A 144179-nucleotide genomic window follows, 5' to 3' on the forward strand; every position below is an offset into this window, starting at 1 on the left:
AATACGAATTTACATTATAAGGTTAAGGTTTTGATAGAATAGTATGCATGTTTAATCTCTCTCTCAACAACCGATTGATTGCGTTACGCGTCGGGAATTAACCATAGGTGCCGTTATCAAAGTGAAACAACGTAATCGTGATGGTATCATGTTAACGCTGTGTTGAAATTCCAAAATCCCGAGATTGAGTTTTCATATTATCCAAAAATTAAAGTTAGCTAGAAAATAAAATTGATTAAAGCAGAAGGTTTGTGTGTGATTCTTCCTGAAATTCTGCGTAATATTGTTCTGCGTATGAGATCTGAATCCTGGGGACCTATCATAAGCACACTATCACCACACATAATCCATAACACACATAATTCATCATGTTCAATCCAGAGTAATCGTATCCTTATCGATAATACGGAATTAAATAGCAGAGTCGAATCGACTCTCTCTCTCATTCGTGCTCACAACACCTACAGAACTGCATACGATCAATTGCGTTGTTCCAATTAATAACCAAACCACGTCACCGAGGCTCGACCACATAATCCATAACGACCTGCATTATCATAACCACGCCCACTCGCATAAATTAATACGATTATATCTCGAATCAGCATAATTTATGCGCATAATTACACTGATTAACGTAATTTCGGATAAATTATGCAAATCACAAATTTCATTTAATTTTCATTATTTTCATCAATTTTCATAACACCTATATATACAACAAACACATTTATTATATTTATTATTTTATTGTGTTTATTATTATTTTATTATTATTATCTTATAATGCGTTGTTTGTATTGGGGAACACATCATTATTATATAATGCGATGGATGTGTTGGGGAACACATAATTACTTAATATTTACAGTGAGGGAAAAAAGCATTTGATCCCCTGCTGATTTTGTACGTTTGCCCACTGACAAAGAAATGATCAGTCTATAATTTTAATGGTAGGTTTATTTGAACAGTGAGAGACAACTACAAGAAACGTCTCACCTCTGTGATTGCCAACAAGGGTTTTTCCACCAAGTACTAAGTCATGTTTTGCAGAGGGGTCAAATACTTATTTCCCTCATTAAAATGCAAATCAATTTATAACATTTTTGACATGCGTTTTTCTGGATTTTGTTGTTGTTATTCTGTCTCTCACTATTCAAATAAACCTACCATTAAAATTATAGACTGATCATTTCTTTGTCAGTGGGCAAACGTACAAAATCAGCAGAGGATCAAATACTTTTTTCCCTCACTGTATATATATAAATTTCACAGGCGCAGCAGGTGCCAAGCGCCTCACCTGGGAAACCACTTTGCGTGCTCATGCCAAGCGCTGTCTCCCAGCGCCCACTCTTGTAGACGACCGTCGCAGCTGAAGCACCTCACAAGATCTCCGTGACCTACTCAAAATAGAAACACATTACAGGGACCTCTCCCCTACTTATCGACACTGTCGACTTTTCAGAGATAAACAAACCCATCCAGTTGCCCGTTCGGACCAAGAGTTGTAAGTTCAACCGCCTCACAATAGATGGAGGTGGTGGCATCAACATCTGCAGAACGTGAAGAACCAGCGTCATCTACATCTACAGAACGTGAAGAACCAGTTGCATCTACATCTACAGAATACAAAAAACCAGTGGCATCTACATCTACAGAACGTGAAGAACCAGCGTCATCTACATCTACAGAATGTGAAAACCCAGTGGCATCTACATCTACAGAACGTGAAGAAGCAGCGTCATCTACATCTACAGAACGTGACGAACCAGTGGCATCTACATCTACAGAACGTGAAGAACCAGTGGCATCTACATCTACAGAACGTGAAGAACTAGTGGCATCTACATCTACAGAATACGAAAAACCAGTGGCATCTACATCTACAGAACGTGAAGAACCAGCGTCATCTATATGTACAGAACGTGAACAACCAGTGACATCTACATCTACAGAACGTGAAGAACCAGCGTCATCTACATCTACAGAACGTGAAGAACCAGTGGCATCTACATCTACAGAACGTGAAGAACCAGCGTCATCTACATCTACAGAACGCGAAGAACCAGTGGCATCTACATCTACAGAACGTGAAGAACCAGCGTCATCTACATCTACAGAACGCGAAGAACCAGTGGCATCTACATCTACAGAACGTGAAGAACCAGTGGCATCTACATCTACAGAACATGAAGAACCAGTGGCATCTACATCTACAGAACGTGAAGAACCAGTGGCTTCTACATCTACAGAACGTGAAGAACCAGTGGCATCTACATCTACAGAACGTGAAGAACCAGCGTCATCTACATCTGCAGGAGATTATACAACTTGTAAAGGCATTCCCCGTGTTTCGTGTACACACTCTACAACACGTTTGGAACCGACAGGACTTCGCACTCCTATCGTGTTTTTGTAAACTGTTCGTTGCCGTGATGTTCTTACCCCCTGTGCCCCGACTGGACATCATGCGAAAAAGATCTTCACAGCTCAATGGATTCCTCCAGTATAGATAAATATTCTGATTCTGACCTCCCTCAGGTGTTTGACCAAAACTATTAACCAACATTGAAACTGTTTTATGATACCAGGTGTTAGGACCATTGAGTTGCTATTCAGCTCTTTTTCAGAGGCGACCACCTGGCTATCACAAACGATAGCTCAACGAAGTGGCTTATCGCGTGAGAATTTAAACGCAGCCAAATACTCTAAACGCGTGTTTCTAAATGTGTAAGCACAAAACCGGAGGACCGGTAGAAAAAATCCACGCGACCACGGGGAGGGAGGCACGAAAATTCCAAATACACACCAGGCGTCAGGATGGAACCCACCACCTCCTGCCTTCCAGGCGAGGTAGCCAACATCTCCGAGCCACTGTGGCGCTTGCCCCCAAAGAGCCGCCCCTCCCCCCACAAAACGGGGACGACTACAGCGCCGGAGAAGGCCTCCACCCACTTCTACGCAGCAGCAGCAGCAGCACAAACTGTACCGGAATAGTAGAAGCCTGCGTAGGCCAGCTCATGCGGGGACACATTGGCTTTGTACGGCCAGCTCGCGAAAGATCTGATTCGCGCCCCGAACGAACGCATCTCTGGACACAGAGCGGAGTCAGCGCCATCCTGAGTGGCCGGCGGCAACGGGGCCTGCGGGGAAAAGGCGCCACCCAGGGACAAACGCAACGACGACAACGGTGACGACGATGACGACTACGACGGCAGCGTCGACGGTGACGACGGTGACGCAGTGAGCTCATCGAATTGTCCCCGCCCTTTGGAACGGCTCCCCAGGAAGCCGTGAGGGCATTAGAATCGTTTTTATTAAACGACATCTTCGAAACAAAACCTTTTTAGACTGGCCTAAAAAGGTTAAGTCATTTACATGACTTAATACGATTACATCTCCATAACTAGCACAACTTATGCGCATAATTACATCAATTAACGTTATTTCAGATAATTACGCATTTTTCCAAATTTAATTTCATTTTGATTATTTTTATTAAAATTTTCAAGACCCGGCATATACAAAAGGTGGAGGAATTTATAGAGAAGATAATATCACAGTAGAATCTAGATTTGAATTACAGTACACTCTGGATGATCCGCGCGCGGTTTGTTCGATTGTATGAACCGCACACCTGAGATTTTGATGGAGATTAAGAACTCGTGGATATTCCCCTGAAGTCCAAATAATCTAAAAACAGTTTATACAACATTGGCAATTCTTGCAAAAATTTTATTACAAGTCACGCGGCGCTTAAACCGAACGAATACGTTGCCCCGGTTAATCCGAAATCCACGTGATCGCCTCTACGGCACGGCAGCTGCAACGTCTTTACAACAGTGGGTAGAGTTTAATTGATTTTGTTGCCGTGGCTCTGCTGTCAAATGAGCGAGCCGACTCTTCAGCGCAGGGAGCGTGAAAGTCTCATCACTGAACATGGTTACAGGCACAAAGCATTGAAGGATTGAGACTCATCTACAAGGGCGCAGCGGTATCCCGACCCTGACACCTGCTTCTGCCTATTTGGAGTTTCCGTGTTTCTCTCTCTCTCTCTGTTCCCCCATGGTCGCGTGGATTTTTACCCGGGACCTCCGGTTTCTCCCCTCCGCATTTAGAATACAGGCCACGTGCGAGGGTATTCGGCAAATATAAATGTCCACGCGACGATGCTGAGCCCGCTTTGTTGAGCAACGTCGCTGCTTTGCGTGACGGAGAGGGTCGGCATCTGAGACAAATAGCTACGTCATTGCAGCGCTGAGTAGGGCCCTCGCCAGGTCAAGAATAACTGTGTCAGCACAGGGTGCTTAAAAAGAAATGTTCACACTTATTTTTGGACTATCGTTTTTTAATCTAACACGAATCTGACCGCGAATGCGCGTCAATAGATTCAACGAGTCAAGCGCCTCCGCTCGTTCGCCATCGTTGTCTAAACACGCCTAGAATCATCTCCAATCGGTACCCAGAGCCCGAAGGCACATCTCTTCGTGCCAATCGTTGCAAATTCTCAGCGGCACCCCGCACTAGTTTTAGGAAGGACCCGGCCTTGCCCCCCCAAAACGAGCATCAGGACGTCACCAGCGCCGTCGCTGGCGTCACCCACCGCGCGAGCGCAGGCGGGGAAGTGCCTGGCGTGCTCCCGAGCGGGGTCGTCCCCCTCCTCCCAGTGATGCATCGTCCCGCCGCAGCGGAAGCAGGCCACCAGGTCGCTGAAGCCCATGCGGTAGAGTCCGGCCCGCGCCAAGTCCGCGGGCCGCACGGGGGACGACCGGGACCACCCCTCGGAGAAGGACAGCAGCCTGGCCGATTCGCTCTGCATCTTCGAGGCCGACGGTCGCGGGATCCGGTCGAAGCGGGGCGTCGGGGGGGCGGAGCGTCTCGCCGCCGCCGACGCCGCTCTGCGGGAGGCCCGAGTGTCTACGACGTGCGGCATCGACCCGGCGGGAAAAATACGGGGGGATTTGGGGTGAAAAGAATGCTTTTGCGAGGGACGAGTCCGCCCGGGGGTCTCTTGTTAAAGATCGCTCGAGAAATGTCGGGGCCTTCTCCTTTCAAGGCGTCGAAGAGATCCCGGGGCTCGTAGCTCGTGACTCGACGGGTAGTTTAAAAACCGGCGATGGGAAATGGCACGACCCCTGTTGTCACCTTCGACGGCTCCTGAATGCGGGAACAAAAAAATGTTGGGGCGGCAAGCGTCATTAAAAACGGACATCTTTTAGTGACTTGAAATGTTTGGTTTAAACAATTCATCCATAACAGAGGCTTTTTGGGGGTTAGATCGCGTACATATATTAATCTTCTTTGGTTCTTTCGGTAAAGTCACGTAGAATGAGAATAAAATAAGAAAATAACACAAAAAAATTCTCACGACGTTTCGGCCACAACGCAAGCGGCCGTCTTCAGGTGAAAGGTACAGACCTGTCGGGATGACAGAGCTTCAATGAACAATGTTAAGATTCGTAGCGACTTTTAAGCTGGTTGGGAGAAGTGACGCACCTTGACAAAGGGGTTTACATATCAAATAGCTGAGGGACTAGCTTTGTGACTGGTCACAGAAATGGCTATGTTGTCAAGGTGCCTCACTTCTCCCAACCAGCTTAAAAGTCGCTACGAATCTTAACATCGTTCACTGAAGCTCTGTCGTCTCGACAGGTCTGTTCCTTTCACGTGAAGATGGGCGCTTGCGTTGTGGCCGAAACGTCGCGAGAATTTTATTGTGTTATTTTATTATTTTATTCTCATTCTACGTGACTTTACCGAAAGAACCAAAGAAGATGAATCCTTGCAGTCACGAAAGCTTTAAATCAAAATATATAAATGTTAAACCCGCCACCACCCGACACGGCCAACTGGTAAGGGTTGTCACGTAAACAGAACAACCTCTATTATGGATGATATTGGTCGCCAAAGCCTACGTGTTAAAAATTAAACAGTTCAGTCTGTCACTTCTGACAAACGTCTGCACTGCAATAAAAGGGGGCACACACAGTCTGGATGGTCCTGTACCAAACGGAATTTCGAGGGTTATCTGGTGTGAGAAAAACCAACACTACCCATAGACTCAGCACTGCGCCATAGACTCAACACTACCCATAGACTCAACACTACACCATAGACTCAGCACTGCACCATAGACTCAACACTACCCATAGACTCAGCACTGCACCATAGACTCAACACTGCCCATAGACTCAACACTGTACCATAGACTCAACACTGCACCATAGACTCAACACTACCCATAGACTCAGCACTGCACCATAGACTCAAGACTACCCATAGACTCATCACCGCATCATAGACTCAACACTGCATCATAGACTCAACACTGCACCATATACTCAACACTGCACCATAGACTCAACACTACCCATAGACTCAACACTGCACCATAGACTCAACACTGCACCATAGACTCAACACTACCCATAGACTCATCACCGCATCATAGACTCAACACTGCATCATAGACTCAACACTGCACCATATACTCAACACTGCACCATAGACTCAACACTACACCATCGACTCAACACTGCCCATAGACTCAACACTGTACCATAGACTCAACACTGCACCATAGACTCAACACTACCCATAGACTCAGCACTGCACCATAGACTCAACACTACCCATAGACTCATCACCGCATCATAGACTCAACACTGCATCATAGACTCAACACTGCACCATATACTCAACACTGCACCATAGACTCAACACTACACCATCGACTCAACACTGCCCATAGACTCAACACTGCACCATAGACTCAACACTGCACCATAGACTCAACACTGCACCATAGACTCAGCACTGCACCATAGACTCAACACTGCACCATAGACTCAACACTACACTATAGACTCAACACTGCACCATAGACTCAACACTGCACCATAGACTCAACACTACACCATAGACTCAACACTGCACCATAGACTCAGCACTGCACCATAGACTCAACACTGCACCATAGACTCAACACTGCCCATAGACTCAACACTACACCATAGACTCAACGCTGCCCATAGACTCAACACTGCACCATAGACTCAACACTGCACCATAGACTCAACACTGCACCATAGACTCAACACTACACCATAGACTCAAGACTACCCATAGACTCATCACCGCATCATAGACTCAACACTGCATCATAGACTCAACACTGCACCATATACTCAACACTGCACCATAGACTCAACACTGCCCATAGACTCAACACTGCACCATAGACTCAACACTGCACCATAGACTCAGCACTGCACCATAGACTCAACACTGCACCATAGACTCAGCACTGCACCATAGACTCAACACTGCACCATAGACTCAACACTACCCATAGACTCAGCACTGCACCATAGACTCAACACTACCCATAGACTCATCACCGCATCATAGACTCAACACTGCATCATAGACTCAACACTGCACCATATACTCAACACTGCACCATAGACTCAACACTACACCATCGACTCAACACTGCCCATAGACTCAACACTGCACCATAGACTCAACACTGCACCATAGACTCAACACTGCACCATAGACTCAGCACTGCACCATAGACTCAACACTGCACCATAGACTCAACACTACACTATAGACTCAACACTGCACCATAGACTCAACACTGCACCATAGACTCAACACTACACCATAGACTCAACACTGCACCATAGACTCAGCACTGCACCATAGACTCAACACTGCACCATAGACTCAACACTGCCCATAGACTCAACACTACACCATAGACTCAACGCTGCCCATAGACTCAACACTGCACCATAGACTCAACACTGCACCATAGACTCAACACTGCACCATAGACTCAACACTACACCATAGACTCAAGACTACCCATAGACTCATCACCGCATCATAGACTCAACACTGCATCATAGACTCAACACTGCACCATATACTCAACACTGCACCATAGACTCAACACTGCCCATAGACTCAACACTGCACCATAGACTCAACACTGCACCATAGACTCAGCACTGCACCATAGACTCAACACTGCACCATAGACTCAGCACTGCACCATAGACTCAACACTGCACCATAGACTCAACACTACCCATAGACTCAGCACTGCACCATAGACTCAACACTACCCATAGACTCATCACCGCATCATAGACTCAACACTGCATCATAGACTCAACACTGCACCATATACTCAACACTGCACCATAGACTCAACACTACACCATCGACTCAACACTGCCCATAGACTCAACACTGCACCATAGACTCAACACTGCACCATAGACTCAACACTGCACCATAGACTCAGCACTGCACCATAGACTCAACACTGCACCATAGACTCAACACTACACTATAGACTCAACACTGCACCATAGACTCAACACTGCACCATAGACTCAACACTATACCATAGACTCAACACTGCACCATAGACTCAGCACTGCACCATAGACTCAACACTGCACCATAGACTCAACACTGCCCATAGACTCAACACTACACCATAGACTCAACGCTGCCCATAGACTCAACACTGCACCATAGACTCAACACTGCACCATAGACTCAACACTGCACCATAGACTCAACACTACACCATAGACTCAACACTGCACCATAGACTCAACACTGCACCATAGACTCAACACTGCACCATAGACTCAACACTGCACCATAGACTCAACACTGCACCATAGACTCAACACTGCACCATAGACTCAACACTGCACCATAGACTCAACACTGCACCATAGACTCAACACTACAACATAGACTCAACACTGCACCATAGACTCAACACTGCACCATAGACTCAACACTGCACCATAGACTCAACACTATACCATAGACTCAACACTACACCATAGACTCAACACTGCACCATAGACTCAACACTACACCATAGACTCAACACTCCACCATAGACTCAACACTGCACCATAGACTCAACACTGCACCATAGACTCAACACTACACCATAGACTCAACACTGCACCATAGACTCAACACTGCACCATAGACTCAACACTACACCATAGACTCAACACTGCACCATAGACTCAACACTGCACCATAGACTCAACTGCACCATAGACTCAACACTACACCATAGACTCAACACTACACGATAGATTTCGATTTAAAGCTGTCGTGACTGCAGGGATTAATCTTCTTGGTTCTTTAGGTAAAGTCACGTCGGTTCTTAACTAATTGTATTTTTACGGTGACCTCAGACCGCAGCTCTTTCGCTGGCACCGCCTCTTAACACCTCTCACAGCACGGTTAACGTTGTGGTTTGTAACGTGGAGTATAACAGCGCCTCGTGGCTGTTTCTCTCCCCCCCTCCTCCGTCCCGAGGAGCGTGGATGGACTCGTCCGTGTGAACGGGGCCCGTCGCTGTCCGTGGTGCTGGAGGTGAGGGGAAGGATCCCACACACTCTGTGGTTCTATTCGGTAAAGTCACCACGTAGGTTAATTAAAATATAAAATAACAAAAAATCACGACGTTTCGGCCACAGCACAAGCGGCCTTCATCAGGTGAAGGGACCGTGCCGTCATGATGAAGGCCGCTTGCGTTGTGGCCGAAACGTTGTGAGATTTTTGTTATTTTATTTTTGTTACCTACGTGACTTTACCGAATAGAACCAAAGAGCATGGATCCTTGCAGTCATGAAAGATTCAAATCTAGTATAAGAATCCACCCATTGTTTCGCCATATGGCATTGTGATATATAACGACTTATTGTTGGTGGCTCAGCTGGTTGGAGAGTATATAGAGTTTATTGATAACATTGAGGTATAGTAATAGGTTTTACCCTTTTAACTGGCACAAAAACTGACACCTTTATTCAAGGCATCATATTCTTAGTTTTTTCGGCAATACCGAAAAAACTAAGAATATGAATTACTGCAGTCACGAAAGCTTTAAATCAAAATTCAAGGCATCATGTTTGTAATAACCACAACACATGATGCCTTGAATAAAGGTGTCAGTTTTTGTGCCAGTTAAAAGAGTACAACCTATTACTATATCTTGTTACTGGTAAAGGAGGTCTCATAAAACATTGAGGTAGTTTATATTTTAGTTTTTTATTGGTTTACTATATGGCATTCATTATATAGCGTAGTGTATACCCAGTTGCTCTGTGTTAATAGCTCAGCTTAAAGAAGAATATACTGAGTACATTTATTATATTGATGTAATTTATACTTTGTTTTTTTTTCACATCGATTTACTGCACGATAGATGGGTTAGTTGCAGCCCCCTTTAGCGTCCACAGACTCAACAACAGCTGCACCTGCAAATCGTCTGCAAATCACGGAGTGGACGGTAGAGGGCATTCTTTACCTCAGGCTTTCTCTCAAAAGTCGCGACCTCACACTCCTAGCGGGTCCTCGTCGTCGTCCTCCTCCTCGTCGTTAATTGAGCAACAAAAATAAATTTGCAGGCGTCTGCACCCCCCTCACGGATTAAAAAATATGGCGGTGGGTGACGGGGAGGAGCCAAAACAAATTGGCGGGAAAACAAAAAAACTTCGCGTCACGTGGGAAGGGAGACGCCAAATCCGATTGGCTCCGAGGCAGAAGCGACTTTGAGGCAAAAAAAATTTACATTACGAAATTACAAAACTCAACATCGACAATAAAACTCACGTTGGCATTCGCGCCGGTGTAAATAAATGTAAAAAATAAAAGTTGCATTGTTGACGTACCATATTCAAATGAAATGTTTTTGACTCGAACGCGATTCCGTTGTTTCGATTCATCCTCGTCCTGAATCGTGTCGAGCTATGATGACTAAACGCGATTCGTGGTCCGCGTTTGCTGAGCCAATAGGAGCGCAACGCTGCTGAAGACAGCGTCCAATAGGAGAAGGCGATGGTGGGAGGTGGCCGGGTGCCGCTGGGACCAATCAGTGAGCAGGACGTTCAATGTTTCCCGCTTTTTCCGGGTTTTTTTTAAATCACAAAACAATATTTATACCCCGGGGTAAAAGTTATCGAGAGCATTGTTTTAATAAGTGTGTAGTCGGAAAAGTTTGCACGTAAATTATATTTAAACAGAGGAGCAGTAACAATAATATAACTACACCAATATTATCCCAATGGTAATCGATTCCATCAGCTATAATCACTACCACCATCTCGATTCCCGCTTTATCCCCCACTCCATTGAAAATCGATTCCACGAGCTCCATTCACCAACGATCGATTCCCATGTTACTAACAACGGGAATGGACTCCATCTAAAACGTCGGGAGCCGCAACGGGAATCGACTCCATCTGAACGTCGGAAGCCGCAACGGGAATCGACTCCATCTGAACGTCGGAAGCCGCAACGGGAATCGACTCCATGTTATTTTTTAACAATGTCTAAGAGTATTCTTAGTTTTTTCGGTAAAGTCACGTTGAAGAGAAACAACAAAATAATAAATATATATAAAACAATAAAAAATTCTCACGACGTTTCGACCATAACTCAAACGGTCATCTTCAGGTGTGTTGGTTCGCATACATTTATTTTTAAACGGCGCATTTATTTATTTATAAAAACGTTAGCGTCACGCGCAGCGATTTGGCAGTTTACCCAGGACTAGTCCATCTATATTCTGAAAAGAGGAGGGGGGAGACGAAATTTTTTATAATGTATGCTGTCTGAAAGCCACTGTAAGCGTGAACAATCAATTAAGAACTGAAATGGTTTATCAAATCTTTCCAATGATTGCTAAGATAGAATCCATCTTCTCGGTTGAAATTGTCTCTGTGCTTGTATATGTGGATAGCCTCATGAACGAATCTCTCATGGAAGCCAGATGGCTTACAAAGAACCTCTGTCTTGCAAAAGTCAATGGCATGTGAGCCTACTGAATTAGAACAATGATCTGCTACGGCCGAGGTGTTAGTCCTACCGTGTTTAAGGTCTGCTTTGTGTTCACGAATGCGGTCCGAGACATGGCGTTTGGTTTCTCCAATGTAACTGCTACCACAGAGGCAACTTAGTTTGTAGACACCAGGGTATTGTATGTCCGGAATCACATCTTTTACAGACGGAACCAGATCACGGATTTTATGTAATGTGTTGAAACGGACCTGGATCTTGTGTTTATTCAAGATTTTGGAGATTTTTTTTGTGATCCCAGCAATGTAGGGTAAAGTGATGGTTTTGAAAGGCTCCTCAAGAGGGTTCTTCTTCATGGTTTGAGTGATAGCTTTGCGGATTGTATAGTCGGAGTAACCATTAGCCCTAAGAGCTTGGTGTACGTGCTTGAGTTCACTACTTATGTGTTCCTGGTCGGATATGCATTGGGCTCTATGATACAGAGTCTTGATGAGAGAATTCTTCTGTGATGGATGGTGGTGGGAATCCGGTTTCAGATAAGCATCCGTATGGGTAGCTTTCCTGTAGACAGAGTGGCTCATTGAACCATCAGGTCTCTTTTTAATTAGGACATCCAGAAAAGGTATCTTGCCATCTATTTCGACTTCCATGGTAAATCTGATGGCTGGGTGTATGGAATTGATGTGGTCGAAGAATTCGTCTAGAGCAGGCCGGCCATGTGGCCAGATGACAAAAGTGTCATCCACGTTCCTCTTCCATAAGTTTGGGCGCAGAGTGGCAGTCTGGATGGCGTCAGTCTCAAATTTCTCCATGAAAATGTTAGCTATAACTGGAGAAAGGGGGGAGCCCATTGGGGTGCCCTCAGTTTGTTTGTAGAAAGTTCCATTCCAAGTGAAGTATGTATTGGTTAAACAGTGTCTCACCAGGGGGGGTACCTCAGTGTTTAGTCCTTGATGAACCAAGTCTTCAATGATTGCAATGGTGTCAGGTACAGGAACCTTGGTGAATAAGGAAACTACATCAAAACTGACAAGCAGGTCGTCTGGGGACAGGGAAATACCCTTGATTGTCGATACCAGGTGAGTAGAATTTTGTACCGCAGAGGTGGTCTTTCCAGTGAAAGGACGCAGGATTTCAGACAAAAAACGAGCTAGTTTGTAGGTGGGGGAGCTGATAGTAGAGACTATGGGACGAAGAGGTGTATCTACTTTATGTATTTTTGGTAAGCCGTATAATCTTGGTGGCCTGGCAGCAGAAGGTTTCAACGAAAACTTATAATTTCTGATTCAACCACATTAATTGATCAATCTAAACAGTTTTCGTTGAAACCTTCTGCTGCCAGGCCACAAAGATTATACGGCTTACCAAAAATACATAAAGTAGATACACCTCTTCGTCCCATAGTCTCTACTATCAGCTCCCCCACCTACAAACTAGCTCGTTTTTTGTCTGAAATCCTGCGTCCTTTCACTGGAAAGACCACCTCTGCGGTACAAAATTCTACTCACCTGGTATCGACAATCAACGGTATTTCCCTGTCCCCAGACGACCTTCTTGTCAGTTTTGATGTAGTTTCCTTATTCACCAAGGTTCCTGTACCTGACACAATTGCAATCATTGAAGACTTGGTTCATCAAGGACTAAACACTGAGGTACCCCCCCTGGTGAGACACTGTTTAACCAATACATACTTCACTTGGAATGGAACTTTCTACAAACAAACTGAGGGCACCCCAATGGGCTCCCCCCTTTCTCCAGTTATAGCTAACATTTTCATGGAGAAATTTGAGACTGACGCCATCCAGACTGCCACTCTGCGCCCAACCTTATGGAAGAGGTACGTGGATGACACTTTTGTCATCTGGCCACATGGCCGGCCTGCTCTAGACGAATTCTTCGACCACATCAATTCCATACACCCAGCCATCAGATTTACCATGGAAGTTGAAATAGATGGCAAGATACCTTTTTTGGATGTCCTAATTAAAAAGAGACCTGATGGTTCAATGAGCCACTCTGTCTACAGGAAAGCTACCCATACGGATGCTTATCTGAAACCGGATTCCCACCACCATCCATCACAGAAGAATTCTCTCATCAAGACTCTGTATCATAGAGCCCAATGCATATCCGACCAGGAACACATAAGCAGTGAACTCAAGCACGTACACCAAGCTCTTAGGGCTAATGGTTACTCCGACTATACAATCCGCAAAGCTATCACTCAAACCATGAAGAAGAACCCTCTTGAGGAGCCTTTCAAAACCATCACTTTACCCTACATTGCTGGGATCACAAAAAAGATCTCCAAAATCTTGAATAAACACAAGATCCAGGTCCGTTTCAACACATTACATAAAATCCGTGATCTGGTTCTGTCTGTAAAAGATGTGATTCCGGACATACAATACCCTGGTGTCTACAAACTAAGTTGCCTCTGTGGTAGTAGTTACATTGGAGAAACCAAACGCCATGTCTCGGACCGCATTCGTGAACACAAAGCAGACCTTAAACACGGTAGGACCAACACCTCGGCCGTAGCAGATCATTGTTCTAATTCAGTAGGCTCACATGCCATTGACTTTTGCAAGACAGAGGTTCTTTGTAAGCCATCTGGCTTCCATGAGAGATTCGTTCATGAGGCTATCCACATATACAAGCACAGAGACAATTTCAACCGAGAAGATGGATTCTATCTTAGCAATCATTGGAAAGATTTGATAAACCATTTCAGTTCTTAATTGATTGTTCACGCTTACAGTGGCTTTCAGACAGCATACATTATAAAAAAATTCGTCTCCCCCCTCCTCTTTTCAGAATATAGATGGACTAGTCCTGGGTAAACTGCCAAATCGCTGCGCGTGGCGCTAATGTTTTTTTATAAATAAATAAATGCGCCGTTTAAAAATAAATGTATGCGAACCAACACACCTGAAGACGACCGTTTGAGTTATGGTCGAAACGTCGTGAGAATTTTTATTGTTTTATATATATTTTATTATTTTGTTGTTTATCTTCAATGTGACTTTACCGAAAAAACTAAGAATATGAAATGTCTAAGAGTGTTATTCTATTACAACATTGCTGTTTTTTTCTTCATAACCACAATCATATAAACAGAAATCTATGCATTGTTACATGAAGACAAGTCCACATATTGTGGCCAAGGTTTAGAAAATTGTTATTTTTATTTACATAGCACAGCAATTATTATTTTTGTTTAAATATTTTTAATGGCAATATATTGGAGGGGCATTTTGAGCAATATTTTTTTGGGGGAAATCTTTTTTTATTCTTCTACAAGCCGCCACAACATGTACACTTAGCCAGCTCTTACAATGAACAATACTTCAATGGTACGCGTTGAAACTTAAGCCTAATGTGATTCTCCCCTCTGAGAAACACTTTCAAGGTCCCTCTTGTCATTTCAATATATCGTTGATACAGAATAAACTCCGCCCATCTCATTCCACCAATGGATGAAGGCTTCCCCAACTCCATGGCGGTAATGGGGAGGAGGGGGAGGTTGTTTGACCATACTTCACCACTGCGGGTCATGTACAAAGCTTCATTTCAGCCAGATCTGTCCCCAAGTCGGCTGGGCACGCCGCATCCGCCACTCTTGTCACCCACAGCTGTGACCACGAGCCACGAGCCTACTCCAGTCCACCAGAGACATGGAGAATATTCTTCAGCGTGATGCTCTTTGGTCCTTTCAGGTTAAAGTCATCACGTGGTAGGTACAAAATAAAATAAATCACGACGTTTCGGGCGCAACACAAGCTAAATTTTGATTTAAAGCTTTCGTGACTGCAGTAATTTATATTCAATATATAAAAGATATAAAACGTGAGAATTTGTATTGTTTTATATATATTTTATTATTTTATTGTTTCCCTTCAACGTGACTTTACCGAAAGAGCTAAGAATATAAGGGACAAGTCCTTAGTAACAACTCCTTACGAACAACTCCCTACTTACTAACAACTCCCTACTAACAACTCCTTACGTACTAACAACTCCCTACTAACAACTCCCTACTAACAACTCCTTACTTACTAACTCTTATCATTTTTCATTGCTGAAGGGGTTGCCCCTCCTACCTGAAAATCCTGGCTCCACCTCTGAGTGTGTGACAGGGTCAAGTTTGTATTTGCAGTAAAGTCTAACTCTATTGAGCACGGAGGTTATATAAAAACAGTAGTTTATTTTTGTTTTCCTCTGCTACTCTTTCTAAGAATGTAGTCGGGAAGTTATCACAGCACATGTGCAGCTGAAGTCGGAACTGTTCATCCCAGCATTCAAGGACATCTGTGCCTGGCTTCACACCTCTAAGTTGCGACTGAACATTAATTTATGCATTTCTGCATAACACAAATAGTATTATTTTCAACACCCTTTGCTATGTCACCTGAATTTAGCTTTCATAAATATTCATTTTGAAGCCAGACAGCCGAAATTGTGTGCTCGGAGTTTTGGGTTAACGTTCATTTTGAAGATACGAGCACTTCCAGGCACGTTTATGACATTTGCCCTCATTGTGTGCCATAACAGCTCGTGTGATGAATTTGGGACACTTTTTCACTATAACATGAATATATGAATAAGTATAGACGTGTTAGTCACGTGTGACTGTATATATGCATTCCTCTGTGCATCGATACTGACGTGTAGATGGTGTGGATATTCTTTTTTTCTCTCTGCAGCTGTCGCTTCCTCTGCAGAATTTGTCTGATGGAGCAAAGGCACTTGGTGCAGCTCGGTGCAAAAAGGCATCAATGCGACCGGTGTCCATACAGCACGGATCGTACTGAACATTTGACATTGCACCAGAAAACTCACACAGGGGAGAAACTGTTGTATATATAGGTGTTATGAAAATTGATGAAAATAATAAAAAATTAATGAAATTTGAAATTTGCATAATTTATCCGAAATTATGTTCATCAGTGTAATTATGTGCATAAATTATGCTGATTCGAGATATAATCGTATTAATTTATGCGAGTGGGCGTGGTCATGATAATGCAGGTCGTTATGGATTATAAGGTCGAGCCTCGGTGACGAGGATTGTGTTATGAATTGGAATAACGCAATTAATCGTATGCAGTGATGCAGGCGTTGTGAGCGTGAATGAGAGAGAGTCGATTCGACTCTGCTCTTTAATTCCGTATTATCGATAAGGATACGATTACTCTCGATTGAACATTATGAATTATGTGTGTTATGGATTATGTGTGGTGATAGTGTGCTTATGATAGGTCCCCAGGATTCAGATCTCATACGCAGAACAATATTATGCAGAATTTCAGGAAGAATCACACACAAACCTTCTGCTTTGATCAATTTTATTTTCTAGCTAACTTAAATTTTTGGATAATATGAAAACTCAATCTCTAGATGTTGGAATTTCAACACAGCGTTAACATGATACCATCACGATTGCGTTGTTTCACCTCGATAGCGGCACCTGTGGTTAATTCCCGATGCGTAACGCAATCGATCGGTTGTTGAGAGAGAGATTAAAAACAAGCGAACTATTCTATCAAAACCTTAACCTTATAATATGCAAACTCGTATTCTTGAATGATTACACAACACGGCACTCGGTCTTTGATTCGTATCCAATCCTTAACACATTCTGATATGCGAAATTATTATGCTTGAAATCGTCAGCACAGTACCACGGCGATGTTCGTTCATTGATTCATCAACGATTATGCAATTAAAGCGTTCGACTGAAATAATTCTGATTGCCTTATCAACACCACTTGATGGCCGCAATGCTTCGTTACTTGAATTGTCACACAACACAGCATTCGGTCATTGATCATGCGCGGCCCTTAATGCAATTATTGTCACGTTAACAATAGGATGACTGATTATTATGCAACGCTACTCGTTGAAAGGGTACTCCAACCAGTATTATTCTTGGAGGCACAAATATGCGTTTGAATTCGTTATTTCATTCGTGGATACCAGCAAGATTATGTAGAAAGAAAAATATTAACGAACGACTCAAGTATTTCTAATAGACTTTTCAACGCGACTCAATGGGTGGCGATGTTTCCTTTTGAGATCCTTATCTCGGGCCAATCTTTTAATTAATTGTGGCCAGACCCTTGACAGGGAACCGGTTGAACACGCTCTTCACCCCCGCGAGCGGCGCTCCGTGGTGAGGTGCCAATAATGAATCCTTGTTAATGGGTCAGTTGGTAATTTATGCGGTTAGAAGTACAGCCCCGGCACAATATTACAGAGGAAAATTATGAACACTCTTAAAAACGATGGATTATTCACTCGGTCGTTGCGATGTTTCCACAATCACGGATGGTTCAATGGCTTGAGGTTTTAGGCTTTGTTAATGACCCGTGTGTGTGTTGAATGGTATGAGTGGTGAAAGAGTAGGCCAATGTTCGGAATCGATTCTTTGCGTCAAGCAGACGTCTGGTTTGTCGTGTAGTGGGGGGCAGTGTATCATACGTATCAGTTGATTCTTCTTTCAGTAGTTGGTTCGGACTCGACGGACGTTGGTGAACGAGTAGATACGTTGTTGTAGCTGCGATGACCGTCTGGTAGATGGCGTTAGAAGCACGCCCGCAGCGGCGCGGTTGTACGCGGACGGTATGTAATGCGCGCAGGGCGTCTGCGAGCAGCTGGCACGCTGGTGCTCCGTCGTTGGTGGTTGTAGATTGCAGGCTCACGATTCGCTCGTGGTGGCGCTGGCCGCTAACAGCGGCAGCGGGTCGCCAATCGGCGACACTCGCCAATTCGGCGAGTTGTAGAGGCGTCTCTGGCGTCGGTGATGGCTGGTCTTCTGCTGAGATGAGTTGAGCGGGTCTTCTGCTGAGATGAGTTGAGATGAGTCTTCTTCTGTTGAGCTGAGTTGAGATGAGTCTTCTTCTGTTGAGCTGGCCTCGAGGGCTGATGAGCTGATTTCAATGCTGAAACGGCTCCTTTTTATGCCAAAAATCTCTCTCCTTCTCGGCTCCTCCTCACGAGGCGGAGCTATCTCTGATCTGATCGTATGTCGGTGGGGGGGGGTTCGTGTGTCGGTGGTGGGGGGGGGTTCGTATGTCATTGTGTATGTTTGTGTGTGTGTCATTTATGACACGGTTCTGTTGGGGTCTTTCCTGAAGCCATAAACATCAAGACAACAGACACCTCGATTCATCTTGGAGGCGTCTGGTTGTCTACTCCATCCATCCAAAGAGAGGGGCGGGTTCCCCCCCCTTTTTCGTACACGTTTTCGACGCACAAAGAAATGGTTAAGATTTTTTTATGTTTAACATTTCACATCACAGTTGGTATCTTATCATACACAGTTATGATCCTGCTTGTGATTCATAGTATTTGATTTATTTCCAAGTGAAGATGCTCTTCCGAGGCTATGCATTTTATCACGTGCTGCAGAGAAAGACAAAGGTGGCCGGGATCTTCCCATCTCTCTATACTTTGCAAATATCATTTCGACTCCACATTCTACCAGCCTAATCCACCCCGTTACCTTGGCTCTTACTTAGTTTATTAATTTTCGTCACTTTGTGTGTTTATAAATGTGTGAGTTTATTTAACTTAAAGCTCGCTCGCTCTTTTGCTGCCCGTGTGCAGGGTGGGGTGGGGCCACTACTAAGTCCCGTGTGTGGCAGATGGTTCCTGCGATAACGATCTGTTTGCCCTGGCGTGAAATTCCTCTCTCGCGCTCTTCGGGAGAGACAAAGGTGGTCGGGAGCACCTATCTCTTTATACTTTCGACTTATATTTCTCAAATACCATTTGGTCCCATGTTCGCCACGACTCGTGTTTGTAACTACGTCCTCCCGACACCTCTCGGTTTTACCAAGGTTCGAATTATTATGATGGAATTATTAAAAAGAAAAATAATTATCATCCTGAGTTTAAGAGGTCCGTTTCTTGATTGTTGGAATCCATGTCTCTTGGTTCTGTAAGGTTCTATAATGGAATGTCGTGTAAGGTGAACAAGTTATTATTAATGTTATATTGCAATTTCTTTAAAACTTTGTTTGCCTGGTTGCCGTGTGTGGGGTGGGGTGTGTCTCCTCATCAAACCCGGCTGGCTTTTCCAGATGGCATCTTGTGATAAGGTGTGATTCCTGCTTCTCCGCGTTGCGAGAGACAGAGGTGGTCGGGGTTGCTTGGGATATTGTTTAAACTCTTTTGTAAGTTTGCCCGTTCGCCTCATTCCTTCTCGATAACCTTTGATGTGACTCGGTATTCCTGCTCCAAGCTTTGGTTTAACAGTAAAGGTATTAAAGGTGAAAATCATTTGATAGCGAATTAATCATTGGATAATAATTCACTGATGTGTCTGGTGGCCTGTTCTTAATTGGAGTGAGCGTTAGGACTGCTAATTTTATCTTATTCTTGTTGTTGCCTTTTAATTTTTTTGTTGTTTTACTGGCAAATAAGGATAAAAAATGTATACGATTTACCCTGTTGGCGTCTCCGTGTCTAGTCTCTTGGTGTTCTGACCTCGGAGGGACCTTTCCTAAGGGGCCCATCAAACTCTTGAGAGTTTTATTATTTCTTTATATATATGGCCTGTTTATGACCGACATCTGGTTTTTCGTGTTTCTGGCTTACGGTTTTATTCATTATAAAAAAAATATTGTTTGTCACGAAAGAAAGGAAAAATAAATCTATGTGTATGCATCCGTAAATATTCTTATGGATATTGTGGAAAAAGGGGCCGTATACAACAGTGTACACACACACAGTACACACATTGTACACACACAGTGTACATACACAGTGTATACACAGTGTACACAAACAGTACACACACAGTGTACACACAGTGTACATACAGTATATACACACAGTGTACACACAGAGTACACACACAGTGTATATATACACACACACAGTGTACACACACACAGTGACACAGCGACACACAGTGACACACAGTGTATACACAGTGTACACACACACTGTACACACACAGTGTACACACACACAGTGTACACGCACACAGTGTATACACAGTGTATGTCCACACAGTGTATATACATACACACAGTGTACACACAGAGTGTACACACAATAATGTCCACGTTGTTGTTGCTGAGCTCACACACCCAAGGGAGAGAGCAATGGAAAATGAATCTAAATCAACTTAAACTCCAACTCTGTGAGGTCACCACTCTGCATTACCTCATCGGCGTGAAACGCCATGGTGAGGTGTACCTCGCTAGTGACGTCATGTCACCAAGGTATTCAGCCCTCCCCCGTCCACCGCGCTCTTGAGCGTGACGTCACCTCCGCTTGGGTCACTGCCGATATCGTTCCAGTGGCAATCCTTATATGGGCACAGCTACGCCCAGTGACTGGTGGCTCATTAACATAATGTATCCTTAAGCCGTCGCGAGTTTGTTGCGACGGGTCAGCGCCCACGCCCCCATCCCTCGACATATGGTCCGGCTTCATTAGCATAATTTATTCATATTCTTAGCTCTTTCGGTAAAGTCACGTTGAAGGGAAACAATAAAATAATAATATATATAAAACAATAAAAATTTGCACGACGTTTCGACCATAACACAAACGGTCGTCATCAGGTGTGTCGGTTTGCAATAATTTATTTATTTTTAAACGATGTATTTATTTTTAAACAGTGTAAAAAAAAGTCAGCACACGCGCAGCGATTTGGCAGTTTATTTAGAAGGACAAGTCCATCTCTGTTCTGAAAAGAAGAGGGGGGAGACGAAAAATTAATGTATGCTGTCTGAAAGCCACTGTAAGCATGAACAATCAATTAAGACCTGAAATGGTTAATCAAATCTTTCCAATGATTGCTAAGCTGGAATCCATCTTCTCGGTTGAAATTGTCTCTATGCTTGTATATGTGGATAGCCTCATGAACGAATCTCTCATGGTAGCCAGATGGCTTACAAAGAACCTCTGTCTTGGAAAAGTCAATGTCATGTGAGCCTACTGAATTATAACAGTGATCTGCTGTTCACGAATGCGGTCCGAGACATGGCGTTTGGTTTCTCCAATGTAACTACTACCACAGAGGCAACTTAGTTTGTAGACACCAGGGTACTGTATGTCCGGAATCACATCTTTTACAGACGGAACCAGATCACGGATTTTATGTAATGTGTTGAAACGGACCTGGATCTTGTGTTTATTCAAGATTTTGGAGATCTTTTTTGTGATCCCCGCAATGTAGGGTAAAGTGATGGTTTTGAACGGCTCCTCAAGAGGGTCCTTCTTCATTGTTTGAGTGATAGCTTTGCGGATTGTATAGTCGGAGTAACCATTAGCCCTAAGAGCTTGGTGTACGTGCTTGAGTTCACTGCCTATGTGTTCCTGGTCGGATATGCATTGGGCTCTATGATACAGAGTCTTGATGAGAGAATTCTTCTGTGATGGATGGTGGTGGGAATCCGGTTTCAGATAAGCATCCGTATGGGTAGCTTTCCTGTAGACAGAGTGGCTCATTGAACCATCAGGTCTCTTTTTAATTAGGACATCCAAAAAAGGTAGCTTGCCATCTTTTTCGACTTCCATGGTAAATCTGATGGCTGGGTGTATGGAATTGATGTGGTCGAAGAATTGGTCTAGAGCAGGCCGGCCATGTGGCCAGATGACAAAAGTGTCATCCACGTACCTCTTCCAAAGACGCTATACGGAGAGACGCGCAAACTCCAAATATACAGCAGGCGACAGTGTCGGGATCGAACCCACTACTTCCTGTATACCAGGTGAGGTAGTTAACATCTCACCACGGAGAGAGACACGCAAACTCCAGTTAGCCTCGGCTATGTTCGTTGATCCTCAATTAATTACTTGGTGGAGTGAGGAAGCATTCATGCCAAGCAGATGAAGGTGGCCGGGCGTGATTCTAGACACGCCACCGCCTGTTTACCCAGTGACAGTGTACAGTTTGTGTTTGCAGCAACGTCTATTAACTCTGTTGAATACGGAGGTTATAGCGTAACAATAGTTTACTTTTGTTTTCCTCTGGTACTCTTTATAAGAATGGAAACAGGAAGTTAACACAGCACACACATGCAGCTGAAGTCGGAACTGCTCACTCCAGCATTTAAGGACATCTGAGCCTGGATTCACACCTCTAAGTTGCGATTGAACATTCATTTATGAATTTCTGCCTAACACAAATAGTATTGTTTTCAACACCCTTTGCTATGTCAGCTGAATTTAGCTCTCATAAATATTCCTTTTGTAGCCAGACAGCCGATATTGTGTGCTCAGAGTTTTGGGTGAACATTCATTTTGAAGATACGAGGGCTTCCAGGCATGTTTATAACCATTTTCTCTCTCATTGTGTGCCATAACAGCCCTGTGATGAATTTTGGAAACTTTTTACTACATCATGAATATATGAATATAGACGTGTAAGTCACATGTGACTATATATGCATTCCTCTGTGCCTCGATACTGTCGTGTAGATGGTGTGGATATTTTTTTCTGTCTGCAGCTGACGCTTCCTCTGACGCTTCCTCCGCAGAATTGTTCTGATGGAGCAAATGCAGTCAGCGCAGCTCGGTAGGACAAGGCTCCAATGCGACCGGTGTGCATACAGCACGGATCGTACTGGAGATTTGACACGGCACCAGAGGACTCACACAGGAGAGAAACCCTTCAAGTGCAGTGTGTGTGGGAAGGCGTTTTCACGGTCATCTGTTCTTAAAGAACACCAGATAACACACATGGGAGAGAAACCCTTCAAGTGCACTGTGTGTGGGAAGGCATTTTCACTGTCATCTGTTCTTAAAAAAACACCAGAGAATACACAGGAGAGAAACCCTTCAGGTGCATTTTGTGCGGGATGATGTTTTCACAGTCACCACATCTTAAAGTACACCAGAGAACACACACAGGAGAGAAACCCTTCAAGTGCAGTGTGTGTGGGAAGGCGTTTGCACATTCATCTCCTCTTGTAACACACCAGAGAACACACACAGGAGAGAAATCCTTGAGGTACACTCTGTGTGGGATGATGTTTGCACAGTCATCACATCTTAAAGTACACCAGAGAACACACACGGGAGAGAAACCCTTCAGGTGCACTCTGCAGGAAGGCGTTTGCACATTCATAAAATCTTCAAGTACACCAGAGAACACGGAAGCATCAGAAGATCTGCAAGGAGTGGAGTCTGAAATCAGCTTGTGAAAGTCAAAGTGCCACTATAAGCCCATCCCTCATGAAACACGAACCGGAAGAAAATCCCAGCTTGGACACTTTTCAAGATATCAAGGTGAAATATGAAGAGGTGATGGTGAAGAGGGAAGAAGTGATGGTGAAGAAGGAAGAAGTGATGGTGAATAGCGAAGAAGTGTAGGTGAAATGTGAAGATGAAGATTCAACTCCAAAATCGGACCTTCATATTGATGGAGGCAACGTCAAGCAGGGGGTGAATTCTGACTGAGGCAGAGCGAGGCAACTCCCAGCAGTTTGTGGAAGTGTGGGTGGAGTTACTCCTAGACAATACAACGTCAAGTGGAGACCCGGTAGATGTGTAAGCCAGAGACGATGTCGCTACAATAGATGCACCTTTGTCACAGGCCTTTAATGACAAGAATTTGAAGTTGAACACTCAATTCCTACCATCAACCTGCAGAGTAAGAGTGGCCAGTCTTTGTGGACCTGTGGGTTGGGTCAATATCTCACCAGGAGCGAGAGCCAATAAGCTCCCAAGCATTCACGATGTTCTCATGATAATTGCTTTTACGCTTTGCTCGCTTAATCGCCTCGGCAACTCGGAGTTTTGTATCTCGTCTGAGATGCTCGAAGAGCATCCCCAAGTAGCAGCTGCCCCTGTGTGGCACAAGGTGGTGGCCCTGCACCGGCCTGCATGTGGGCAAGAGCCTGTCAGTAGGGGGCGATGATTGATGCGTCATCTCGGTTGTGTAGTTTGTCGGCAATCTTGATTCGAAGCTTTTGTGACTGGAGGAATCCACACTCTAGTTATTTCGGTAAAGTCATCACGTGGGTAGAAACATAACAGACCACGGCGTTTAGATCACAACACAAGCAGTCGTCATCAGGTGGGACAACCACAGCAAGAAGAAGACGCTGAAGTAGGCGCCTACTTCAGCAGTTTTGTCTTCTTGCTGCTGTGGTTGTCCCACCTGATGACGATTGCTTGTGTTGCGATCTAAACTCCGTGATCTATTATTTGTAGCTAATGTTTAGAATTTGCTACATTTTGACCCAGACGCCAGCATGCAATGGCCTACTCGTTTTGAATGACACTGCAATAGTACGGTGTACATACACTGTTAAGCAGGCGGTGCGTATTTTTAAAATAACTTCTTGTTAATACGATGTAACCTGATGCAGTCAATTTTGCTGCAGTAATTCAATGTTAATATGCCCGTCAATGATTTAGAATGAATACTTGTCTGACTGCGCGTACATGTAACATTTTGTCTGAGGGTCACATTGAATAAGTGATATTAGGACAAAGTGTGTGTGTGTGTTTGGAAGTAACCTGTACAGAGAACTCAGGTGAGACCCGTTGTTCTTGTGATACAGGTCAAAGGGTACTTTTGTGTTTCACGAAGCGTCTGCCTCTGGAGCAACTCATTGTCTTTGAAATAGGGAGCACGCTCGGATCATTCAGCAGTTACAAGGCATACCACTTGAAAGTTACACGTATAGGAGCAGGTACATTCTCTACAACACGAACTGTAGTTTTGTCTTACGTGTTGACGTAGATTTTGTCTAACTGGGACTAGAAATGGTCCTTGCTGATTGACGTCTGGATGTTCGTACCTATCGGTTGAAGCAAACCCCACTGCTGTTGTTGAGACACTGTGCACCAATAAGGGTCCAACACATTGACGGCCTTCAGGCCAGGAAAGTCACAACATTTGCACACGAAGGACGCATTCACGCAAGTACCCCATGCTCCGTTTTGAAGTTTTAAAATTAAACATCTTTGAATTGTGTTGTGTTTTGAATTAGATGATTGTATTTCTTCATTAAAAGCTTGTATCAATTTACATCTGGAAGACTTCATTGAAAAGGACATTTCATGTGAATTTTCTCTCGTCATTAAGTAGATGGCCTTGCCGGGGGTTTGGTTCAATGCGGACACAAACAGTGTACACACACAGAGTATACACATACAGTGTACACACACACAGTATACACAGTGTGTACACACACACAGTGTACACACAGTATACACAGTGTACACACACAGTGTACGCAGTGTACACACAGTGTACACACACAGTGTACACACACACTGTACACACAGTGTACATACAGTATATACACAGTGTACACACAGGGTACACTGTATATACACAAAGTGTACACAGGGTACACACACAGTGTATATATACACACAGTGTACACACACACAGTTACACACACAGTGACACAGCGACACACAGCGACACACAGTGTATACACAGTGTACACGCACAGTGTATACACACAGTGTACACACACACAGTGTACACACACAGTGTACACACACACACAGTGTATACACAATAATGTCCACGTTGTTGCTGAGCTCACACACCCAAGGGAGGGAGCAATGAAAAATGAATCTAAATCAACTCCAACTCTGTGACGTCACCACTCTGCATTACTTCATCGGCGTGAAACGCCAGGGGGAGGTGTACCTCGCTAGTGACGTTATGTCACCAAGGTATTCACCCCGACTCCCGTCCACCGCGCTCTTGAGCGTGACGTCACCTCCGCTTGGGTCACTTCCGATATCGTTCCAGTGGCAATCCTTATTTGGGCAAAGCTACGCCCAGTGACTGGCGGCTCATTAACATAATGTGTCCGTTAAAGCTGTCGCGAGTTTATTGCGACGGGTTCAGCGCCCACGCCCCCATCCCTCGACATATGGGCCGGCCTCATTAACATAATTTAATCAGTCACACAGCCGCTCGTGGGAGGGAAGTGACGTCATACTACTTCCTGCTGTCGCGAGGCAACAGGAAGCTGCCGTGTGCGCGCTTGCACTGAAATCCGAGGTGAGAAATTCTCATCGTTGTGGTGGTGATGGTCGTCGTTGTGGTGGTGGTGGTTGTTGTTGTTGTTGTTTACCAAGGTAGAGCCTCGTTCTCTCTCTCGTAGGGATGTCAGTTGAGTAGCAGCGAGCATGGGAATCGATGTCCAGGTTGGAACTTTACAACGCGGGGCCTAGCCACGCGGGGCCTTGCCTCCTGCCCTCGCCTGATTGCGTTCACTTTAATTATCTCGCTTAAGTTTAATTTGTCTTCACCCGGCTCGCCACTTTGTAACTTTGTTTTATTGTAAATATTCACGCAGTTTTTATTTTCTTTTGTTAGCAGGCCAAGCCCGCTTGAGCTGCTATACCGCTCTTGTTATCAGAAGCGACCTGCCCACAACAACACAAGGTGAGGCTTTCTCAACGTGTGTGAATGTTTTGACTTAAAACTTTGGTGACTGCAGGAATTAATATTCTTGGTTCTTTCGGTAAAGTCACGTAGATAGAAAATAAAATGAAAATAACAGATTATAAATTTAATGAAAAATAAAATTAGAAAATAAAGCAATAAACCCACGACGTTTCGATCGCAACACAAGTGGTCTTTATCTTATTCAATTTAATCTGTTATTTTTATTTTCTATCTACGTGACTTTACTGAAAGAACCAACAATACGTGCGTCAATATCTATCGGTCAAAGACGCTAAGCGCGTGCCGCTGTTGACTCTGAATGTGTGGAGGGGAACACCTTCACCACGGGGAGAGAGAGAGACAGAGACACGGATAGCCTCGGCTATGTTGATTGATCCTCGATTCATTACTTGGTGGAGTGAGGAAGAATTAATGCTGAGCAGATGAAGGTGGCCAGGCATGGTGCTGGTCACACCACCACCTGTTTACTCATGGCAGTGTGTGACAGTGTCAAGTTTGTGTTTGTAGTATAGTCTATTAACTCTATTGCACACGGAGGTTATATCAAAACAATAGTTTATTTTTGTTTTCCCCTGGAACTCTTTATACGAATGGAAACAGGAAGTTAACACAGCACACACATGCAGCTGAAGTCGGAACTGTTCATCCCCAGCATTCAAGGACATCTGAGCCTGGATTCACACCTCTAAGTTGCGATTGAACGTTAATTTCTGCATAACACAAATAGTATTGTTTTCAACACCCTTTGCTATGTCAGCTGAATTTAGCTTTCATAAATATTCCTTTTGTAGTCAGACAGCCAAAATTGTGTGCTTAGAGTTTTTGGTTAACATTCATCTTGAAGATATGAAGGCTTCCAGGCATATTAATGACATTTTCCCTCTCATTGTGTGCCATAACAGCCCGTGGAGAGAAACCCTTCAGGTGCACTCTGTGCGGGAAGGCGTTTGCACGTTCATCAAATCTGATGAATTTGGGAAACTTTTTCACTACATCATAAATATATTAATAAGTATAGACGTGTAAGTCACATGTGCATTCCTCTGTACCTGACGTGTAGATGGTGTGGATATTATTTTTTTCTGTCTGCAGCTGACGCTTCCTCTGCAGAATTGTTCTGATGGAGCAAAGGCAGTCAGCACACCTCGGTACGACAAGTCAACAATGTGACCAGCGTGCATACAGCACGGACCGGACTGGAAATCTGACACGGCCCCAGAGAAGTCACACAGGAGAGAAACCCTTCAAATGTACTGTGTGTAACAAGGCATTTGCATGGACATCCGTTTTTCAGAACCATCAGAGAACACACACGGGAGAGAAACCCTTCAGGTGCACGATGTGCGGGATGGCGTTTACACAGTCATATAATCTTGTAATACACCAGAGAACACACAAGGGAGAGAAACCCTTCAAGTGCAGTGTTTGTGGGAAGACATTTTCAGGTTCATTTGTTCTTAAAACACACCAGAGAACACACACGGGAGAGAAACCCTTCAAGTGCACTGTGTGTGGGAAGGCGTTTGCACAGTCATCTGCTCTTAAAACACACCAGAGAACACACACGGGAGAGAAACCCTTCAAGTGCAGTGTTTGTGGGAAGACATTTTCAGGTTCATTTGCTCTTAAAACACACCAGAGAACACACACGGGAGAGAAACCCTTCAAGTGCAGTGTTTGTGGGATGGCATTTTCATGGTCATCTGCTCTTAAAAAACACCAGAGAACACACACGGGAGAGAAACCCTTCAGGTGCACTGTGTGCGGGATCGCGTTTGCACAGTTACCACATCTTCAAGTACACCAGAGAACACACACGGGAGAGAAACCCTTCAAGTGCAGTGTGTGCATGAAGGCATTTGCACAGTCATCTGCTCTTGTAACACACCAGAGAACACACACGGGAGAGAAACCCTTCAGGTGCACGATGTGCAGGATGGCATTTGCACAGTCATATAATCTCGTAACACACCAGAGAACACACACGGGAGAGAAACCCTTCAAGTGCAGTGTTTGTGGGAAGGCATTTTCACGGTCATCTGCTCTTAAAAAACACCAGAGAACACACACGGGAGAGAAACCTTTCAGGTGCACTCTGTGCGGGAAGGCGTTTGCACATTCATCAAATCTTCAAGTACACCAGAGAACACACACGGGAGCGAAACCCTTCAAGTGTACTCTGTGCGGGAAGCCGTTTGCAGATTCATCAAATCTTCAAGTACACCAGAGAACACACGCGGGAGAGAAACCCTTCAGATGCACTCTGTGCAGGAAGGCGTTTGCACAGAAACTACATCTTCAAGTACACCAGAAAACACAAAAGCATCAGAAGATCCACAAGGAGTGGAGTCTGAAATCAGCTTGTGAAAGTCAAAGTGCCGCAATGAGCCCATCCCTCATGAAACAAGAACCGGACGAAAATCCCAGCTTGGGCACTTTTAAAGGTATCAAGGTGAAATATGAAGAGGTGATGGTGAAATGTGAAGAAGTGATGGTGAAGAGTGAAGAAGTGAAGGTAAAATGTGAAGATGAAGATTCAACTCCAAAATGGGACCTTCACATCGTGAAGCAGGAGGAGAATTCTGACTGTGAGGCAGAGTGAGGCAACTCTCAGCAGTTTGTGGAAGTGGAGGTGTGGGTGGACTTGCTCCTAGACAATACAAAGTCAAGTGGAGACCCGGTAGATGTGTAAGCCAAAGACGATGTCGCTACAATAGATGCACCTTTGTCACAGGCCTTTAATGACTAGAATGTGAAGTTGAACACTCAATTCCTAGGTTCAACCTGCAGAGTAAGAGCGAGCGGCCAGTCTTTGTGGACCTGTGGGTTGGGGAGATCTCTGACCAGGAGCGAGAGCCAAGAAGCCTCCTAGCATCCACTATGTTATCATAATTGCATTTACTCGGTGCTTGTTTAATCGCCTCGGCAACTCGGAGTTTTGTATCTTGTCTGAAACACTCGAAGAGCATCCCCAAGTAGCAGCTGCCCCTGTGTGGCACAGGGTGGTGGCCCTGCACCGGCCTGCATTTATTTTGTTTTCCGCCTGAGGATGACCGCTTGTGTTACGATCGAAACGTCGTGATATATTATTATTTTTTCTACCTACGTGACTTTACTGAAAGAATCAAAGAGTATGTGAACAAGAGGCTGTCAGTAGGGGGCGATGATTGATGTTTCATCTCAGTTGTGTAATTTGTCGCTAATGTTTAGAATTCGCCAGCATGCAATGGCCTACTCGTTTTGAATGACACAATAGTATGTTTTACATCCACTGTTAAGCAGACGGTGCATATTTTTTAAAATAGCTTTTTAATCAGATGTTATCTGATGCAGTAGATTTCACTGCAGTAATTAAATATTGTTAAAATTCCTGTCAATAATTTAGAATGAACATCTTCTTTGGTTCTTTCGGTAAAGTCACCACGTAGAATGAGAATAAAATAATAAAATAATAAAATAAAATAACAATCAAATTCTCACGACGTTTCGGCCACAACACAAGTGGCCTTCAGGTGAAAGGAACAAACCTGTCGGGACGACAGAGCTTCAATGAACGTTGTTAAGATTCGTAGCGTATTTTAAGCTGGTTTAGAGAAGTGAGGCACCTTGACAAAGGGGTTTACATATAAAACAGGAGAATTTAGCATTGAAATAGCTGAGTGATTAGCTTGTGACTGGTCATAGAAATAGACTGGTCATATAAATTGCTTTATTGTGTTGTTTTATTAATTTATTAATTTATTCTCATTCTACGTGACTTAAGATGAATCCTTGCAGTCACGGAAGCTTTAAATCGAAATTTAGAATGAACACTTGTCTGATTTTGTGTGTACATGCATCACTTTATTTTTTATAAGGGTCAAACATTGAATAAGTGATGTTAGGACAAAGTGTGTGTGTGTTTTGGAAGTAACCTGTACAGAGAACTCAGGTGAGACCCGTTGTTCTTGTGATACAGGTCAAAGGGTATTTTTGTGTTTCAGGAAGCATCTGGAGCAACTCATTGTCTTTGACATAGGAAGCACACTCGGATCATTCATCAGTTACAAGACATACCACCTTAAAGTTACACGTAGAGGAAATACATTCTCTACAACACGAATTATAATTTTGTCTTACGTGTTGACGTAGATTTTGTCGAACTCAGACTAGAAATGCTCCTTGCTGATTAACGTCTGGATGTTCACAACCATGGCTTCAAGCAAGCCCCACTGCTGTTGAGACATTGTCCACCAAAACCGGTCCACAGTTGGCTTGCACTGAAGCAATGCAGTAATTATGGACTCGCACGAAGGCCGCGGGATTTATATGTCGAGTTAAACATTCCTTTGTTTCGTGGAGAGACCGATTAAATTAAAGACGTCTTGTCTGCTGATCTTGTTCATATCTGTGTACATCGATATCCCACATTGCTTGCACGTACACACCACACGCAATTAAATCAATAAGAATAAGAATGACTTCCGGGCATTGCGAAGATCGAGGAATCTCTTTCAATGGAGCGAGTTCAGTGTGTTCGATTCAACATCTCTCTGTCCCTGTCCGTCTGTGTCATCTGTTTGCCTCTGTGTTTCTCTCTGCCTGTGTCTCTCTGTCGTCTCTGTGTTCCTCTTGTCTGTGTCTGTCCGCCTGTCTTGTCTGTGCCTCTCTAGCAGCGTCTATCCAACCGTATTCAACGACTGTCAGTAGCAACACGCGCCCGGTCAACTTCCACGGCCCGCGACTCAAACTTGTTTATCTGTAACTTTCGCACCATACCTAGCCAACCGTGATAATCTATGGGTCTCTGTGTGAGTCTGTGAGTCTCTGTGTGAGTCTGTGTGTGTGTGTCTGTGTGAGTCTCTGTATGTGTATCTGTGTGAGTCTCTGTGTGTGTATCTGTGTGTGTGTATCTGTGTGAGTCTCTGTGTATCTGTGTGAGTCTGTGTGTATCTGTGTGAATCTCTGTGTGTGTATCTGTGTGTGTATCTGTGTGAGTCTGTGTGTGTATCTGTGTGAATCTCTGTGTGTATCTGTGTGTGTATCTGTGTGAGTCTCTGTGTGTGTGTATCTGTGTGTGTGTATCTGTGTGAGTCTCTGTGTGTGTATCTGTGTGTGTATCTGTGTGAGTCTCTGTGTGTGTATCTGTATGAGTCTCTGTGTGTGTATCTGTGTGAGTCTCTGTGTGTGTATCTGGAACTTATTTCGCACCGTACATAACCGAACCTGCCCAGGAGGAGCGGCTGGTATCATAAGTCGCTTGCCTTATTGCCTCAGCAACTCGGTGTTTCGTATCGAACCTCATCTCAAACAATGGAAGGGCGCCCCCTAGTGGCAGCTGCCCCTGTGTGGCACAAGGTGGCCCTACACCTCCCCCTGGCGTTAAACGCCAGGGGGAGGTGTACCTCGGTAGTGACGTCATGTCACAAAGGTATTCACCCCTCCCCCGTCCACCGCGCTCTTGAGCGTGACGTCACCTCCGCTTGTGTCACTGCCGATATCGTTACAGTGGCAATCCTTGATTTAAAGCTTTCGTGACCGCAGTAATTCATATTCTTAGTTTTTTCGGTAAAGTCACGTTGAAGGGAAACAACAAAATAATAAAATATATAAAACAATAAAAAATTCTCACGACGTTTCGACCATAACTCAAACGGTCGTCTTCAGGTGTGTTGGTTTGCATAAATTTATTTTTAAACGGCGCATTTATTTATTTAAAAAAAAACGTTAGCGCCACGCGCAGCGATTTGGCAGTTTATTTAGGACTAGTCCATCTATATTCTGAAAAGAGGAGGGGGGAGACGAAATTTTATAATGTATGCTGTCTGAAAGCCACTGTAAACGTGAACAATCAATTAAGACCTGAAATGGTTTATCAAATCTTTCCAATGATTGCTCAGATAGAATCCATCTTCTCGGTTGAAATTGTCTCTGTGCTTGTATATGTGGATAGCCTCAAGAACAAATCTCTCATGGAAGCCAGATGGCTTACAAAGAACCTCTGTCTTGGAAAAGTCAATGGCATGTGAGCCTACTGAATTAGAACAATGATCTGCCACGGCCGAGGTGTTGGTCCTACCGTGTTTAAGGTCTGCTTTGTGTTCACGAATGCGATCCGAGACATGGCGTTTGGTTTCTCCAATGTAACTACTACCACAGAGGCAACTTCGTTTGTAGACACCAGGGTATTGTATGTCCGGAATCACATCTTTTACAGATGGAACCAGATCACGGATTTTATGTAATGTGTTGAAACGGACCTGGATCTTGTGTTTATTCAAGATTTTGGAGATCTTTTTTGTGATCCCCGCAATGTAGGGTAAAGTGATGGTTTTGAAAGGCTCCTCAAGAGGGTTCTTCTTTATGGTTTGAGTGATAGCTTTGCGGATTGTATAGTCGGAGTAACCATTAGCCCTAAGAGCTTGGTGTACGTGCTTGAGTTCACTGCTTATGTGTTCCTGGTCGGATATGCATTGGGCTCTATGATACAGAGTCTTGATGAGAGAATTCTTCTGTGATGGATGGTGGTGGGAATCCGGTTTCAGATAAGCATCCGTATGGGTAGCTTTCCTGTAGACAGAGTGGCTCATTGAACCATCAGGTCTCTTTTTAATTAGGACATCCAAAAAAGGTATCTTGCCATCTATTTCGACTTCCATGGTAAATCTGATGGCTGGGTGTATGGAATTGATGTGGTCGAAGAATTGGTCTAGAGCAGGCCGGCCATGTGGCCAGATGACAAAAGTGTCATCCACGTACCTCTTCCATAAGGTTGGGCGCAGAGTGGCAGTCTGGATGGCGTCAGTCTCAAATTTCTCCATGAAAATGTTAGCTATAACTGGAGAAAGGGGGGAGCCCATTGGGGTGCCCTCAGTTTGTTTGTAGAAAGTTCCATTCCAAGTGAAGTATGTATTGGTTAAACAGTGTCTCACCAGGGGGGGTACCTCAGTGTTTAGTCCTTGATGAACCAAGTCTTCAATGATTGCAATGGTGTCAGGTACAGGAACCTTGGTGAATAAGGAAACTACATCGAAACTGACAAGCAGGTCGTCTGGGGACAGGGAAATACCCTTGATTGTCGATACCAGGTGAGTAGAATTTTTGTACCGCAGAGGTGGTCTTTCCAGTGAAAGGACGCAGGATTTCAGACAAAAAACGAGCTAGTTTGTAGGTGGGGGAGCCGATAGTAGAGACTATGGGACGAAGGGGTGTATCTACTTTATGTATTTTTGGTAAGCCGTATAATCGTGGTGGCCTGGCAGCAGAAGGTTTCAACGAAAACTGTTTACATTGATCAATTAATGCGGTTGAATCAGAAATTATTTTGTTGGTTTGTGTGACGAGGCTGTTGGTGGGATCTCTTTTTATTTTTGTATAACTACCATCGTCGAGTAATTATTTAATTTTGTTGTTGTATTCTATTTTATCCATGATGACAGTAGCATTGCCTTTGTCAGCTGAGAGGACTACAATATCATTCCTCTTTTTTAATTTATATAATTCAAAACGCTCATATTTGCTGAGGTTGCTAGCTGGCATCTTAGCGTTTTTGAGGGTTGCAGCGATTTCAGATCTTGCTACGTCTGCAGCGATGTGACCCAGGCCCCTGAGAGCAACGTCTACTTGGGCAATTATATCATTAACTGGTATGTGTTTAGGTGTGACTGCAAAGTTTAGACCTTTAGCTAAAACGGATTTCAGACCATCGGAAATAGAACTGTTACTGCGATTAATTACGACTTTATTAACGTCTAACTTTTTGGTGTGTGGGTCCGGTCTTTTGTTGAAGAGGAGGTTAAATTTGGAAATCAGGTTTTCCTTACATTTGGTCGACATAGTAGCAGCTGAAGAGGCAGTCATATTGTCTACATGTTCCCAATCCGATGTGGACATTGTTGCCGTCAATGATAAGTGTGATTTGTAGAGTGACTTGTCTAACTGATCTAGTTCGGTGCGTTTAAGTCTGATTTTTTCTGAGATAAGAGCTAAGCTAGTTTTGAAAAGAATTCGTTTCGCATTAGAAGAAGTTACAGCAGCAGAGGTCAGTGTAAATGCGATTGGTATTACCCCAGAGTCGCAGCATCTCTTCAGGAAGGTGAGAGACTCGATCAGCTGAGCTTTCTTATCCCGGAGTTTGTTGAAGGATCTTAAAGTTATGTGAAAACCCTCCCCGTAGAGGCGATTAAATTTTGATTTAAAGCTTTCGTGACTGCAGTAATTCATATTCTTAGTTTTTTCGGTAAAGTCACGTTGAAGGGAAACAATAAAATAATAAAATATATATAAAACAATAAAAAATTCTCACGACGTTTCGACCATAACTCAAACGGTCGTCTTCAGGTGTGTTGGTTTGCATACATTTATTTTTAAATGGCACATTTATTTATCTAAAAAAAAAACGTTAGCGCCACGCGCAGCTATTTGGCAATTTATTTAGGACTAGTCCATCTATATTCTGAAAAGAGGAGGCGGGAGACGAAATTTTATAATGTATGCTGTCTGAAAGCCACTGTAAGCGTGAACAATCAATTAAGACCTGAAATGGTTTATCAAATCTTTCCAATGATTGCTCAGATGGAATCCATCTTCTCGGTTGAAATTGTCTCTGTGCTTGTATATGTGGATAGCCTCATGAACAAATCTCTCATGGAAGCCAGATGGCTTACAAAGAACCTCTGTCTTGGAAAAGTCAATGGCATGTGAGCCTACTGAATTAGAACAATGATCTGCCACGGCCGAGGTGTTGGTCCTACCGTGTTTAAGGTCTGCTTTGTGTTCACGAATGCGGTCCGAGACATGGCGTTTGGTTTCTCCAATGTAACTACTACCACAGAGGCAACTTAGTTTGTAGACACCAGGGTATTGTATGTCCGGAATCACATCTTTTACAGATGGAACCAGATCACGGATTTTATGTAATGTGTTGAAACGGACCTGGATCTTGTGTTTATTTAAGATTTTGGAGATCTTTTTTGTGATCCCCGCAATGTAGGGTAAAATGATGGTTTTGAAAGGCTCCTCAAGAGGGTTCTTCTTCATGGTTTGAGTAATAGCTTTGCGGATTGTATAGTCGGAGTAACCATTAGCCCTAAGAGCTTGGTGTACGTGCTTGAGTTTCCATGAGAGATTTGTTCATGAGGCTATCCACATATACAAGCACAGAGACAATTTCAACTGAGAAGATGGATTCTATCTGAGCAATCATTGGAAAGATTTGATAAACCATTTCAGGTCTTAATTGATTGTTCACGCTTACAGTGGCTTTCAGACAGCATACATTATAAAATTTCGTCTCCCCCCTCCTCTTTTCAGAATATAGATGGACTAGTCCTAAATAAATTGCCAAATCGCTGCGCGTGGCGCTAACGTTTTTTTTTAAATAAATAAATGCGCCGTTTAAAAAATAAATTTATGCAAACCAACACACCTGAAGATGACCGTTTGAGTTATGGTCGAAACGTCGTGAGAATTTTTTATTGTTTTATATATATTATTATTTTGTTGTTTCCCTTCAACGTGACTTTACCGAAAAAACTAAGGATATAGTGGCAATCCTTATTTGGGCAAAGCTACGCCCAGTGACTGGTGGCTCATTAACATAATGTGTCCGTTAAAGCCGTCGCGAGTTTATTGCGATGGGTTCAGCGCCCACGCCCCCATCCCTCGACATATAGGCCGGCCTCATTAACATAATTTATTCAGTTAAAGAGTCGCTCGTGGGAGGGAAGTGACGTCATACTACTTCCTGCTGTTGCGAGGCAACAGGAAGCTGCCGTGTGCACGCTTGCACTGAAATCCGAGGTGGTGGTGGTTGTTGTTGTTTACCAAAGTAGAGCCTCGCTCTCTCGTAGGGATGTCAGTTGAGTAGCAGCGAGCATGGGAATCGATGTCCAGGTTGGAACTTTACAACGCGGGGCCTAGCCACGTGGGGCCTTGCCTCCTGCCCTCGCCTGATTGTGTTCACTTTAATTATCTCGCTTAAGTTTAATTTGTCTTCACCCGGCTCGCCACTTTGTAACTTTGTTTTATTGTCAATATTCACGCAGTTTTTATTTTCTTTTGTTAGCAGGCCAAGCCCGCTTGAGCTGCTATACCGCTCTTGTTATCAGAAGCGACCTGCCCACAACAACACAAGGTGAGGCTTTCTCAACGTGTGTGAATGTTTTGACTTAAAACTTTGGTGACTGCAGGAATTAATATTCTTGGTTCTTTCGGTAAAGTCACGTAGATAAAAAATAAAATAACAATAACATAATAAACACAAAAAATATTAAATAAAGCAAAAAAACCCGCGTTTTGATTGCAACACAAGTGGTCTTTATTTAATGTAATTGTATTATCTGTTATTGTTATTTTCTATCTACGTAACTTTACTGAAAGAAACAAGAATACGTGTGTCAATGTCTATCGGTCAAATCGCTAAACGGAGTGACGCAAACTCCAAATATACAGCAGGCGTCAGGGTCGGGATCGAACCCACGACTTCCTGTACACCAGGTGAGGTAGTTAACATCTCACCACGGAGAGAGACACGCAAACTCCAGTTAGCCTCGGCTATGTTCGTTGATCCTCAATTACTTGGTGGAGTGATGAAGCATTCATGCCATGCAGATGAAGGTGGCCAGGCGTGATTCTAGACACGCCACTGCCTGTTTACCCATTGACAGTGTACAGTTTGTGTTTGCATTAACGTCTATTAACTCTGTTGAACACGGAGGTTATAGCGTAACAATAGTTTATTTTTGTTTTTCTCTGGAACTCTTTATAAGAATGGAAACAGGAAGTTAACACAGCACACACATTCAGCTGAAGTCGGAACTGTTCATCCCAGCATTCAAGGACATCTGAGCCTAGATTCACACCTCTAAGTTGTGATTGAACATTAATTTATGAATTTCTGCATAACACAAATAGTATTGTTTTCAACACCCTTTGCTATGTCAGCTGAATTTAGCTCTCATAAATATTCCTTTTGTAGCTAGACAGCCGAAATTGTGTGCTTAGAGTTTTGGGTGAACATTAATTTTGAAGATACGAGGGCTTCCAGGCATGTTTATGACCATTTGCCCTCTCATTGTGTGCCATAACAGCCCTGTGATGAATTTGGGAAACGTTTTTACTACATCATGAATATATGAATATAGACATGTAAGTCACATGTGACTATATATGCATTCCTCTGTGCATCGATACTGACGTGTAGATGGTGTGGATATTATTTTTATCTGTCTGCAGCTGACGCTTCCTCTGACGCTTCCTCCGCAGAATTGGTCTGATGGAGCAAATGCACTCAGCGCAGCTCGGTACTACAAAGCAACAATGCGACCGGTGTGCATACACCACGGATCGTACTGGAGATTTGACATGGCACGAGAGAACTCACACAGGAGAGAAACCCTTCAAGTGCAGTGTGTGTGGGAAGGCGTTTGCACGTTCATTTACTCTTGTAGAACACCAGAGAACACACACGGGAGATAAACCCTTCAAGTGCAGTGTGTGTGGGAAGGCGTTTGCACATTCATCTACTCTTCTAGCACACCAGAGAACACACATAGGAGAGAAACCCTTCAAGTGCAGTGTGTGTGGGGAGGCATTTTCACAGTCCCCACATCTTCAAGTACACCAGAGAACACACACAGGAGAGAAACCCTTTAAGTGCACTGTGTCTGTGAAGGCATTTGCATGGCCATCAGTTCTTCAGACCCTCCAGAGAACTCACACAGGAGAGAAACCCTTCAAGTGCACTGTGTGTGGGAAGGCATTTGCACGTTCATCTGCTCTTGTAACACACCAGAGAACATACACGGGAGTGAAACCCTTCAGGTGCACGATGTGTGCGAAGGCGTTTGCACATTCATCAAATCTGCAAAGACACCAGAGAACACACACGGGAGAGAAACCCTTCAAGTGCACTGTGTGTGGGAAGGCATTTTCACAGTCAGCTGTTCTTAAAAAAAACACCAGAGAACACACACAGGAGAGAAACCCTTCAAGTGCACTGTGTGTGGGAAGGCATTTGCACAGTCATCTGTTCTTAAAAAACACCAGAGAACACACAGGAGAGAGAAACCCTTCAAGTGCACTCTGTGCGGGAAGGCGTTTTCACAGTCACCACATCTTAAAGTACACCAGAGAACACACACGGGAGAGAAACCCTTCAAGTGCAGTGTGTGTGGGAAGGCGTTTGCAAAGTCATCTCCTCTTGTAACACACCAGAGAATACACACAGGAGAGAAACCCTTCAGGTGCACTCTGCAGGAAGGCGTTTGCACATTCATAAAATCTTCAAGTACACCAGAGAACACAGAAGCATCAGAAGATCTGCAAGGAGTGGAGTCTGAAATCAGCTTGTGAAAGTCAAAGTGCCACAATAAGCCCATCCCTCATGAAACACGAACCGGAAGAAAATCCCAGCTTGGACACTTTTAAAGGTATCAAGGTGAAATATGAAGAGGTGATGGTGAAATATGAAGAGGTGATGGTGAAGAGGGAAGAGGTGATGGTGAAATGTGAAGATGAAGATTCAACTCCAAAATCGGACCTTCACATTGATGGAGGCAACGTAAAGCAGGAGGAGAATTCTGACTGAGGCAGAGCGAGGCAACTCCCAGCAATTCATGGAAGTGGAGGTGTGGGTGGACTTGCTCCTAGACAATACAAAGTCAAATGGAGAACCGATATATGTGTAAGCTTGAGACGGTCGCTACAATAGATGCACCTTTGTCACAGGCCTTTAATGAAAAGAATGTGAAGTTGAACACTCAATTCCTAGGTTCAACCTGCAGAGTAAGAGCGAGCGGCCAGTCTTTGTGGACCCGTGGATTTGGGAGATCTCTGACCAGGAATGAGAGCCAAGAAGCCCCCAAGCATTCACTATGTTATAATAATTACATTTACTCGGTGCTTGCTTAATCGCCTCGGCAACTCGGACTTTTGTATCTCGTCTGAAACACTCGAAGAGCATCCCCAAGTAGCAGCTGCCCCTGTGTGGCACAGGGTGGTGGTCCTGCACCGGCCTGCATTTTTTTTCTGCCTGAGGACGACCGCTTGTGTTACGATTGAAACGTCGTGATCTATTATTATTTGTTCTACCTACGTGACTTTACTGAAAGAACCAAAGAGTATGTGAACAAGAGGCTGTCAGTAGGGGGCGATGATTGATATTTCTTCTCAGTTTGGTAATTTGTCGCTAATGTTTAGAATTCGCCAGCATGCAATGGCCGACTCGTTTTGAATGACACAATAGTATGTTTACATCCACTGTTAAGCAGACGGTGCATATTTTTAAAATAGCTTCTTGTTAATACGGCGTAACCTGATGCAGGATATTTCACTGCAGTAATTCAATTTTGTTAATATGCCTGTAAATAATTAAGAATGAATACTTGTCTGATTGTGCGTGTACATGTAACATTTTGTCTATGAGGGTCAAACATTGATTAAGTGTTCAAATCTAGATTGATTAAGTGATGTTAGGACAAAGTGTGTGTGTGTTTGGAAGTAACCTGTACAGAGAACTCGGGTGAGACCCGTTGTTCTTGTGATGCAGGTCAAAGGGTACTTTTGTGTTTCATGAAGCATCTGCCTCTGCAGCAACTCATCGTCTTTGAAATAGGGAGCACGGTCGGATCATTCATCAGTTACAAGGCATACCACTTAAAAGTTACACGTATAGGAGGAGGTACATTCTCTACAACACGAATTGTAGTTTTGTCTTACGTATTGACGTAGATTTTGTCTAACTGGGACTAGAAATGCTCCTTGCTGATTCACGTCTGGATGTTCATACCTCTCGCTTGAAGCAAACCCCACTGCTGTTGTTGAGATGCTGTGCACCAATAATGGTCCAACACATTGACGGCCTACAGGCCAGGAAAGTCACAACACTTACGGCACACGAAGGACGCATTCACGCAAGCGCCCCGTGCTCCGTTTTGAAGTTTTAAAATGAAACATCTTTGAATCGCGTTGTGTTTTGAATTAGATGATTGTTATTTCTTCATTAAAAGCTTATTTCATTTTACATCAGGAAGACTTCGTTGAGAAGGACATTTCGTGTGAATTTTCTCTCGTCGTTAAGTAGATGGCCTTGCCGGGGGTTCGGTTCGATGCGGACTTTCACCTGTTTGGGATTGCGGGATCGAGATAAGGCGACACGGAGCTGCTGGCCGTCTGCAGATCGATTCCAACGTAATCGAGCGTCTGTCCCTGCGCCTCCGTCGTTGGTGCAGGGGGTGCATGTCTCCGTTGTGGAGTTTCTGGATAATGTTTGGAATTGCCACAATTTTGACCGTGACACCAACATGCGTTGTGAATGACACAACGTTATGTTTTACATCTGCCGTTTAGCAGACTGCGCATATTGTGGTGAATGTTACTGGGGTAGTCAGGTGTACCTGTCGGATTTTAACCTGGAACGTCTGCAATGAATAGAGAATGTGCTACCACATTCTTGGTTCTTTCGGTAAAGTCACGTAAATAGAAAATAACAAAAACAAGAAAATTGGAAAATAATAAATTGATGAAAAGATGCCCATTGGTCGACTGAGATGACTGTGCCCCCCACAGTGTACACACACAGTGTACACACACACAGTGCACACACACACAGTGCACACACACACAGTGTACACACACACAGTGTACACACACAGTGCACACACACACAGTGTACACACACACAGAGTGTACACAATAATTTCAGTATATTTTTTGGTATACCCCTGTGAGCCATTCGGCTCTTGAATCAAGTGCAACCACAACAAACACAAACCCGAACAAGAAACACATCTTAAAGTGACTACTTTGTGTGACTCTGCAAACAGAAAATTCATGAAAAAAACAGCAAAATGTTTCTGAAAAAAGCACCGTACACCAACGCTGTGTGCTAAAAATCCCAGTGGGATGCAATGTCCACGTTGTTGTTGCTGAGTTCAAGGGAGGGAGCAATGGAAAATGAATCTAAATCAACTTAAACTCCAATCCCGCTCTGTGACGTCAGTACTCAGCATCACGTCATCGGTGTGAAACGCCAGAGGGAGGTGTCCCTCGCTAGTGACGTCATGTCACCAAGGTATTCACCCCTCCCCCGTCCACCGCGCTCTTGAACATGACATCACCTCCGCCTGGGTCACTGCCGATATCGTTCCAGTGCCAATCCTTATTTGGGCAAAGCTACGCCCAGTGACTGGCGGCTCATTAACATAATGTATTCGTTAAAGCCGTCGCGAGTTTTTTGCGACGGGTTCAGCACCCCACGACATGGGACGGATAACATTAACATAATTTATTCATTCAATAACTTATTTATTTACGGAGCAGCTCATTGTGGGAGGAGCGTGTCTCGTACCCCGGATGTGACGTCATGTCACCTGCTGCCGCATGACGTCACGAGGTAACAGGACGCTATCGCTTCCTGCACTGAAATCCGAGGTGAGAAATTCTCATTGCGGTTGTGGTGGTGGTAGTGGTGGTTGTTGTTTACCAAGGTAGAGCCTCGCTCTCTCTCGTAGGGATGTCAGTTGAGTAGCAGCGAGCATGGGAATCGATGTCCAGGTTGGAACTTTACAACGCGGAGCCTAGCCACGCGGGGCCTTGCCTCCTGCCCTCGCCTGATTGCATTCACTTTAATTATCTCACTTAAGTTTAATTTGTCTTCACCCGGCTCACCACTTTGTAACTTTGTTTTATTGTAAATATTCACGCAGTTTTTATTTTCTTTTGTTACCAGGCCAAGCCCGCTTGAGCTGCTATACCGCTCTTGTTATCAGAAGCGACCTGCCCACAACAACACAAGGTGAGGCTTTGTCAACGTGTGTGAATGTTTTGACTTAAAACTTTGGTGACTGCAGGAATTAATATTCTTGGTTTTTTCGGTAAAGTCACGTAGATCGAAAATAAAACAACATTATTTAATTATTTTAAATGAAGCAAAAACCCCACAACGTTTCTATGGCAACATTAATGTTGAAGATGCGAGTGCTTACAGGAATATTTATGACATTTGCCCTCTCATTGCGTGCCATGACAGTGCTGTTTGCACAGTCACACACAGTCACTGTAAGATGTTTTTCTTGGTCGTGTTTTTGTTTTGTTGCTTGTTGTGGTTGCACCCGATTCAAGAGCCGAATGGCTCACGGGACTATAACCAAAATTAATCGAACTGAAAATCAAAAAAACTGAAACCGCGTGATGAATTTTGGGGAAGTTTTTCACTGCATCTCCAAATATATATAAAAGGCAAAGTTGTGATTGTGTGTGTTGTCTGTTCAAAATGTTTAGCGTACTTCCCGACATGCAACAAACTGGAAACTTGCCATGTGGGTACTTTCCAGACTGTACACCGTGCAAACATTATACAAATACACTTTTGTGTTTTATTGGGGGGGGGGAGGGGAGCTCAATAATGTATAGATTTTTTGCACGGCAAGTGAGCTGTGACGTCAAATCTGTCACGTGACCCTCGCACGTGGAAGCGTCACGCATTGTAGTGTAGTGGTTAGCGTTGTCTGTGTGCGTCTGTGTGTGCCTGTGTGTGCGTGTCTGTGTGTGCCTGTGTGTGTGTGTCTGTGTGTGTGTCTGTGTGTGTGTGGAAGCCTAACGCATTGTAGTGTAGTGGTTAGCGCTACGCCGCGCTACGAACCCAGCGACCCGAGTTCGATTCCCGCTCACGGCCTCCACTGGCGACAATTATTTGAACCGCTTCTGGGCCTTCCCTAGGTCGACTCAGCCTAAAACGAGTAACTGTTGTGGTGTGAACATCGCCACTGGGGAGACAAAGGCAGCCGGACGTGGTAGATCCAAGTCCCGGGCGAAGCCGGGTAGTACAGTTAGTCATGAATACATGAATGAATATAGACGTGTAAGTCACGTGTGACTGTATATATTAATTCCTCCATGGCTCGATACTGACGTGTAGATGGTGTGGATATTCTTATTTTCTGTCTGCAGCTGACGCTGGTCTGATGGAGCAAATGCACTCAGCGCAGCAGCTCGGTACGACAAGTCAACAATGTGACCAGCGTGCATACAGCACGGATTGGACTGGAAATTTGACACAGCACCAGAGAACTCGCACAGAAGAGAAACCCTTCAAGTGCACTGTGTGTGACAAGGCATTTGCATGGCCATCAGTTCTTGAGACCCACCAGAGAACACACACGGGAGAGAAACCCTTCAAGTGCAGTGTGTGTGGGAAGGCATTTTCACGGTCATCTACTCTTAAAATACACCAGAGAACACACACGGGAGAGAAACCCTTCAAGTGCACTGTGTGTGGGAAGGCATTTTCACGGTCATCTGCTCTTAAAATACACCAGAGAACACACACGGGAGAGAAACCCTTCAAGTGCACTGCGTGTGGGAAGGCATTTCCAGATTCATCTACCCTTAAAACACACCAGAGAACACACACGGAAGAGAAACCCTTCAAGTGCAGTGTGTGCGTGAAGGTGTTTGCACATTCATCTACTCTTGTAGTACACCAGAGGACACACACAGGAGAGAAACCCTTCAAGTGCACTCTGTGCGTGAAGGCGTTTGTACGTTCATCTCTTCTTGTAGTACACCAGAGAACACACACGGGAGAGAAACCCTTCAAGTGCAGTGTGTGTGGGAAGGCGTTTGCAGATTCATCAAATCTTCAAGTACACCAGAGAACACACAGGAGAGAAACCCTTCAGGTGCACTCCGTGCGGGAAGGCGTTTGCACAGCAACAACAACTTAAAGTACACCAGAGAACACAGAAGCATCAGAAGATCCACAAGGAGCGGAGTCTGAAATCAGCTTGTGAAAGTCAAAGTGCCACCATGAGCCCATCCTTCATTAAACAAGAACCGGAAGAAAATCCCAGCTTGGACACTTTTAAAGGTATCGGGGTGAAACATGAAGAGGTGATGGTGAAATGTGAAGAAGTGAAGAGCAAAGGAGTGAAGGTGAAATGTGAAGATGAAGATTCAACTCGAAAATGGGACCTTCACATCGACAGAGGCAACGTGAAGCAGGAGGAGAATTCTGACTGTGAGGCAGAGCGAGGCAACTCCCAGCAGTTTGTGGAAGTGGAGGTGTGGGTGGACTTCCTCCGAGACAATACAAAGTCAAATGGTGACCCGGTAGATGTGTAAACTTTGCGTTTTAATAATTGTGTTTTTTAAATTTCATTTTGGGCACCTTTATAATACATGCCACAGGACCCGCATGAGCTTAATCCGGCACTGTCCGGGATACCGTTCCAGTGCCCAACCAGGCTGCTGAAAACACCGCGGGTGGAGTTGAGGGTGATCGGTGGAGGGTGTGAAGGGGTTATCAATTCTAGATTTAAAGCTTTCGTGACTGCAAGGTGCTATTCGGTAAAGTCACCTGATGAAGGCCGCTTGTATTGTGGCCAAAACGTCGTGATTTTTTGTTTTATTTTTTACCTACGTGACTTTACCGAATAAAACCAAAGATTATGGTGTGAAGGGGGCGAGTGATGCCGATGGGCGGCGAGGTGGTCATCCGAGAGGAAGCCCAGTGGGGAGATGAAGCAATGAAATCACTCCACGTGTCAGGCGCTGGGTGGATCACCGCACAGCGGCATCGTGGGAGGTGGCGACGGCACGTGGAGGTCTCTACCCGCTAGTGGATTGACCGTGGCTGATGGTGACGACGACGACGATGGATGTTGCTCACTCAACTCTGCGACGTACGAAACGCCGGAGACGCACGGCGATGTGCGGGGTGTTCAGCGGCACGGTGGAGCCGATGGCCTCCTTGCAGCCGCTGCACAGCTGACGCACGACGTGGAGCAGGGCAGGGAGCACGCTGTCCACTATGTCCTGGCAGCTGCCGCTCAGCTGACCCATAGCCTGCAGTAGAGCAGGGAGCACGCTGTCCACTATGTCCTCACTGTGGCTACTGCACAGCTGACCCATAGCCTGCATTAGGGCAGGGAGCACGCTGTCCACAATGTCCTCACTGTGGCTACTCCACAGCTGACCCATAGCCTGCATTAGGGCAGGGAGCACGCTGTCCACTATGTCCTCACTGTGGCTACTGCACAGCTGACCCGCAGCGTGCAGGAGAGGAGTCGGCGCGCTGTCCATGAGCCAGGACATCCCGGGGGGCCAGGCTGGGCCGTCCCTCTCCTGTCCGTTTGCGTGGCCGCTGGTGAACATCGGTCCCCAGGTGGCGACCGCTGCCGGTGGAGAGACGTCCTTCACGAGTCCCGAGTAGTTGTTGATCGTGGTGGTGGTGGTGGTGGCGTTGGAGCCGTTGATGTTCGAATCCCCACGCCGAGATCCTCCGAGGAGTTCCACCATCGGCTGCGTGAGTAGCAGAACCACAGTGAGCACAGCCGTGAAGATCGCCACGCTGGTGGTGGTGGTGGTGGCGAAGTTCTCCGCAGACCTCGAAGTGGAGGAGCGGCGTGGGGCGAGGTGGTTGCCTCTCCCGGAGCCGACTCCACTCTGGTCGCCCCAATGGATGCAACTTTGTCACAGGCCTTTAATGACAAGAATGTGAAGTTGAACACTCAGTTCCTAGGTTAAACCTGCAGAGTAAGAGTGGCCAGTCTTTGTGGACCTGTGGGTTGGGTTAATCTCTAACCAGGAGCGAGAGCCAATAAGCTCCCAAGCATTCATTATGTTATTATAATTCCATTCTAGATTTGAAGCTTTCGTGACTGCAAGGATACATACTCTTTGGTTCTATTCGGTAAATTCATGTAGGTAAAAGATAAAATAACAAAAATCACGAAGTTTCGGCCACAACACAAGTGGCCTTCATCATGACAGCACCGTCCCTTCACCTGATGAAGGCTACTTGTGTTGTGGCCGAAACGTCGTGATTTTTGTTATTTAATAATTCCATTTATATGGTGCTTGCTTAATCGCCTCTGGCATTTCGGAGTTTTGTATCTCGTCTCAGACACTCGAAGAGCATCCCCAAGTAGCAGCTGCCCCTGTGTGGCACAGGGTGGTGGCCCTGCACAGGCCTGCATGTGGACAAGAGCCTGTCAGTAGGGGGCGATGATGCGTTATCTCAGTTGTGTAGTTTGTAGGTAATGTTTAGAATTTTATAAATGTTGACCCAGACGCCAGCATGCAATGGCCTACTCGTTTTGAATGACGCTACAATAGTTTGTTGTACATACACTGTTAAGCAGACGGTGCCTATTTTTTAAAATAACTTCTTGTCAATGCGATGTAACCTGATGCAGTATATTTCAGTGCAGTAATTAAATTTTGTTAATATGCCTGTCAATAATTTAGAATGAATACTTGTCCGATTATGTGCGTACATGTAACATTTTGTCCATAAGGGTCAAACATTGAATAAGTGATGTTAGGACAAAGTGTGTGTTTTGGAAGTAACCTGTACCGATAACTCAGGTGAGACTCATTGTTCTTGTGATACAGGTCAAAGGGTATTTTTGTGTTTTCAGGAAGCATCTCCCTCTGCAGCAACTCATCGTCTTTGAAATAAGGAGCACACTCGGATCATTCATCAGTTACGTGGCATACCACTCAAAGGTTACACGTAGAGGAGGTACATTCTCTGCAACACGAATTGTAGTTTTGTCTTACGTGTTGACGTAGATTTTGTCGAACTAGGACATGAAATGCTCCTTGCTGATTCACGTCTGGATGTTCACGACCAAGGGTTGAAGCGAACCTGACCGCCTGCGGCGCCCCTCACAACCATTTGCGGCCTTGGGCCAGGAAAGTCACGAAAAAAATTGCACGCGAACGACGCCTCCACGCAAGCTCCCGATGCTCCGTCTTGAAGTTTGAAAATGAAACAACTTTGAATTGTATTATGTCTTGAATTGTATAATTGTATTTCTTCATTAAAAGCTTATTCATTGAAAACGACATTTGGTGTGAATTTTCTCTCGTCGTTAAGTAGATGGCCTTGCCGGGGGTTCGGTTCGATGCGGACTTTCACCTGTTTGGGATCGCGGGATCGAGATAAGGCGACACGGAGCTGCTGGCCGTCTGCAGATCGATTCCAACGTAATCGAACGTCTGTCCCTGCGCCTCCGTCGTTGGTACAGGGGGTGCGTGTCTCCCTTGTGGAGTTTCTGGATAATGTTTGGAATTGCCACAATTTTGACCGTGACACCAACATGCAATGACCTGTGCGTTGTGAATGACGCAACGTTATATTTTACATCTGCTGTTTAGCAGACCGCGCATATTGTGGTGAATGTTACTGGGGTAGCCAGGTGTGCCTGTCGGATTTTAACCTTGAACCCCTGCAACAAATAGAGAATGTGCTACCACATTCTTGGTTCTTTCGGTAAAGTCACGTAGATGGAAAACAAAAATAAAGAAAAAATGAGTTTTTTTATTATTTAAATCGTCATTTTATTTTTTTCTTTAATGAAACATTTTAATTTACGTGACTTTTTAAATTTTGATTTAAAGCTTTCGTGACTGCAGTAATTCATATTCTTAGCTCTTTCGGTAAAGTCACGTTGAGGGGAAACAATAAAATAATAAAATATATATAAAACAATACAAATTATCACGACGTTTCGACTGTAACACAAACGGTCGTCATCAGGTGATGATGACGACCGTTTGTGTTCTAAAACAATTTTGTGTTATAATTTTTTTATTGTTTTATATATTTTATTATTTTATTGTTTCCCTTCAATGTGACTTTACCGAAAGAGCTAACAATATGAATTTCCGTGACTTGACGGAAAGAACCAAGAACGTTAATTCCTGCAGTCGCGAACGTTTTAAGTCAAAAGAGAATGCGCCACCACTCGGCTCGCCTCAATCTGCGTGGAGGCGTGGGGGTGGGGGTCAGCCTGAGAGAGTTTCTCACCGGCGCAGAACTTCCACGCAGAGGCTCCACGCAGCTTCGTGCGGAGCGACAGGCCAGGCAGCTCCCACACAGCGTGGTGCAGCTCGTTAACATTTATAGTCTTGCTTCTTTCGGTAAAGTCACGTAGATAGAAAGTAACAAAAACAAGAAAATTGGAAAATAAAAAATTGATGAAAAGATGCCCATTGGTCGACTGAGATGACTGTGCCCCCCACACTGTACACACACACAGTGTACACACACACAGTGTACACACACAGTGTACACACACACAGTGTACACACACATAGTGTGTACACAATAATTTCAGTTTATTTATTTTGGTATACCCCTGTGAGCCATTCGGCTCTTGAATCAAGTGCAACCACAACAGACACAAACACGAACAAGAAACACATCTTAAAGTGACTGTGTGACTCTGCAAACAGAAAATCCATGAAAAAAACGGCAAAATATTCCTGAGAAAAGCACCGTACCCCAAATAGTTCAAGGGAGGGAGCAATGAAAATGAATCTAAATCAACTTAAACTCCAATCCCGCTCTGTGACGTCACTACTCAGCATTACTTCATCGGCGTGAAACGCCAGGGGGAGGTGTACCTCGCTAGTGACGTCATGTCACCAAGGTATTCACCCCCCACCCCGTCTACCGCGCCCTTGAGCGTGACGTCACCTCTGCCTGGGTCACTTTCGTTATCTGTTCAAGTACAATCCTTATTTGGGCAAAGCTACGCCCGGTGACTGGCGGCTCATTAACATAATGTGTTCGTGAAGGCCGTCGCGACGGGTTTCAGCACCCATGCCCCATCCCTCCACGTATGGGCCGGGTTCATTAACATAATTTATTTAAATTAACACCCGCTCGTTGCGGGAGGGGAGTGTCTTGTACCACGCAAGTGACGTCATCTCCTGCTGCCGCGTGACGTCACGAGGTAACAGAAATCTACCGCTCCGCGCGTGAACTGAAATCCGAGGTGAGAAATTCTCATCGCGGTTGTGGTGGTGGTGGTTGTGGTGGTGGTTGTTGTTTACCAAGGTAGAGCCTCTCTCTCTCGTAGGGATGTCAGTTGAGTAGCAGCGAGCATGGGAATCGATGTCCAGGTTGGAACTTTACAACGCGGGGCCTAGCCACGCGGGGCCTTGCCTCCTGCCCTCGCCTGATCGCGTTTGCTTCAATTATCTCGCTTAGTTGAGCAATCTTTGTAAGAAAGTAATCTACCAGGCTATGCGTTTATTGTGTGTTGACCGACTCTCTGTTTTGCATTGCATTACATTTCCAAGTTTTACTCAGTTTGTTTGATTAAGTGTGCTTTTGATTTAAAGCTTTCGTGACTGCAGGGATTTATATTCTTGGTTCTTTCGGTAAAGTCACCACCACGTAGAAGGGAAACAATAAAATAATAAAAATATAAAACAATAAAATTCTCACGACGTTTCGACTGCAACACAAGCAATCATCATCAGGTGTGAAAACCATCAGCAAGAACATTTTCTTGCTGTGGTTTTCACGCTGTGGTTTTCACACCTGATGATGATTGCAAGAACATTTTCTTGCTGTGGTTTTCACACCTGATGATTGCTTCTTGTGTTGCAGTCGAAACGTCGTGAGAATTTTATTGTTTTATATTTTTATTATATTATTGTTTCCCTTCTACGTGGTGGTGACTTTACCGAAAGAACCAAGAATATAAGTGTGCTTTCTCTCTCTCTCTGCGTGTCCTCGTGTTATTATTATTTCCTGCAGTCACTAAAGTTCCAAATCTCTCATTGACACAAGGCCGTAATTATAATATATAATAATTATAATATGTTATAATAATTATAATATATATTGGTGGGGGACATATCCCCCCACAATAATCAAATATGCTCAAAATGTCCCCCCAATATATTGCTATAAAAATATTTTTTTTAATAATAATTGCTATGCTATGTTAATAAAAACAACAATTTCGCTAAACCTTGGCCACAAAACCAGGACTTGTCTTCATATAACAATGCGTAGATTTGTGTTTATATGATTGCGTTGTACTTTATGAATCCCTAATCTCTGCCATTACATACTATGAAACAAGAAAAGTTAAAAAAGAAACAACACAGAGCAATGTAATACAATACAATATTATACATTATTGTATCAAATAATACAAATTCCATCCCATGTGTTAGCGAAATTTTTCAATATTTTAGGAAATGTCAGGAAATTAGTTTTAAAATTTAGATTTTTTCTTTCTGGGGGGGACCCCAGACCCCCTGGTAGATTTGGTCTCCCCCAATCTTGACTCCATGGCTACGGCCTTGTTATTCTGTCTCTCACTGTTCAAATAAACCTACCGTTAACATTATAAACTGATCATTTCTTTGTCAGTGGGCAAACGTACAAAATCAGCTGGGGATCAAATACTTTTTTCCCTCACTGTATGTGTGTATCTCTCTCTGTGTGTCTCTGTGTTATATCTGTCTCTGTCTGTGTGTCTCTCTTTCAAATTGAGCAACCTTTGGAAGAACGTGATCAACCAGGTGGGGTGTTGACTGTTATGTTGGCCGACTCTCTGTGTTGTATTGCATTACATTTCTAAGTTAACTAGGTTTGTTTTCTCTTGCATTTGTACCTGATGATGATTGCTTGTGTTGCAATTGAAATGTCGCATGCTATGTGCACACAGCGTTGGTGTACGGTGCTTTTTGTGGAATATTTTGCTGTTTTTCCCTGGATTTTCTGTTTGCACAGTCACACAAAGTCACTTCAAGATGTTTTCTTGTTCATGTTTTAGTTTTTTTTTGTTGCGGTTGCACCCGATTCAAGAGCCGAATGGCTCACAGGGCTATACCAAATAACTGAACTATGACCTATCCCCCCCTCCCCAAGCCTGTTAGCCACGCCCCATCACCCCCCCACCACGTCACTCCCCCCCCACACCCTCCTCCCCAAGGCTGTTAGCCACGCCCCATCACCCTCCCCCACACACGTCACCCCCCTCCCCTAGCCTTGTTAGCCACGCCCCATCACCCTCCCCCCCACACACGTCACTCTCCCCCCCACACCCTCCTCCCCAAGCCTTGTTAGCCACGCCCCATCACCCTCCCCCACACACGTCAGCCCCCTCCCCACCCCCCCAAGGCTGTTAGCCACGCCCTGTCACCCTCCCCACCACACACACGTCACTCCCCCACCTCACCCCCCCTCCCCATGTCTGCTAGCGAGCCACGTGACAGGCAACGAGGAGACAGAGCGAGGCCTCGTGGCGAGGCTCACTGAGGAGGAGGATTTGACGAGGACGACGATGGCGGAGCTGCGGGGATCGTCGTCGTTGTTGGTGCCCGTGGGGCTCTGTGTCGCGTGCTGTGTCGGTCTCGTCGCCTGTGCCGGTGTAGAGACCGACGCCACGGGTACAGCAGCAGCAGGAGCAGCAGCAGGAGCAACAGCAGCAGGAGGAGGTGAGTGATATTTTTGTAATTTATATATTCTCACAATAAGGAAAGGCAGTGTCTATTTGTGTCATCCCTTCACGTGAAGTCCTCGTCACAACAGCAACGTTTTGAGGCATAAGCAATTATAAAATAACATTTAGACTTAAAGCTTTCGTGACTGCAAGGATTCATCTTCTCGGTTGTTTCGGTAAAGTCACCACGTAGAAGGGAAACAATAAAATAATAAAACAAAATTCTCGCCTATTATGTTTTTATTATTTTATTATTTCCCTTCTACGTGGTGACTTAACCGAAAGAACCAAGTATAATAAAACTCTTACTACATAGGATCACAAAGTGGCGTCACACACAGAGTTACTCGTTAGCTCATCAAGTTGTGTTATGGGTGGGGGAGGGGGGTCAGTGTGTTGATTGGTAATCGATGCTTGCCAATGCGTTGATTGGTAATCGATGCTTGCCAATGCGTTGATTGGTAATCGATGTGTGTCAATGCGTTGATTGGTAATCGATGCTTGTCAATGCGTTGATTGGTAATCGATGTGTGTCAATGCATTGATTGGTAATCGATGTGTGTCAATGCGTTGATTGGTAATCGATGCTTGTCAATGCGTTGATCTGCTTGCGTTGTGATCGAAACGTCGTGATTGTGTTTTGTTTTAATATAATTTTATTGTACTTCTACACACGTGACTTTACCGACAAAAACATCACAACGAGTAATTTTATCGCGGTCACGAAAGCTTTAATACCTCATTAACAGAAAGAGTTTTGTTTACTCATTTTGTTGTGTTTGTCAGCCCCAGTGTTCTGTTTCGATTTAAAGCTTTCGTGACTGCAAGGATTCATCTTCTTTGGTTCTTTCGGTATAGTCACCACCACGTAGAATGAGAATAAAATAATAAATTGATAAAATAAAATAACACAGTAAAATTCTCACGACGTTTCGGCCACAACACAAGCGGCCTTCATCAGGTGAAGGGACGAGACTGTCTGGAGGACAGCGCTGATGAAGGCCACTTGTGTTGTAGCCGAAACGTCGTGATAATTTTACTGTGTTATTTTATTTTATCAATTTATTATTTTATTCTCATTCTACGTGGTGACTTTACCGAAAGAACCAAAAAATAGAGTTTTGTTTCTTCATTTGGTTGTGTTCGTCAGCCCCAGTAAGCCACGTCGTGACGCTACAGAACTTTAAACGAACACACCGCACTAACACGTACACAACAAGTACCAGCACTGTGTGTGACACTCATTACTCCTATTGATTTCGTGTGTGTGGGGGGATGTGTGTGTGTGTGGTGTGTGGGGGAGGGGATGTGTGTGTGTGTGGGGGATGTATGTGTGTGTGGGGGGGGATGTGTGTGTGGGGAGGGGATGTGTGTGTGTGTGGGGAGGGGATGTGTGTGTGTGTGGGGGGATGTGTGTGTGTGGGGGGATGTGTGTGTGTGGGGATGTGTGTGTGTGGGGATGTGTGTGTGTGTGGTGTGTGTGTGTGTGGGGGGGGATGTGTGTGTGTGGTGTGTGTGTGTGGGGGGGGATGTGGGGGGGGAGGGGATGTGTGTGTGTGTGGGGAGGGGATGTGTGTGGGGGGGGGGATGTGTGTGTGGGGGGGGGTGTGTGTGGGGATGTGTGTGGGGGGAGGGGATGTGGTGAGTGGGGGGAGGGGATGTGTGTGTGTGGGGGGAGGGGAGAGAGATCCATTGTCATTGTTACAGGATCCAATTATTATTGTGTGGTGACATGCCCTGTTGATTGTTAATTGTGTCTGTGTAGTTAACTGCAGGGCACACGGCCTCTGTGGGACTGTTAGAGGGATGTGAATGTCACGGCTACCCTGCCAGCTGAATGTATTTGTGTCATTCACGGTACTTCACAGATAACCGGAAGGTTTTAATGATGATGGCATTTTACTTGGAATTATCATTGAGCTTTCAAGGAACTTTTTTTCACCACTAATTTATTAACGTCCCTAACGAGAGTTGTTGTTGTTGTCACCACGTCTACGGTGGTGTTAATGTGTTTGTGTTTTCACATCGTTGGAATTGTAAAGCTCCCGCTTTTGCTCTTTTGTTAGGTCGTGGGGAATCCAATGGCGGTGCTAATTGAATGTTCGCAGTCACTAATTCAAGGTGTCTCCTTAACAACAACAACAACAACAACAAAGTTGAGCACCACCCTCCCCCCCAGACCTGCAAGTTAGTCATTGTTAGTCATTGAAGTTAGTCATTGAAGTCATTAAAGTTAGTCATTGACTAACTTGCAGGTCTGGGGGGTCAGCCATTGACTAACTTGAATTTTTCACCCCCTGGGTCATTCTCATCGTTTTCACAAGTTCCGGTGGTTTCTGATGTTTCTCTCAATTACCACGACTCACGGTGACCCCCCCCCACCCCCCCCACTCCGTCACCTCCACCGCAATCCCAACCCGACCCACAGCCCCCTCCGCGCCCCCACAGAACATCACGTGCGTGGCCCTCAACTCCAGCAGCCTGCTGGTCAGCTGGGAACCGCCACCCGCTCACGGCCAGCAAGACGGCGGCGGCGTCACGGGGTACACGGTGGCCTACAGGGAGCTGCCCAGCCAAGGCGTGGCGCACGCAGCAGACGCAGACGACGGCTCGGGGGATGGGGACGACGACGACGACGACGAGGAAGAAGAAGGGGACGACGAGGAAGAAGGGGACCACCAAGGGGAACACCAAGGGGACCACCACCAAGGGGACGAGGAAGGGGACGGCACGGGAGGGCGGCCGAGCCGGGGGGGCGGCTGGCGCCGGACGCCGCGTCAGCCCGCGTACCGGAGGAGCGTGACGCTGCACGGGCTGACCAGGTGGGCCCCCTACGAGGTGACGGTGCGGGCCTACACGGGGGCCGGCCCGGGGCCCTCGTCGCCGCCCGTCCAGGCTCGCACGCGCGACGATGGTACGTCAGGGGGGGGGGCGCCGTGTTCCCGGCCGGCCGCACCGTAGCCGTGCCGGCCGCGCCGTAGCCGTGCCGGCCGCGCCGATGCTCCGACGTGGCTCCCGAGTGTTTTCCCTCCTGATCTTGGCGTCTTCGCAGCTAACGGTCGCGTCTGGCCCGAGTCCTTCCCTGTCGGCTTGCTGCACCGCTCCTCTCTCTCGTGTCATGCCAAATGATAATTGACGCGGCTCTGGGATGAACACCCACGCCAACTTGGGCCGTGAAATCATTTTCGTCTCCATCTGGTTAATTTTCCCCGTCTGCATTTTTAGCGGTCGCCCTTTGCTTGAGTGCCCCCCCTTCCCCCCCCCCCCCCCCCCGCGTGCCGCCCAAAGTTCCCACCGCGGAGCTCCGCAAGGGGTCGTGGACTGCACGCCCATCAACCATTTTAGTGTCCGTCCCTTGGGGTGCACGGCTGAGACCAGGCCACTTTAGGTTGGAATGGGCTCCTGGGTGTACACCCACCGCCGGAGTGGAAGAATGGCAGGCACATCTTACAGATGACTAGCCGATGGTCATTGTCCAGATCGGCTCCACGGCAGGTTCTGGTCTCAAGGGCACGGGCTCACATCCGCTGTTGCATCCACTACGTAGTCCGGCAGATGGTTCTTGCTTGGACTCGGCATGCATCCGTGATGTTGTGCGGATGCGCCGATGCCGGAACAGCGTGTTGGTAATTACAAGCCCATGGGCTGCACAAAAATCTAGCGGCCTCCTGCCGTTGTTATTGAGCTGATCTGGCCCACGCCTTCCAATCACTCCAGACCAGGTGCCTCGCGCATTGAAGTCGCCCAACGGGATGACTCTATCCCGAGTGGCCACTTTTGCTAGCACCTGTGACAGGAGGTCATAGAAGCCATAGACAGACACAGATACACAAAGACATAGACACAGACAGACACAGAATTGATGAAGACCAAATCCTCCTCCTCACGAACTTCATCCAACAACACCGCTCAGCTATGCAATCTGTCTGTGTTTGTCTGTCTGTGTCTCGCTGTCTGTATCTGTCTCACTTTTTCTCTCTGTTTCCCCGTGTCTCTACGTCTCCCCATTTCTACCCGTGTCTCCCCGTATCTCCCCGTGCCTCCCCAATCTCGTAGCCACCACCACCACTACCACCTCCCGCTCCTCCCCACCCTCGTCCGGGGTGTCTACGGGAGACAAGGCGACGCTCCCCTCCAGCGGCAGTAGCAGCGCCTCCATCAGCTTCCTGTCGGTCATAACGGTGCTGGCGATCCTCCCCTTCCTGATGTGCACCGTGTGGGGCAGAGGGAGCGCCGGCAAGCGTCCCGGTGAGCGGCGGTGGCGTTGCGGTGGCTACGGAGATGTTGACTGCCTCGCTTGGTGCTTGGGAGGTCGTGGGTTGGATCCAGACTCTGACGACGCCTGCTGCTCCCGCTGTTTATTTAAAGTTTGCGGTGTCTCTCATGATCATCATCACAATGGCTGAGATGTTGACGACCTCGCCTGGTACACAGGAGTCCGTGGGTTACATCTCCGCCCCTGACACCTATATATTTGGAGTTTGCGGTGTCTCCCTCATCATCATCATCACGGTGGCTATGAGATGTTAACTACCTCGCCTGGTACGCAGGAGGTCATGGATTCTATCCCGACCCTGACACTTCCTGCGTTTACGCGTTCAGAGCCATTTGGCTGCTGTTCTTTATTTGCCACCCGATGACGACGATGATGACGATGATGATGATGACGACGATGACGATGACGACGAGGATGATGACGATGATGACGACGATGATGACGATGATGACGATGATGACGATGATGACGACGGTGATGATGACGACAATGACGACGATGATGACAACGATGACGATGATGATGACGACGACGATGATGATGTCGTCGACGATGATAACGACGACGATGACGACGACGACAATAAGCCACTGAGTTCAGCTGTCACTTGTGATAGCCGGCGTAGCTTCTACTAAACAAGTCACGTAGTAGCACAGTGGGGGGCTTACCCGGTAAGATACACAAACAAGGTATTGGTGTTTGTATCTATATACTTGTTATAGATTTGTTAAACGTTGCTCTACTTTGCACGTGCCGACGGCGGCGCATGTGTTTGTGTTCGTGTTCGCGTGTTCCATTTGTCGCAACGTTCCGCGTAGATTTTTCTCGTTCCCCAGCAGACGAGCGAGGAGGAAACGCCCCGAGCCTGGTCCCCGAGAAGGATACCGTCTCTGATTGCAGGTAGCCACCGCCAACACAGCTGCCGCCACCGTGGTGGAACAGAAACAATCTGAATTTTAAGACCTCGTCCCCCCCCCCCCCCCCCCCCGGTTGACACCGCCGGATGAAAGCCGCTCCCTAAGTGGTCGCCACACCACGCGGGGCGACGCGACACAGCGCTCCGTACGTACCTAGCGCTCACGCGCTAGGTACGTACGTATCACTCTCACGCTAGGTTAGCACGTATCATTCTCACGCTAGGTAAGTACGTATCACTCTCACGCTAGGTTAGTACGTATCACTCTCACGCTAGGTTACTACGTACAGGCTCACGCGCTAGGTACGTACGTATCACTCTCACGCTAGGTTAGCACGTATCATTCTCACGCTAGGTAAGTACGTATCACTCTCACGCTAGGTTAGCACGTATCATTCTCACGCTAGGTAAGTACGTATCACTCTCACGCTAGGTTAGTACGTATCACTCTCACGCTAGGTTACTACGTACAGGCTCACGCGCTAGGTACGTACGTATCACTCTCACGCTAGGTTAGCACTTATCATTCTCACGCTAGGTAAGTACGTATCATTCTCACGCTAGGTTAGTACGTATCACTCTCACGCTAGGTTAGTACGTATCACTCTCACGCTAGGTTAGCACGTATCACTCTCACGCTAGGTAAGTACGTATCACTCTCACGCTAGGTTAGCATGTATCATTCTCACGCTAGGTTAGTACGTATCACTCTCACGCCAGGTACGTACATATCATTCTCACGCTAGGTTGGTACGTATCACTCTCACGCTAGGTTAGTACGTATCACTCTCACGCTAGGTTAGTACGTATCACTCTCACGCTAGGTACGTACGTATCACTCTCACGCTAGGTACGTACGTATCACTCTCACGCTAGGTACGTACGTATCACTCTCACGCTAGGTTAGTACGTATCACCCTCACGCTAGGTGCATACGTATCATTCTCACGCTAGGTTAGTACGTATCACCCTCACACTAGGTTAGTACGTATCACTCTCACACTAGGTTAGTACGTATCACCCTCACGCTAGGTTAGTACGTATTACTCTCACGCTAGGTTAGTACGTATCACTCTCACGCTAGGTTAGTACGTATCACCCTCACACTAGGTTAGTACGTATCACTCTCACGCTAGGTACGTACGTATCACTCTCACGCTAGGTTAGCATGGATCATTCTCACGCTAGGTTAGTGCGTATCATTCTCACGCTAGGTACGTACGTACCACTCTCACGCTAGGTTAGTACGTATCGCCCTCACGCTAGGTTAGCACGTATCACTCTCACGCTAGGTTAACACGTATCACTCTCACGCTAGGTTAGCACGTATCATTCTCACGATAGGTGCGTACATATCATTCTCACGCTAGGTTAGTACGTATCACTCTCACGCTAGGTTAGTACGTATCACCCTCACGCTAGGTTGGTGCGTACCATTCTCACGCTAGGTTAGTATGTATCATTCTCACGCTAGGTACGTACGTATCACTCTCACGCTAGGTACGTACGTGTCACTCTCACGCTAGGTTACTACGTACACGCTCACGCGCTAGGTACGTACGTATCACTCTCACGCTAGGTTAGCACGTATCATTCTCACGCTAGGTAAGTATGTATCACTCTCACGCTAGGTTAGTACGTATCATTCTCACGGTAGGTTAGTACGTATCACTCTCACGCTAGGTACGTACGTATCACTCTCACGCTAGGTACGTACGTATCACTCTCACGCTAGGTTAGTACGTATCACCCTCACGCTAGGTGCGTACGTATCATTCTCACGCTAGGTTAGTACGTATCACTCTCACACTAGGTTAGTACGTATCACTCTCACACTAGGTTAGTACGTATCACCCTCACACTAGGTTAGTACGTATCACCCTCACACTAGGTTAGTACGTATCACTCTCACACTAGGTTAGTACGTATCACCCTCACGCTAGGTTAGTACGTATCACCCTCACGCTAGGTACGTACGTATCACTCTCACGCTAGGTTAGCATGTATCATTCTCACACTAGGTTAGTACGTATCACTCACGCTAGGTACGTACGTATCACTCTCACGCTAGGTACGTACGTATCACTCTCACGCTAGGTACGTACGTATCACTCTCGCGCTAGGTTAGTACGTATCACCCTCACGCTAGGTTAGTGCGTATCATTCTCACGCTAGGTACGTACGTATCACTCTCACACTAGGTTAGTACGTATCACCCTCACGCTAGGTTAGCACGTATCACTCTCACGCTAGGTTAGCACGTATCACTCTTACGCTAGGTTAGCACGCATCATTCTCACGCTAGGTGCGTACGTATCATTCTCACGCTAGGTTAGTACGTATCACTCTCACGCTAGGTTAGTGCGTATCATTCTCACGCTAGGTTAGTATATATCACTCTCACGCTAGGTTAGTATGTATCATTCTCACGCTAGGTACGTACGTATCACTCTCACGCTAGGTACGTACGTGTCACTCTCACGCTAGGTTACTACGTACACGCTCACGCGCTAGGTACGTACGTACACACTCACGCGCTAGGTAAGTACGTATCATTCTCACGCTAGGTACGTACGTATCACTCTCACGCTAGGTTAGTACGTATCACTCTCACGCTAGGTTAGTACGTATCACTCTCACGCTAGGTTAGTACGTATCACCCTCACGCTAGGTTAGCACGTATCACTCTCATGCTAGGTTAGCACGTATCACTCTCACGCTAGGTTAGTACGTATCACTCTCACGCTAGGTACGTGCGTATCACCCTCACGCTAGGTTAGTGCGTATCACCCTCATGCTAGGTTAGTACGTATCATTCTCACGCTAGGTACGTACGTATCACTCTCACGCTAGGTTAGCATGTATCATTCTCACGCTAGGTTAGTACATATCAGTCTCACGCTAGGTACGTACGTATCAGTCTCACGCTAGGTTAGTACGTATAATTCTCACGCTAGGTTAGTACATATCACTCTCACGCTAGGTACGTACGTATCAGTCTCACGCTAGGTTAGTACATATCACTCTCACACTAGGTACATACGTATCACTCTCACGCTAGGTTAGTACTTATCACTCTCACGCTAGGTACGTACGTATCACCCTCGCCTACTTTCTCCGCTCCCTCCAGCGACTACGGGAGCAACGTGCTGGCCGGTGACGGCGGAGACGGCGGCGACACCGTGGAGATGACGCAGCTGCACGTGGAGGTGGAGGAGGTGGTGGAGGTGGTGGAGGTGGAGGAGGTGGTGGAGGTGGTGGAGGTGGAGGTGTAAGGGGAGGAGGAGGCTGACGGTGACAAGCCCTGCCGATGGTTCTCTCCCGGCCTTCATTGGTGCACTGGATACTGACACCGAGCCCCCAGCAGCCTAGTGAGGGTGTACGCGGCACCGGGAATCTTTGTGTTTGTGTGCGCAGCGTTTGCAAGTCCGCCACTGGAGTGTGGTATTGTTTTTGTTATTATCCTCACGTTGATTAAAAGTAATTTCCCCCCCCCCCGACTTGATTTTCAAGCTGTAAATCGTGGGGGGGTGGCGGTGTCCCGTACTCGCCACAAAGAGACCCACAGACTCGCCACAAAGAGACCCACAGACTCGCCACAAAGAGACCCGCAGACTCACCACAAAGAGACCCACAGACTCGCCACAAAGAGACCCACAGACTCGCCACAAAGAGACCCACAGACTCGCCACAAAGAGACCCGCAGACTCGCTAGAGACTCGCAGACTCGCCACAAAGAGACCCACAGACTCGCCACAAAGAGACCCATAGACTCGCCGCAAAGAGACCCACAGACTCGCCACAAAGAGACCCGCAGACTCGCCACAAAGAGACCCGCAGACTCGCTAGAGACTCGCAGACTCGCCACAGAGAGACCCACAGACTCGCCACAAAGAGACCCACAGACTCGCCACAAAGAGACCCACAGACTCGCCACAAAGAGACCCGCAGACTCGCCACAAAGATACCCACAGACTCGCCACAAAGAGACCCACATACTCGCCACAAAGAGACCCACAGACTCGCCACAAAGAGACCCACAGACTCGCCACAAAGAGACCCGCAGACTCGCTGGAGACTCGCACAACTTTATTGACGACCCGGTGAGTGGTGAGTGGTGGTGGTGGTTGGTGAGGCTGTTTGCGTGCTCTGTTGGGGTGCGTCCACGACACATTTTTTTCCCGGAACGATGCGAGCGTCGACAGAAAAGCGTCGTCCGTTCGACTCGCCCTTCCCCCCCCCCGCGTCGCGGTTCTGTTTGACGTCGCTCCCGTGTCCCAGGGTTGGTTGTGGGTCACGTGGTCTGTCATGGCCTCCTCCTCTCTCCCTGCCTGCCTGCCCCCAGAGTGAGGGCACTTGGCGGCTGTTTTGTTTGCTGGAGACATTGTGGTGGTGGCGATGGTGATGGTGGTGATAATGAAGGTGCCAGGTTCAACACTCACCTGGGCTGGAACTCCTCTTAGCAGGAGGACACGTGATGTTGTTCGCGACGCCGTTTTGCAAGTCGTGCACGAGACTCGAACAAGAAACTAAACCACGTTTTATTTTTACTGGGTAAGGCCCCCCATTGAGATGCTGCGTAGCTCTCTCAGAACGGCCCTGACCTGGCCATTACAAATTAGAGCTCTACCAGTTAGGTTTATCATCATCATCACGTGGACATTTACAGCAGTTGCCAAATACTCAAACTCACGTTTCTCAAATGTGGAAGGGGAAATCCGGAAGGACCTGGAAACAAAATCCACACCCTGGCCTGGGTCCTCGTCCGCGTGTTGGTGACTTCTTCTCCCGAACGTAGATCGTCGATCTTCGGATGACGAGAGTCAACGCAGAGCCCCCCCGGTCCCTGGTGGGGAGCCCGGTTTACCGGCTTCTGGCCCGTGGCTAAGGCCCCGCCCTCGGCCACGACCACCGTCGAGAACGCCTCCTGGGCTTTCTCGACCCTTCCCGTGGGATCTCGCCCCCTGGCACGTGACCAAACCCCCTAGCCCCCGCCTGGGGCCCCTGCGTAGATCTTGCCGGTCGCGTGCCTTCCGTGGTCAACCAGAGCGCCACGGGCCCAGGATAACCTCATCCCCTGGCTGACGCTCTCACACCCCCTCCTGTAGGAGTCCGTTACGGAGAAAGACGTGGTCGAACAAGACGGGGTGGGGGCGGGGGAAGGGCCTTTTAAATGGTCGTGTTGTGGTCACAAACCGAGCGTGAGGGGGGTCTTCCAATGAAAGCGGCTCAGGGCTCAGAGACATTGATATAGCAACCAAAGAGATGTTGCATTTAAATCGATGTTTCAGCTGCCCAGCCGTGATTATATTGGGTTCTTAAGTTCGGCGGCAAAAATTGCCATCTTAAAAGCTGATTTGTTCGAAATAATTCTGGGTTTCAGAATTTCAAATGTTGGTTTGATCGCCATGCGCGTAGGAAAGCCGTGGCTCCTGGTGGTAGTTCCGCATGACATGCTTCTGTGGGCCGTTGGGCAAACTGCAGAAACATTTTTGGGAAAGAGATGACAGTTTTATATAAGCTGTAGCCGGAGTCTTTCAAGCCCGTCGATTGAAGCCCTCTAAATTATCCAATATAGAACACTCATCGCATTAATTAAATCGACTGTAGAGGGTTGAATAATTACACGATGAGTGGTGATGATGAGGTATGATTAATTGAATTACATTCCGTAAATTGAGACGTAGCTTGTAACAGAGGACATACATTAAGGTTATCGCATGCCACAAACTGCTTTGGGGACAACATAACAGTGACTAACTTTAATAAGCCCACATTATTAACAAACGCTTCTTCACGACTGAAACCTTTAATCGCTGAACATTTCAGACAATTTGCCAGGCTATGAGGTGCAGAAGAGTACGGCGTAGTTACGAACAGTGACCACCGTGACAGCTAAAATGTTACAAAAATCCCCGATTTGAAGGTTTATCGATAAACACATTCTCCTGCGGAGGGAGCTGGTAGGAACGTTGGGTTGCTCGGTCAATGGCCAGGGTCAACAACGGCGGCACCACCACGTGGTGCATTCAGCACAATATGCCCCACTGTGAGGGTGGGCACGAGCCGGCGTGAGTAGGTGAAACGTTGAGTTTTATAAGGGCACCACGGGGTGACCAGCCCCTCCCCACCCAGCCCCACCCCTCCCACCCCCCACCCAGCCCCATCCTCCCCACCCAGCCGCTCTCCACCCTCCCCTTCCCACCCAGCCCCTCCCTCCCCACCCTCCCCTCCCCACCCAGCTCCTCCCTCCCCACCCAGCCCCTCCCTCCCCACCCTCCCCTCCCCACCCTCTCCTCCCCACCCAGCCTCTCCCCACCCTCCCCACCCAGCCCCTCCCCACCCTCCCCTCCCCACCCAGCCCCTCCCCTCCCATTTTTGGATGCACGACGGACAGACACAACAATAATCCCCTGTGGGCTGGTGGTGTAATAACCAGGAGGTTCCTACCAGTACAAGCGTGTGTTTCACGTGTAGAGAGAATGTAAATATATTTCAGCAGTATTCACAATCTCTCCTACATGCAGGGCTCTCGATGTTTCCCTAGAATGCGTGCTGGCTTGGAGTTAGGAATTATTAGCAGAAGGCACTGCACCCAGAGAGTGTGAGATACACCCATCGTAAGAGTCCATGTTGTTGTATAGGCCAATCAGCTTAAAGGGCAATGCATACATTACCGAAGTATATTTGTTTGAGCGGTTTACCGCAAGTATGTGTGGTTAATGCAGACTGGATGCCTTGTAACAGGGGTCCGTTTGGTGTTTGAACATCTTAACACCTGCCGCCTTATTGCCAGTAAGGGTAAATCCTCCTTTTTGTATTATTCCACCACTGTGTTTATTGCACCAAATATCCTTACAATCAATCCAATGAGGGCTTTATACAAGAACAATGATACACGAGGATATGGCTCGTCAAAGATCCCAGAAGAGTGTTGATGTAAACACAAAATAACAAAAAAATATTTCGTTGGTGAGATTTCTCGAGAAACATTTCTGAAGCGGAGCGTAATGTACCTCTAAGTAAATGGGGGACTGGTTAACGCAGTTACCTCCACATGTTTGTTGACAGCACAGTATTTTTATAGTTGCGTGTGCACGCGCGTCACATGACGTGTGCACGCGCGTCACGTGACGTGTGCACGCGCGTCACGTGACGTGTGCACGCGCGTCACGTGATGTGTGTGCACGCACGACTTTTTTTGTAATGTTCAATGTGTTTTTGTAATTGTCACGGATGGTTACGTGTCGACTGTTGAAACCTATGAATAAAAGTTGCACGAAATGGAGCGGATCCGAAATCCGCAAATCCGTGGTCAGCTACGATCTGTCGTTTGCCGGCTGAATACCTTCCTTCAATCGTGGTTGCGGTGGCAAAAAAGCCACCGAGCTTTTTCTGCCCGTGAGCTGTGATCTTACCGCCCCGTCTGCGTTCATCGGTTATCGCCCCCTTATCGGCGTGCAGCCCTGGCCAAATTCACCAGGACGCCTCCACGGTAATATGATTTTGTCCTGAGAGGCGTTACGGTCGTCCTGAAGCCAACTCTACCAGAGCGAGAGAGAGGAGGCAGTGTGCGTAGAGTTGTGGTGGACCCCCGAAAGTTCACCGTGACAAGTCAGGGGCCCCGATGCTGATGGGAAGATCGGCAGTTGGGGTAGACACATGGCCGCGCCTCACCACGTGATTCCCCCGCACGTAACCTCTTGACCCGCACGACCGAATTCCGCATTCCTAAGGCTACGCGAGCACCCCGCACCCTTCCCGTGCACTTACAAGAACAGAACCCACACCCCCAGTAGCCCCCCCCCCCCCAGCCTTAACAGCGTGTTAGGGCAAATACTAATAGGAGTCCACTGGAGACAGAGCCGGGTTAAGATTGTGTAAGCCCCCTGGGCTACAGGTACCGTGAGGCCCTCCGGTAAAAATTGTTCAAAAGGAAAACAAATTTTGATTTAAAGCTTTCGTGACTGCAGTAATTCATATTCTTAGCTCTTTCGGTAAAGTCACGTTGAAGGGAAACAATAATTTTTTTGTTGTTTATATTTTTTTTTATTATTTTATTGTTTCCCTTCAACGTGACTTTATATATTTTATTATTTTATTGTTTCCCTTCAACGTGACTTTACCGAAAGAGCTAAGAATAAGGAAGACAACGTTAAAGAAAAATAAAAAGTATTTTTTGTTACTAGGCTAACAACGAATAAAATTCCGCATGCGCAACTGAAATCACTTTTCACTTCGTCTCTGGAGGCGCTTCAGCTGGACGAGGCCCCTGGGCTGCAGCCCCTGAAGCCCCCCCCCACGCCCGAATCCGGCCCCGATGTTGGATGTTGGTGGATGAGTGAGCGAGTGAGGACGAGTGAGTGAGAGAGAGTGAGAGAGGGGATTGTGAGTGAGGACGAGTGAGTGATGTAAGCGCTATCGGTTCATCCGGCGGTTGTTTATTTTAGCGTTTCGGACGAATCGCGCGGCGGCAAACGTGCGATCGGGGCGACAAGCTCGTACGCGCGGAACGTTGCAAATCACGCGGCTGTGGAAACTTTAGCTGACGTGGAAATAAGTCGATAATCCTTCGACGCGCCCGCGCGCACAAAACCAGAGCGCCGCTCAAATTCGAGAATGGTGTTGAAACCGCGTCAACGATTGGGGAAAAACAATAAATCTCGAGGCTCACTCAAACAACAAATATTAAGGAACGCGACCCTAAATAACAAACCGCGGGGCGGCGTGGCGCGCTCGCGAGTCCCGACGTACCGCGGCGACGGTGCCGAAGCAGACGAGCAAAAAAATTCTAGATTTGAAGATTTAGTGACCGCGAGGATCCACACACTCTTTGGTTCTATTCGGTAAAGTCACGCAGGTAAAAACAATAAAAAATCACGACGTTTCGGCCACAACACAAGCGGCCTTCATCAGGTGACTTATTGTCCCGTTGTCTGTTAAAAGCTCTAACAGGTGAAAACCCTCCCCGTAGAGGCTATCAATTCTAGATTTGAAGCTTTCGTGACTGCGAGGATCCACGCTCTTTGGTTCTATTCGGTAAAGTCACGCGGGTAAAAAAATAAAACAAAAATCACGACGTTTCGGCCACAGCACAAGCGGGCGTCAAAGGTCTCGCCACGGAGCCCACGCCACTGGGTGACGGGCCAAGTAGCTCGGGGAACGAGCGGCGAGGGTCGTCGAGCGTTCCGGCAAACTCGTAGCCACCTACCCGGCGGGTAACGGGGGCGGTTCCGTGTACACAACGCGTGTGCACATGGCATCGTGACGTGTACACAACGTGTGCACGTGGCATCATGACGTGTACACAACGTGTGCACGTGGCATCATGACGTGTACACGTGGCGTCGTGACGCGTACACGTGGCGTCGTGATGTGTACACGTGGCGTCGTGACGTGTGCACGTGGCGTCGTGACGTGTGCACGTGGCGTCGTGACGCGTACACAACGCTCACCACGGGAGCTGTGCACTTTGAAATGATCGTCTGACGTTGAAAACTAATTCACTTACAACTGATTTAAAGCTTTCGTGACTGCAGTAATTCATATTCTTAGCTCTTTCGGTAAAGTCACGTTGAAAGGAAACAATAAAATAATAAAATATTATTGTTTTATATATTTTATTATTTTATTGTTTTCCTTCAACGTGACTTTACTGAAAGAGCTAAGAATATAATATTACTTAGAACTGTTTTTGTCCTTCCCCCCCCCGCTCCCACATCTCCGACTAGCGCACGGTTGGCATCGTGCTCACGCGCACCTACGTGTACGCACCTGGCCGAGTCGGTGGGACGCCCTTCACCAAACACACACACTGCTGCATTCCGAGGTGGGTTGACCGCCGCTCCCCCCTCCCTCCCCGCGCTGTCACGCGCCACGCGGGGAGGAGCCGCGTGCCGCGGCGGTCTCCGCCAGCATGGCCTGCAGCAGGCCGATGTAGCGAACGGTCGCGCGCAGTGTCGCCGCCCGCGACGGCCGGAGGCGGTCCGGCGGCAGCAGGCGACGCAGGAGCAGGAACGCGCGGTTCAGGTTTCGCACCTGAGGGGACGGACACGCAGACGGACGGACGCGTCAGTGCCCGGGATGGACGCCGCTTGGCCCTTGAGCGGCGGCGCTCGAGGGCCGAGCGGCGTCGAAGGCGATTGACGATCCGGTGAATCGCCGATTCGCTTCCCGTCGCTCGCTGGCGGTCAGTCGCCCTCCCTATCGCTCTTCTCTCGCCACCAGCACGGGATTTTTGTTCCCGTGAATTTAACTCGTTCCGCCACCCGTGGGCGAGGACTCGGTTCGACCAGACTTCAACCGTCTCGCGTCACCCCGTGCCGCGTTCCAACAACCGCACGGCAGGCCACGATAACGCGAAGTCATAGTAATAGGTTTTACCCTTTTAACTGGCACAAAAACTGACACATTTATTCAAGGCATCATGTTTGCAATAACCACAACACAAGCAGTCAAAATGTAAACAAAAGAGACAACTCTGATAATAATATGCACTGTCCTTGAATTTGATTGGTCCACACCCGAGACAGCTTTTCTTAGAGCCTAGTCTCCATTGGTGTTGGACCAGATGACGCCAAAAGGCGTACAAGGGTAAAACCTATTACTATATCTTGTTACTGGCAAAGGAGGTCTCATAATGTAAACGCGAAGTCACTCAAAAGCACGGGGAGAGAAACGGACGCGTGGGAGGATGGACGGACGGATCCGAGTTTTAAGTTAAAAAATTATTTGTTTTACGCGGCGTCCTCGTCGCGGGCCATCTCTTCGTGCGACGATGAGCGACTTTACGTTTTACACCTCAGACGTTTGAAAGGGCACCCGCCAGCTCTCCCAGTGGCAGCTGTCCTCGTGCTGCACCACGTGACGCCCGGCCTGCAAGTGGGGGCCAGTCTGGAGGAGACTGTCGCTGCTACGTGTGGTCCCAACTGATGTAGGTGCAGTGTCAATGTTTAAAACGTCACTCACATGGACCACGATGGGCTACTCTATTCACGTAATCGCTGGGGTGGCCTGCGAGATCCGAACTGAGTCTCGAACGTGCCACCGCTGGGCCATATCACCCCCCCTCCCCTCCCCCCCCAAGTTTTATTTTAGTCTGAGTCAACCTAAGGGGATCGTGGCTTCTCACCCGGAGCCTTTCGCGCACGTTCGCTTTGCTCTTCCGAGCTAACGCGGCAGCAGCCGCTGTCCTCTGGGAGGCGGAGGAGCTCCAGCGGGAGGAGCGCGAGGAGGTGGGGCAGACGGTGGTGGAGGTGGTGGAGCAGACGGCGGTGGAGGTGGTGGAGCAGACGGTGGTGGTGGTACTGGAGCAGACGGCGGTGGAGGTGGTGGAGCAGACGGCGGTGGAGGTGGTGGAGGTGCTGGAGGTGCTGGAGGGACCCGTGAGAGTCCTGCAGAGCCCAGCTGGAATCTGAGACCCCTTGAGAACCACGCAGGACGACCCCGCATGCAGCATCCGCTGCTGCTGTGGCTGCTGGTGGTGGTGGACCTGCTGCTGGTGGTGGTGGTGGACCTGCTGCTGGTGGTGGACCTGCTGCTGGTGGTGGTGGTGGACCTGCTGCTGCTGGTGGACCTGCTGCTGCTGGTGGTGGTGGACCTGCTGCTGCTGGTGGACCTGCTGCTGCTGCTGCTGGTGGTGGTGGACCTGCTGCTGGTGGTGGTGGTGGACCTGCTGCTGCTGCTGTTGGTGGTAGTGGACCTGCTGCTGCTGCTGGTGGTGGTGGTGGTGGACCTGCTGCTGCTGCTGGTGGTGGTAGTGGACCTGCTGCTGCTGGTGGTGGACCTGCTGCTGCTGCTGGTGGTAGTGGACCTGCTGCTGCTGCTGCTGCTGCTGGTGGTAGTGGTGCTGCAGGAGGACGATATCGACGAGACTTGGCTGGGAGTCGTCTCGCAGCTCGCCCCGCTGCACGGCAGAGAAGAGCTCCGGTGCCGGGGTGCGGAACAACCGGGGTGGCGGCGCCAGGCCGCCCCCCCGGTGGCCCGGTGCTTGGCGCTGCGGAAAGAGAAGCGCAGGGCGAGAGCGAGCGACCCCTCTCGATGGGGGGGGGGGGGGTAAATTCATCGGCCTGCTCTTCCACGCTGGCCAAGACGACTCGGGGAGAGGCGGCGGCCACCCCCACGCCTCGGCCCGCCGCACGCGACCTGCCCCGTTGGGCTTCGACTGCCGCACCACAGAGACCGCAACAGAGACTGCGAGTCACTGACAAACCGCGGTCACCCTCGTGGCAAACAGCAAACACAACACAGCCAACACAGTGAACACAGCACAGCGAACACAGCAAACACAACACAGCGAACACACCCAACACAGTGAACACAGTGAACACAACACAGCGAACACAACACAGCGAACACAGCACAGCCAACACAGCACGGCGAACACAACACAGCGAACACAACACAGCCAACACAGCAAACACAGCGAACACAGTGAACACAACACAGCGAACACAACACAGCGAACACAGCACAGCCAACACAGCACAGCCAACACAGCACGGCGAACACAACACAGCCAACACAACACAACACAGCCAACACAGCACAGCCAACACAGCCAACACAGCGAACACAGCGAACACAACATAGCGAACACAGCACAGCCAACACAGCAAACACAGCGAACACAGCGAACACAACACAGCCAACACAGCACAACACAGCCAACACAGTGAACACAACACAGCCAACACAGCACAGCGAATACAGCGAACACAACACAGCCAACACAGCACAACACAGCCAACACAGCGAACACAACACAGCCAACACAGCACAGCGAATACAGCGAACACAACACAGCCAAAACAGCACAACACAGCGAACACAGCCAACACAACACAGCGAACACAGCACAGCCAACACAGCACGGCGAACACAACACAGCGAACACAACACAGCCAACACAGCAAACACAGCGAACACAGTGAACACAACACAGCGAACACAACACAGCGAACACAGCACAGCCAACACAGCACAGCCAACACAGCACGGCGAACACAACACAGCCAACACAACACAACACAGCCAACACAGCACAGCCAACACAGCCAACACAGCGAACACAGCGAACACAACACAGCGAACACAGCACAGCCAACACAGCAAACAGTGAACACAGCGAACACAACACAGCCAACACAGCACAACACAGCCAACACAGTGAACACAACACAGCCAACACAGCACAGCGAATACAGCGAACACAACACAGCCAACACAGCACAACACAGCCAACACAGCGAACACAACACAGCCAACACAGCACAGCGAATACAGCGAACACAACACAGCCAAAACAGCACAACACAGCGAACACAGCCAACACAACACAGCGAACACAACACAGCCAACACAACACAGCTAACACAACACAGTGAACACAACACAGCCAACACAGCACAGCCAACACAGCACAGCGAACACAGCGAACACAGCGAACACAACACAGCGAACACAGCGAACACAGCACAGCGAACACAACACAGCGAACACAGCACAGCCAACACAGCAAACACAGCGAACACAGCGAACACAACACAGCCAACACAGCACAACACAGCCAACACAGCGAACACAACACAGCCAACACAGCACAGCGAATACAGCGAACACAACACAGCCAAAACAGCACAACACAGCGAACACAGCCAACACAACACAGCGAACACAACACAGCCAACACAACACAGCCAACACAACACAGTGAACACAACCCAGCGAACACAGCACAGTGAACACAACACAGCGAACACAGCACAGCGAACACAACACAGTGAACACAACACAGCGAACACAGCACAGTGAACACAACACTGCCAACACAACACAGTGAACACAGCACAGCCAACACAGTGAACACAACACAGCCAACACAACACAGTGAACACAACACAGCGAACACAGTGAACACAACACAGCCAAAACAACACAGCGAACACAACACAGCGAACACAACACAGCGAACACAGCACAGCCAACACAGCACAGCCAACACAGCACGGCCAACACAGCCAACACAGCGAACACAGCGAACACAACACAGCGAACACAACACAGCCAACACAACACAGCCAACACAGCGAACACAGCACAGCGAACACAACACAGCGAACACAGCACAGCCAACACAGCAAACACAGCGAACACAACACAGCCAACACAGCACAACACAGCCAACACAGCGAACACAACACAGCGAATACAGCGAACACAACACAGCCAACACAGCACAACACAGCCAACACAGCGAACACAACACAGCCAACACAGCACAGCGAATACAGCGAACACAACACAGCCAAAACAGCACAACACAGCGAACACAGCCAACACAACACAGCGAACACAACACAGCCAACACAACACAGTTAACACAACACAGTGAACACAACACAGCCAACACAGCACAGCCAACACAGCACAGCGAACACAGCGAACACAGCGAACACAACACAGCGAACACAGCACAGCGAACACAACACAGCGAACACAGCACAGCCAACACAGCAAACACAGCGAACACAGCGAACACAACACAGCCAACACAGCACAACACAGCCAACACAGCGAACACAACACAGCCAAAACAGCACAACACAGCGAACACAGCCAACACAACACAGCGAACACAACACAGCCAACACAACACAGCCAACACAACACAGTGAACACAACCCAGCGAACACAGCACAGCGAACACAACACAGCCAACACAGCACAGTGAACACAACACAGCGAACACAGCACAGCGAATACAACACAGCCAACACAACACAGCCAACACAAAACAGTGAACACAACATAGCGAACACAGCACAGCGAACACAACACAGTGAACACAACACAGCGAACACAGCACAGCGAACACAACACAGCCAACACAACACAGTGAACACAGCACAGCCAACACAGTGAACACAACACAGCCAACACAACACAGTGAACACAACACAGCGAACACAGTGAACACAACACAGCCAACACAACACAGCGAACACAACACAGCGAACACAGCACAGCCAACACAACACAGCCAACACAACACAGTGAACACAGCCAACACAACACAGCGAACACAACACAGTGAACACAGCACAGCAAACACAACACAGCCAACACAACACAGCGAACACAACACAGCGAACACAACACAGCGAACACAACACAGCCAACACAACACAGTGAACACAACACAGCCAACACAACACAGTGAACACAGCACAGCGAAGACAACACAGCGAACACAACAAACACAACACAGCCAACACAACACAGCCAACACAGCACAGCCAACACAACACAGCGAACACAACAAACACAACACAGCCAACACAACACAGTGAACACAGCACAGCAAACACAACACAGCCAACACAACACAGCGAACACAACACAGCGAACACAACACAGCCAACACAACACAGCGAACACAACACAGCCAACACAACACAGTGAACACAGCACAGCGAACACAACACAGCCAACACAACACAGTGAACACAGCACAGCAAACACAACACAGCCAACACAACACAGCGAACACAACACAGCGAACACAACACAGCCAACACAACACAGCGAACACAACACAGCCAACACAACACAGTGAACACAGCACAGCGAACACAACACAGCCAACACAACACAGCGAACACAGCACAGCGAACACAACACAGCGAACACAGCACAGCGAACACAACACAGCGAACACAGCACAGCCAACACAACACAGCCAACACAACACAGTGAACACAGCACAGCAAACACAACACAGCCAACACAACACAGCGAACACAACACAGCGAACACAACACAGTGAACACAACACAGCCAACACAACACAGTGAACACAACACAGCCAACACAACACAGTGAACACAGCACAGCGAACACAGCACAGCGAACAAAACAAACACAACACAGCCAACACAGCACAGCCAACACAACACACCCAACACAACACAGTGAACACATCACAGCGAACACAACACAGCCAACACAACACAGCGAACACAGCCAACACAGCGAACACAACACAGCGAACACAACACAGCGAACACAGCCAACACAGCGAACACAACACATCGAACACAACACAGTGAACACAACACAGTGAAGACAACACAGTCAACACCACCCCTCACCGGCTGGCCAGGCCAGGGGTGCCCCGGGGGTCGGCCCGGCTCCGAAGGCCCCGCGGGTCCCGGAGGCCACTGCCGGAGTCTCGCGGGTCCGCGGAGGCCACGGGTCCCAGAGGGGTCACGTGGCCCCACAGGTCACGTGACCCCCGGGAGCCGGCGTGCAGCCGCTCCGTGGCGCAGGGGGCGACGGGGCTCTATGGTGCATCAGAGGCATTCACAAGGCACGTCACGTGCATCAGAGGCGTTCACAAGGCACTGTGATGCATCAGAGGCGGTCACAAGGCACTGTGGTGCATCAGAGGCGTTCACAAGGCACGTCACGTGCATCAGAGGCGTTCACAAGGCACTGTGGTGCATCAGAGGCGGTCACAAGGCACTGTGGTGCATCAGAGACGTTCACAAGGCATGTCACGTGCATCAGAGGCGTTCACAAGGCACTGTGGTGCATCAGAGACGTTCACAAGGCACTGTGGTGCATCAGAGACGTTCACAAGGCACGTCACGTGCATCAGAGGCGTTCACAAGGCACGTCACGTGCATCAGAGACGTTCACAAGGCACTGTGGTGCATCAGAGACGTTCACAAGGCACTGTGGTGCATCAGAGACGTTCACAAGGCACGTCACGTGCATCAGAGGCGTTCACAAGGCACTGTGGTGCATCAGAGGCGGTCACAAGGCACTGTGGTGCATCAGAGACGTTCACAAGGCATGTCACGTGCATCAGAGGCGTTCACAAGGCACTGTGGTGCATCAGAGACGTTCACAAGGCACTGTGGTGCATCAGAGACGTTCACAAGGCACGTCACGTGCATCAGAGGCGTTCACAAGGCACGTCACGTGCATCAGAGACGTTCACAAGGCACTGTGGTGCATCAGAGACGTTCACAAGGCACTGTGGTGCATCAGAGACGTTCACAAGGCACGTCACGTGCATTAGAGGCGTTCACAAGGCACGTCACGTGCATCAGAGGCGTTCACAAGGCACCGTGGTGCATCAGGGACGTTCACAAGGCACCGTGGTGCATCAGAGACGTTCTCAAGGCACCGTGGTGCATCAGAGGCGTTCACAAGGCACTGTGGTGCATCAGAGGCGTTCACAAGGCACTGTGGCGCATCAGAGGCGGTCACAAGGCACTGTGGTGCATCAGAGGCGTTCACAAGGCACGTCACGTGCATCAGAGGCGTTCACAAGGCACGTCACGTGCATCAGAGGCGTTCACAAGGCACGTCACGTGCATCAGAGGCGTTCACAAGGCACGTCACGTGCATCAGAGACGTTCACAAGGCACTGTGGTGCATCAGAGACGTTCACAAGGCACTGTGGTGCATCAGAGGCGTTCATAAGGCACGTCACGTGCATCAGAGGCGTTCACAAGGCACGTCACGTGCATCAGAGGCGTTCGCAAGGCACCGTGGTGCATCAGAGACGTTCACAAGGCACCGTGGTGCATCAGAGACGTTCTCAAGGCACCGTGGTGCATCAGAGGCGTTCACAAGGCACTGTGGCGCATCAGAGGCGTTCACAAGGCACGTCACATGCATCAGAGGCGTTCACAAGGCACGTCACGTGCATCAGAGGCGTTCACAAGGCACGTCACGTGCATCAGAGACGTTCACAAGGCACTGTGGTGCATCAGAGACGTTCACAAGGCACTGTGGTGCATCAGAGACGTTCACAAGGCACGTCACGTGCATTAGAGGCGTTCACAAGGCACGTCACGTGCATCAGAGGCGTTCACAAGGCACTGTGGTGCATCAGAGACGTTCTCAAGGCACCGTGGTGCATCAGAGGCGTTAACAAGGCACTGTGGTGCATCAGAGGCGTTCACAAGGCACTGTGGTGCATCAGAGGCGGTCACAAGGCACTGTGGTGCATCAGAGGCGTTCACAAGGCACGTCACGTGCATCAGAGGCGTTCACAAGGCACGTCACGTGCATCAGAGGCGTTCACAAGGCACGTCACGTGCATCAGAGGCGTTCACAAGGCACGTCACGTGCATCAGAGACGTTCACAAGGCACTGTGGTGCATCAGAGACGTTCACAAGGCACTGTGGTGCATCAGAGGCGTTCATAAGGCACGTCACGTGCATCAGAGGCGTTCACAAGGCACGTCACGTGCATCAGAGGCGTTCACAAGGCACCGTGGTGCATCAGAGACGTTCACAAGGCACCGTGGTGCATCAGAGACGTTCTCAAGGCACCGTGGTGCATCAGAGGCGTTCACAAGGCACTGTGGCGCATCAGAGGCGTTCACAAGGCACGTCACATGCATCAGAGGCGTTCACAAGGCACGTCACGTGCATCAGAGGCGTTCACAAAGCACGTCACGTGCATCAGAGGCGTTCACAAGGCACTGTGGTGCATCAGAGGCGTTCACAAGGCACTGTGGTGCATCAGAGGCGTTCACAAGGCACTGTGGTACATCAGAGGCGTTCACAAGGCACGTGACGCATCAGAGGCGTTCACAAGGTACCGTGGTGCATCAGAGGCGTTCTCAAGGCACTGTGGTGCATCAAAGACGTTCACAAGGCACTGTGGTACATCAGAGACGTTCACAAGGCACTGTGGTGCATCAGAGGCGTTCACAAGGCACTGTGGTGCATCAGAGGCGTTCACAAGGCACTGTGGTGCATCAGAGGCGTTCACAAGGCACCGTGGTGCATCAGAGGCGTTCACAAGGCACTGTGGTGCATCAGAAGCGTTCACAAGGCACGTCACGTGCATCAGAGGCGTTCACAAGGCACTGTGGTGCATCAGAGACGTTCACAAGGCACTGTGGTGCATCAGACGCGTTCACAAGGCACGTGGCACATCAGAGGCATTCACAAGGCACTGTGGTGCATCAGAGGCGTTCACAAGGCACGTGGCACATCAGAGGCATTCACAAGGCACTGTGGTGCATCAGAGGCGTTCACAAGGCACTGTGGTGCATCAGAGGCGTTCACAAGGCACGTGATTTTGTTTCTGCTGAAGGTCAAGTCGAGGTTAAAGTGATTTGCCGCTCAGGTGAGCGGCGGTGCTCATGTCCGGTTTCACAGCCCTGAGCCGATGGTGGAAATTCCATATTCCTCTGGCGGGGCCGATCCCTTTCAACTCCCCCCCCCAACAAAGTGGTCGTTATTTTATCGACCCTGGCAGGACTGGAAAGGCGGCGGGAATTAATCTCCTGAAATGTCGGAGATAGGCGCACGCGAATGAAGATGCATACACACACACATGCATTCATTCGTTTGCACTACAGATCGGTGAAATAAATGTGTGGTCTTAATGAGGACCTACTGTGCAATGTGTGTTGACGTTCGCGACATCGCGGGGGGGAGGGGGGAGGGGGGGTGGCGAGGGAGCTCCGTTACCTGTGAGCGTTGTGGGATGGCACGGCCGTGCGAGGCGTCGCGCGCCGCCACGCAGCAGATCACCCCGGCCGGGGGTGCCGGCGGGGCGCGCCTGGTGCCTGCCTGGCTCACAGCGGCAGCAGCAGCAGCAGCGCCAAGGGCTTTCACGCCGTGCCACAATAACACCTCACTGCTACCACCACCGCCACCATCACTACCACTACTACCATCGCCACCATCGCCACCGTCAATATTACAACCAGCACTACCACTACCAGCACCACCGTCACTACCACCACTACCATCACCACCATTGCCACCATCAATATTACAACCAGCACTACCACTACCAACACCACCGTCAATACCACCACTACCATCACCACCATTGCCACCATCAATATTACAACCAGCACTACCACGACCAACACCACCGTCACTACCACTACTACCATCGCCACCATTGCCACCATCAATATTACAACCAGCACTACCACGACCAACACCACCGTCACTACCACTACTACCATCACCACCATTGCCACCATCAATATTACAACCAGCACTATCACTACCAACACCACCGTCAATATCACCACCATTGCCACCATCAATATTACAACCACCACTACCAACACTACCACCACCATCATCAATACCACTTCTACCATCACCACCATTGCCACCATCAATATTACAACCACCACTACCAACACTACCGTCAATACCACTACCATTGCCACCATCAATATTACAACCAGCACTACCAACACCACCACTACCACCACCACCATCATCAATACCACCACTACCATCACCACCAATGTCATAACCACCACTGCCACCGTAATCAATACCACCACTGCCATCACCGCCGCCGGCACGTGGAATAAGCCGCCCTACCTGCGGCACGCCCGCACGACTCGCAGCGCCTGGCTGGGGCTCACCGGACCGAGTCTCACCTGGAGGACTCGGGTCTACCCGTGCGGCGACTCGCACCTGGGCTGCCGACACTTGTGTGAGAGGCGCCCCGCAGATTGGCGTCCGACCGTGGCACGCCAGACCGCGCCTCCGCGTCGCCTCCGCTCCTCGCGCCCGCACGAGTCCCGGCGGCGTCTTCGCCGTCGCCCGCACCGCGACCCGCGAGCTCGCCGCCCGCCCGCCCGGCTTGCCAACCGGGCGAACGCGACTCCGGCTTCGGGCGGGGCGCTCGCCCGCCGCCCACGCCGGCGTCGACACCGGCCGCACGCCCGTCGCGAACCCCCAACGAGCGTGGCCCTTCTGAGAGCCTGGCTGGCACTCAGCCACGCCTGGCTGATACACAGACACACCTGGCTGGTACACAGACACACCTGACTGGTACACAGACACACCTGGCTGATACACAGACACACCTGGCTGGTACACAGACACACCTGGCTGGTACACAGACACACCTGGCTGGTACACAGACACACCTGGCTGATACACAGACACACCTGGCTGGCACTCAGCCACACCTGGCCGATACACAGACACACCTGGCTGGTACACAGACACACCTGGCTGGTACACAGACACACCTGGCTGATACACAGACACACCTGGCTGGTATTCACCCACACCTGGCTGGTACACAGACACACCTGGCTGGTACACAGACACACCTGGCTGGTACACAGACACACCTGGCTGATACACAGACACACCTGGCTGGTATTCACCCACACCTGGCTGGTACACAGACACACCTGGCTGGTACACAGACACACCTGGCTGGTACACAGACACACCTGGCTGATACACAGACACACCTGGCTGGTATTCACCCACACCTGGCTGGTACACAGACACACCTGGCTGGTACACAGACACACCTGGCTGGCACTCAGCCACGCCTGGCCGATACACAGACACACCTGGCTGGTACTCACCCACACCTGGCTGGTACACAGACACACCTGGCTGGTACACAGACACACCTGGCTGGTACACAGACACACCTGGCTGGCACTCACCCACACCTGGCTGGTACACAGACACACCTGGCTGATACACAGACACACCTGGCTGGTACACAGGCACACCTGGCTGTCACTCAGTCACACCTGGCTGGTACACAGACACACCTGGCTGATACACAGACACACCTGTCTGATACACACCTGGAGGTACGTGCAGGTAACCCTGCGATAGTGAGACTAGCCCGGTGCCGACACCACGTGACGCAGCGCCTGCGAGTGGCCACGTGGTGCTTGCGGCTGCGGCCTCTCCTCCTCCTCCTGCTAAGGAGTTCGAGTTGGGAAGAGTCTCGCTGGCAGCGCTGCACTGCATGGCGGTCGTGACGCTGCTGCTGCTGCTGCCTCTGTTGCCGATGATGATGCTGTCAGATAGCGACAAGGGCAGTGATGATGATGCTGTCAGATAGCGACAAGGGCAGTGATGATGATGCTGTCAGATAGCGACAAGGGCAGTGATGATGATGCTGTCAGATAGCGACAAGGGCAGTGATGATGCTGCTGTCAGATAGCGACAAGGGCAGTGATGATGATGCTGTCAGATAGCGACAAGGGCAGTGATGATGCTGCTGTCAGATAGCGACAAGGGCAGTGATGATGATGCTGTCAGATAGCGACAAGGGCAGTGATGATGATGCTGCTGATGATGATGATTCAACTGATGATGCCACTTAATGCTATCGCAGCTGATGATGATGATGATTGACAAACATGATTATTATATTCTTTGGGTCTTTCGGTAAAGCCACGTAGATAGAAAAAAAATATAAAAATAATAACAATATCATATAGCGGGAGAGCTGCTGAGGCAGGAAACATAAAAGTGATTCTTGCAGTCATGACAGTTTTAAGTCATTAATATTATGGTCATCGCAAAACATCCTAACGGCTCGGCATTGTACGAAATGCATAACGTAACCCAAGAGCTACAGTATTATTACTACCACTACTGCTTAACGCGGTGTTTGTTGTTGCTGTTGTTGTTGAAATTAAGAATGGTCACATTCTCCAGAAAGTGCGTCTATGAATCTGGAGACTACGGTAGAGAACGCACAGAGTTGGGGGTCTGCCACGCGTCCACACCCCACCCCCCACTCGGCTATTTGTAGCTCGAATAACAAACGTCGTAAACTCGAGACAACAGACCGTGCTCCTGGCCAGGTGAAGCTTCACTTTGTGCCCCAACTCCTTACAAGATCACCACCACCACCAATGTCGAGTCCAGTGAACGATCATTAACAAGCCCTCCACAGCGCCGGTGGTAGCCACCGCTCCACACACGCACCCAGTGAACAATTCACTATTCACTAGGCTCACTCCTCCTTCAGCCTGCCCGCCTTGATTCATCAATCAGTGGGATTGCGACACTAATTTGCATAATTGATTGGCCGATGCCTTGACGGCCACGTGACGCTGGGAAGCCACGCGCGTGGATGTCAATGATTGCCAATCGGGTTAATGAGTTAATTGCGAGAGCACGTGACGTGGACGCGTGTTTACAAGGCCATATTGGCACTTAACTATTATATTCATCACTCGCACGAGTGGGTGGAGGTTTATACATTGTGTCCGTGTGTGTGTCTGTGTTTGTGTCTGTGTGTGTGTCTCTGTGTGTGTCTGTGTGTGTGTATCCATGTGTGTGTATCCGTGTGTGTGTCTGTGTGTGTGTCTGTGTGTGTGTGTGTCCGTGTGTGTCTATCTGTGTGTGTGTGTCTGTGTGTGTGTCTGTGTGTGTGTCCGTGTGTGTGTCTGTGTCTGTGTGTGTGTCTGTGTGTGTGTCTGTGTGTCCGTGTGTGTGTCTGTGTGTGTGTCTGTGTGTGTGTCCGTGTCTGTGTGTGTCCATGTGTGTCTATCTGTGTGTGTGTGTGTCAAAGTGGGGAGCGGTGGTGTAGTGGTTAGCGCTACGCTGCGCTACGAACCCGGCGACCCGAGTTCGAATCCCGCTCACGGCCAACACCAGTGACGATTATCTGAACCGGTCCCGGGCCTCCCCTAGGTCGACTCAGCCTCAAATGAGTAACTGGTGCGGTGTGTAAACATCGCCACGGGGGAGACAAAGGTGGTCGGGCGTGGTGCTGGACACCCACCCCCTCGTGTACTGTTCCAGCCTTTACAGGTGCTACTCGCTAGCAGCACTTGCCCCTACAGTCTGTTAAGGCTATATGGGGGATCTTTGTCTTTTTCTCTGTGTGTGGGTGTGTGGGTGGGTGTGTCTGTCTGTGTGGGTGTGTGTGTGGGTGTGTGTGTGTGGGTGTGTGGGTAGGTGTATGTGTGTGTGTGGGTGTCTGTGGGTGTGTGTGGATCGACACTTTGTGGTGCCGCCGCAGCGGAGCCGCTCCAGCGGAACCGCGCCCACTGCCGCGGCGCCATCACCTATGCCGCGGATTTCCCGCCACTCTCCCGGAGCCGGTGCCTTCTCAGACGTCCGCGTTTTGGCCCCTGCACAGTCGTGAGGCCGCTGCAGCAGGGCCGCTCTGCCGAGGTCGTGCCCACCGCCGCAAAGCCGCCACCGGGGGATGTCGACGCCGACGCTGCGCACCCTCACCACCCCCCCCCCCCCCACACGAACGTACACACGCCCCACGTAGAGCCAGGAAGGGAGGTCACCCGGCTGATAGGTTTTTGTCCAGAAGTCCCTAGTGGGATCGAACTTCATGGTTTCCTGCGGGCGGGAAATTGGGCGATCTTCCCCCTGTAGCTGACATGCACTGCGGCGCCGCGACCTGATATTAAAGTTGCATGGTCGCGGCAAGGGCCATCGAACCACCGCGAGTGGAGCCTCACACACACACGCACGGGTCAGTGGACTGGTAGCGGGAGAACAGAGAGCGGACGTCGGTGAGATCACTGCGGCGACGTCACCTGAGCTGGGATCCGGGCATCGAAAGGGCGGGAGAATCCGAGCCCCTGATTGGACGGGAGGCCAAGGGTCGGAAAGAGCAAAAAATTCCTTTGTTGTAGGTAGGATAAAAGGAGGGGGGTTGGGGTAGCAGGGGGGTTCTTCTTGTTCAAGATCATCGCGGTCCCGGGAGCAGGAGAGTCAGCCATCCGAGACGTCCGTGAGACGTACTCCAGCATCAGCAGGCTCGCCGCCTCATTCCCTTACAGCGGTCAGTACATCGGGGAGAAGTAAGTACGAGCGAGAGAGGAGTAAGTTTAGGCGTTTTAAATCCAGGATAGAGAGCGGGGCGATCGGTAGGGGAAATCGACTCGAAGACCTCCGAGGGATAGATTAGCGTCCACTGACCATACCATCACAGGTAAATAAAATTCGCTAGTGGGGGGATAAAACTGTGTTGCGTGGTCTTTTGGCAGTGTGAAGTGGAGGGCAGTGTGCGCTGGGTGTCTACGTGTATGCGCGGCTGTGCACCTCGAGACGAAGCATGGGGTGCTTACGTGCCCGCACGATTGCTCACAATAGTGCTTAGCGATCGCGTACCTGGGTGGCTGGGCCGCGGTCACGCACCCGCACAAATGTCTGATCGCGAGGTAGCTAATTAAAGCGCCGAGCGCGCGTGTATTCGCGCGACTGTTTGAGCGGGACCTTTAACTCAGAGCCAAGCGAGCGTCCCCAATCAGCGGCGCACGCACGGCAGAAACCCCGCCCGCCCGTCCCCCAGCTCCAACCCCCTCGCGTGCGATTGGTTTGTTTACGGGCGGAGGGTAGGGGCGTGGTTGTTATTGTCGGCACACGTGGAGCGCGGGTGGGAGGGAAACACGCGGCGCGCCTGTTTGTTTACGGGCGGTACGGAGATTTACTGGCGAGCGCACTTACAGCCCCACCCCGCCGTTGCACAGTGTAGCGCATCGCAAGCACGAAGCGTACGAGCCGCTAATTAAACTACGCAAACGCGGTCGACATCCCAGGCAGAGGTACAGGGGGGCGAGAGGTTAGGGGTCGTTAGTCTGGACCTGACAGAGCAGCCGGGGGGTAGCGGTGTGAGTGGAACGGGGGAGTCGGTGGGCACCGGCCCCGACAATTCAGTGATGGCGGGGGACGGTAGCCCCCACATATCTCTGACACGGCCATTATGAACCCACTGAGAGAGAGAGAGACACCCAGACCCAGGACTTGAACCCAGGGTGTCAGTGTCTCTGACACGGGCATTATGAACCCACTGAGAGAGACACCCAGACCCAGGGCTTGAACCCAGGGTCTCAGTGTCTCTGACACGGCCACTGTGAACCCCCTGAGAGAGAGACACCCAGACCCAGGGCTTGAATCCAGGGTCTCAGTGTCTCTGACACGGCCACTGTGAACCCCCTGAGAGAGAGACACCCAGACCTAGGGCTTGAACCCAGGGTGTCAGTGTCTCTGACACGGCCATTATGAACCCACTGAGAGAGAGAGACACCCAGACCCAGGGCTTGAACCCAGGGTGTCAGTGTCTCTGACACGGCCATTATTAACCCACTGAGAGACACCCAGACCCAGGGCTTGAACCCAGGGTGTCAGTGTCTCTGACACGGCCATTATGAACCCACTGAGAGAGACACCCAGACCCAGGGCTTGAACCCAGGGTCTCAGTGTCTCTGACACGGCCATTATGAACCCACTGAGAGAGACACCCAGGGCTTGAACCCAGGGTCCCAGTGTCTCTGACACGGCCATTATGAACCCACAGAGAGAGAGACACCCAGACCCAGGGCTTGAACCCAGGGTGCCAGGGTCTCAGTGTCTCTGATACGGCCATTATGAACCCACTGAGAGAGAGAGACACCCAGACCCAAGGCTTGAACCCAGGGTCTCAGTGTCTCTGACACGGCCATTATGAACCCACTGAGAGAGAGACACCCAGACCTAGGGCTTGAACCCAGGGTGTCAGTGTCTCTGACACGGCCATTATGAACCCACTGAGAGAGAGAGACACCCAGACCCAGGGCTTGAACCCAGGGTGTCAGTGTCTCTGACACGGCCATTATTAACCCACTGAGAGACACCCAGACCCAGGGCTTGAACCCAGGGTGTCAGTGTCTCTGACACGGCCATTATGAACCCACTGAGAGAGACACCCAGACCCAGGGCTTGAACCCAGGGTCTCAGTGTCTCTGACACGGCCATTATGAACCCACTGAGAGAGAGAGACACCCAGACCCAGGGCTTGAACCCAGGGTCTCAGTGTCTCTGACACGGCCATTATGAACCCACTGAGAGAGACACCCAGGGCTTGAACCCAGGGTCCCAGTGTCTCTGACACGGCCATTATGAACCCACAGAGAGAGAGACACCCAGACCCAGGGCTTGAACCCAGGGTGCCAGGGTCTCAGTGTCTCTGATACGGCCATTATGAACCCACTGAGAGAGAGAGACACCCAGACCCAAGGCTTGAACCCAGGGTCTCAGTGTCTCTGACACGGCCATTATGAACCCACTGAGAGAGAGACACCCAGACCCAGGGCTTGAACCCAGGGTGTCAGTGTCTCTGACACGGCCATTTTGAACCCACTGAGAGAGAGACACCCAGACCCAGGGCTTGAACCCAGGGTGTCAGTGTCTCTAACACGGCCATTATGAACCCACTGAGAGAGAGACACCCAGACCCAGGGCTTGAACCCAGGGTCTCAGTGTCTCTGACACGGCCATTATGAACCCACTGAGAGAGAGACACCCAGACCCAGGGCTTGAACCCAGGGTGTCAGTGTCTCTGACACGGCCATTATGAACCCACTGACATGTATTTATTGGAGATGTTTACATCTCTCATCAATGAGCTCCCAAAGTGAAAACACCAAAACTCCCCCACAACAACAACGCTTTTTATGGGTTTTGTTTTACTCATCCCAACACACACACGCCTGTCTCTGTGTGTGTCTGTGTGTGTGTCTGTGTGTCTGTCTGTATCGGTATGTGTCTGTGTCTCTGCGTGGGTCTGTGTGTCTATTGGTGTGTGCGTGTGTGTCTATGTGTCTCTGCGTGTTTGTGTGTCTGTGTGTGTCTGTCTCGAGCGGAGCGCCGGGTGGCTAAAGCACAGCAAGTTGGCACAGTAGGGGGCACAGGTGGTGCACCAGCCAGTCATCTCAGTCAGTCGACCCGTGGTACCTGGGTCTGCCCCGTGACCTCCTGCCCGCGGGCGTTCGACACTTCACTTGGCCTCAAGGTGCACATGGCCTGGCACAAGGGTCATGGTGACGTCACCGCCACTTAGTGGCGAATGGCGGTTGTTGTTGTGTGTGACTGTGTGTGTGTCTGTATCGGTGTGTGTCTGTGTCTCTGCATGTGTCTGTGTGTGTGTCTGTATCGGTGTGTGCGTGTGTGTCTATGTGCCTCTGCGTGTTTTTGTGTCTCTGCGTGCGTGTCTATGTGTGTCTGTCTCTACGTGTGTGTCTGTGTCTCTGTGTGTGTCTGTGTGTCTGTCTCTGCGTGTGTGTCTATGTGGTTGCGTGTGTGTCTATGTCTCTATGTGTGTGTCTATGTGTCTCTGTGTGTCCTTGTGTCTGCGTGTGTGTGTCTATGTGTCTGCGTGTGTGTTTATGTGTCTGCGGGTGTCTGCGTCTCTGCGTATGTGTCTGCGTGTGTCTGTCTCTGCGTATGTGTGTCTGTCTCTGCGTGTGTATGTCTATGTGTCTCTGCGTGTGTGTCTGTCTCTGCGAGTGTGTGTCTATGTGTCTCTGTGTGTGTGTCTGTCTCTGCGTGTGTATGTCTGTGTCTCTGCATGTGTGTGTCTGTCTCTGCGCATGTGTGTGTCTGTGTCTGTGTGACTGCCAAGTTGTCCTTATTTTTGTTGCCTTCTGATACGCCCAGCAGAGACACTCGCTGCACACACTCACCGTGCCGCACACAGACAAAGATCCCCCGTGTAGCCTTAACAGACTGTAGGGGCAAGTGCTGTTAGCGAGCTCCTATAAGGCCGGCATGGTACACGAGGGGGTGGGTGGCCAGCACCACGCCCGGCGGCCTTTGTCTCCCTAGTGGCGATGTTTACATGCCGCACCAGGTATTCATTTGAGGCGGAGTCGACCTAGGGGAGGCCCTGGACCGGTTCAGAGAATTGTCACCGGTGTTGGATGTGAGTGGGAATCGAACTTGGGTCGCCAGGATCGTGGTGCAGCGTAGCGCTAACCGCTACCCTTCAGCTCTCCACACACGTCGTCGGTCACACACACAACCGCAGAGGAGGGCAAGAAGGATCCGAAGCGTGCGACACTCAGAACCACAAGGGGCAGAGGCTCGGCCGAGAGAGTGGAGAGAGAGAGAGAGTGGAGAGAGAGAGTGGAGAGAGTGGAGAGAGAGAGTGGAGAGAGAGAGAGTGGAGAAAGAGAGTGGAGAGAGAGAGAGTGGAGAGAGAGAGAGTGGAGAGAGAGAGTGGAGAGAGAGAGAGAGTGGAGAGAGAGAGTGGAGAGAGAGAGTGGAGAGAGAGAGTGGAGAGAGAGTGGAGAGAGAGAGAGTGGAGAGAGAGTGGAGAGAGAGAGTGGAGAGAGAGGGTGGAGAGAGAGAGTGGAGAGAGAGTGGAGAGAGAGTGGAGAGAGAGAGTGGAGAGAGAGTGGAGAGAGAGTGGAGAGTGTGAGAGTGGAGAGAGAGTGGAGAGAGACTTTTCAGGACTTTATTTCCACTGAAACATTAACAGAAACATTACCGGAAAAAAACACCTAAACTGAAAATCAATAAAACATCAAACTCTTAACAGCTGTATGTGTACTCTTTGGTTCTATTCGGTAAAGTCACCACGTAGGTAAAAAATAAAACAACAAAAATCACGACGTTTCGGCCACAACACAAGTAGCCTTCTTCAGGCGAAGGAACAGAACTGAAATACAAATGGCACCGGGATAGAGGCCGTGGAAACGAGGCGGTGCACGAACATCTCCGTGTGCAGCAAAGTTGTTCAAGGGTTTTTCAATTTGATAAACAATCAAATGTTCTGACATCAGAATGCGATGTGAACAAAATATATTTTTCTCCCGTGCATTTTCAAAAACGAAATGGCGTCGACATGTCAAAAAACCTGAATGAGTTTTTTTTTCTTCAAGGATTCTGTTGTCGATTTACATTAAAGTGTAATGACAGGGTGACACCTGCTGACATCACAGGGTGACACCTGCTGACATCACAGGGTGCCACCTGCTGACAGGGTGACACCTGCTGACATCACAGGGTGACACCTGTTGACATGACAGGGTGACACCTGCAGACATGACAGGGTGACACCTGCTGACATCACAGGGTGACACCTGGTGACATCACAGGGTGACACCTGCTGACATGACAGGGTGACACCTGCTGACATGACAGGGTGACACCTGCTGACATGACAGGGTGACACCTGCTGACATCACAGGGTGACACCTGCTGACATCACAGGGTGACACCTGCTGACATGACAGGGTGACACCTGCTGACATCACAGGGTGACACCTGCTGACATCACAGGGTGACACCTGCTGACATGACAGGGTGACACCCGCTGGCCTGGCAAGGGCTTCACGGGTACAGCCACAGAGGTAAGAACCAATCAGGGAAGGAGGCGCATCTGGGGCAAAGGCAACAGGTGGGGCTAGCCGAGTTACTCCGGTCACCTGCTCCAATGTTCCACGAGAGGGCGTGGCCGGAGGCGGGGCCTAGCCACGCCTCTGGCCACGCCCTCTTGTGTAACCTGCTGGAAGGTTCCACGAGAGGGCGTGGCCGGAGGCGGGGCCTAGCCACGCCTTCGGCCGCGCCCTCTCGTGTAACCTGCTGGAAGGTCACGCCTAGGGGTATATATGGGGGAGCAGACCCGGAGCTCGGGGCTCGTGCGTGGGGTCCCGAGTCCTGGCGTGTCGCCGTTCGCCGACATCTCTCCCCGTCGCCGTCACGCCGCCAGCCGGAATCGCGGCCAAGAAGAGCCGGCACAGTGACGAGACGTTAACGTGGAAAGTCATTTCGTGAGACGTGCGTAGCGAGCGAGGTAGCGGCGTGTGGTCTGGTGAGAAGGAGCGAACGGGGACACGTGCGGAGCGATGAGTCAAATGAGAGAGGCGCGACGTGAAGTCAGGGGTGGTCCCCCCCCCCCCCACGAGGGAAAAAGGAAAGGGGGCGGATGGCTGAGTGGAGAGCGTGCGGTAACGTGAACGTGGAGAGTGAGTGGCCGGACAATTTGCTGTTTGAACGCCGCAATGGACGTGAGGTTCAAAGTGAACGCTAAGTGAGGGCTCGTGGGTAGAACATCGTCAGTATCAAGTGGTTGTTTCTGTATGGAGGGAGAAACAGCTTGGCGGATGGTACGGTCAGAGTAACCATTCCTTTTGAGGGCCAGGTGTACATGTTTTAATTCACTGGTCAGGTGGTGTTGGTCCGAAATGCAATGAGGCCTATGGTATAAAGTTTTGATGAGAGAATTATTTTGGGCTGGGTGGTGGTGGGAATCAGGTTTCAAGTAGGAATCTGTGTGGGTGGGTTTCCTGTAGACAGAATGCCCCAATGAGCCATCAGGTCTCCTCTCAAACAGAACATCACTCAGCTATTTCAATGCTAAATTCTATGCTAATTCCTTTGTCAAGGGGTGCCTCTGCGGATGTGTATACTTTAACTTAGCTATTTCAATGAGCCATTTCAATGCTAAATTATATGCTAATTCCTTTATCAAGGCGCGTGGTCTTTTTCTTCTCACAGAGCTTAAAGGTCGTGATCTAAGCGTGGCTTCTTCCACTCCAGCGCTGTCCTCCAGACAGTCTCGTCCCTTCACCTGATGAAGGCTGCTTGTGTTGTGGCCGAAACGTTGTGATTTTTTGTTATTTTATTTTCACCTACGTGACTTTACCCAAAAGAACCAAAGAGTATAGATACTGGAGCTATATTCACTTCTTACATCTAGATTGAAAACTTAACTTGGTTAGAAGTGCTCTGTGTGTGTGTTAGTTAGTTAGTTGTTATCATCCTTGCCCCAACCTGCACCTCCGGTTAACATGGTTGGCTACGTATTGTGCGAAAGAAGTTCGCCCATACACACAAAACAAATACGACTGCGTTCACAAGTACACAGTGACGGGAAACAATAAAGTAATAAAATATATATTGTTTTATATATTTGTATGATTTTATTGTTTCCCTTTAACGTGACTTTACGGAGAGAGCTAATAATATGAATTACTGCTCACGAAAGCTTTAAATAAAAAAAAGTACACAGTGCTTCTTCCATTTGCTGGAAGATTAGCAGGACAGGATTTCTGGGCTATTTGACCAATGTTAATATATAACTCAGTATTGGTAAACAATGTTAATATATAACTCAGTATTGGTAAACAATGTTAATAGATAACTCAGTAGTGGTAAACAATGTTAATATATAACTCAGTATTGGTAAACAATGTTAATATATAACTCAGTATTGGTAAACAATGTTAATAAATAACTCAGTATTGGTAAACGATGATAATATATAACTCAGTATTGGTAAACAATGTTAATAGATAACTCAGTATTGGTAAACAATGTTAATATATAACTCAGTATTGGTAAACAATGTTAATATATAACTCAGTATTGGTAAACAATGTTAATATATAACTCAGTATTGGTAAACAATGTTAATATATAACTCAGTATTGGTAAACAATGTTAATATATAACTCAGTATTGGTAAACAATGTTAATAGATAACTCAGTATTGGTAAACAATGTTAATATATAACTCAGTATTGGAAAACAATGTTAATATATAACTCAGTATTGGTAAACAATGTTAATATATAACTCAGCATTGGTAAACAATGTTAATATATAACTCAGTATTGGTAAACAAGGTTAATATATAACTCAGTATTGGTAAACAATGTTAATATATAACTCAGTATTGGTAAACAATGTTAATAGATAACTCAGTATTGGTAAACAATGTTAATATATAACTCAGTATTGGTAAACAATGTTAATATATAACTCAGTATTGGTAAACAATGTTAATATATAACTCAGTATTGGTAAACAATGTTAATATATAACTCAGTATTGGTAAACAATGTTAATAGATAACTCAGTATTGGTAAACAATGTTAATATATAACTCAGTATTGGAAAACAATGTTAATATATAACTCAGCATTGGTAAACAATGTTAACATATAACTCAGTATTGGTAAACAATGTTAATAGATAACTCAGTATTGGTAAACAATGTTAATATATAACTCAGCATTGGTAAACAATGTTAACATATAACTCAGTATTGGTAAACAATGTTAATAGATAACTTAGTATTGGTAAACAATGTTATATATATAACTCAGGATTGGTAAACAATGCTTTATATAACTCAGTACTGGTAAACAATGTTAATATATAACTCAGTATTGGTAAACAATGTTAATATATAACTCAGTATTGGTAAACAATGTTAATATATACCTCAGTATTGGTAAACAATGTTAATATATAACTCAGCATTGGTAAACAATGTTAATATATAACTCAGCATTGGTAAACAATGTTAATACATAACTCAGCATTGGTAAACAATGTTAATATATAACTCAGTATTGGTAAACAATGTTAATATATAACTCACCATTGGTAAACAATGTCAATATATAACTCAGCATTGGTAAACAATGATAATATAATAACTCAGTATTGGTAAACGATGTTAATATATAACTCAGTATTGGTAAACAATGTTAATAGATAACTCAGTATTGGTAAACCATGTTAATAGATAACTCAGTATTGGTAAACAATGTTAATATATAACTCAGTATTGGTAAACAATGTTAATAGATAACTCAGTATTGGTAAATCATGTGAATAGATAACTCAGTATTGGTAAACAATGTTAATATATAACTCAGTATTGGTAAACAATGTTAATATATAACTCAGTATTGGTAAACAATGTTAATATATAACTCAGTATTGGTAAACAATGTTAATATATAACTCAGTATTGGTAAACAATGTTAATAGATAACTCAGTATTGGTAAACAATGTTAATAGATAACTCAGTAGTGGTAAACAATGTTAATATATAACTCAGCATTGGTAAACAATGATAATATAATAACTCAGTATTGGTAAACGATGTTAATATATAACTCAGTATTGGTAAACAATGTTAATAGATAACTCAGCATTGGTAAACCATGTTAATAGATAACTCAGTATTGGTAAACAATGTTAATATATAACTCAGTATTGGTAAACAATGTTAATATATAACTCAGTATTGGTAAACAATGTTAATATATAACTCAGGATTGGTAAACAATGTTAATATATAACTCAGCATTGGTAAACAATGTTAATATATAACTCAGCATTGGTAAAACAATGTTAATAGATAACTCAGCATTGGTAAACAATGTTATATATAACTCAGGATTGGTAAACAATGCTTTATATAACTCAGTATTGGTAAACAATGTTAATATATAACTCAGTATTGGTAAACAATGTTAATATATAACTCAGTATTGGTAAACAATGTTAATATATACCTCAGTATTGGTAAACAATGTTAATATATAACTCAGCATTGGAAAACAATGTTAATATATAACTCAGCATTGGTAAACAATGTTAATACATAACTCAGCATTGGTAAACAATGTTAATATATAACTCAGTATTGGTAAACAATGTTAATATATAACTCACCATTGGTAAACAATGTTAATATATAACTCAGCATTGGTAAACAATGATAATATAATAACTCAGTATTGGTAAACGATGTTAATATATAACTCAGTATTGGTAAACAATGTTAATAGATAACTCAGTATTGGTAAACCATGTTAATAGATAACTCAGTATTGGTAAACAATGTTAATATATAACTCAGTATTGGTAAACAATGTTAATATATAACTCAGTATTGGTAAACAATGTTAATATATAACTCAGTATTGGTAAACCATGTTAATAGATAACTCAGTATTGGTAAACAATGTTAATATATAACTCAGTATTGGTAAACAATGTTAATAGATAACTCAGTATTGGTAAACAATGTTAATAGATAACTCAGTAGTGGTAAACAATGCTAATATAACTCAGCATTGGTAAACAATGATAATATAATAACTCAGTATTGGTAAACGATGTTAATATATAACTCAGTATTGGTAAACAATGTTAATAGATAACTCAGTATTGGTAAACCATGTTAATAGATAACTCAGTATTGGTAAACAATGTTAATATATAACTCAGTATTGGTAAACAATGTTAATATATAACTCAGTATTGGTAAACAATGTTAATATATAAGTCAGTATTGGTAAACCATGTTAATAGATAACTCAGTATTGGTAAACAATGTTAATATATAACTCAGTATTGGTAAACAATGTTAATATATAACTCAGTATTGGTAAACAATGTTAATATATAACTTAGTATTGGTAAACAATGCTAATAGATAACTCAGTATTGGTAAACAATCTTAATAGATAGCTCAGTATTGGTAAACAATGTTAATATATAACTCAGCATTGGTAAACAATGTTAATATATAACTCAGCATTGGTAAAACAATGTTAATAGATAACTCAGTATTGGTAAACAATGTTAATATATAACTCAGTATTGGTAAACAATGTTAATATATAACTCAGTATTGGTAAACCATGTTAATAGATAACTCAGTATTGGTAAACAATGTTAATAGATAACTCAGTATTGGTAAACAATGTTAATATATAACTCAGTATTGGTAAACAATGTTAATATATAACTCAGTATTGGTAAACAATGTTAATAGATAACTCAGTATTGGTAAACAATGTTAATAGATAACTCAGTAGTGGTAAACAATGTTAATATATAACTCAGTATTGGTAAACAATGTTAATATATAACTCAGTATTGGTAAACAATGTTAATATATAACTCACTATTGGTAAACAATGTTAATAGATAACTGAGTATTGGTAAACAATGTTAATAGATAACTCAGTAGTGGTAAACAATGTGAATATATAACTCAGTATTGGTAAACAATGTTAATATATAACTTCGTATTGGTAAACAATGTTAAAAGATAACTCAGTATTGGTAAACAATGTTAATATATGACTCAGTATTGGTAAACAATGTTAATAGATAACTCAGTATTGGTAAACAATGTTAATAGATAAATCAGTATTTGTAAACAATGTTAATATATAACTCAGTATTGGTAAACAATGTTAATATATAACTCAGCATTGGTAAAACAATGTTAATAGATAACTCAGTATTGGTAAACAATGTTATATATAACTCAGTATTGGTAAACAATGTTAATAGATAACTCAGTATTGGTAAACAATGTTAATATATAACTTAGTATTGGTAAATAATGCTAATAGATAACTCAGTATTGGTAAACAATGTTAATATATAACTCAGTATTGGTAAACAATGTTAATAGATAACTCAGTATTGGTAAACAATGTTAATAGATAACTCAGTATTGGTAAACAATGTTAATATATAACTCAGTATTGGTAAACAATGTTATATATAACTCAGTATTGGTAAACAATGTTAATATATAACTCAGTATTGGTAAACAATGTTAATATATAACTCAGTATTGGTAAACAATGTTAATAGATAACTCAGTATTGGTAAACAATGTTAATATATAACTCAGTATTGGTAAACAATGTTAATATATAACTCAGTATTGGTAAACAATGTTAATATATAACTCAGTATTGGTAAACAATGTTAATAGATAACTCAGTATTGGTAAACAATGTTAATAGATAACTCAGTATTGGTAAACAATGTTAATAGATAACTCAGTATTGGTAAAAAATGTTAATATATAACTCAGTATTGGTAAAGAATGTTAATATATAACTCAGCATTGGTAAACAATGTTAATACATAACTCAGCATTGGTAAACAATGTTAATATATAACTCAGTATTGGTAAACAATGTTAATAGATAACTCAGTATTGGTAAACAATGTTAATAGATAACTCAGTATTGGTAAACAATGTTAATATATAACTCAGTATTGGTAAACAATGTTATATATAACTCAGTATTGGTAAACAATGTTAATATATAACTCAGTATTGGTAAACAATGTTAATAGATAACTCAGTATTGGTAAACAATGTTAATAGATAACTCAGTATTGGTAAACAATGTTAATAGATAACTCAGTATTGGTAAAAAATGTTAATATATAACTCAGTATTGGTAAAGAATGTTAATATATAACTCAGCATTGGTAAACAATGTTAATACATAACTCAGCATTGGTAAACAATGTTAATATATAACTCAGTATTGGTAAACAATGTTAATAGATAACTCAGTATTGGTAAACAATGTTAATAGATAACTCAGTATTGGTAAACAATGTTAATATATAACTCAGTATTGGTAAACAATGTTATATATAACTCAGTATTGGTAAACAATGTTAATATATAACTCAGTATTGGTAAACAATGTTAATATATAACTCAGTATTGGTAAACAATGTTAATAGATAACTCAGTATTGGTAAACAATGTTAATATATAACTCAGTATTGGTAAACAATGTTAATATATAACTCAGTATTGGTAAACAATGTTAATATATAACTCAGTATTGGTAAACAATGTTAATAGATAACTCAGTATTGGTAAACAATGTTAATAGATAACTCAGTATTGGTAACCAATGTTAATAGATAACTCAGTATTGGTAAACAATGTTAATAGATAACTCAGTATTGGTAAAAAATGTTAATATATAACTCAGTATTGGTAAAGAATGTTAATATATAACTCAGCATTGGTAAACAATGTTAATACATAACTCAGCATTGGTAAACAATGTTAATATATAACTCAGTATTGGTAAACAATGTTAATAGATAACTCAGTATTGGTAAACAATGTTAATAGATAACTCAGTATTGGTAAACAATGTTAATATATAACTCAGTATTGGTAAACAATGTTATATATAACTCAGTATTGGTAAACAATGTTAATATATAACTCAGTATTGGTAAACAATGTTAATATATAACTCAGTATTGGTAAACAATGTTAATAGATAACTCAGTATTGGTAAACAATGTTAATATATAACTCAGTATTGGTAAACAATGTTAATATATAACTCAGTATTGGTAAACAATGTTAATATATAACTCAGTATTGGTAAACAATGTTAATAGATAACTCAGTATTGGTAAACAATGTTAATAGATAACTCAGTATTGGTAAACAATGTTAATAGATAACTCAGTATTGGTAAACAATGTTAATATATAACTCAGTATTGGTAAAGAATGTTAATATATAACTCAGCATTGGTAAACAATGTTAATACATAACTCAGCATTGGTAAACAATGTTAATATATAACTCAGTATTGGTAAACAATGTTAATAGATAATTCAGTATTGGTAAACAATGTTAATATATAACTCAGTATTGGTAAACAATGTTAATATATAACTCAGTATTGGTAAACAATGTTAATATATAACTCAGTATCGGTAAACAATGTTAATATATAACTCAGTATTGGTAAATAATGTTAATATATAACTCAGTATTGGTAAACAATGATAATATATAACTCAGTATTGGTAAACAATGTTAATAGATAACTCAGTATTGGTAAACAATGTTAATAGATAACTCAGTATTGGTAAACAATGTTAATATATAACTCAGTATTGGTAAACAATGTTAATATATAACTCAGCATTGGTAAACAATGTTAATATATAACTCAGCATTGGTAAACAATGTTAATATATAACTCAGCATTGGTAAACAATGTTAATATATAACTCAGTATTGGTAAACAATGTTAATAGATAACTCAGTATTGGTAAACAATGTTAATAGATAACTCAGTATTGGTAAACAATGTTAATATATAACTCAGCATTGGTAAAAAATGTTAATATATAACTCAGTATTGGTAAACAATGTTAATATATAACTCACCATTGGTAAACAATGTTAATATATAACTCAGTATTGGTAAACAATGATAATATATAACTCAGCATTGGTAAACAATGTTAATATATAACTCAGCATTGGTTAGCAATGATAATATATTAACTCAGTATTAGTAAACAATGTTAATATATAACTCAGTACTGGTAAACAATGTTAATATATAACTCAGTATTGGTAAACAATGATAATATATAACTCAGTATTGGTAAACAATGTTAATATATAACTCAGCATTGGTAAACAATGTTAATATATAACTAAGTATTGATAAACAATGATAATATATAACTCAGCATTGGTAAACAATGTTAATATATAACTCAGCATTGGTAAACAATGATAATATATTAACTCAGTATTGGTAAACAATGTTAATATATAACTCAGTACTGGTAAACAATGTTAATAGATAACTCAGTATTGGTAAACAATGTTAATATATAACTCAGTATTGGTAAACAATGTTAATATATAACTCAGTATTGGTAAACAATGTTATATATAACTCAGTATTGGTAATCAATGTTATACATAACTCAGTATTGGTAAACAATGTTAATAAATAACTCAGTATTGGTAAACGATGTTAATATATAACTCAGTATTGGTAAACAATGTTAATAGATAACTCAGTATTGGTAAACAATGTTAATATATAACTCAGTATTGGTAAACAATGTTAATATATAACTCAGTATTGATAAACAATGTTAATATATAACTCAGTATTGGTAAACAATGTTAATAGATAACTCAGTATTGGTAAACAATGTTAATATATAACTTAGTATTGGTAAACAATGCTAATAGATAACTCAGTATTGGTAAACAATGTTAATATATAACTCAGTATTGGTAAACAATGTTAATAGATAACTCAGTATTGGTAAACAATGTTAATAGATAACTCAGTATTGGTAAACAATGTTAATATATAACTCAGTATTGGTAAACAATGTTATATATAACTCAGTATTGGTAAACAATGTTAATATATAACTCAGTATTGGTAAACAATGTTAATATATAACTCAGTATTGGTAAACAATGTTAATAGATAACTCAGTATTGGTAAACAATGTTAATATATAACTCAGTATTGGTAAACAATGTTAATATATAACTCAGTATTGGTAAACAATGTTAATATATAACTCAGTATTGGTAAACAATGTTAATAGATAACTCAGTATTGGTAAACAATGTTAATAGATAACTCAGTATTGGTAAACAATGTTAATAGATAACTCAGTATTGGTAAACAATGTTAATATATAACTCAGTATTGGTAAAGAATGTTAATATATAACTCAGCATTGGTAAACAATGTTAATACATAACTCAGCATTGGTAAACAATGTTAATATATAACTCAGTATTGGTAAACAATGTTAATAGATAATTCAGTATTGGTAAACAATGTTAATATATAACTCAGTATTGGTAAACAATGTTAATATATAACTCAGTATTGGTAAACAATGTTAATATATAACTCAGTATCGGTAAACAATGTTAATATATAACTCAGTATTGGTAAATAATGTTAATATATAACTCAGTATTGGTAAACAATGATAATATATAACTCAGTATTGGTAAACAATGTTAATAGATAACTCAGTATTGGTAAACAATGTTAATAGATAACTCAGTATTGGTAAACAATGTTAATATATAACTCAGTATTGGTAAACAATGTTAATATATAACTCAGCATTGGTAAACAATGTTAATATATAACTCAGCATTGGTAAACAATGTTAATATATAACTCAGCATTGGTAAACAATGTTAATATATAACTCAGTATTGGTAAACAATGTTAATAGATAACTCAGTATTGGTAAACAATGTTAATATATAACTCAGCATTGGTAAAAAATGTTAATATATAACTCAGTATTGGTAAACAATGTTAATATATAACTCACCATTGGTAAACAATGTTAATATATAACTCAGTATTGGTAAACAATGATAATATATAACTCAGCATTGGTAAACAATGTTAATATATAACTCAGCATTGGTTAGCAATGATAATATATTAACTCAGTATTAGTAAACAATGTTAATATATAACTCAGTACTGGTAAACAATGTTAATATATAACTCAGTATTGGTAAACAATGATAATATATAACTCAGTATTGGTAAACAATGTTAATATATAACTCAGCATTGGTAAACAATGTTAATATATAACTAAGTATTGATAAACAATGATAATATATAACTCAGCATTGGTAAACAATGTTAATATATAACTCAGCATTGGTAAACAATGATAATATATTAACTCAGTATTGGTAAACAATGTTAATATATAACTCAGTACTGGTAAACAATGTTAATAGATAACTCAGTATTGGTAAACAATGTTAATATATAACTCAGTATTGGTAAACAATGTTAATATATAACTCAGTATTGGTAAACAATGTTAATATATACCTCAGTATTGGTAAACAATGATAATATATAACTCAGTATTGGTAAACAATGTTAATATATAACTCAGCATTGGTAAACAATGTTAATATATAACTCAGTATTGGTAAACAAGTAGCCCAGTTCTGTATTATTCTCGTGGCCACAGTATGACATTGAGACGCCTGGTCTACACACACACATATATAATCTGCTATTTTTATTCCCCGTTAACTCCACACGTGAACTATTTCTCCACCTTAATGAATGATTTGCAACTCTGCTGTATAAACGGATCTCCACGTGTTGTAGGTGGAGGAGGGTCAGTGGGCTAGGAGCCAGGATTTTGACTTTGGGGGGGGGGGGGGGTTGCTGACTTCAATATTCTGAGACATCTCAGTGTGTTGACGTTTTACAATGGGCCGCCACAAATGTATAAAACTAATTTTAATTTGATTTGAACGCGGAGTTTATTAATAGGTGACAGCACACGAGGTGACAACACACGTGGTGGTGACATCACACGTGGTGGTGACATCACACGTGGTGGTGACATCACACGTGGTGGTGACATCACACGTGGTGGTGACATCACACGTGGTGGTGACAGCACACGTGGTGGTGACACCACACGTGGTGGTGACATCACACGTGGTGGTGACAACACACGTGGTGGTGACAACACACGTGGTGGTGACATCACACGTGGTGGTGACAACACACGTGGTGGTGACATCACACGTGGTGGTGACAACACACGTGGTGGTGACAACACACGTGGTGGTGACATCACACGTGGTGGTGACAACACACGTGGTGGTGACAACACACGTGGTGGTGACAACACACGTGGTGGTGACAACACACGTGGTGGTGACATCACACGTGGTGGTGACATCACACGTGGTGGTGACATCACACGAGGTGGTGACAACACACGTGGTGGTGACATCACACGTGGTGGTGACAACACACGTGGTGGTGACAACACACGTGGTGGTGACAACACACGTGGTGGTGACAACACACGTGGTGGTGACATCACACGTGGTGGTGACATCACACGAGGTGGTGACAACACACGTGGTGGTGACATCACACGTGGTGGTGACATCACACGTGGTGGTGACATCACACGAGGTGACAACACACGTGGTGGTGACAACACACGTGGTGGTGACATCACACGTGGTGGTGACAACACACGTGGTGGTGACAACACACGTGGTGGTGACAACACACGTGGTGGTGACAACACACGTGGTGGTGACATCACACGTGGTGGTGACATCACACGTGGTGGTGACATCACACGTGGTGGTGACAACACACGTGGTGGTGACATCACACGTGGTGGTGACAACACACGTGGTGGTGACAACACACGTGGTGGTGACAACACACGTGGTGGTGACAACACACGTGGTGGTGACATCACACGTGGTGGTGACATCACACGTGGTGGTGACATCACACGAGGTGGTGACAACACACGTGGTGGTGACATCACACGTGGTGGTGACATCACACGTGGTGGTGACATCACACGAGGTGACAACACACGTGGTGGTGACAACACACGTGGTGGTGACATCACACGTGGTGGTGACAACACACGTGGTGGTGACATCACACGTTTTGGTGACATCACACGTGGTGGTGACATCACACGAGGTGGTGACAACACACGTGGTGGTGACAACACACGTGGTGGTGACATCACACGTGGTGGTGACATCACACGAGGTGACATCACACGAGGTGGTGACATCACACGTGGTGACAACACACGTGGTGGTGACAGCCTGCAGGAAGCACACGAGGTCCCCGACTTACGACGATCCCCGACTTACGACGATCCCCGACTTACGCTATTTCGATCTTACGATAAGACAAAATTGTTAAAATCTTTTAAATTTCGCGCGGCAGGCAAACGCAGCGGCGCGCGAGGTACGAATCTTGGCGAGTACAGTACAACATACGATACGTTACGTTCAATGCATGTTTAAAGTTGTTATAGCAATACAGTATTGTAATAAATACATACGGTATATAGTTTATACAGTACTACTGTAAATTATCTGTTTTTGCTAAATAATCACCATTCTGTAAGACTCCCGGCTAGGCTAAGGACGATATTTCCGAGTTCCGGTGTTGGTCGCTGTAACGCAACTCCGTCGTAAGTCGAGGACTACCCTGGAAACGCCTTACACACAATAACAACGTTTTATTATTAAACAACGCCTTATTATTTTAAAGTGCGCTAAAAGGTAAAGAAGAAGAAGTCGAGTGGACAACGGGAAGTGATCACAAGCTTTAAACGCGACGTAAACACAGAGAAGTGAATATTAATAACAATAACAACATAATTAGTTTATAACTCACCTCCGTGAGAGAAGGACGTGGCGCCTGCTTCCCCGGCGAGGCGATTCCACACTTTAGGGACCGCGGCGTTTCATTGACCTAGCCAAAAAAAACATTAAATTAAATAATCCGTCCATACAAAAAAAATTGTAATTGCTTTAAAAGAGCCGCTTAATTGATTGATTACTTTATAAATTAATCTTCAACGTGCTACTTTTTTGTGTGTGCGTGTGATGCTGTCCGTAACTCGTTAACACGCACACGGAGCAGGCGCGCCTCAGACACGCGGCGCCTGCTCGTCGCGCGAGACGATTCCGCAGTTTAGGGACCGCGGCGTTTTTCCCACCTGCACAACAAAATTTAAGACGCCGTCCATAAATCTTATTTTAATTGCTGGAAAGGAGGCAATAAATTGATTAATTGATGCCGATTTTAATACAGGATATGCATCGTCACCGCGTGCAACATGTGTGATTGATTGGACGACAGGAAGTAAACTACATTTTCAAGTTCGGTAAAAGCGTTGAAAAATTTAGAGGGGCAGAAATTACTCCATCGAGAACACAACATTTTAATTCAAACCCAGTAAACATGCAACGTCGAGCCAACGTTGGCATTTAGTTAACATAGGTGTACACACACAGTGTGATTAACATGGTGTACACACACAGTGTGATTAACATGGTGTACACACACAGTGTGATTAACATGGTGTACACACACAGTGTGATTAACATAGGTGTACACACACAGTGTGATTAACATAGGTGTACACACACAGTGTGATTGACATGGTGTACACACACACAGTGTGATTAACATGGTGTACACACACAGTGTGGTTAACATGGTGTACACACACACAGTGTGATTAACATGGTGTACACACACACAGTGTGATTAACATAGGTGTACATACACAGTGTGATTAACATGGTGTACACACACACAGTGTGTGATTAACATGGTGTTCACACACACACAGTGTGATTAACATGGTGTACACACACAGTGTGATTAACATGTACACACACAGTGTGATTAACATGGTGTACACACACAGTGTGATTAACATGGTGTACACACACACAGTGTGATTAACATAGGTGTACACACACAGTGTGATTAACATGGTGTACACACACACAGTGTAATTAACATAGGTGTACACACACAGTGCGATTAACATAGGGTGTACACACACACAGTGTGATTAACATAGGTGTACACACACACAGTGTGATTAACATGGGGTGTACACACACACAGTGTGATTAACATAGGTGTACACACACACAGTGTGATTAACATGGGGTGTACACACACACAGTGTGATTAACATAGGTGTACACACACACAGTGTGATTAACATAGGTGTACACACACACAGCGTGGTTAACATAGGTGTACACAGACACACAGTGTTACTATTATGATGGGCTCATCTTGCCTTAGCAGTAGTGTGACATCAGACGCTGAGTTTGTATTGTATTTTTCTCAAGCAGCTTTGAATTAGCCCAGCTAATTGACCCCACGGTGTGAAAGTGGTAACTCTACATGTGCGGCTTGTCAGAGGCAGTCTTCACTGCAGTGAGCATTGGTGATGATACCACACTGATGAGTCTGATCAATGACTAAATGGGCCTAGAGTTACCCATCTCTGTATTGGTGATGATACCACACTGATGAGTCTGATCAATCACTAAATGGGCCTAGAGTTACCCATCTCTGTATTGGTGATAATACCACACTGATGAGTCTGATCAATGACTACATGGGCCTAGAGTTACCCATCTCTGTATTGGTGATGATACCACACTAATGAGTCTGATCAATGACTAAATGGGCCTAGAGTTACCCATCTCTGTATTGGTGATGATACCACACTGATGAGTCTGATCAATGACTAAATGGGCCTAGAGTTACCCATCTCTGTATTGGTGGTGATACCACACTCATGAGTCTGATTAATGACTACATGGGCCTAGAGTTATCCATCTCTGTATTGGTGGTGATACCACACTGATGAGTCTGATCAATGACTACATGGGCCTAGAGTTACCCATCTCTGTATTGGTGGTGATACCACACTGATGAGTCTGATCAATGACTACATGGGCCTAGAGTTACCCATCTCTGTATTGGTGATGATACCACACTGATGAGTCTGATCAATGACTACATGGGCCTAGAGTTACCCATCTCTGTATTGGTGATGATACCACACTGATGAGTCTGATCAATGACTAAATGGGCCTAGAGTTACCCATCTCTGTATTGGTGGTGATACCACACTGATGAGTCTGATCAATGACTACATGGGCCTAGAGTTACCCATCTCTGTATTGGTGATGATACCACACTGATGAGTCTGATCAATGACTACATGGGCCTAGAGTTACCCATCTCTGTATTGGTGATGATACCACACTGATGAGTCTGATCAATGACTAAATGGGCCTAGAGTTACCCATCTCTGTATTGGTGATACCACACTGATGGAGTCTGATCAATGACTACATGGGCCTAGAGTTACCCATCTCTGTATTGGTGATGATACCACACTGATGAGTCTGATCAATGACATGGGCCTACAGTTACCCATCTCTGTTTAGTTTAACACATAGGCTTTCGCGACCAAAATTCAGAACATCTTGTGAATGTGATTAAAGATATTAAACTTACTCCGATGTGATTTCTCTGTTCACTAAGGTTTCAGTGGACGAATCGCTTAAATTACTTGATACACTAGTAAAGAATACCGGTTTACCAAAAGATATTCCGAAACTTGCTGGCCATTGTTTAAATAACACTTATTTCTTATGGAGAGGGGATTTCTTTAAACAAAAGGAAGGAGCAGCAATGGGTTCTCCTTTATCCCCTGCTATACCAAATTTGTACATGGAAAACTTTGAAATAAGAGCACTTGCCTCGAGCACATTGAAACCATCCTTTTGGTTTAGATATGTGGATGACACTTTGGTTGTCTGGCCGCATGGTAAAGATACATTTAATGATTTTCTAAATCATCTCAATGCACAAAACCCGGCCATCCAGTTCACCATGGAAATGGAGGTGAATAACACACTCCCATTCCTAGATATTTTGCTTGGACATGGCCTAAACGGTAAAATAACACAGCGTTTACAGAAAGCAAACGCACACTGATACCTATCTGAATGCAGAATCACATCATCATCCAGCTCAGAAATCCTCTCTTATCAAGACGCTCATACATTGGGCTAAAACAGTGTCAGATGGTGAGAGTCTAGTGAGAGAGATTAAACACGTTAAAGACGCACTACGACAGAATGGCTACAATAATGCTCAAATTAACAGAGCACTGAATGCCAAATCATGATCGCAAAGCAATACTGCTGAAAGCGACCAGATTGTTAAAACAATAAAAATTCCATATATCTCAGGAGTAACTGACAAATTAGCCCGTGTTTTGCAAAAGCAAAACATTACAGTAAGATTTGGTACAGTACACAAAATTTAAAAACTAGTATCTTGTACTAAAGACGCATTACCTAAATTATCAACAGAAGGTGTATATCGGATTAATTGTTTATGTGGCAGCTGCTACATTGGACAGACGGGACGTAACATCAGCGTAAGACTAAAAGAACATCAGATAAATATTAAATTATCTCAAACACAACTGTCAGCAGTGGCAGAACATGCTTGTCAACAAGGACACTCAATTGATTTTGACAATGTTGCAGTGAGTGTAAAACGAATTATTACTGGCAAAGACTAATTAGAGAATCCATTGAAATTGAGAGGAACAAGAATAACTTTAATCGCTCTGACAGCTACAGGCTTAGTGCGGCCTGGAAGCGTATTATTAAATAATACACATTACATTTTGATTTAAAGAATTACTAATCTACAACTCATTACTAATCATAACCATTGACTGATTATCAATCGATTATATAATTACAATACCCCCCCCCCTCCGCCTCTAATCACTGCACCTGATATGAGTTAAGTGATGACGTCACCCTGCTGCTCTATATAAAACCGGGAGCAAGCGAGGGCTTTACCATTCTGGCGAATTGCCCGATGATTGCTGGATTTATTTACCAGCGAAACGTCGTACTCAAACTGTAAATGTGGATTTACTCTTCAACACACCGGTGGGCTAAAGTAGTGAACTATTTGTCTTTTTGTCAACGTGACACTTTTTTTGCTGATTGTCCATGTCGGGTGGTGGAGGGTTACGACACATTTATAAATAAACGCGATCTAACCCAAAAACCTTTATTATGAATTACCCATCTCTGTATTGGTGATACCACACTGATGAGTCTGATCAATGACTAAATGGGCCTAGAGTTACCCATCTCTGTATTGGTGATGATACCACACTGATGAGTCTGATCAATGACTAAATGGGCCTAGAGTTACCCATCTCTGTATTGGTGATGATACCACACCGATGAGTCTGATCAATGACTACATGGACCTAGAGTTACCCATCTTTGTATTGGTGGTGATACCACACTGATGAGTCTGATCAATGACTACTTGGGCCTAGAGTTACCCATCTTTGTATTGGTGGTGATACCACACTGATGAGTCTGATCAATGACTAAATGGGCCTAGAGTTACCCATCTCTGTATTGGTTGTGATACCACACTGATGAGTCTGATCAATGACTACATGGGCCTAGAGTTACCCATCTCTGTATTGGTGCTACCTGACAGCAGTCGGTCAGATTTGCTCTGATTTATTTTGACAGTGACCAAAGGTAAGAGAACCACAATGCACTGCTTAAGAAGAAACCGTTTATTTGCAAGTAAAACATGATTTTACAACCTGCGCTGTTATGATCGGATTTTTTCGTCAATTACAGGTTTAAATACTCTTTGTTGGTGATATTAAAGGAATTACCAACACTGGATCAGGGCCACAAATACGAATATCTTGCCATGATCGTTTGAGCAGGAAGACAGTTTTATCAGTAACATAATTTTTTCTAAATTAATAGTCTAAAACAATTAATGATTCCCTTGTCTCACATGCAAGAGATAATTCTGAATATAAATGCTGTCACCCAGTCACACACAGGATTAAATGTGCCCATTTAAAGTGTACATAATTATCCACAATGAAATTACAGCAATACACCTGTCCGTAGCAGCATCTTTCACATGTCGATGCAGAAAACTTCAAAACCGACTTTGCCATCCATATAATTACACGTAATTTCATTAATACACGTTCTTTCTGAGAGGTGCATAAGTGATAAGGTCGCAATATATAAAAACAAGTAGCAGACACAGTTCGCACTGTTTAATGGAAGTGTCTGGGTGGCTTTGGGCTAACACTATGCCCCGAAACAGAGACATGAGATTGGTACAAATTCCACGCATGGTTATTTTTTATTTTAATGGCTAAACAGATGTCACATTATGTTCAGTGTATTTGGTAATGTTGTTCAGTGTAGCGCAGTGATAAAAGTGTCCAACCTATAACCAGATAGTCGCCAGTTCAATTCCCACACAAGAGGTAGATTCTGCAATTATTCCAGTTTAACACGGAAGCTTTCGCGACCAATTATTCCGCCGGGATTGACGCAGTAAGTGCCGCTTTGTGGAACGGCAACGATCGCTTCGCAGACATGTCCTTAAAAAATACCTTCATTGGCTGAGAAACTCCCGTGAAAATAAGCATCAACCAATGCTCACTTAGGCTTGATGACATTTTCTTACTATGTCTCTTTGGCCATTTGAATTCATGGCCAAACATAAAATGGCCAGAGTGGAGCCGGGCCCGAACAGCGTGGCTTTTAACTGCAGGCCGACCCACTATTTGTCGGCGTTCGGCTGGCCTCTTGACCAGCGGAAGTCGGTTTGCGATGTGGCGGGATTGCGTGCGGCACGACGCCTCATTAATTTAAATTTGCAATCGTCGCGAAGATTCTGTGACGCTTTCGTTGCCGGTAATCTACAGCTCACTCCAGCGCTGTCCTCCAGACAGTCTCGTCCCTTCACCTGATGAAGGCCGCTTGTGTTGTGGCCGAAACGTCGTGATTTTTGTTATTTTATTTTTTACCTACGTGACTTTACCCAATAGAACCAAAGAGTATGGATCTACAGCCTCCTTGAACACCCCCCACCCCCCCAGCTTGCCGACCAAAGCTCTGACGAGCTGAGCTTTGACCGACAACTCGCTCCGTGTTCTGCATTCCTGAAATCGGTGCCCTGCCGAAAACGCAACAGCAATCGCCGCACAGCCTGCCGATCTATCTGTTGTGCGGCTCGATGGCCAGGTTCCTGCTGACACGCGGCTTGCGCGGCCAAAACGTGGTCATCCCAAATGTTGCCAAGGGTGTCTTTGCTGAACGACGGCGGCAGCGGCGGCGACGACGACTCCATCTCCTGACCCACCTCCACAGGTGGCGTCTGCACCGACTTGGGCACCAGATGCTGCTCCTCCTGCTGCTGTTGTTGCTGCTGTGGCTGCTGCTGCTGTGGCTGCTGCTGTTGCTGCTGCTGTTGTTGTTGTTGCTGTGGCTGCTGCTGCAGCTACTGTGGCTGTTGCTGTGGCTGCTGCTGTGGCTGCTGCTGCTCCTCCTTCTGCTGTTGCTCCTGCTGCTGTTGTTGTTGTAGCTGCTGCTGCTGTTGCTGTGGTTTCTGCTGCTGCTGCAGTTGCTGCTGCTGCATCATTTGTTGCTGTTGTTGCTGCTGCTGTGGCTGCTGCTGTGGCTGCTGCTGTTGCTGCTGTTGCTGCTGTTGCTGCTGCTGCTGTTGTTGCTGCTGTTGCTGCTGCTGTTGCTGCTGCTGCTGTTGCTGCTGCTGCTGTGGCTGCTGCTGTTGTTGTGGCTGCTGCTGCTGCTGTTGCTGTGGCTGCTGCTGCTGCTGCTGTAGTGGCTGTGGCTGCTGCTGCTGCTGCTGTAGAGTTGACTGGTGAAGAGGCACACGTGGTATGGCTGAGGCTGAGTGGGAGGGCTGCTCAGAGTGGACAGCAGGATTTTCCTGAAGCTCCATGACCTGCTTCCTGTTGAAGTTGTATTTACTGAAGTGTTCGAACACAGGGGGAGGACGTAGAGTTAGAACAGACACACAGGTCCATGCCTGTGTGTGTCTAATCATGTTAGGTTCAAGCCCATCTTGACACACACAGGTCCATGCCTATGTGTCTCATCATGTTAGGTTCAAGCCCATCTTGACACACACAGGTCCATGCCTGTGGGTCTAATCATGTTAGCTTCAAGCCCATCTTGACACACACAGGTCCATGCCTGTGGGTCTAATCATGTTAGGTTCAAGCCCATCTTGACACACACAGGTCCATGCCTGTGTGTCTAATCATGTTAGGTTCAAGCCCATCTTGACACACACAGGTCCATGCCTGTGGGTCTAATCATGTTAGGTTCAAGCCCATCTTGACACACACAGGCCCATGCCTGTGTGTCTAATCATGTTAGGTTCAAGCCCATCTTGACACACACAGGTCCATGCATGTGGGTCTAATAATGTTAGGTTCAAGCCCATCTTGACACACACAGGTCCATGCCTGTGGGTCTAATCATGTTAGGTTCAAGCCCATCTTGACACACACAGGTCCATGCCTGTGGGTCTAATCATGTTAGGTTCACGCCCATCTTGTGATCCTTGAACCCAATATCACACCGTGCCCTTGACAGCAATATAATAATTTAACAGCAATAAAAACATCTAGGATGTACTGCAGTAATTAACACCACTGCATAGTACTGTCGTTTGTAGTAGTTTGTCCTCAATATAACATAAGTGGAAACAACCCTGGGGCAAAATCTGAAAACCATACTCTCCAATCTCTAAAAATTAAGAGTGTGCAACTTAATGTTGTTATGTTTAAATAACGGTTGCTAAGCACAGGCCCAAAATACTAAGAAGCCAGCAACAGCACCAGAGGAATGTCTAATCGTTTAGCGTTCATCTGCTTATTTAATTCAGCAAGGTGATGAGAAACCTCAACCATAAGGGCCCATCTACCAATGAGTCACAAGGCACCATGGGTAATGCTGGAGCGCCTCACCGAGTCTCAGGGCATCCGTGATGGACTAGGACGTGAAATTCGCACGCACAGGAATCCACATATCAGCTTAATTTAGTCGTCATGGATATTGTTTAAAATATTTGCCATCTGTTGCACAATGGCATACTCGTTGTGGTTTTTTTTAGTAGTCTCTCGTCATGCCAACTTGACAACAGTATTTGTCCTCTGGAGACACTGGCCTCCACCGTGTGAATGTTGGATTGACACGACTACCTCGGTCCCACCGACATTGCTCATTTGACCTGGGAGACCACTTTCACTTTGACTAACAGTTAATCTTAAAGCAGTGATGGTTTTGGGCAGCAGTGATGGTTCGGGCAGCGACGCATAACCTGGATTCAATTTCCCTTGGGTAAATTCGGCTTTAACGGGTAACCGGTATTGGTTTGTAAACATAAATTGTGGAGAGAAAAGAGCACGTTGCTGCCTCGTGAGCCACAACTCAGCCTTAATAGGTCTCTTAAACGGTCACTTAGGAGAGCTTTGTGTTGTTTTGTCGTGCAAATCACCAAATCAGCTGCTCCACGCACGGCAGGATCATCTCCCAGGCAAGGCCAGTGAAGTGTTGCATGTACAGAGTCCACGCAGAGGGCAGCTTCACTTCTATACGGGCCAATGCTATGCTTGCAGCCGCCACCACGGATGGACGGAAACTCAGGAATACGTGGTCTGCATACACACAAAGACAAAAACCCTCCGTTTAGCCTTAACAGACTGTTGGGGCAAGTGCTGTTAGCGAGCACCTATGAAGGCCGGCACGGCACACGAGGGGGTGGGTGGCCAGCACCACGCCCGGCCGCCTTTGTCTCCCCAGTGCTAGCGATGTTTACACACCGCATTGAGTTACTCATTTGAGGCCGAGTCGACCTAGGGGAGGCCCAGGACCGGTTCAGATAATCGTCACTGGTGATAGCCGTGAGCGGGCATTGGACCAGCAGGGTGTCCAGGGTCGTAGCTGCAGCGTAGCGCTAACCGCTACGCCACCTCTACCCTGCACACAGGAATGACAGGCAGGCACACACACAGACGCTTAAACGCACAAGCACCCAGTGAACGAGGAACGTTGGGCCAACGGCACCCTGAACATTTGAACAAACATTCCGACTAAAATTTTGATTTAAAGCTTTCGTGACTGCAGTAATTAATATTCTTAGCTCTTTCGGTAAAGTCACCACGTTGAAGGGAAACAATAAAATAATAAAATATATATAAAACAATAAAAATTCTCACGACGTTTCGACCATAACACAAACGGTCATCATCAGGTGTGAAAAGCAACGGCAAGAAACATTTGAAAGAAGTGGAGGTTTGCATTTATTTATTTATTTAACGGTGTTTGTGTGTTTTGATTTAAAGCTTTCGTGACTGCAGTAATTCATATTCTCAGTTTTTTCGGTAAAGTCACGTTGAAGAGAAACAACAAAATAATAAAATATATATAACAATAAAACATTCTCACGACGTTTCGACCATAACTCAAACGGTCATCTTCAGGTGTGTTGGTTTGCATAAATTTATTTTTAAACGGCACATTTATTTATTTATAAAAAAAACGTTAGCGTCACGCGCAGCGATTTGGCAGTTTACCCAGAACTAGTCCATCTATATTTTGAAAAGAGGAGGGGGGAGACGAAATTTTTTATAATGTATGCTGTCTGAAAGCCAATGTAAGCGTGAACAATCAATTAAGAACTGAAATGGTTTATCAAATCTTTCCAATGATTGCTAAGATAGAATCCATCTTCTCGGTTGAAATTGTCTCTGTGCTTGTATATGTGGATAGCCTCATGAACGAATCTCTCATGGAAGCCAGATGGCTTACAAAGAACCTCTGTCTTGGAAAAGTCAATGGCATGTGAGCCTACTGAATTAGAACAATGATCTGCTACGGCCGAGGTGTTGGTCCTACCGTGTTTAAGGTCTGCTTTGTGTTCACGAATGCGGTCCGAGACATGGCGTTTGGTTTCTCCAATGTAACTACTACCACAGAGGCAACTTAGTTTGTAGACACCAGGGTATTGTATGTCCGGAATCACATCTTTTACAGACGGAACCAGATCACGGATATTATGTAATGTGTTGAAACGGACCTAGATCTTGTGTTTATTCAAGATTTTGGAGATCTTTTTTGTGATCCCAGCAATGTAGGGTAAAGTGATGGTTTTGAAAGGCTCCTCAAGAGGGTTCTTCTTCATGGTTTGAGTGATAGCTTTGCGGATTGTATAGTCGGAGTAACCATTAGCCCTAAGAGCTTGGTGTACGTGCTTGAGTTCACTGCTTATGTGTTCCTGGTCGGATATGCATTGGGCTCTATGATACAGAGTCTTGATGAGAGAATTCTTCTGTGATGGATGGTGGTGGGAATCCGGTTTCAGATAAGCATCCGTATGGGTAGCTTTCCTGTAGACAGAGTGGCTCATTGAACCATCAGGTCTCTTTTTAATTAGGACATCCAAAAAAGGTATCTTGCCATCTATTTCGACTTCCATGGTAAATCTGATGGCTGGGTGTATGGAATTGATGTGGTCGAAGAATTGGTCTAGAGCAGGCCGGCCATGTGGCCAGATGACAAACGTGTCATCCACGTACCTCTTCCATAAGGTTGGGCGCAGAGTGGCAGTCTGGATGGCGTCAGTCTCAAATTTCTGCATGAAAATGTTAGCTATAACTGGAGAAAGGGGGGAGCCCATTGGGGTGCCCTCAGTTTGTTTGTAGAAAGTTCCATTCCAAGTGAAGTATGTATTGGTTAAACATTGTCTCACCAGGGGGGGTACCTCAGTGTTTAGTCGTTGATGAACCAAGTCTTCAATGATTCCAATGGTATCACTCTTGAGGAGCCTTTCAAAACCATCACTTTACCCTACATTGCTGGGATCACAAAAAAGATCTCCAAAATCTTGAATAAACACAAGATCCAGGTCCGTTTCAACACATTACATAAAATCCGTGATCTGGTTCCGTCTGTAAAAGATGTGATTCCGGACATACAATACCCTGGTGTCTACAAACTAAGTTGCCTCTGTGGTAGTAGTTACATTGGAGAAACCAAACGCCATGTCTCGGACCGCATTCGTGAACACAAAGCAGACCTTAAACACGGTAGGACCAACACCTCGGCCGTAGCAGATCATTGTTCTAATTCAGTAGGCTCACATGCCATTGACTTTTCCAAGACAGAGGTTCTTTGTAAGCCATCTGGCTTCCATGAGAGATTCGTTCATGAGGTTATCCACATATACAAGCACAGAGACAATTTCAACCGAGAAGATGGATTCTATCTTAGCAATCATTGGAAAGATTTGATAAACCATTTCAGTTCTTAATTGATTGTTCACGCTTACATTGGCTTTCAGACAGCATACATTATAAAAAATTTCGTCTCCCCCCTCCTCTTTTCAAAATATAGATGGACTAGTCCTGGGTAAACTGCCAAATCGCTGCGCGTGACGCTAACGTTTTTTATAAATAAATAAATGCGCCGTTTAAAAATAAATTTATGCAAACCAACACACCTGAAGATGACCGTTTGAGTTATGGTCGAAACGTCGTGAGAATTTTTTATTGTTTTATATATATTTTATTATTTTGTTGTTTCTCTTCAACGTGACTTTACCGAAAAAACTAAGAATAGGTGTTTGTGTGTGTTTATTTATTTATTTATAAAAACGTTAGCACTACGGGCAGCGATTTGGCAGTTTGTTTAGAAGGACGAGTCCATCTATGTTCTGAAAAGAGGAGGGGGGAGACGAAACATTAATGTATGTTGTCTGAAAGCCACCGTAAGCGTGAACAATCAATTAAGACATGTTCACGCTTACGGTGGCTTTCAGACAGCATACATTAATTTTTCGTCTCCCCCCTCCTCTTTTCAGAACATAGATGGACTCGTCCTTCTAAATAAACTGCCAAATCGCTGCGCGTGGCGCTGACGTTTTTTTAAATACCCCGTTATAAAATAAATAAATTAATGCAAACCGACACACCTGATGACGACCGTTTGTGTTATGGTCGAAACGTCGTGAGATTTTTTATTGTTATATATATTTTATTATTTTATTGTTTCCCTGCAACGTGACTTTACCGAAAGAGCTAAGAATATCAACATTCCGACGTTGGAAAAAATATATATATTCGGTGACGTTTCAGGCACTGTCCCTTCTTCGCTGGTCACCTTAGCGTTGCCTACGAAGCGCTCCTCTACAGCTCTGCGAGCACCTTGCAGGGCGAGCTGAAGGAAGTGGGCCGTGTACTTGGTCGTGTACGCATGCCGGTAGGACGAGCCTCCAGCCGGGGCGTCCTCACGCCGCGACAGCCACAGGAAGTAGTTCACGAAGTGCGCCGCTGTGGGCGTGCACAGGTTCCAGTCGAGTGTACACAGCAGCAGGAACTGTGCAGGGGGGAGGCAGATGGGAGAGTGGGCTGGCACGGCACAGCTGCCACCACTCCGTGAAGCATTCAGTCCGCCACGCTGCTGCGTGTTGCCTGGAGGGTTTATTTGGTGCGTGGCTCGCAAAACAGTTCAAATGTCTGGTCAAGGAGTCAACTCGGCCCTTCGTCTGCACGGGTAAATGCAATGACCATCATATTAAATTTCGATTTAAAGCTTTCGTGACTGCAAGGATTCATCTTCTTTGGTTCTTTCGGTAAAGTCACCACGTAGAATGAGAATAAAATAATACATTGATAAAATAACACAATAATATTCTCATTATTGTGTTATTTATTTTATCAAGTGATTATTTTATTCTCATTCTACGTGACTTTACCGAAAGAACCAAAGAAGACGATCATATTCTTTTGGGTCTTTCGGTAAAGCCACGTAGATTGAAAAATTAACAAAAAATATCACGATGTTTCGATCGCAACGCAAGCAAATCGTCACGGGGTGATTGTTTTACGGAGAGACTGAGCCCCACCATAGGAAGGGAGAATTTCCTGCACCACTCCACGTTCATTCGTCAGGTCTGCTGTGGTAACGTTATTCTGCAGCTTTTGCCTTCCTGTTATCTAGTAAGAAGACACGCTTCTATATTCAAATTCGGGCTGTACATTCAAATTGTTTACAGAATAATTAGTTGGCATGAAACAGAGATGATGTGTTCATACTCTTTGGGTCTTTGACGTTTCGATCGCAACATAAGCAATCACCTGAGGACAACTGCTTGTGTTGCCATCGAAACGTCGTGATTTTTTAAAATTATTTTTCCATCTACGTGACTTTACCGACAGACCCACAGAGTAAGATTGTAAAGTAACAAGACGAAACAATTGGTTTCTTGAATCAAATCGTGACCTTGAATCATGACAATGCACGGAACGGTTCTGGGGTGAAACATTGCATGCCGAATTAATAGGGGCATGCAGCTACCTCCGTCTGCTGCAATTCCTCCTTGGACAGACTTAGCCCTTGCATGGTCATCACCTCCAGCCGGTTCACCCAGTCCAGTCGCGGCACCTGCTCATCCATCTCCTCGAACTTGGCTGCGCAGGGTGTCAGGGACACGCATGCCGACGGTGAGCAAGCGACCAAGCGTACGAGCGAGAGATGAGCGAGTGATCGGGTGATCGGGTGGGTGGGTGGGCACGTGAGCGATTGACCGACCTGCTATAATGAGGTAGCAGATTGGGCAGGTGTAGAGGCAGAGGACGGTGATGTCGTGGCGGTCCATGAACACGTCTAACATCGCGATGGCCAGGTGGTGCGTGGCCACACTCAGCTGCAGGTGCTCGCTCAGCGTTGCCAGGAGGTCGACGAAGTGGCGACGGAGGTGCAGCTGGGGCGAGCGTAGCGCAAAACCGAGGCAGCGACAGCTCCTGCGAGGGAAAAACAAAAAGAGGACGCGGGGTTTGGTAGGGCAGTTGGGACGCTGTGGAGTTGGGTCAAGAGGTCAAGAGGTGTTTTGAAACGATAATAGATTATTCTGGGGGTCGAAGGAGGCGACGTGCCCGGTTACGGTGGGCCACAGCATTTAACTTTCGCCGTCACGCAAACCAAGAGTGACAAAAGCCACGGGCCAAAATTGTCTCCCTTTTCAAGCGAGTGAAAGATGGCGAAGAACTAATTCGGTAGTTCTCAGCCTCTGTAAGCCATCTGGCTACCATGAGAGATTCGTTCATGAGGTTATCCACATATACAAGCACAGAGACAATTTCAACCGAGAAGATGGATTCTGGCTTAGCAATCATTGGAAAGATTTGATAAACCATTTCAGGTCTTAATTGATTGTTCACGCTTACAGTGGCTTTCAGACAGCATACATTAATTTTTCGTCTCCCCCCTCCTCTTTTCAGAACATAGATAGACTAGTCCTTCTAAATAAACTGCCAAATCGCTGCGCGTGGCGCTGACGTTTTTATAAATAAATAAATCGTTTTAAAATAGATAACTTTATGCAAACCGACACACCTGATGACGACCGTTTGTGTTATGGTTGAAATGTCGTGATAATTTTTTATTGTTTTATATATATATTATTATTTTATTGTTTCCCTTCAACGTGACTTTACCGAAAGAGCTAAGAATAGTCCTCAGCCTATGATGAAACAAAACCACGAGGTGTGGAGATCCGTAGCTCCAAAGCACAGCCACTTTTATTCTTCGAACCGTATTGCTCATGTTATAGTCCCCGGAGAGATAGGGGGCTGGGTTGACCCGCTGGCCAGGATTGAACTTGCAACCCACTCACCGCGAGTCGAGCACTCAAACGTACGTGCCGTGTAAATCAGTTCGTAGGATTCGCGTCTGCGTGTAGGAGGCCTATTGACGAGAGAGGCGGATACCTTCTCTCGAAGGACGCGGTAGATGTCGTCTGCCAACTCGCCTTGCCATCACTCGCTTCTGTCCATGTCTTGGTTAGTCGCTCGCGCCTCGTGCTCAGGAGTTTATTACTTGGGCAGGCACGTGCTGGGTGCACACAAGTGTTCACGAGTGGAGTTTATTACTTGGACAGGCATGTGCTGGGTACACACAAGTGTTCACGAATGGAGTTTATTACTTGGACAGGCACGTGCTGGGTGCACACAAGTGTTAACGAGTGGAGTTTATTACTTGGACAGGCACGTGCTGGGTGCACACAAGTGATCACGTGACAGATTTGACGTCACAGCTCACTTGCCGTGCAAAAAATAAATGCATTATTGAGCTCCCCCCCCCCCCCTAAAAAAATACAAAAGTGTATTTGTATAATGTTTGCATGGTGTACAGCCTGGAAAGTACCCACATGGCAAATTTCCAGTTTGTTGCATGTGGAGAAGTACAAACAACACACACATTCACAACTTTGCCTTTTGTATATATGGGGATTACCACAGGTTATACCCACGGGCACTTCGTGCTCAACAGAGCATTAAGAATAAAGGCTTTCACAACACTTGGAAAAGAAACTACATTTGCAATTTTTTGCAAAAAAATAGAACACATTTTTCCACGCGTAAAAAAATTCAATCGTTATTGACACGTGTGCAAATTTCATAATGTATTTGCTTGAGCAAGACCGATTACATTATTGACGAAATCTTAAAGTGCTCATGCTAAACCGGCTTCCAAACGTCTCAAGCTCACACCCTACCCCCCGCTATGCATGTGGAATAATGTAAAAAATGTGTCCCGTTATGATGAAAAACAAAACAACAGTCTTACCAAACACTGTCCATTATTACACGGCGGGAAGGGAAATCGTTCAAGTAACAAACCGTGATAGTTTTAACGCCTCAATATGTCACGATATAGTCTAAATACAGCAAGTCTCAAGTCTTTCACGGTAACTACGGACGGAGCGGGCAGCACGCAGCCACGTGGGAGTGGTCACGTGACGCAGCCGCCGACTCCCAGGACTCTACACGCCCCGGAAGTGCTGCTGAGCGCCGGAAGCTGGAGGTGACGCGTCATCCGTGAGCCAGAGACTCCTGATTGGATGAGGTGTGGGCGTGGCCGACACCCGAGGGGGAGGCGACGGCCAGGGGATAAAGGGGGGGAGGGAAAGACCCACACAGACCCATAGAGACCCACAGAGACCCATACTCACAGAGACCCATACTCATAGAGACCCACACAGACCCATAGAGACTCATAGAGACCCACAGAGACCCACACAGACTCATAGAGACCCATACTCACAGAGACCCACAGAGACTCATAGAGACCCACAGAGACCCATACTCACAGAGACCCATACTCATAGAGACCCACACAGACCCATAGAGACTCATAGAGACCCACACAGACTCACAGACTCGTAGAGACCCATACTCATAGAGACCCACAGAGACTCATAGAGACCCACATAGACTCACAGAGACCCACAGACACCCACACTCACATAGACCCACAGACCCATACTCATAGAGACCCACACAGACCCATAGAGACCCACACAGAAACCCACAGAGACCCACACCAACAGAGACCCAAGTAAAACTAAACTAAGTGTATTGCCACCAGGGTGTAAGGGGGCCCCCACACTGAGCTGCTGTGCCAATCTTGGTCCACGCGAGCGGCCTGCCCTGCACCAAGTGAAAGCAGCTCCGTCAGGTCGCTCGTCACGTGGCAACGGCGTTAGAGCGGCCAGGAGAATAATCCTCGCACTCTTAAGACGCACCGCTCGGATCGCTAGGGATGGGTTAGCGCGTCTCCCACGTGCGTGTGAATATTCACAGAGGGTGAAGGTGGATGTAAGATAATTTTGTCGTGACGGTGCTCGCAGTTGCTGCGAGCTGCTAAGAGACACTTGCCCCTACAGTCTGTTAGAGGCCACACGGGGGGCCTTCACTGGAGGGGTTTGCTTTGCCGCACCAACGCTCCCCACACATACAGTGCACACACGGTGAACTCGTAAAGTGATGACAGGAAACGATGAGGTAAAATGTGCAAAAGTTTAATATATTAAACGGCAATAAACGCATTCAAGAGTGCGAGTGAGGTAAAAAAATAGAATTTCTACATTGAGGTAAACATTTTTATATTCTGAGGTAAAAGCAAATCTTTTTTACATTGAGGTAAAAAAATAACATTCTGAGGTTAATTTTTTTATAAACATTCTGAGGTAGACAAAAAAATATTTTGAACATTACGAGGAACATTTTTTTTACATTCTGAGGTAAAAACATGAACATTAAATTGTCCTTAAGGAGACATAAATTAACAAACGCTCTCTGTGTATCTATCTGTCTCTCTCTGTCTCTCTGTGTATCTGTGTCTGTGTGTGTCTGTGTGTATCTGTGTCTGTGTATCTGTCTCTCTGTGTCTCTTTGTGTGTATCTCATCTCAGTCAGTCGACCCGTGGCACCTGGGTCTGCCCCGTGACCTCCTGCCAGCGGTCGTTCGACACTTCACGTGGCCTCAAGGTGCACATGTCCTGGCACAAGCGTCGTGGTGACGCGATTCGCCACTTAGTGGCGAATGACAGTTGTTGTTATTGTTGTGCATGTCTGTGTGTGTGCGTGTCTGTGTGTGTATGTCTGTGTATTTTGTACCATCGGACACTCCACCCCCACAACTCCCAATCGGTGATGGGGCAGTTGTGGAGAGAGTGGAGAGTTTCCCATACCTGGGCAGTGTGCTTATGATTGGCACCAGTTTAACAGCAGAGGTCTCACTCCGAATCAGTCGAGCGGCAATATCTTTTCATCGGTTGCGTAACGCTGTGTGGAAGCTACCTGGTCTGTCGCTCCGCACTAAGCTTCAGGTCCTCTCGGCCACGGTCATTCCCTCCCTTCTCTACGCTTGCGAAACGTGGACCCCCCTAATGGAACATCTTCGCCGGTTAGAAACATTTAAGCTGGCCTGCCTACGATCCATCCTGGGTTTAACCAGACTGGATTGTGTGAGGAGCTCACAAATCCTTCAAAGATCTGGGCAAGGTCCCATCGGAGAGCTCCTCCAGCGGGCAAGGCTGCAATGGCTGGGTCATGTAGCCCGCATGCCCTGCCACCGCATGCCGAAACAGCTTTTGTTCGGCCGGATTGAGGGGGCTAAGCGGGTGCGGCACGGGTTAGAGAAGAAATGGAGTGATGTGGTACAGGAGGACGTGGAGCTGAGTGGACTTGCCGATGACTGGTACCAGCGGTGTCAAGATCGGCCTCTGTGGAGGAGGCTCGTGAAGGATGCTACTGGGCAGTTGGAGGTAGTCGCACTCCAACAACAATGGAGGGCGGAGGAGCGACGCTCAGAACGAGCGGAGCGTCGGGTGGCTAAAGCACAGCAGGTTGGCACAGTAGGAGGCACAGGTGGTGCATCAGCCAGTCATCTCAGTCAGTCGACCCGTGGCACCTGGGTCTGCCCTGTGACCTGCCAGCGGACGTTCTGCACTTCACGTTGCCTCAGGGTACACATAGCCTGGCACAAGCGTCGTGGTGACGTCACCGCCACTTAGTGGCGAATGGCGGTTGTTGTTGTTGTTGTGTCTGTGTGTGTGTCTGTGTGTGTCTGTTGTGTGTCGTGTCAGGACAGGAACGTGTGCACCACAGAGTGGATCTCCCTGCGGCAGAGTGGGCAGGCCATGCCACGCCGCTGCAGCTCCAAGGCGCAGCGGCGGCACGTGGCAAGGTGACCGCTGTCGCCGTGAACTAACGTGCAGCTACGCGGCTCACTCTGGCACACCACGCACTCACCCACGATAACACCACCAGCACCACCCACACCACCAGCACCACCCACACCACCAACCACACCAACAACACCAACACTACCACCCACACCAACACCACCACCCACACCACCACCATCACCCACACCAACACCACCACCCACACCACCGCCACCACCACTGCCACCACCACCCACACCAACACCACCACCCACACCAACACCACCAACCACACCAACACCACCACCACCACCCACACCACCACCATCACAACCACCACCCACACCACCGCCACCACCACCCACACCACTACCACCACCACAACCACCCACACCACCACCCACACCACCACCACCCACACCAACAGCACCGCCACCGGTCGGAGCGCAAGATGGAGAGGAAGTGGTGGAGGTGGTGGTGACGTTGGCACCGGCTGAAGGGGAAGAAAAAGAAGAGAGTGAGTGAGTGAATGTGTGAGTGTGTGAGTGTGTGACTGTATATGGGTAGCGGTAGTGTAGTAGTAGTTAGTGCTACGTCGCGCTATGAACCCGGGGAGGGAGTGAGAAGGAGGGAGGAAGTGAGGAGGAGGGAGGGGAACTTCACCTCGCCTGCTGTCGGCCGTCACTATGGAGAATGACTTCACGAACAGCGCTGCCACCGAGTGTCTGGAAGAGAGAGACAGGGAGATCCAGGCTGCGTTTGGATGCAGGCTCTATCTCCCGCCCCTCTCTCTCTCTCCACCCCTCTCTCTCTTGTGCTTGTTTATTTTTATTTCACTTTTTTTAATATAATTTTTCTATCTACGTGACTTTAGTGAAAGAACCAAAGAATATTCACCCACTCAATCACTCGCCCACTCACTAAACAGCTCACCCATCCACTCAATAATTCACTCCCCCACTCGCCTTCCCACTCACTCACTAAATAACTCATCCGCTCACCCACACTCACTCACCCACCCACTCTCTCTCCACCCTCTTTGTATCTCCCTCACCTGGGATCTCTGAGTGAGAATCCCTCCACACCAAACACCTCCCCCAGGGGGTCCCCGCCACACCTCACCAGGTACGGCCTCTCTACATAGTAAAGTTGTCTCCGCTTGATGTATTGTCCCACGTAGTGGTGCGCCTACGTGGGACGCACACACACACATGCACACACACACGCATGCATGCACACACACGAGTGGGTGACTGAGTGGGTGAGTGAGTGGGTGAGTGAGTGGATGAGTTAGTGAGTGGGTGGTTGAGTGATTGAGTGGGTGAGTGGGTGGGTAGGTGAGTGGGTGGTTGAGTGATTGAGTGGGTGAGTAGGTGCATAGGTGAGTGAGTAGGTGAGTGAGTGGGTGTGTCCGGCAAAACAACCCCCTACCTCCTCGCGGTGCCGGACGGGCAACTCTGTCGTGGACAGCGCTGTGGGGGGAGATCCAATTTTGATTGGCTCCTCCCCTCATGGCATATGTGTCCACCACAGGGGCTAAACGGGGGCTCTGGACGGGTGCGAGGGGCTGGTAACCCCTCCACCTTCAATTAATTACCAAGAAACTACGAATGAAATATGTAACAACTAAGCTTGTGCCGGAGGCCCCGGGGGGCCAGGCGTCTATGACGTCTCCTGGCCAAACCCCAATTGGCGGAGCCAGGAGATTGAATACCTACCCTCGGGGCTACTCCGGAAAAAACGAAAAGCCACTACGGTTGGCCACGTGGAATGTTCGAACGCTCACTGCAGAGGAGAGGCTGCCACTCCGCTGTCGGGAGCTGGACCGGTACCGCCTGGATCTATACGGCATTCAGGAGGTCCGGTGGACCGGCTCTGGCTCCTGCCACCATGAGGGGTGGACAGTCCTCTACTCGGGGCAGCAGACTGCCAAACAACAGGGTGTGGGTCTTCTTTTGAACAAAAGAATGAAGGGGGCGTGGGAGCGTGGCGGTGAGGTGTGGGAAGCTGTAAGCCCCAGGCTACTTTGGGCTCGCCTTCCCATCAACCGGAGGCGAGGAATGGTGGTCGTGGTTACTTATGCCCCCACCGAAGATGAACATCCGTGGAGGGATGCAGGCAAAGCCGATGAGTCAGATGCCTTCTATGACCTCCTGTCACAGGTGCTGGCTAAAGTGGCCCCTCGGGATAGAGTCATCATGTTGGGTGACTTCAATGCCCGAGTTGGTCATGATACTGGCACCTGGTCTGGAGTGATTGGAGGGCATGGGCCAGATCAGCTCAATAACAACGGTAGGAGGCTGCTAGATTTTTGTGCAGCCCATGGGCTTGTAATTACCAACACGCTGTTCCGGCATCGGCGCATCCACACAACATCATGGATGCATGCCGGGTCCAAGCAAGAACATCTGCTGGACTACATAGTGACGGACCAGCGAATGCGAGCCCATGTCCTTGACACCAGGACCTACCGTGGAGCTGATCTGCCCTCTGACCATCGACTAGTCATCTGTAAGATGCGCCTGCCATTCTTCAACTCCGGTGGTGGGTGTACACCCAGGACCCCATTCCAACCTAAAGTGGCCTGGTCTCAGTTATCTGATGAAAGTTGCAAGCGAGAATTTCATCATCGCTTGCGGCTGGGATTGGCATCGTCCCCGACTCCTCCTGATGTCGAGGGTAAATGGGCGAGGTTTAGGACTGTGACTCATGCAGCTGCAATGGCTGCTTTGGGTACGCGGTCCAGACCTCCCCAGACACCCTGGATGACAGAGGAGTTGTTCAGGATGGTTGAGAAAAAGCGACAGGCCCACTGTCATCGGCTACAGAATCCCACGTCAGAGAATGAGGAGGCTTACCGCAGCCTTCGCTCGGAGGTTCGGAGAGCCGTGAGGCGCTGCAAGGATGGGTGGTGGTCGCGGGTTGCTGAGGAGATGGAGTCTGCCTCAGTGGCCCGTGATCACAAATCTCTATTTATCTCCATCAAAAAAGTAACCTGCAGCGCCACACCTATTACCATCATTAGGGGAAAAAACGGTGATCCAATTTCCGACCCCCAGGAACAGGTTCGCAGATTTGCTGAGCATTTCTGTGAGGTCCTGGGGGAGGGAAAATCCCTCAGCCAGGAAAACATCGCGGCACAAAGTGAGGATGACCCTGCTGAGGCTGCGGTGCCTCAAATATTGGATGAAGTCACCCCCTGTGAGTGGCTGGCTGAGGTGCCATCTGCTGAGGAAGTATTGAAGGCGATCCGGAGTCTGAGACCAGGAAAGGCAGCGGGCAGAGATGATCTCCCAAGCGAAATGCTGAGGGAGGGTGGCGTTTGTGCACAGACTGCCCTATATGACATCATAACAACAGTCTGGACCACTGGACGGGTTCCGCAGGATTGGAAGGATGCCCTGGTGGTCCCCCTTTTTAAGAAGGGGGACCGCACAGACTGTAACAACTACAGGGGCATCTCACTCCTCAGTGTGCCGGGAAAGGTCCTGGCAAGGATTATTCAGCATCGCCTTGCCAGGCACGCTGAGGAGAGGCTTGCGGAGCCCCAATGCGGTTTCAGGAAAGGGCGGTCCTGCACAGATGCCATATTTTCTGTCCGTCTGCTACAGCAGAGGTGTAGGGAATTCCAACAAGACCTACATCTCTGCTTTATTGACCTGGTCAAGGCCTATGATACCATCAGTAGGCCTGGGCTCTGGGTCGTTCTTCGTGCTTTTGGAGTACCTGACCCTCTGCTCACGATCATTAAGGACCTTCATGATGGTGAGCGGGCCCGGGTAAAACTACGTGGCCGGGAGTCAAAGCCATTCCCTGTACACCTTGGGGTGCGACAGGGATGTCCTTTGGCTCCCACATTATTTAACATCTATTTTGACCACGTAGTTCGTGAAGCCTTCAATAGCTGTACCGGGGGAATCTCCATATGGTACAGATATAATGGGAGGCTAATCGATGCCCGGGTGCGGTCAAGGGATGGCTCCCTATTGCTCAACCACGTTATGTATGCTGATGACTTGGTAATAGCTGCTCAGTCAGAGGAGGAGTTGGAGACGCTGCTGCTGAGACTGGAGCATGCCACTAAGAGGTGGGGCCTTACCATCAGCCCCACCAAAACTAAGCACCTGCCTGGGTATTTTGTACCATCGGACACTCAACCACCACAACTCCCAGTCGGTGATGGGGCAGTTGTGGAGAGAGTGGAGAGTTTCCCATACCTGGGCAGTGTGCTTATGACTGGCTCCAGTTTAACAGCAGAGGTCTCACTCCGAATCAGTCGAGCGGCAATATCTTTTCATCGGTTGCGTAACGCTGTGTGGAAGCTACCTGGTCTGTCGCTCCGCACTAGGCTTCAGGTCTTCTCGGCCACGGTCATTCCCTCCCTTCTCTATGCTTGCGAAACGTGGGCCCCCCTGGTGGAACATCTTCGCCGGTTAGAAACATTTAGGCTGGCCTGCCTACGATCCATCCTGGGTTTAACCAGACTGGATTGTGTGAGGAGCTCACAAATCCTTGAAAGATCTGGGCAGGGTCCCATCGGTGAGCTCCTCCGGCAGGCAAGGCTGCGATGGCTGGGTCATGTAGCCCGCATGCCCAGCCACCGCATGCCGAAACAGCTTTTGTTTGGCCGGATTGAGGGGGCTGGGCGGGCGCGGCGCGGGCTAGAGGGGAGATGGAGTGATGTGGTACAGGAGGACGTGGAGCTGAGTGGACTTGCCGATGACTGGTACCAGCGGTGTCAAGATCGGCCTCTGTGGAGGAGGCTCGTGAAGGATGCTACTGGGCAGTTGGAGGCAGTCGCCCTCCAACAACAACGGAGGGCGGAGGAGCGACGCTCACAACAGCGAGCGGAGCGCCGGGTGGCTAAAGCACAGCAGGTTGGCACAGTAGGGGGCACAGGTGGTGCATCAGCCAGTCATCTCAGTCAGTCGACCCGTGGCACCTGGGTCTGCCCCGTGACCTCCTGCCAGCGGGCGTTCGACACTTCACGTGGCCTCAGGGTGCACATAGCCTGGCACAAGCGTCGTGGTGACGTCACCGCCACTTAGTGGCGAATGGCGGTTGTTGTTGTTGAGTGGGTGTGTGGATCAGTGAGAGAATCAGGGAGTGGGTGGGTGGATCAGTGATTTAGTGGCATGGGCGGAAGAGATGGACTAGTCAGTGAGTGGATGGGTTAGAGGGTGAGTGGATGGGTTAGAGGGTGAGTCGAGTGAGTGGTTGGGTGAGTGAGTGGATGAGTGAGTGGTTGGATGAGTGAGTGTTAGTGTATGGGTAAATGGAGTGGGTGAGTGGTTGGGTGAGTGGGTGGCTGAGTGAGTAGGTCAGTGAATGAGTGGGTGGACGAGTGGTTGGGTGAGTGGGTGGGTGAGTGTAACGTCTGTACTATGTTGAACTTCTTTCGCACCACACATAGCCATGTGTGATAATCCTGCAAATCCAAATTATACAGCAGGTGTCAGGGTCGCGATGGAATCCACGACCTCCTGTACACCAGGCGAGGTAGTCAACATCTCCTAGCCACCCTGATAATGATGGTGGGTCCCACGACCTCCTGTACACCAGGCGAGGTAGTCAACATCTCCTAGCCACGCAGATGATGATGGTGTTGGTGGTCGTGATGGGACCCACCTGCTCCCACGTGAATGTGTCGCCCTCGACACCGACCGACTGCAGCAGACGAAGCATCGCAGGCACCGGCTTCAGCTGCATCCCAGCGGACAGAGGCATCACGGAGCCACATGTCATCACTCACACAGACACAAAGGTCCCCCGTGTAGCCACGGCAGGCTATAGGGGCAAGTGCTGTTAGCGAAGAGAAGCACCTATCAAGGCTGCCGGCACTGTGGCACATGAGAGGGTGGGTGGCCAGCACCACGCCGAACCGCCTTTGTCTCCCCAGTGGCTTTGTTTACTACGACACACCGCTACACCAGCTACTCTTTTGAGTCAACCTAGGGGAGGCCCAGGACCGATTGTAGTGTATAGTAGTGTATATTACATTGTAGTGTATAGTAGTGCATAGTGTATAGTAGCGTATAGTACTGTAGTTTATAGTAGTGTAGGGTATAGTGTAGTGTATAGTAGTGTAGTGTATAGTAATGTAGTGCATAGTAGTGTAGTGTATAGTAATTGTAGTGTATAGTTGTGTATAGTGTACAGTGTATAGTTGTGTAGTGTATAGTAATGTAGTGTATAGTTGTGTATAGTGTACAGTGTATAGTTGTGTAGTGTATAGTAATGTAGTGTATAGTTGTGTATAGTATAGTGTACAGTGTATAGTATAGCGTACAGTATAGTGTACAGTGTATAGTATAGTGTACAGTGTATAGTGTGCAGTGTATAGTGTACAGTGTATAGTATAGCATACAGTGTATAGTATAGCGTACAGTGTATAGTAGTGTACAGTGTATAGTAGTACACAGAGCACCGGTGAGCCCCCCTAAAAGCGACTCACCAGAATGTTCCTGTGAGCTCCAGCAGCGGCCAGAGACAACCTGGAGTCACCGGCACTCATCACGGCAGCGGCCAGAGACAACCTGGAGTCACCGGCACTCATCACGGCAGCGGCCAGAGACAACCTGGAGTCACCGGCACTAATTACGGCAGCTGTGGAGACAGCAGGAAGACAGCGACACTCGTCACGGCAGCTGTGAGACAGCAGGAAGACAGCGACACTCGTCACGGCAGCTGTAGAGACAGCAGGAAGATAGCGACACTCGTCACGGCAGCTGTGGAGACAGCAGGAAGATAGCGACACTCGTCACGGCAGCTGTGGAGACAGCAGGAAGACAGCGACACTCGTCACGGCAGCTGTGGAGACAGCAGGAAGACAGCGACACTCGTCACGGCAGCTGTGGAGACAGCAGGAAGACAGCGACACTCGTCACGGTAGCTGTGAGACAGCAGGAAGACAGCCACACTCGTCACGGCAGCTGTGGAGACAGCAGGAAGACAGCGACACTCGTCACGGCAGCTGTGGAGACAGCAGGAAGACAGCCACACTCATCACGGCAGCTGTGGAGACAGCAGGAAGACAGCCACACTCGTCACGGCAGCTGTAGAGACAGCAGGAAGACAGCGACACTCGTCACCGCAGCTGTGGAGACAGCAGGAAGTCACCGGCACTCATCACGGCAGCTGTGGAGACAGCAGGAAGACAGCAACACTCGTCACGGCAGCTGTGGAGACAGCAGGAAGACAGCGACACTCGTCACGGTAGCTGTGGAGACAGCAGGAAGACAGTGACACTCGTCACGGCAGCTGTGGAGACAGCAGGAAGACAGCGACACTCGTCACAGCAGCTGTGGAGACAGCAGGAAGACAGCGACACTCGTCACAGCAGCTGTGGAGACAGCAGGAAGACAGCGACACTCGTCACGGTAGCTGTGAGACAGCAGGAAGACAGCCACACTCGTCACGGCAGCTGTGGAGACAGCAGGAAGACAGCGACACTCGTCACGGCAGCTGTGGAGACAGCAGGAAGACAGCCACACTCATCACGGCAGCTGTGGAGACAGCAGGAAGACAGCCACACTCGTCACGGCAGCTGTAGAGACAGCAGGAAGACAGCGACACTCGTCTCCGCAGCTGTGGAGACAGCAGGAAGTCACCGGCACTCATCACGGCAGCTGTGGAGACAGCAGGAAGACAGCGACACTCGTCACAGCAGCTGTGGAGACAGCAGGAAGACAGCGACACTCGTCACGGTAGCTGTGAGACAGCAGGAAGACAGCCACACTCGTCACGGCAGCTGTGGAGACAGCAGGAAGACAGCGACACTCGTCACGGCAGCTGTGGAGACAGCAGGAAGACAGCCACACTCATCACGGCAGCTGTGGAGACAGCAGGAAGACAGCCACACTCGTCACGGCAGCTGTAGAGACAGCAGGAAGACAGCGACACTCGTCTCCGCAGCTGTGGAGACAGCAGGAAGTCACCGGCACTCATCACGGCAGCTGTGGAGACAGCAGGAAGACAGCGACACTCGTCACGGTAGCTGTGGAGACAGCAGGAAGACAGCGACACTCGTCACAGCAGCTGTGGAGACAGCAGGAAGACAGCGACACTCATCACGGCAGCTGTGGAGACAGCAACGTGGTGGGGGGGGGGGGGGGGGGTGAGTAATGCTCAGCCGCCGGGCACGGCTGACGACCACCTCGTGGGGACCGCCTGTGTCGTGAGTCTATGGGTCTCTGTGTGAGTCTGTGGGTCTCTGTGTGAGTCTGTGGGCTTATGGGTATCTGTGTGAGTCTTTGGGCCTCTGTCAGAGTAAATTGGTATCTGTGTGAGTCTATGGGTATCTGTGTGAGTCTGTGGGCCTCTATCAGAGTAAATTGGTATCTGTGTGAGTCTATGGGTCTCTGTGTGAGTCTGTGGGTCTCTGTCAGAGTAAATTTGTCTCTGTGTGAGTCTATGGGGCTCTGTGTGAGTCTGTGGGTCTCTGTCAGAGTAAACTGGTCTCTGTGTGGGTCTATGGGTCTCTGTGTGAATCTGTGGGCCTCTGTCAGAGTAAATTGGTATTTGTGTGAGTCTATGGGTCTCTGTGTGAGTCTGTGGGCCTCTGTCAGAGTAAATTGGTATCTGTGTGAGTCTATCAGTCTATGGGTCTCTGTGTGAGTCTGTGGGTCTCTGTCAGAGTAAATTTGTCTCTGTGTGAGTCTATGGGTCTCTGTGTGAGTCTGTGGGTCTCTGTCAGAGTAAATTGGTCTGTAGTGATAGCAAGTACTGCCACAGTCAGTATGCACTGCTGTAGTGATAGCAGTTACCACCACAGTAAGTATGCACTGCTGTAGTGAGAGCAGGATCCACCACAGTCGGTATGCACTGCTGTAGTAATAGTAAATAATGCTATCGAGTTGGTACATACCGCTATATAGAGTCAGTAGATACTAAAACAGTCAGACTATACCACTACAGTCAGCAAATACTGCTACAGTCAGCAGATACAACTACGGTCAGTAGCTACTAGAGTCAGTAGGCACTACTATAGAGTGAGTAGATACTGATATAGAGTTAGTAGTTACTACTATAGTCAGTGAATACTCCTATAGAGTCAGCAGATACTACTATACAGTTAGTCGTTACTACTATAGAGCCGGTAGACACTACTGTAGGGCCAGTAAATACTACTACGGTCAGTAGTTACTACAGTCAGTAAATACTACTAAACAGTCAGTAGCTACTACTGGCTCAGTAGATACTACTGTACAGTCAGTAGATACAACTACAGGGCCAAGAGATACTACTTATTCTGTTGTATGTAGGCTGTGTAGGTATATACAGGACTAGCTGTACTACCCAGGCTTGAATTCACCACACCCGGCCGCCTTTGTCTCCCCAGTGGCGATGTTCACACCACAACAGTTACTCGTTAGAGGCTGAGTCGACCTAGGGGAGGCCCAGGACCGGTTCAAATAATCGTCACCGGTGGTGGCCGTGAGCGGGAATCGAACTCGGGTCGCCGGGTTCGTAGCGCGGCGTAGCGCTAACCACTACACTACAATGCATTAGGCTTCCACACACAGACACAAACACACAGACACACACACAGACACACACAGACACAAAAAGATCCCCCATATAGCCTTAACAGACTGTAGGAGCAAGTGCTGTTAGCGAGCACCTATGAAGGCCGGGACGGTACACGAGGGGGTGGGTGGCCAGCACCACGCTCGACCGCCTTTGTCTCCCTAGTGGCAATGTTTACACACCGCACCAGGTACTCATTTGAGGCTGAGTCGACCTAGGGGAGGCCCGGGACCGGTTCAGATAATCGTCACTGGTGTTGGCCGTGAGCAGGAATCGAACCTGGGTCGCCAGGTTCATAGCGCAGCGCGATAACCGCTACACTATCGCTCCCCACAACACACAGACACACACACAGACACACACACAGACAACGCTAACCGCTACACTACAATGCGTGACGCTTCCACATGCACGGGTCACGTGACAGATTTGACGTCACAGCTCACTTGCCATGCATAAAATCTATGCATTATTGAGCTCCCCTCCCCACCCCTAAAAAAAACACAAAAGTGTATTTGTATAATGTTTGCACGGTGTACAGTCTGGGAAATACCCACATGGCAAATTTCCAGTTTGTTGCATGTCGGGAAGTAGGCTAAACATTTTGAACAGACAACACACACAATCACAACTTTACATATTTTTATATATATGGAGATAAACAGTAAGAGCCAATTTGTTAATCCATTGCCGGACGAGGGTCTCCCCACGCCGCCCCGGGTCGTGATTTGACCATACTTCACCACGCTCGTCCGTGTGGCGGCTTGGTGGAGGAGGGTAGCGTAGACGTGGGAGCGTAGTGACATTGTACTCTACAATGGATGTTGCCCCCACCGCTCCTATGCCACTCACCAACGTTGCACAGTCCCGCAGCCGCCTAAAACAACAACAAAGTCCCATCACAAGGGAGAAACACACAAATAGAGATTCACTTCGAGTACACTCACCACCACGTAGCTGTCAACCTCTATCAGTGCCCCTACCTTATTACAGATCAATTCAGGCCATATCGGCCACCACGTGTCTTTATGAATATCAACGTTCGTCCTGCGAAGTCCCATCACAATGTAGAAACACAAATAGACAATACTGTTACCAAAGCATGTTTTTTTGCCCGTATTGAAACGGCTGTACCCCGTATGGGCGTGAAAACTCAATGTCTCTGTACAAGAATACGGGGTAAACCGTACGGGTTATGACAGCTGTGATGCATCAAGAGATAACTTGACCCGTGGTTGTGTTACCTCGTTTAACCAAAGGCTTCAAACTCGCGTGGAACAGCCCGAAACCCAAAGCATGAGGACAAACACAAAGACGGGTATATCACGAGAGAAAAACCCCTACATATTTACCAATAACACTGCCCTTGAAAGTAAATACTGTAGTGCATAATCGTGCAATGGCCCTTTTTCATAACACCTCTGTTACCGACGATTGTATTTCAGCCTTTTTTCTTACGACTGCTGCCTGTGTATCTTACTGTGAAAACAGTTCCACAAAGCATGTATAATTCTTTATTTTCTTTGTGACAGACTAGGCCCGAGACGCCAGGGAGGGCCTGAATGGCCTGGATTGCCTACCGAGAAGGAGACGCCTTCCCCGGCGGGGAGCAACCACAGCCTGCGGTGTCACCGCCGCAACGGGGGTCACACAACACCGGATTTTTTTTGTGGTCAAAATTTTTAAACCAAAACACCCACTTACCGGTTCGCGTGAGTTCAATCCTGCTCAGAGTTTTAAGGGGCGAGAGGAATTGTTCGTGCAAGTTTAGAGTTTAGGGTGGGGGTGGGGAGTCGTTATGTTCCGAACAGTTTAGAAGCGTCCTGGGAGCCGCGCTTGAGGCGTCAGCCATTGGCACTTGGGAGCTACCACTCCCAGCGAAGGGTTGACGCTCAAACTATCAATCTTATACTTTCACTTCCATCACATAATTTGAATCGTATTTACTCAAACAATATATGCTGAATGATCTACTGTGATAGTCACGGTCGCTCCGTCATTGTATTGCTGTTGTAGATGTATATATTTATATATTTTAAAAAAATATTACCGCGTCTGCGACCCCCCCCCCCTATTGAAAGCGGTAAGTTGGTTCGTTCCAAATGATGACGTTCACACAACGCGATCAAAGTTCGGAACGCTCTTGCAGAATTGTACAAACATTTAACTCCGACAGTTATCGCGATATGGCGACACTACGATATTACCTAATCATATCCAACATAAGCGTATCGTACAATTTGTTTCCACACGGCACGTGCACACTCAAAGCACTTGCAATTCAAATTTCGATTTAAAGCTTTCGTGACTGCAGGGATTCATCTTCTTGGTTATTTCGGTAAAGTCACCACCACGTAGAATGGAAACAATAAAATAAAAAATATATTTTGATCCCCTGCTGATTTTGTACGTTTGCCCACTGACAAAGAAATGATCAGTCTATAATTTTAATGGTAGATTTATTTGAACAGTGAGACAATAACAACAAAAATCCAGAGAAACGCATGTCAAAAATGTTATAAATTTATTTGCATTTAATGAGTGAAATGAGTATTTGGCCCATCAGAAAGATTTCTGGCTCCCAGGTGTCTATGTGTACACTGTATGTGTGTACACTGTTTGTATACACTGTGTGTACACTGTGTGTGTACACTGTATACAGTGCGTGTACACTGTGTGTATACACTGTGTGTGTACACTGTGTGTATACACTGTGTGTGTGTGTGTCACTGTGTGTACACTGTGTGTCACTGTGTCACTGTGTGTGTGTACACTGTGTGTGTGTACACTGTGTGTATGTAAACTGTGTATACCCTGTGTGTACACTGTGTGTGTGTACACTGTGTGTGTACACTGTGTGTGTATACACTGTGTGTGTACCCTATGTGTGTACGCTGTGTGTGTACACTATGTGTATACACTGTGTGTGTACACTGCGTATGTGTACACTGTGTGTATAAATTGTGTGTGTACACTGTGTGTGTGTACACTGTGTGTGTACACTGTGTGTGTGTACACTGTGTGTGTACATTGTGTATATTGTGTATACACTGTGTGTGTACACTGTGTGTGTACACTATGTGTATACACTGTGTGTGTACACTGCGTGTGTACGCTGTGTGTGTACACTATGTGTATACACTGTGTGTGTACACTGCGTGTGTACGCTGTGTGTGTGTACACTATGTGTATACACTGTGTGTGTACACTGCGTATGTGTACACTGTGTGTATAAATTGTGTGTGTACACTGTGTGTGTGTACACTGTGTGTGTGTGTACACTGTGTGTACATTGTGTACATTGTGTGTGTACACTATGTGTGTGTGTACATTGTGTGTGTACACTGTGTACAGACACTGTGTGTGTACACTGTGTGTGTGTACACTATGTGTATACACTGTGTGTGTGTACACTGCGTATGTGTACACTGTGTGTGTACAGTGTGTACACTGTGTGTGTACACTGTGTGTGTACACTGCGTATGTGTACACTGTGTGTGTACAGTGTGTGTACACTGTGTGTACATTGTGTGTGTACACTGTGTGTGTGTACACTGTGTGTGTGTACACTGTATACACTGTGTGTGTGTATACACTGTGTATACCGTGTGTCACTGTGTGTACACTGTGTGTGTGTATATATACACTGTGTGTACCCTGTGTGTGTACACTGGGTGTATACACTGTATGTACACCGTGTGTACACTGTGTGTGTACACTGTGTATACCCTGTGTGTGTGTACACTGTGTGTGTACACTGTGTATACACTGTGTATGTGTACACTGTGTGTGTGTACATTGTGTGTGTACACTGTGTGTGTACACTGTGTGTATACACTGTGTGCACACTGTGTATATACACTGTGTGTGTGTACACTGTGTGTACACTGTTTGTATACACTGTGTGTGTGTACACTGTGTGTATACAGTGTGTGTCACTGTGTGTCGCTGTGTGTGTCACTGTGTGTCACTGTGCTTGGCACAAGCGTCGTGGTGACGTCACCGCCACTTAGTAGCAAATGGCGGTTGTTGTTGTGTCACTGTGTCACTGTGTGTGTGTCACTGTGTGTGTACACTGTCACTGTGTGTGCGTCACTGTGTCACTGTGTGTGTACACTGTGTGTGCACACACAGTGTTCGGTTCAATGCGAACACAAATAGTGTACACACACACAGTGTACACACACACAGTGTACACACAGTGTACACGCACACAGTGACACAGTGACACACACAGTGTACACTGTGTGTACACTGTGTGTACACTGTGTGTGTCACTGTGTCACTGTGTGCGTGTACACTGTGTGTACACTGTGTGTGTGTACACTGTGTGTGTGTACACTATTTGTGTTCGCATTGAACCGAACCCCCGGCAAGGCCGTCTACTTAATGACGAGAGAAAATTCACACGAAATGTCCTTTTCAATGAAGTCTTCCAGATGTAAATTGATACAAGCTTTTAATGAAGAAATAAAAATCATCTAATTCAAAACACAACACAATTCAAAGATGTTTCATTTTAAAACTTCAAAACGGAGCACCGGGTGTTTGCGTGAATGCGTCCTTCGTGTGCAAATGTTGTGACTTTCCTGGCCTGAAGGCCGTCAATGTGTTGGACCCTTATTGGCGCACAGCGTCTCAACAACAGCAGTGGGGTTTGCTTCAACCGACAGGTACGAACATCCAGACGTTAATCAGCAAGGTGCATTTCTAGTCCTAGTTAGACAAAATCTACGTCAACACGTAAGACAAAACTACAATTCGTGTTGTAGAGAATGTACCTCCTCCGCTACATGTAACTTTTAAGTGGTATGCCTTGTAACTGATGAATGATCCGAGCGTGCTACCTATTTCAAAGACGATGAGTTGCTCCAGAGGCAGACGCTTCGTGGAACACAAAAACACCATTTGACCTGTATCACAAGAACAACGGGTCCCACCTGAGTTCTCTGTACAGGTTACTTCCAAAACACACACACACACTTTGTCCTAACATCACTTATTCAATGTTTGACCCTTACAGATCAAATGTTACAAGTATGCACAAAATCAAGCAAGTATTAATTCTAAATTATTGACAGGCACATTAACAAAATTGGATTACTTCAGTGAAACATACTGCATCACGTTACATCGCATTAACAAGAAGCTTTTACAAAAAAGTTGCACAGTCTGCTTCACAGTGTATGTAAAACATACTATTGTGTCATTCAAAACGAGTAGGCCATTGCATGCTGGCGTCTGAGTGAAAATGTAGCAAATTCTAAACATTACCTACAAACTACACAACTGAGATGACGCATCAATCATCGCTCCCTACTGACAGGCTCTTGTCCACATGCAGGCCGGTGCAGGGCCACCACCTTGTGCCGCACAGGGGCAGCTGCTACTTGGGGATGCTCTTCGAGTGTTTCAGACGAGGTACGACACAAAACTCCGAGTTGCTGAGGCGATTAAGCAAGCACCATGTAAAAGCAATTATAACATAGTGAATGCTTGGGAGCTTATTGGCTCTTGCTCCTGGTTAGAGATCTACCCAACCCATGGGCCCACAAAGTGTCCAACTTCACATTCTTGTCATTAAAGGCCTGTGACAAAGGTGCATCCATTGTAGCGACATCGTCTCTGGCTTACACATCTACCGGGTCTCCATTTGACTTTGTATTGTCTAGGAGCAAGTCCACCCACACCTCCAATTCCACAAACTGCTGGGAGTTGCCTCACTCTGCCTCAGTCAGAATTCTCCTCCTGCTTTACGATGTGAAGGTCCCATTTTGGAGTTGAATCTTCATCTTCACATTTTACCTTCACTTCTTCGCTCTTCACTTCTTCACATTTCACCATCACCTCTTCATATTTCACCTCGATACCTTTAAAAGTGTCCAAGCTGGGATTTTCGTCCGGTTCGTGTTTCATGAGGGATGGGCTCATTGCGGTACTTTGACTTTCACAAGCTGATTTCAGACTGCACTCCTTGTGGATCTTCTGATGCTTCTGTGTTCTCTGGTGTACTTGAAGAGTTAATGAACGTGCAAACGACTTCCCGCACAGAGTGCACCTGAAGGGTTTCTCCCGTGTGTGTTCTCTCGTGTAATACGAGATTATATGACTGTGTAAACGCCATCCCGCACATCGTGCACCTGAAGGGTTTCTCGCCTGTGTGTGTTCTCTGGTGTTTTTTAAGAGTAGATAAATCTGAAAATGCCTTCCCACACACACTGCACTTGAAGGGTTTCTCTCCCGTGTGTGTTCTCTGGTGTGTTACAAGATTACATGACTGTGTAAACGCCATCCCGCACATCGTGCACCTGAAGGGTTTCTCTCCCGTGTGTGTTCTCTGGTGTTCTTTAAGAGCAGATGACTGTGCAAACGCCTTCACGCACACACTGCACTTGAAGGGTTTCTCTCCCGTGTGTGTTCTCTGGTGTGTTACAAGATTACATGACTGTGTAAACGCCTTCACGCACATACTGCACTTGAAGGGTTTCTCTCCCGTGTGTGTTCTCTGGTGGTTCTGAAAAACTGATGGCCATGCAAATGCCTTGTTACACACAGTACATTTGAAGGGTTTCTCTCCTGTGTGACTTCTCTGGTGCCATGTCAAATTTCCAGTCCGGTCCGTGCTGTATGCACGCTGGTCGCATTGTTGACTTGTCGTACCGAGCTGCGCTGAGTGCCTTTGCTCCATCAGACCAAATCTGCAGAGGAAGCGTCAGCTGCAGACAGAAAAAAAGAATATCCACACCATCTACACGTCAGGCACAGAGGAATGCACACGTGACTTACACGTCTATACTTATTAATATATTCATGATGTGAAAAAGTTTCCCAAATTCATCAGATTTGATGAACGTGCAAACGCCTTCACGCACACACTGCAACTTGAAGGGTTTATCTCCCGTGTGTGTTCTCTGGTGTACTTTAAGATGTGGTGACTGTGCAAACGCCTTCACGTACAGAGTGCACCTGAAGGGTTTCTCTCCACGGGCTGCTATGGCACACAATGAGAGGTAAAATGTCATTAATATGCCTGGAAGCCTTCATATCTTCAAGATGAATGTTAACCCAAAACTCTAAGCACACAATTTCGGCTGACTACAAAAGAAATATTTATGAAAGCTAAATTCGGCTGACATAGCAAAGGGTGTTGAAAACAATACTATTTGTGTTATGCAGAAATGCATAAATTAATGTTCAATCGCAACTCAGGTGTGAATCCAGGCTCAGGTGTCCTTGAATGCTGGGGATGAACAGTTCCGACTTCAGCTGAATGTGTGTGCTGTGTTCACCTCCTGTTTGCATTCTTATAAAGAGTTCCAGAGGAAAACAAAATAAACTATTTTTTTTATATAACCTCCGTGTTCAACAGAGTTAATAGACTTTACTTCAAACACAAACTTGACACTGTCACACACTGCCATGAGTAAACAGGTGGTGGTGTGTCCAGAACCATGCCTGACCACCTTCATCTGCTCAGCATTAATTCTTTCATTTATTTTTATTATTTTCTATCTACGTGACTTTACCGAAAGAACCAAGAATATTAATTCCTGCAGTCACCAAAGTTTTAAGTCAAAACATTCACACACGTTGACAAAGCCTCACCTTGTGTTGTTGTGGGCAGGTCGCTCCTGATAACAAGAGCGGTATAGCAGCTCAAGCGGGCTTGGCCTGGTGAAAAAAATAAAAACTGCGTGAATATTTACAATAAAACAAAGTTACAAAGTGGCGAGCCGGGTGAAGACAAATTAAACTTAAGCGAGATAATTAAAGTAAATGCAAATCAGGCGAGGGCAGGAGGCAAGGCCCCGCGTGGCTAGGCCCTGCGTTGTAAAGTTCCAACCTGGACATCGATTCCCATGCTCGCTGCTACTCAACTGACATCCCTATGAGAGAGAGGCTCTACCTTGGTAAACAACAACAACCACCACAACGATGAGAATTTCTCACCTCGGATTTCAGTGCAAGCGCGCACATGGCAGCTTCCTGGTACCTCGCGACAGCAGGAAGTAGTATGACGTCATTGCCATTACACGAGCGGCACTCTAACTGAATAAATTATGTTAATGACGACGGCCCATATGTCGAGGGGTGGGGGCGTGGGCGCTGAAGCCGTCGCAATAAACTCGCGATGGCTTTTACGGATACATTATGTTAATGAGCCGCCAGTCACTGGGCGTAGCTTTGCCCAAATAAGGATTGCCACTGGAACGATATCGGCAGTGACCCAAGCAGAGGTGACGTCACGCTCAAGAGCGCGGGGTACGGGGGAGGGTTGAATACCTTGGTGACATGACGTCACTAGCGAGGTACACCTCCCACTGGCGATTCACGCTGATGAGGTAATGCAGAGTGGTGACGTCACAGAGTTGGAGTTTAAGTTGATTTGGATTCATTTTCCATTGCTCCCTCCCTTGGGTGAGCTCAGCAACAACGTGGACATTATTGTGTATACACTGTGTGTGTGTACACTGTGTGTGTACACTATGTGTCACTGTGTGTCACTGTGTGTCGTTGTCACTGAGTACCTGGTGTGGTGTAAACGCCACTAGGGAGACAAAGGCGGTCGGGCGTGGTGCTGGCCACCCACCCCCTCGTGTACCGTTCCGGCCTTCATAGGTGCTCGCTAACAGCACTTGCCCCTACAGTCTGTTAAGGCTATACGGGGGATCTTTGTCTTTGTGTGTCACTGTGCCTGGCACAAGCGTCGTGGTGACGTCACCGCCACTTAGTGGCGAATGGCGGTTGTTGTTGTGTCACTGTGTGTGTACATTGTGTGTGTACACTATGTGTATACATTGTGTGTGTGTGTACACTGTGTACACTGTGTGTACACTGTGTGTACATTGTGTGTGTACACTGTGTATAAACTGTGTGTGTACACTGTGTGTGTACAGTGTGTGTACAATGTGTGTGTACATTGTGTGTGCACTGTGTGTATACTGTGTGTACACTGTGTGTGTGTATACTGTGTGTACACTGTGTGTACAGTGTGTGTACACTCTCTGTGTGCACAGTGTGCACACACAGAGTGTACACTGTGTGTGCACTGTGTGTACACTGTGTGTGTACATTGTGTGTGTACACTGTACACTGTGTCCATCTACTTAATGACGAGAGAAAATTCACACGAAATGTCCTTTTCAATGAAGTCTTCCAGATGTAAATTGATACAAGCTTTTAATGAAGAAATAAAATAATCTAATTCAAAACACAACACAATTCAAAGATGTTTCATTTTAAAACTTCAAAACGGAGCATGGGGTACTTGCGTGAATGCGTCCTTCGTGTGCAAATGTTGTGACTTTCCTGGCCTGAAGGCCGTCAATGTGTTGGACCCTTATTGGCGCACAGCGTCTCAACAACAGCAGTGGGGTTTGCTTCAAACGATAGGTACGAACATCCAGACGTGAATCAGCAAGGTGCATTTCTAGTCCCAGTTAGACAAAATCTACGCCAACACGTAAGACAAAACTACAATTCGTGTTGTAGAGAATGTACCTCCTCCTATACGTGTAACTTTCAAGTGGTATGCCTTGTAACTGATGAATGATCCGAGCGTGCTCCCTATTTCAAAGACGATGAGTTGCTCCAGAGGCAGACGCTTCGTGAAACACAAAAGTACCCTTTGACCTGTATCACAAGAACAACGCGTCTCACCCGAGTTCTCTGTACAGGTTACTTTCAAAACACACACACGCACTTTGTCCTAACATCACTTATTCAATGTGTGACCCTCAGACAAAATGTTACATGCACAATCAGACAAGTATTCATTCTAAATCATTGACGGGCATATTAACAACATTGAATTACTGCAGCGAAATTGACTGCATCACGTTACATCGTATTAACAAGAAGTAATTTTACAAATACGCACCGTCTGCTTAACAGTGTATGTACAACGTACTATTGTTGCGTCATTCAAAACGAGTAGGCCGTTGCATGCTGGCGTCTGGGTCAAAATGTATCAAATTCTAAACATTACGCTACAAATAATAAATCACGGCGTTTCGATGGCAACACAAGCAATCGTCATCAGGTGGGACAAGCACAGCAGCAAAAAGAAGAAACTGCTGGAGTAGGCGCCTACTACTTCAGCAGTTTCTCTTCCTGCGGTTGTCCCACCTGATGACGATTGTTCGTGTTGTGATCTAAACGCCGTGATCTGTTATGTTTCTACCCACGTGGTGACTTTACCGAAAGAACTCAACAGTGTGGATTCCTGCAGTCACGAAAGCTTGGAATAAAGATTGCCTACAAACTACACAACTGGGATGACGCATCAATCATCGCCCCCTACTGACAGGCTCTTGTCCACATGCAGGCCGATGCAGGGCCACCACCTTGTGCCACACAGGGGCAGCTGCTACTTGGGGATGCTCTTCGAGTGTTTCAGACGAGGTACAACACAAAAATCCGAGTTGCTGAGGCGGTTAAGCAAGCACCGTGTAAATGCAATTATTATAACATAGTGAATGCTTGGGAGCTCATTGTCTCTCGCTCCTGGTTAAAGATCTACCCAACCCACAGGTCCACAAAGACTGGCCGCCCTTACTCTGCAGGTTGAACCTAGGAATTGAGTGTTCAACTTCGCATTCTTGTCATTAAGGGCCTGTGACAAAGGTGCATCTATTGTAGCGACATTGTCTCTGGCTTACACACCTACCGTGTCTACACTTGACTTTGGATTGTCTCGGAGGAAGTCCACCCACACCTCCACTTCCACAAACTGCTGGGAGTTGCCTCGCTCTGCCTCACAGTCAGAATTCTCCTCCTGCTTCACGTTGCCTCCATCGATGTGAAGGTCCCATTTAGGAGTTTAATTTTCATCTTCACATTTCACCTTCTCTTCTTCACTCTTCACCATCACCTCTTCATATTTCACCTCGATAACTTTAAAAGTGTCCAAGCTGGGATTTTTTTCCGGTTCGTGTTTCATGAGGGATGGGCTCATGGTGGCACTTTGACTTTCACAAGCTGATTTCAGACTCCACTCCTTGTGGTTCTTCTGATGCTTCTGTGTTCTCTGGTGTACTTGAAGATGTTGTTGCTGTGCAAACGCCTTCCTGCACAGAGTGCACTTGAAGGGTTTCTCTCCCGTGTGTGTTCTCTGGTGTATTACAAGAGCAGGTGACCGTGAAAATGCTTTCCCACAAACACTGCACTTGAAGGGTTTCTCTCCCGTGTGTGTTCTCTGGTGTTCTACAAGATTAGATGAACATGCAAATGCCTTCCCACACACAGTGCACTTGAAGGGTTTCTCTCCCGTGTGTGTTCTCTGGTGTACTTGAAGATGTGGAGACTGTGCAAACGCCATCCCGCACAGAGTGCACCTGAAGGGTTTCTCTCCTGTGTGTGTTCTCTGGTGCCGTGTCAAATTTCCAGTCCGATCCGTGCTGTATGCACACCGGTCGCATTGGAGCCTTGTCATAACGAGCTGCGCTGAGTGCATTTGCTCCAGCAGACCAATTCTGTGGAGGAAGCGTCAGCTGCATACAGAAAAAAATAATATCCACACCATCTACACGTCAGTATCGAGGCACAGAGGAATGCATATATACACAGTCACATGTGACTTACACGTCTATACTTATTCATATATTCATGATATAGTAAAACGTTTCCCAAATTCATCACAGGGCTGTTATGGCACACAATGAGAGGTCAAATGGTTATAAACATGCCTGGAAGTCCTCGTATCTTCAAAATGAATGTTCACCCAAAACTCCGAGCACACAATTTCAGCTGTCTGGCTACAAAAGGAATATTTATGAAAGCTAAATTCAGCTGACATAGCAAAGGGTGTTGAAAACAATACTATTTGTGTTAGGCAGAGGTGTGAATCCAGGCTCAGATGTCCTTAAATGCTGGGATGAAGTTCCGACTTCAGCTGCATGTGCGTGCTGTGTTCACCTCCAGTTTCCATTCTTATAAAGAGTTCCAGAGGAAAACAAAAGTAAACTATTGTTACGCTATAACGTCCGTGTTCAACAGAGTTAATAGACGTTACTGCAAACACAAACTGTACACTGTCACTGGGTAAACAGGCGGTGGCGTGTCTAGAATCATGCCTGGCCACCTTCATCTGCTTGGCATGAATGCTTCCTCACTCCACCAAGTAATGAATTGAGGATCAACGAACATAGCCGAGGCTAACTGGAGTTTGCGTGTCTCTCTCCGTGGTGAGATGTTAACTACCTCACTTGGTCTACAGGAAGTCGTGGGTTCGATCCCGACCCTGACGCCTGCTGTATATTTGGAGTTTGCGCGTCTCTCCGCTGAGCGTCTTTGACCGATAGACATTGACACACGTATTCTTGTTTCTTTCTGTAAAGTTACGTAGATAGAAAATAACAATAACAGATAATACAATTACATTAAATAAAGACCACTTGAGTTGCAATCAAAACGCGGGTTTTTTTGCTTTATTTAATATTTTTTATGTTTATTATGTTATTGTTATTTTATTTTCTATCTACGTAACTTTACCGAAAGAACCAAGAATATTAATTCCTGCAGTCACCAAAGTTTTAAGTCAAAACATTCACACACGTTGACAAAGCCTCACCTTGTGTTGTTGTGGGCAGGTCGCTTCTGATAACAAGAGCGGTATAGCAGCTCAAGCGGGCTTGGCCTGGTAACAAAAGAACGAAAATAAAAACTGCGTGAATATTTACAATAAAACAAAGTTACAAAGTGGCGAGCCGGGTGAAGACAAATTAAACTTAAGCGAGATCATTAAAGTGAATGCAATCAGGCGAGGGCAGGAGGCAAGGCCCCACGTGGCTAGGCCCCGCGTTGTAAAGTTCCAACCTGGACATCGATTCCCATGCTCGCTGCTACTCAACTGACATCCCTACGAGAGAGAGGCTCTACCTTGGTAAACAACAACAACCACCACAACGATGAGAATTTCTCACCTCGGATTTCAGTGCAAGCGCGCACACGGCAGCTTCCTGTTGCCTCGCGACAGCAGGAAGTAGTATGACGTCACTTCCCTCCCAAGAGCGTCTCTGTAACTGAATAAATTATGTTAATGAGGCCAGCCCACATGTCGAGGGATGGGGGCGTGGGCGCTGAACCCGTCGCAATAAACTCGCGACGGCTTTAACGGAAACATTATGTTAATGAGCTACCAGTCACTGGGCGTAGCTTTGCCCAAATAAGGATTGCCACTGGAACGATATCGGCAGTGACCCATGCGGAGGGGACGTCACGCTCAAGAGCGCGGTGGACGGGGGAGGGGTGAATACCTTGGTGATATGACGTCACTAGCGAGGTACACCTCCCCCTGGCGTTTCACGCCGATGAGGTAATGCAGAGTGGTGACGTCACAGAGTTGGAGTTTAAGTTGATTTAGATTCATTTTCCATTGCTCCCTCCCTTGGGTGTGTGAGCTCAGCAACGTGGATATTATTGTGTATATTGTGTATACTGTATATTGTGTATACTGTGTGTGTACACTGTGTGTGTGTACACTGTGTGTACACTGTGTGTGTGCATTGTTTGTGTCCACATTGAACCGAACCCCCTGCAAGGCCATCTACTTAACGTTGAGAGAAAATTCACACGAAATGTCCTTTGCAATGAAGTCTTCCAGATGTAAATTGATACAAGCTTTTAATGAAGAAATAAAATAATCTAATTCAAAACACAACACAATTCAAAGATGTTTCATTTTAAAACAACAAAACGGAGCATGGGGTACTTGCGTGAATGCGTCCTTCGTGTGCAAATGTTGTGACTTTCCTGGCCTGAAGGCCGTCAATGTGTTGGACCATTATTGGTGCACAGCGTCTCAACAACAGCAGTGGGGTTTACTTCAACCGATAGGTACGAACATCCAGACGTGAATCACCAAGGTGCATTTCTAGTCCTAGCTAGACAAAATCTACGTCAACACGTAAGACAAAACTACAATTCGTGTTGTAGAGAATGTACCTCCTCCTATACGTGTAACTTTTAAGTGGTATGCCTTATAACTGATGAATGATCCGAGCGTGCTCCCTATTACAAAGACGATGAGTTGCTGCAGAGGCCGACGCTTCATGAAACACAAAAGTACCCTTTGACCTGTATCACAAGAACAACGGGTCTCACCCAAGTTATCTGTACAGGTTACTTCCAAACAAACACACACACTTTGTCCTAACATCACTTAATCAATCTAGATTTGAACACTTAATCAATGTTTGACCCTCATAGACAAAATGTTACATGTGTAGTGATGGTAGCATCACTACTGTGTACACACGCACAAGCGTGACGTCACTATGCGGGGGAGCGTCCTGACCACGCGGGTCTACACATACGCATGACGTCATCCCGGCTGGAGGCGGGAATGACGTCAGGGCCGGTTCTGGGCTCGGGAGGCCACGAGGGTGGTGTGAGGCCGTGGCACTCTCTGTGACCCCGGCTGGACACGTGACTGGACCCCAGTGGGGGCCGGGGGCCTAGGGGGCACCTCGGAGGGCACGTGGACAGCAGGGGGCTTCGAGAGGGTTCTCGAAGGGAGGCGTGGCCGGGGCGGGGCCCGGGCACGCCGAGGCCCATATAAGCAGCCTCCTCACGAGGTTCGAGGCTGCCTGTATCAAGAACGAAGATGCATCGTGAAGACGCCAAGAAGAGTCAAGCCTCCAGTCAGCGGACCAGGCAGTAGCCCACCTGGCTGGGTCAGGAGGGGCCGCTACCCCTTCTAGTGTAACCCTTGTTAAGGTTTAAATAAATAGTGCTGCTTATATTCTGTCGTCTCCGTGTCCTGGAACCCACTACATTTGGTGTCAGAAGTTGCGGAAAAATAAATAACGTTAGGTGTTATCCTAGTCAGTATAATATGTGCACGATTACTACAACTTACCTGCTCGCTTTCACACGACGAGGAGGCGAGACGATCATCTTCGGGGCTGCCCCAGGGTTCTGCAGCCTCGGTGAAGGAGGGAGATGGCGCTGCAGACGGGGCAGCAGCACGCACATCACGTCGCTGCTTCGCCGCCATCGAGAGAGAGAGCGACGGAGCTGGAGGAGAGAGGACGCCGCCGCCGCTGCTGCTGCTGCTGCGGGTGCCTGGGCGGGAAATTCGCGCGCGCATGGTGCACGCGCGGCCGCCATCTTGGCGGGCGGTCGGGACGCGGTTCCCGCCAAAACGCCGTTCCCGCCATTCTCAACGCCTGTGGAGGGAGATCTTGGGCCGTCTTGGTGGCATCCTGTGCTCAC

General features: G+C 46.7%; 3 protein-coding genes and 4 long non-coding RNA genes across 8 annotated transcripts in view; 3 read left to right on the forward strand and 4 right to left on the reverse strand.

Moving 5' to 3' along the window:
• Nucleotides 1–3114, reverse strand: part of LOC142912400 (uncharacterized) — a 5581-nt gene extending 2467 nt beyond the window's left edge. Inside the window, exons 1-2 of the long non-coding RNA XR_012934056.1 lie at nucleotides 2990–3114; nucleotides 1301–1400 (exon numbers count right to left, since the gene is read on the reverse strand). This is a non-coding gene — a long non-coding RNA (uncharacterized LOC142912400). The remainder of the gene's footprint in view (nucleotides 1–1300; nucleotides 1401–2989) is intronic.
• A 23667-nt stretch (nucleotides 3115–26781) lies between these two features.
• Nucleotides 26782–28834, forward strand: LOC142912446 (uncharacterized). Its single transcript, XR_012934063.1, has 3 exons — nucleotides 26782–26851; nucleotides 27170–27238; nucleotides 28355–28834. It is a non-coding gene; the product is annotated as an uncharacterized LOC142912446 (long non-coding RNA).
• A 15771-nt stretch (nucleotides 28835–44605) lies between these two features.
• LOC142912401 (uncharacterized) lies at nucleotides 44606–48091 on the forward strand. The gene is made up of 2 exons (XR_012934057.1): nucleotides 44606–46547; nucleotides 47665–48091. It is a non-coding gene; the product is annotated as an uncharacterized LOC142912401 (long non-coding RNA).
• Nucleotides 48092–50041: 1950 nt separating this feature from the next.
• Nucleotides 50042–60967, forward strand: LOC142912433 (uncharacterized). The gene is made up of 6 exons (XM_076060631.1): nucleotides 50042–50093; nucleotides 52259–52495; nucleotides 54929–55414; nucleotides 56557–56748; nucleotides 57595–57676; nucleotides 60823–60967. The coding sequence occupies exons 2-6, from the start codon at nucleotides 52342–52344 to the stop codon at nucleotides 60965–60967; spliced, it is 1059 nt and encodes a 352-aa protein (XP_075916746.1). The 5' UTR covers nucleotides 50042–50093; nucleotides 52259–52341.
• A 44672-nt stretch (nucleotides 60968–105639) lies between these two features.
• LOC142912402 (cyclin-J-like) lies at nucleotides 105640–114391 on the reverse strand. Its single transcript, XM_076060576.1, has 4 exons — nucleotides 114281–114391; nucleotides 113128–113299; nucleotides 109422–109581; nucleotides 105640–107886 (listed from the first exon to the last, which is right to left on the reverse strand). Exons 1-4 carry the CDS (start codon nucleotides 114377–114379, stop codon nucleotides 107397–107399), a joined length of 921 nt encoding a protein of 306 aa, XP_075916691.1. The 5' UTR covers nucleotides 114380–114391; the 3' UTR covers nucleotides 105640–107396.
• Nucleotides 114392–114520: 129 nt separating this feature from the next.
• Nucleotides 114521–116725, reverse strand: LOC142912447 (uncharacterized). The gene is made up of 3 exons (XR_012934064.1): nucleotides 116552–116725; nucleotides 115693–115816; nucleotides 114521–114726 (listed from the first exon to the last, which is right to left on the reverse strand). It is a non-coding gene; the product is annotated as an uncharacterized LOC142912447 (long non-coding RNA).
• Nucleotides 116726–117769: 1044 nt separating this feature from the next.
• On the reverse strand, nucleotides 117770–130886 carry LOC142912403 (uncharacterized). Of its 2 annotated transcripts, none has more exons than XM_076060578.1 (7): nucleotides 130668–130886; nucleotides 129816–129840; nucleotides 125890–126041; nucleotides 125064–125138; nucleotides 120490–120623; nucleotides 120099–120160; nucleotides 117770–119928 (listed from the first exon to the last, which is right to left on the reverse strand). In XM_076060578.1, exons 3-7 carry the CDS (start codon nucleotides 125989–125991, stop codon nucleotides 119351–119353), a joined length of 951 nt encoding a protein of 316 aa, XP_075916693.1. In that variant the 5' UTR covers nucleotides 125992–126041; nucleotides 129816–129840; nucleotides 130668–130886; the 3' UTR covers nucleotides 117770–119350. The 2 variants fall into 2 exon arrangements, with proteins under 2 accessions (XP_075916693.1, XP_075916692.1); XM_076060577.1 differs by having other exon boundaries at nucleotides 129707–129840.
• Between the last annotated feature and the right edge of the window lie 13293 nt (nucleotides 130887–144179).

Source organism: Petromyzon marinus, unplaced genomic scaffold, assembly GCF_048934315.1.
Source record: "Petromyzon marinus isolate PM22_M1 ecotype Great Lakes invasive population unplaced genomic scaffold, UKy_Petmar_22M1.pri1.0 PM_G_Scaffold_20, whole genome shotgun sequence".
NCBI classification, from domain to species: Eukaryota; Metazoa; Chordata; class Hyperoartia; order Petromyzontiformes; family Petromyzontidae; genus Petromyzon; species Petromyzon marinus.

Coding starts and splice junctions, on each gene's coding strand:
- LOC142912433 (XM_076060631.1), top strand. CDS start 52,342: ATGGCGGAGCTGCGGGGATCGTCGTCGTTGTTGGTGCCCGTGGGGCTC. Junction 55,415..56,556: donor GGCTCGCACGCGCGACGATG/GTACGTCAGGGG, acceptor CCAATCTCGTAG/CCACCACCACCACTACCACC. Junction 57,677..60,822: donor GATACCGTCTCTGATTGCAG/GTAGCCACCGCC, acceptor CGCTCCCTCCAG/CGACTACGGGAGCAACGTGC.
- LOC142912402 (XM_076060576.1), bottom strand. CDS start 114,379: ATGGATGAGCAGGTGCCGCGACTGGACTGGGTGAACCGGCTGGAGGTG. Junction 113,300..114,280: donor AGGAATTGCAGCAGACGGAG/GTAGCTGCATGC, acceptor CCCCCTGCACAG/TTCCTGCTGCTGTGTACACT. Junction 107,887..109,421: donor TGCGTGGAGCAGCTGATTTG/GTGATTTGCACG, acceptor CGAACACTTCAG/TAAATACAACTTCAACAGGA.
- LOC142912403 (XM_076060578.1), bottom strand. CDS start 125,991: ATGAGTGCCGGTGACTCCAGGTTGTCTCTGGCCGCTGCCGTGATGAGT. Junction 125,139..125,889: donor GAGCTCACAGGAACATTCTG/GTGAGTCGCTTT, acceptor GCTGGGATGCAG/CTGAAGCCGGTGCCTGCGAT. Junction 120,624..125,063: donor ACACATTCACGTGGGAGCAG/GTGGGTCCCATC, acceptor CGTCCCACGTAG/GCGCACCACTACGTGGGACA.